A 135,192-nucleotide genomic window follows, 5' to 3' on the forward strand; every position below is an offset into this window, starting at 1 on the left:
TGGAACTGACTGTCGATGTACTTGAGGGAGTGGTGGCATCACTTGAAGTGGGTGTTGCTGTAGTATCATCTGAAGTGACTGTCAATGTAGTTGAGTGAGAGGTGGCATCACTTGAAGTGAATATTGATGTCGAGGGAGATGTGGAATCACTTGAAGTGACTGTTGAAGGAGTGGTGGGATCGCTTGAAGCGACTGCTGATGTTGATGTATTATTAGTGGCATCACTTGAAGTGACTGTCGATGTAGTAGAGGGAATGGTGGCATCAATTGAAGTGACTGTATACATAGTTGAGGGAGTGGTGGCATCACTTGAAGTGGGTGTTGATGTAGTAGTGGTGCTATCACGTGAAATGACTGTATAAATTGCTGAGGGAATGGTTGCATCACTTGAAGTGACTCTAGAGAGAGTGGTGCCAACACTTGAATGTGTTGTCAAAATCAATGTAGTAGAGCGAGTGATTGCATCACTTGTGACTGTTGATGTAGTTGAGGGAGTTGTGGTGTCACTTGAAGAGAATGTAGACATAGTTGAGGGATTGGTTGCATAACTTGAGGTGACTTTTGAAGTAGTAGAGAGAATGGTGGCCACAGATGAATTTAATGTGCGTATCGAGGCAGTTGTGTCGGCACTTGAGGTGACTGTTGAGGCAGTGGGGGAATCGCTTGAAGTGACTGCTGATGTTGATGCAGTGGTGGCATCACTTGAAGTGACTGTCGATGTAATGGTGAATTCACTCGAAGTGACTTTCGATGTAGTGGGAGAGGTGCCATGACTTGAATTGACTGTTGTTGTCCAGGGAGAGGTGGTATCACTTGAAGTGACTGTCAATGTGGCAGATGGAGTGGCGGTATCACTTGAAGTGATTCTTGAGGGAGTGGTGGCATCACTTGAAGTGACTGTTGAGGCAGTAAAGGCATCAGTTGAAGTGACTGTGAAGGGAGTGGTGGCAGCACTTGAAGTGACTGTTGATGTAGTTGTAGTAGTGGTGGCATCACTTGAAGTTGCTGTTGAGGGAGTGGTGGAATCGCTTGAAAAGACTGCTAATTTCAGTGTGGTAGTGGTGGCATCACTTGAAGCTGATGTCGATGCAGTTGAGGGATTGGTGGCATCACTTGAAGTGACTGTTGAGGCAGTAAAGGCATCAGTTGAAGTGACTGTTGATGGAGTGGTGGCATCATTTGAAGAGTCTGTCAATGTCGATGTAGTAGAGCGAGTGATGGCATCACTTGTGACTGTCAATGTAGTAGTAAGAGTTGTGGAATCACTTGAAGTGACTGTAGACATAGTAGAGGGAGTGGGGGCATCACTTGTGACTGTTGGTGTAGAGAGAGTGGTGGTCACAGTTGAAGTTACTGCTGATGTAGTTGAGGGAGAATTGACATAACTTGAAGTGACTGTTGAGGGAGTGGTGGCATTGCTTGTAGTGGTTGCTGATGTTGATGTAGTTGTGGTGGCATCACTTGAATAAACTTTTGATGTAGTGGAAGCTATACTTTCTATGGATTGATTGGTATTTGCTGTTGGAGTTGATGAAATAGTGGTACCCATTGACATCTGACTGTTTACAGGCGGTGATGTTTCACTTGGGATTTTTGAAACATACTTGGTAATTTCATCCATCACTGAGGTAGATGTTGAATTATGTGATGTTGATGTATTTACTTGTGCTGTGTTTTGTACTTGTTCTGTGGTTGTGCTCTTCTCAGCATTAAACACTGATATGGATGTTATGTTTATGAAAACTGTGAATCAGAAGAAAAAAATATATTAATTGATTTGATGTGATGACGTCATGTATATGTCACAGTTTCTGTGTTATTTGATTGTTGTTTCCTTAGGTTACCGCTGGAGGGCACCCTTACCCTGTTTTCTTGTTTTGAATTGCACCCAAAAAGTCTCATAGCAAAGGGTGTGAATACTTATGTAAATAATGTATGTGTTTTTTATCTTTAATACATTTGCTAAAATTTCTAATAGCCTGTTTCGCTTTGTCATTATGGGGTATTGTTTGTAGATTGATGAGGAAAATGTTCTATTTAATTCATTTTAGAATAAGGCTGTAATGTAACAAAATGTGACAAAAGTCAAGGGGTCTGAATAGTTTCCGAATGCACTGTACATACAAAGAGCACAATACAATCAGGGGTGAAAGTAAGGGGGTACAGTCTGGTACGACATCCCAGTAAAATAAATAGTGGCGGTATTCCATATCGGTAAAATGTGAGCCTATCACAATTAATACAATGTGCCCAAAAAAACATGATTTAAAATTACTACATGTCAGCCACATGAAAGAAAAATTTGAAAATAGACTGGAAACCAGGTGGTAGAGTACTAGTGGGTAACTAGCCCCTCCAAAGAACAATATATATATATATATATATATACTGTACAGTACCAGTCAAAAGTGTGCACACAGCTCATTCAAGGGTTTTTCAAAGCCCTTGAATGAGTAGGTGTGTCCACAATTTTGACTGGTACTGTACATACAATGTATATATTTCCTGATCTTTCTTATATCTCCTAGATATAGGACAGACACTTCAAAACCTTATTCCTCATGATTTCTTTTTTACTGTCTATTTTGCGATGTATGAATGTGTTATTCAATGCGTTTCTATGGACTTTAGTAGTAAAGGCCAAATTCAATATTTTATTAAATAATAAAAAAAATATTTTTKGGGGATAGCTAAAGGGGTTTTAAAATAGCTAAATGATCCATGAAAATAGCTAAATGATCCATGATATGACCATCTTAAAACAATTCCAAATGTTGGTTTAGTACACCCCCCCCAACGGTTTAAACTTTAGAGGTTAAACTCAACCAGCAATAACCTCTCCTCCAGTTTTATAGTCTTTTGCAGCTTGTTCCAAGACCAAGGAGCATTATAGGAAAATCATATTTATCCCATTTATGTTCTGGCCTTAGGAACCTTGAAAGATAATAGTAGCTGAGAACGGAGACTATACGTTTGTGATGAGCTTGTAAGTGAGGAGCACAGATATGTAGGCAATGGTCCAAGCACTGTGTTGTACACAAAGATGTACCAATGCTTCAGCCTTCTCATAGGAAGGAAGGGCCACTTCACCATGTTGTATAGATCACAGTGATGGGTGAGTGGTCTTGCATTTGTTATAAATCTAAGTGCCCTGTGATAAACAGTGTCCAGCATCTTAAGGGCACTGGCTGAATATGTTTTGATTCAAGCTACTATACAACATAATTAAACCAGTGGTACTTACATAAAATAAAGGCAACCTTGTTAAGCCAAAAGAATGTTCTTTCTTGCATTTTCACTTTTTTCTTTCCTATGCGCATCTAATTTGAACCCAGCCCAGCTATGTGATGTGAGGCAGAGACGATTTCCTTGTTCACAGATGAGAGGCGAGGTGTGTGTGGCAGTTAATTTTGTTTGGAACCACCCATTTGCTCTCAGATTGTGTCAGCACCTCCCCTGTAGTAAAGTCGTCAATAATGTCAGTGGGTCAAAAATATTATTTCATTTGAAGTGTTGCAAATCAGTACCTTAAAAAAATATAGATATTTTTTTATACATAAATTGAAGTTGTATGACTGAATGAGACATTTTCTCAACACTTATTGTTGTCCGAACGCTTGTTGTCTTAGTAGGATTCTCATTCTTTCACCATATAATTATGGGTAAGGGACAGGCATAACCTGTAAGATGGATCAGGGAAGTGTTGAATTCACAAATATGTTATGGCAGGTCTGAGGGTGGACACCATGGTTCTTAGACCACAGTTGGTCATTCATAAGAAACTTTGTGTGACGCAGCACCTGGTAACCAGCATGTTGGCAATATAATTTTAAAATAGACTACTTACACAAAACCTCAACCTCAACTTTACAAATTGTAAACCATAAATACATATACTGTAAAACTGGTATATAGTGTAATGTATCAATTTCAATGTTCAAATGTTTCTTACACTTTATGAATAGCTATTTCAGCTCCAAACTATGTATGTTACTCATTACCAATCAAACAAGGAAATTGATGGAGAAATCATACTCATTATGGTAATATTTAGTTATATCATCTCATTCCTGGCATAGGGAAGTTATTGTTTTGTTCCACACAGCAAATCATTTAACAGATCACAGTTAAAAAAGGCTGCTGAAAACGACAGCCCTGTGTTTCTACAGGAGAGTGCGAAAAGTGATAATTATACTGACAGCAAAATGTTAAAATAGTCACAATGGGATAATTATCAGGTCATTTAAAATAAAATACCAAGAGGCTAAATCATTGTTCTAGTTGGATATAGTCAGCAAAGGGCTCTCAATAGACATATTTTCATATACCGGTAATCACTGGCATTAGCACACACCACGCAGCCCCTGCAAGGCGGGGGGGGGGGGGGGGGGGGGCACGAGCTTTAAGTTGGGGTCCTCCTGGAGGTCGGGCCCCACAATAGCATATGAACACGTGTAAGCCATTGTTTGTTTTATTTAGGAAATTAGCTTTAAAACTGCAACATTTTCTCTCAGACTATAATAATCAGTTGTATGACTGGATGAGACATTATTTTCTCAACACTTATTGTTGTCGAAAGCTTGTTGTCTTAGTAGGATTCTCATTCCTTCACCATTTAATTATGGGTAGTGGACAGGCATAATCTGCAGAATGGATCAGGGAAGTGTTGAATTCACAGAGAGGCCTTTGATATGTTATGGCAGGCCTGAGGGTGGAACACAATGGTAACCACATTCATACAAAATGTAGTGTGACACATCATCTGGTAACTAGGATGTTGGCATAGGGAATTTATTGTTTTTGTTCCACACCAAATCGTTTAACAGATTACCTTGAAAAGGCTGCTTAACACAATAGCCCTGGTGGGTTACTACAGGAGAGTGGGAAAAGTGATACAGCATATGTAAAAATAGTCACAATGTGATAATTATCTGGAGTATTTCTCCTTTCTTATCCAGTGTCCTGTGTGAATTTAAGTATGCTCTCTCTCTCTCTCTCTCTTTCTTTCTTTCTTTCTTTCTTTCTTTCTTTCTTTCTTTCTTTCTTTCTTTCTTTCTTTCTTTCTTTCTTTCTTTCTCTCGGAGGACCTGAGTCCTAGGACCATGCCTTAGGACTACCTGGCCTGATGACTCCTTGCTGTCCCCAGTCCACCTGGCCGTGCTGCTGCTCCAGTTTCAACTGTTCTGCCTGTGGCTATGGAACTCTGACCTGTTCACCGGACGTGCTACCTGTCCCAGACCTGCTGTTTTCACATGAAATCAAATACCTAATACACATGTAACGGATGTGAAATGGCTAGCTAGTTAGCGGTGTGAGCGCTAATAGCCTTTCAATCGGTTACGTCACTTGCTCTGAGACCTTGAAGTAGTGGTTCCCCTTGCTCTGCAAGGGCTGCGGCTTTATGGGTAACGATGCTTCGTGGGTGACTGTTGTTGATGTGTGCAGAGGGTCCCTGGCTCGCGCCCGGGTCGAGGGGACGGACTAAAGTTAAACTGTTACATTGATGCTGTTGACCCGGATCACTGGTTGCTGCGGAAAAGGAGGAGGTCGAAAGGGGGTTGAGTGTAACGGATGTAAATGGCTAGCTTGTGCGCGCTAATAGCCTTTCAATCGGTTACGTCACTTGCTCTGAGACCTTGAAGTAGTGGTTCCCCTTGCTCTGCAAGAGCTGTGGCCTTTGTGGAGCGATGGGTAACGATGCTTCTTCGTGGGTGTCAGTTGTTGATGTGTGCAGARGGTCCCTGGTTCGCGCCCGGGTCGAGGGGACGGACTAAAGTTAAACTGTTACACACACAAATTGAAAGGGGTGAATGAGAATATGTAGATATAAGTATATAGATGAGCGATGGCCGAGCACTATAGGCAAGATGCAATAGATGGTATAAAATACAGTATATACATGTGATATAAGTAATGTAAGATATGTAAACATTATTAAAGTGGCATTATTTAAAGGGGCATTGTTTAAAGTGACTAGTGATCAATTTATTAAATTGTCCAGTGATTGGATCTCAATGTAGGCAGCAGTCTCTCTGAGTTAGTGCTAGCTTTTTAGCAGTCTGATGGCCTTGAGATAGAAGCTGTTTCTCAATTTCTCGGTCCCAGCGTTTTATGCACCTGTACTGACCTCACTTTCTGGATGATAGCGGTGTGAACAGGCAGTGGCTCAGGTGGTTGTTGTCCTTGATGATCTTTTTGGCCTACCTGTGACATCGGGTGCTGTAGGTGTCATGGTGGGCAGCATGTTTTCCCCCGGTGACGCGTTGTGCTGACCGCACCACCCTCTGGAGAGTAGATTTAAATAGGGGAGTAGGGTGGTGCTATTTTTATTTTATTCATTTTTAGAATGTTTTTGTGAGTGTAGTGTTAGATGGTAGGGTATTTGTTTATTTATTTATTTTTTCAAGCAAAGTATAAGGGAGTTTACTCCAGTCTAGTAGGTGGAGGTAATGCAACATTTTGGATGCCAACCACCGTTAAACCTCGTCGATGAACAAGAAGAAGAAGCAGTTAATGTGGGAACTTCCTGTTTGTAGTGTGACCGGAAGTGGATAAAAACATTGGAGGGAACGAAAAATATTCTGAGATCTTCTGTTGAAAAGGACAACATAGTCTGTAAGTAAGTTCACATATGGTATTTAGCTAGCAATGTTATTATAGTAATGTTTAGGGAGCTTGTATATTGTATCAGAATTTGTACAAAGATAAAGGGCTAGCATTTGGTAACTAACTAAAGTTTACGCACAGACAGGGGGTGGGGGTTGGTTATAAATATATTTGGTTTACGACGCTTTCCAATGTTGGAAATCCCAGCTAGCTAGCTAACGTTATTAAAACTGCCTGCCAGCCAGCTAGCTTTGTAATGTCATGTTAGGTATTTGGCACAGGCACACTGTAAATATCTCACACTTGAAGCTAGCTGGCTAGCTAAATAGCATTGTTAGTCATATTGGAAAAATAGTGACCAATTGAAGCTTGTGCCAGAATTAATCCAGTTTGGTTATAATGGTGTTGTGAACTGGCTAACTAAATCGAACCTGCTTATAGGACTGTTTTGGCTATTTAGCTATCACCTGCTGTTGTTTTGGTTCTAGGTGGTTTGGGACTGGTGTGGCAGCTCTACCTACCTTGTGTCCAGCTGCCAGATCACCATGGCGAAAAGGAGGAGCCTGTCCAACCTGGTGGTGTCTTGTAAGTGGGCGTCTTGCACCTTCAAAGGCCACTGCATGGAGGAGCTCAGCGAACACATGTCACTGCACCTGAAGGATCACCTAGGAGACAGAGATGCTATGGAAGAACTAGGTGGGTTGGTCAGGGGACTGGCAGATGACAGCTACATCAGTGTCTCAGTATTGTCCCAATAGCTTCTGTAGTCAGGTGAAAGCAAATGTAGAATTTGAAATCTTTTTGGCCCCTGGTCAGTGATAACACACCTCCAAACGAGCTTCAATGCCTTACAACACTCCTTCCGTGGCCTCCAACTGCTTTTAAATGCTAGTTAAACTAAGTGCATGCTCTTCAACCGATTGTTGCCCGCACCCGCCCACCCAACTAGCATCACTACTCTGGACGGTTCTGACTTAGAATATGTGGACAACTACAAATACCTAGGTGTCTGGTTAGACTGTAAACTCTCCTTCCAGACTCACATTAAGCATCTCCAATCCAAAATTAAATCTAGAATCGGATTCATATTCCTCAACAAAGCCTCCTCCACTCATGCTGCCAAACATATCCTCGTAAAACTGACCATCCTACCGATCCTTGACTTCGGCGATGTCATTTACAAAATAGCCTCCAACACTCTACTCAGCAAACTGGATGTAGTCTATCACAGTGCCATCCGTTTTGTCACCAAAGCCCCATATACCACCCACCACTGCGACCTGTATGCTCTTGTTGGCTGGCCCTCACTACATATTCGTCGCCACTGGCTCCAGGTCATCTGTAAGTCTTTGCTAGGTAAAGCCCCGCCTTATCTCAGCTCACTGGTCACCATAGCAGCACCCACCCGTAGTACGCGCTCCAGCAGGTATATTTCACTAGTTATCCCCAAAGCCAACACTTGCTTTGGCTGCCTTTCCTTCCAGTTCTCTGCTGCCAATGACTGGAACAACTTCCAAAAATCACTGAAGCTGGAGTCTTATATCTCCCTCTCTAACTTTAAGCATCAGCTGTCAGAGCAGCTTACCGATCACTCTACCAGCACACAGCCAATCTGTAAATAGCACAACCAAATTCCTCATCCCCATATTGTTATTTATCCTCTTGCTCTTTTGCACCCCAGTATCTCTACTTGCACATCATCATCTGCACATCCATCACTCCAGTGTCAATGCTAAACTAATTATTTTGCCTCTATGGCCTATTTATTGCCTTACCGCCCTACTCTTCTACATTTGAACACACTGTACATCGATTTTTCTATTGTGTTATTGACTGTATGTTTGTTTATGTGTAACTGTTGTTTTTGTCGCACTGCTTTGCTTTATCTTGGCCAGGTCGCAGTTGTAAATGAGAACTTGTGCTCAACTGGCCTACCTGGTTAAATAAAGGTGATAAAAATACTTTCAAGGGAAAGTAGTCAAGAACAGGAAGCCAATGAAAAGTACTGAGACATAGTTGATTATATGCTGACCAGAATATCACTAACAGCACCTACTGCCTTTCGCCAGATAACATGTGTTGTGTTGCTCCCTCTAGATGACTATGCATGTTTGTGGGAGGGCTGTGAGTTCCTGGCTATGGGCAGCCCCAGGGAGCTGGAGATCCATGCTCACTTCCACACCTTCCACAGCAAACTCAAGTTCATTGGGGAGCAGATGCTCAAGTCCCACCCCAACTTCCCCAGCTGTACCCAGGACCTCCACAGCAACAACCTGGTCCCCGAGATCTCAGAGGGGCTTGTGTGCCAGTGGGAGCACTGTGATGTAAGTTAATAATACCATGGAGGGTGATTCTGCATCCCACTGTTTGACATCTCCCTTATAATCCAAATCCACTGCCACCCTCAGTGATTCTGTGTATGTGATGTACTTAATGTTTGTTGTTTTTTGCTACAGAGTACATTTAACAACCCGGAGTGGTTCTATCGGCATGTGGACATGCACGCTCATTGCACTGGGCTCTCTCCTCTCCCAGACCAGCAGCAGGCCATCTTCTGCAGCTGGAAAGGTACTGCTAGGAGCAAGGAAGGGATCACATTATACTGTATCAGCACAGCCTTTCCTGCTGTAGTGCTACATTGAATAGACTGGTGTTTTGTTGGCCTGCTTCAGCTGATATCCTCTTCATGTGTTTCCACAGGTTGTGATGCATTCTTTAAGATCAAGTACCGTCTGCGGGAGCACCTGCGCAGCCACACTCAGGAGCGTCTCGTGGCCTGCCCCACCTGCGGCTGCATGTTCTCCAGCAACACCAAGTTCTTCGACCACATCCACAGACAGGCCGAGCCAGAGGGTGAATGGGCTCAGCTCTGCCTGGCCAGAGTCACTGTTTTACAGCTTATAGGCAGATATGTTATTGGCTTAGACRTGTACATTTTTATTTGATTGAATGCCCTCTGATTTTTGCAGAGTCCCTGGTGTGTGAGCATTGTGACAAAGGCTTTGCCAATGAGAGACTGTTGAGAGACCATGTACGACAGCATGGTGAGTGTGCTGTTCTCCACCACTTCTGTTCAGTATTATTTAGCTCATTTTCCATGTCTGGCTTGGAAATGTACATCTATTAGTCAGATTTATTTTAGTTGTAGTGCTATCAATAGGGTTTGTCAATAAGATATTTTGATTGGCTGATGATGGCTGTTGTCTGTGTCTAGTTTCTTTCACTGTAAACCTTATGAGTGATCTATCCTYTGCCTCTCAGTGAACCATATCAAGTGTCCCCTGTGTGACATGACCTGCACCTCTCTCGCCACTCTGAAGATCCATATCAAGTTCCGCCACTGTGACGAGCGACCCTTTCCCTGTGACTTCTGTGAGAGCAGGTTGTTGTTCCACAAAGTCATCACAACTTACTGACCCTTACAGACTGTAAACATATTGTGCACATATTATTTTGCTTACACTTTTGTTTATGATGCATGTCTCCCAGCTTTAAGAACCAGCATGACCTGCGGAAGCACATGGAGACACATAATGAGGGGGCGGCCTACCACTGCTCTGTAGAGGGCTGTGACTACTCCTCCCGCATGGCCCACACCATGAACCAGCACTACAAGAGAGTACACGAGGTACTTGAGACTGTCTGTAGGGGACGCCAAACACTCACTCACTGCTCAATAGACCTACAGAATCAAGATGGTGTCAAAGCTTGACTTTTTCATTTTCAAATATGCTTTTGGGTTTGTGGAATTTTGATCAAGTGTACTCCACTTGACACTTGTGTAATTCTCCTCTGTAGGGTGGAATGGTCTCGAAATACAGGTGTCATCTCTGTGACAGAACCTTCTCTTGGTGTTACACACTCACTCTTCACTTGCGCAAGAAACACCACCTGAAATGGCCCTCTGGACACTCCCGCTTCAGGTATGAACAACGCTTCATCTTTCCCTTGTGTGATTAGTTAACATGAGTTAGTCAGTTTTACCATAAGGGGGTGGTTGTTGATTATTTGGCTTGCTCCAGATACAAGGAGGATGAAGATGGCTACCTGAGGCTGAACATGGTGCGTTACGAGACAGTGGAGGTGACTCAGGAGATCATGAAGAACATGGCTAAGAAGAGGACGCTCCATAAGGGCCCCGGGTCCAGCAGCCGAGCCAAGAGAGCTGCCATCCGGGCAGCCAGGAGTCATGGCTCTCCCCCTGGCTCCTCCTCCCCCTCCTCTTGCTCCTCTTCCTCAGAGCTCTCTGCAGGGGAGGAGATGTCAGCCCAGCCCAGCCCCAGGGGCAGTGACTCACCTGTGTACTGTGTACTGAGTAATGTGTCTGATATGGGGGATGACCCCGACGCCACCCGGGATGGCTCTGACTCCTGTGGGCCCTCAGGTGCTGTGAGGGCCCTGACTGAGGTGGCCAGGGGTCTGGGGATGGATGTGGTGTGATCACACACAGACCCTCCTTATTCTAGTGGTCCAAGTAAACTATTGACGTTGCCACATTGTTGTCTCCAACCTTGATCCTGTAGACTAAAGTAGTGATACCAACTTGAATTGTATCTCAATGAATAGGAATATTCCAGCCGATGAATGCAGCCATTCATATCTAACGCACTGTCATTCCTTTATGAAATGAGCACTTGGTTGAAGAAATACAGATCCAGTATCTTCTCAGGACCAGTGTTGGAGACCACTAATGTAGCATTACTGAATCACTCCAATGTTACAGCTGTGCTGCATGTATGATGGCTGGGCTTAACCTGGGATGGACTGTTTATTAAAGTTCACTAAATGTTAGTGTCTCTGGAAGAGATGTGACAAGTTGACAAGAATGTGAAGACTGTTAGTGCTTACTATCCCTGATCAAATGTTTTTATTTGTTAGTGTTTTACAGTATTAGCTTTAATGCGGCGAGGGCGTTAGCAGCATCAGAATGTGACCCCATTGACAGCAGTTTTGAAATCGCCTCAGGTTTGTAGTGTAGAAGTCTGTCATGTCACTTTAAAAAAAACTATTTTCCATTAAGTTATAGGTCTTAGGTTTTCCTTTGTGGTCACTGGATAATCTGATTTCATTAATGCTGTAGCTTTTGATTTGACCTAGTTTTTTTAGATTTAAGTTTTGTCAGTTATATTTTTGTATGTCCATTTTAGGAACAGTAACCTGACTAACTCGTGAGTTAAAATTTTATGAACGAATTTGGTGGATTACACTTATGTTGAACAAAATCATAAATTTACAGGTGTTTTAAGGGATGTAAATAGTTTTTCAACACAGTAGGTTGTCCTTTATCTGTGTCATACAGGTAATAATCAGAATCACAGAATTTGTCTTAAAGTACCTTGCAAGCTCATAGAATAGCATCTTCTGATTTCTGTCATTACGAGGTAGTCCTGTGGGGAGCGCCAGACAATGGCAGAGAGAAGGGGACCAGAGGCACCAGTGTGCTTAAGGACCCAGGGGGAAGAGTTCTGTTGGGGAGGCTACTCTGGGGGCTCTGTGTGAGACCCACCATGGAAATATGTGACCCGGGAATAGGTGGAGGTCAGGAGGCTGGGATGGGGGAGATGGCTGCCCATGGTGGCAGAATGGAGGCTTTGCTGGTAGTATTCCTCTCTGAGCATGTTCAGACGCTCTCTCCATGAGGTAAGCCCTCTCCTCCTGCTTCAGGGCCAGTGAGGGGTGATGGGGTGGGTGCGGAAAGCCGTGATGAGTGTCTCTGTATGAACAGTCTGCTGCCTTCAACAGCCTGGCCCCCACTACACCACGCAGAGGATCAGCCCTCATGCTCAGCTCTTGACGGGAGGAGACAGGGAGATCCATACCTCTGTATGCATCCCATAGTGGGTCTCTTAACGGAGGTCCCAGGGAAGTGCAGGGTAAGAGTGCCTCTCAGCTCCTGAGTAGGGGATGAGCCGAATAACAGGAGTGCCAACATGAGTCCGGGCCAGTTTACATACGCTATTTACTGGGTAGAGTACTGGAATAATGTTTCCTATGGTCATGTGCTACATCGACATGGAGGAGGGTGTGTGTATTGGAGGGGTCAGAGATGGTTTCTCTGTGGGGTCCTGGAGTTGAGGGCCATCATTGAAATCCTGGTCATCCTCTCTCTGCCGCTTCATGGCCTTTATGTAGTTTTCACACTGAAGCCCTCTTCCTGTAACCTGACACCCAGCTACGGCTGCCATTGGACCACTAACCAGGTTTCAAGGTCATTGTTTGAGGAACAGACTTCTCTTTAGCACGGTGAACTGTCAAGAGTCCCTGCAACATTGTGGCCTGTTTCTCCACTATGTACTGTTTCCCCTCCATCTTCTCTCTGGGTAGGTGCAGCTGCTTTCCCCATTCCCTGTCCTGAGGTTCCCTGCTTGAATCTTCCTGGTTGTTCAGGTTCTGTAAAGCGTGCAGGTTGGCATTCAGAGGACAGGAGTGTCTTCTGCTGCCTGCTCCACCACTCAGGAGTTCCTCCTACTTCTCCATTTGGTACATTTATATTGTCCTTGTGGTAGATCATGGGATAGTCTGTATTTAAGAGGAGAAAGAATAAGCAAGTCAAAGAAATGTGAATTTCAAAAGGCAATTCCCTCCTTTATGATTATATTGTCATAATACTGAACCAATGCTGAAGGGAGACTGAAGGTGCTACTCACTTAGTGCTAGGATTGTCATTCCACCAAAGGCTGACACTCATTGTTCCCAAACCTCCAAATGAAGGATGTGTACTGTGTGACTCTGGAGCAGGAGAACAATRGGAAAATGCTATGTTGAGTAATTTCTCTCCGTGTTAGATTACAGTACTCTAGTGAGATAAGTCATCTTTTTAAGGAGGTTAAGTCTTTGGTCCCTGTCCTCACCTTGGTTAGAGAGTGGGGTGCAGGACTGAATAAGGTCCTGCTGATGGTGGATGGCTTGAATCAGGTCAGGACCAGCAGGCTGAGTCGGAAACTCCGGCTCGATACCGAAGTTGATTGCTTGTGAGTCCACTTGCATTTTCTGCTGAGAAATGGAAGGACAGACAGACAGAAAAATAGTGTCAGTTATGTGTGGCTTAGATACAAATAATAATTTTGGGATTTTATATACATTTTAGTGGATGTTCAACACATTTTCATACCTTCACCCTCAGCTTATGGTGGTGGATCTGCTATGCAATGCGGACATGCATTGTATGCCATCTTCCTGGTCTCTGAGACAATATCCAGTTCAATAGGTCGAAATAGAAACAGAACTCAAAACACTTTTCAAATGAGAACATTTTGGTGATACTCTATGAAGATTTAAATTAATCTAAAGGGTACTTACTCTTGGATTCTTCTGTAGGTGCTTGTGTGACCCAGACCCAGTCCTAGGTCCTGGTGCCATGTCTAGAACATTTGATGTCTGACAAAGACAAGGAAATGTAGACTTCTGATCACACACTACTAACTCATGACACCATAACATGATGATACCTAAATTATATATATTTTGCCTCAGCCCCAACTTCCTAGTTCCCATTACTCTCTTTTCCACTGGTACCTTGGGAGGGCATGCCTTTGGCTGGAAGGCCCCCTGCAGGGCGCTGAAGGGTCCTGGATGGGGGACAAAGCTGGCTGCCATGGGGGCCAACCCTGGCATCACATGGGGATGGGTCACCTGTAGAGTAAAGAAAAGCAGTGTATGAGAGAGAGAAAGACTTGCATTGTGTCTGTAGAATGGATCCACATTAGTTGAGAATTTGACAAACTGTAAAATAAAATTCAAAGAACATTCATTAGATTTGTACAGGCTTCATCAATATAATTTATATAAAACAGTAGTACTTCAAATCAAATGTTATTTGTCACATGCGCCGAGCACAACAGGTGTAGACCTTACAGTGAAATGCCTTCTTACAAGCCCTTAACCAACAATGCAGTTAAGAAAATACCTTTAAAGAGCAGCTTTAATTGAACTTCTCTGTACATTTCTGTGTGCTGATGTTGGTGTTAGTGGACCTCAGAGGACAGGTAGAGGGTGGTCCGGCCAGGAAGCGTGAACTCATCTGATGCAGCACACTGGGCTCTGAAGAGGACGAGCATAGCAGACATAACAAACACATTCCATGTAACTGTAATAATTTCTGCTATATTGTGTCTGAAGATACTAACTGATATCTGTAAACAGGACCACTCCAAAAGGCTATATAGGGAGAATGACAGCTAAGCAGATGAAGATGTACCTGAGTAGGAACTACCTTCTGGTTGCTGGGCAGCAGAAGGCAAAGCGCTCACCGAGAGCAGTGGGGTAGGAGGAGATAAGACAGTGTGTGTTCCCCCCTGGGGGGGGAAAACACACACTTACACACACCAACTGATTCATGGACTGCTGAATGTATATTTTTCTCTTGCTTTGTTTTCTCTTTTCCACTCTGATAAGCTACCCAGGAAAGGGCTGAAAATAGCCCACATTAATAAACAGTCGAGGCCAAAAGTTTTGAGAATGACACAAATATAAATTTCCACAAAGTTTGCTGCTTCAGTGTCTAGATATTTTTGTCAGATGTTACTATGGAATACTGAAGTATAATTACAAGCATKTCATAAGTGTCAAAGGCTTTTATTTACAATTACATGAAGTTGATGCAAAGAGTCAATATTTTCAGTGTTGACCCTTCTTTTTCAAGACCTGCAATCTGCCCTGGCATGCTGTCAATTAACTTCTGGGCCACATCCTGACTGATGGCAGCCCATTCTTGCATAATCAATGCTTGGAGTCTGTCAAAATGTGTGGGTTTTTGTTTGTCCACCCGCCTCTTGAGGATGGACCACAAGTTCTCGATGGGATTAAGGTCTGGGGAGTTTCCTGGCCATGGACCCAAAATATCGATGTTTTGTTCCCCGAGCCACTTAGTTATCACTTTTGCCTTATGGCAAGGTGCTCCATCATGCTGGAAAAGGCATTGATCGTCACCAAAATGTTCCTGGATGGTTGGGAGAAGTTGCTCTCGGAGGATGTGTTGGTACCATTCTTTATTCATGGCTGTGTTCTTAGGCAAAATTGTGAGTGAGCCCACTCCCTTGGCTGAGAAGCAACCCCACATATGAATGGTCTCAGGATGCTTTACTGTTGGCATGACACAGGACTGATGGTAGCGCTCACCTTGTCTTCTCTGGACAAGCTTTTTTCCGGATGCCCCAACAATCGGAAAGGCGATTCATCAGAGAAAATGACTTTACCCCAGCAGTCCAATCCCTGTACCTTTTGCAGAATATCAGTCTGTCCCTGATGTTTTTCTTGGAGAGAAGTGGATCTTTGCTGCCCTTCTTGACACCAGGCCATCCTCAAAGTCTTCGCCTCACTATGCGTGCAGATGCACACACACCTGCCTGCTGCCATTCCTTAGCAAGTTCTGTACTGGTGGTGCCCCGATCCCGCAGCTGAATCAACTTTAGGAGATGGTTCTGGCACTTGCTGGACTTTTTTGGGTGCCCTGAAGCCTTCTTCACAACAATTGAACCGCTGTTCTTGATGATCCGATAAATGGTTGATTTTAGGTGCAATCTTACTGGCAGCAATATCCTTGCCTGTAAAGCCCTTTTTGTGCAAAGCAATGATGATGGCATGTGTTTCCTTGCAGGTAAGCATGGTTGACAGAGGAAGAACAATTATTTCAAGCACCACCCTCCTTTTTAAGCTTCCAGTCTGTTATTCGAACTCAATCAGCATGACAGTGATCTCCAGCATGGTCCTCATCAACACTCACACCTGTGTTAACGAGAGAATCACTGACATGATATCAGCTGGTCCTTTTGTGGCAGGGCTGAAATGCAGTGGAAATGTTTCTGTTCATTTGCATGGCAAAGAGGGACTTTGCAATTCATCTGATCACTCTTCATAACATTCTGGAGTATATGCAAATTGCCATCAAACAAACTGAGGCAGCAGACTTCTGTCAATCTCAAAACTTTTGGCCATGACTGTACATATGTAGCCTTAGAAATAAGGTTCATGAAATAAATTACTTACATCAGATAACATTTATACATTGCATTCGTGAAGTATTCAGACCCCTTCCCTTTTTACATTACAGCCTTATTCTAAAATGAATTAAATTAATGTTTTTCCTCATCAATCTACACACAATACCGCATAATGACAAATCGAAATCAGGTTTTTAGAAATTTTACCAAATCTATTAACAATAAAAGAAGGAAATGCCTTATTTACATAAGTATTCAGACCCTTTGCTATGAGTCTCGAAATTGAGCTCAGGTGCACCCTGTTTCCATTGATCATCCTTGAGCTGTTTCTATAACTTGGAGTCCACCTGTGGTAAATTCAATTGATTGGACATGATTTGGAAAGGCACATACTTGTCTATATAAGGGCCCATAGTTGACAGTGCATGTTTGCCTGCATGAGCAAAAACGAAGCCATGAGGTTGAAGGAATTGTCCATAGAGCTCCGAGACAGGAGTGTCGAGGCACAGATCTGRGGAAGGGTACCAAAACATTAATGCAACATTGAAGGTCCCCAAGAACACAGTGGCCTCCATCGTTCTTAAATGGAAGAAGTTTGGAACCACCAAGACTCTTTCTAGATCTCACTGCCAAGCTGAGCAATCGGGGGAGATGGGCCATGGCACTCTGACAGAGCTCCAGAGTTCCTCTGTGAAGAACCTTTCAGATGGACAACCATCTTTGCAGCGCTCCACCAATCAGGCCTTTATGGTAGAGTGGCCAGACGGATGCTACTCCTCAGTAAAAGGCACATGACAGCCCGCTTGGAGTTTGCCAAAGGGCACCTAAAGGACTCTCAGACAATGAGAAACAAGATTATCTGGTCTGATGAAACCAAGATTGAACTCTTTGGCCTGAATGCCAAGCGTCACATCTGGAGGAATCCTGGCACCATCCCTACAGTGAAGCATGGTGGTGGCAGCATCATGCTGTGGGGTTGTTTTTCAGCAGCAGGTACTGGGAGACTAGTCAGGATGGGGGAAAGATGAACGGAGCAAAGATGAACGGATACTTAGATGAAAACCTGCTCCAGAGCGCTCAGGATCTCAGACTGGGGCAAAGCGCGGACTTGAATGCATTCGAAGATCTCTGGAGAGACCTGAAATGGCTGTGCAGCGATGCTCCCCATCCAACCTGACAGGGCTTGAGAGGATCTGCAGAGAAGAATGGGAGAAACTCCCCAAATACAGGTGTGCCAAAATTGTAGCGTCATACGCAAGAAGACTGTAATCGCTGCCAAAAGTGCTTCAACAAAGTACTGAGTAAAGGGTCTGAGTACTTACAGTTGAAGTCGGAAGTTTACATACACTTAGGTTGGAGTCATTAAAACTTGTTTTTCAACCACTCCACAAATTTCTTGTTAACAAACTATAGTTTTGGCAAGTCGGTTAGGACATCTACTACATTCAAACTCAATGCCTCTTTGCTTGACATCATGGGAAAATCAAAAGAAATCAGCCAAGACCTCAGAAGAAAAATTGACCTCCACAAGTCTGATTCATCCTTGGGAGCCATTTCCAAACTCCTGAAGGTACCACGTTCATCTGTACAAACAATAGTACGCAAGWATAAACACCATGGGACCACGTAGCCATCATACCACTCAGGATGGAGATGTGTTCTGTCTCCTAGAGATGAATGTACTTTAGTGCAATAAGTGCAAATCAATCCCAGAAGAACAGCAAAGGACCTTGTGAAGATGCTGGAGGAAATGGGTACAAAAGTATCTATATCCACAGTAAAACAAGTCCTATATCGACATAACCTGAAAGGCCGCTCAGCAAGGAAGAAACCACTGCTCCAAAACCGCCATAAAATAGCCAGGCTACGGTTTGTGGACAAATATCATACTTTTTGGAGAAATGTCCTCTGGTCTGATGAAACAAAAATAGAACTGTTTGGCCATAATGACCATCGTTATGTTTGGAGCTAAAAGGGGGACGCTTGCAGCCGAAGAACACCATCCCAACCGTGAAGCACGGGGTGGCAGCATCATGTTGTGGGGGTGCTTTGCTGCAGGAGGGACTGGTGCACTTCACAAAATAGATAGTATCATGAAAAGGAAAATTATGTGGATATATTGAAGCAACATCTCAAGACATCAGTCAGGAAGTTAAAGCTTGGTCGCAAATGGGTCTTCCAAGTGGATGACCCATTCCAATGACCCCAAGCACACTTCCAAAATTGTGGCAAAATAGCTTAAGGACAACAAAGTCAAGGTATTGGAGTGGCCATCACAAAGCCCTGACCTCAATCCTATAGAACATTTGTGGGCAGACCTGAAAAAGCGTGTGCGAGCAGGGAGGCCTACAAACCTGACTCAGTTACACCAGCTCTGTCAGGAGGAATGGGCCAACATTCACCGAACCTATTGTGGGAAGCTTGTGGAAGGCTACCCGAAACGTTTGACCAAAGTTAAACAATTTAAAGGCAACGCTACCAAATACTAATTGAGTGTATGTAAACTTCTGACCCACTGGGAATGTGATGAAAGACATAATAGCTGAAATAAATATTATTATTCTGACATTTCACATTCTTAAAATAAAGTGGGGATCCTAACTGACCAAAGACAGGGAATTTTTACTAGGATTAAATGTCAGGAATTGTGAAAAACTGAGTTTAAATGTATTTGGCTAAGGTGTATGTAAACTTCTGACTTTAACTGTATAAGTCAGCAACCACAGCTAATGAAGTCACTGAAACCCTTAACAAAGAGTTGCAGTCCATTTTGGAATGGGTAGCCAGTAATAAATTGTTCCTGAACATCTCTAAAACTAAGAGCACTGTATTTGGTACAAATCATTCCCTAAGTTCTAGACCTCAGCTGAATCTGGTAATGCATGGTGTGGTGTGGGTGTTGAACAAGTTGAGGAGACTAAATTACTTGGTGTTACCTTAGATTGTCAACTGTCATGGTCAAAACATATTGATTTATTGGTTGTAAAGATGGGGAGAGGTCTGCCTGTAATAAAGAGATACTCTTTCATATGGTCATATGGTCAAGTGCTGAAAGAAAGACTTAGTTAAGCTGCAGCTGGCCCAGAACAGAACGGCACGTATTGTCTTCATTGTAATCAGGGGGCTAATATTAATACTATGCATGCCAGTTTCTCTTGGCCAAGAGTTGAGGAAAGACTGCGTCACTTCTTGTTTTTATAAGAAACATTCACGTGTTGAAAATTCCAAATTGTTTGCATAGTSAACTTACACACAGCACTGACATACACACTTACCCCACCAGACATGTCACCAGGGGTCTTTTCACAGTCCCCAGGTCCAGAACAAATTCAAGGAAATGTACAGTATTATACAGAGCCATGAGTGTATGGAACTCCCTTCCATCTTATATAGCACAAGTTAACAGCAAACCTGGTTTAAAAAAACAAATAAAGCAACACCTCATGGCACTACGCCTCTCCCCATGTGACCTACTTGATGTGTATATGTACTGACATGTACACTATCATTCAAAAGTTTGGGGTCACTTATAAATGTCCTTGTTATTGAAAGATTTTTTTTAAATAAATGGTCCATTAAAATAACATTAAATTGATCAGAAATACAGTGTAGACATTGTTAACAATTTTTTATAGAATATCTACGTAGGCGTACAGAGGCCCATTATCAGCAACCATCACTCCTCTGTCCAATGGCACGTTGTGTTCGCTCAACTGGCAGCTTCATTAAATAGTGTCCGCAAAACACCAATCTCAACGTCAACAGTGAAGAGGTGGCTACGGGATGCTGGCCTTCTAGGCAGAGTTCCTCTGTCCTGTGTCTGTGTTCTTTGCAACTCTGCGTAGAAGGCCAGCATCCCGGAGTCGCCTCTTCACTGTGTGTCAAAGAAGCAGCGTGACGCATGGCTCTCGACCTTCGCCTCTCCCGAGTCCGTATGGGAGTTGGAGCGATGGGACAAGACTGTAACTACCAATTAGGTGTAAAAAAAAAAGGATTCCAAAAGGTTTCTTCGGGCTGTCCCCATAGGATAAGACCCTTCTTCAGAGGGTTCTTCTATGGGGACAGCCAAAGAACCCTTTTAAGTTTTAGATAGCACTTTCTTTTCTAAGAGTGTAGACAAATAATGTCATTGGAGTTATAATTGATCATATCTGCCAAGTGATGTCAGACAATGTGACATTCCCTCCCTCTAGGAAAATCCCCAGTCATTTAGGAAATCTCATCAGCTATATGGCCAACTGGTCTGATACTGACACCAGCTAAGGCAAGTTTTACTATGGAGCTATATATCAAACCAAAGTTTATTGGTCACGTACACAGATTTGCGGATGTTATCGCAGGTGCAGTGACATGCTTATGTTTCTAGTAACAGTGCAGAAACATAAGCATTTCACTGCACCTGCAAATCTGTGTACGTGACCAATAAACTTTGGTTTGATATATACTGTAGCTCCATWGTAATAAATCAAAGTGTATTGGTCACATACACAGATTTGCAGATGTTATCGCAGGTAACAGGTTCTTTTGAAAAACATTATAAGGGAACTTGATAACAGCTTGAAAACAAGGGTCTCTATTCAATCAGATCTGCTTTAACCAACATCTATAGCGGGTTTTTTGGCGGTGTCGGAGGTGGAACTACATGCTGTCAAATACATCAGCAACTCCTGGCATTATACCTAGGCTGAAAGAAATCCTCATTATTTCGTTGAATGATTTTTCCATTTGAGCGTAATTACTTGTATATAGCCAACACTTTCTCATTCTGAACTTCTAACACGAGTGGCGGTTGTGGCTTTACAACGATGATCAAGAGCAGCTCCAACGCAGTTACACCTCCTGACACCGCCGAAACATTAGCTATGCAGGTGTCAGCTATCTCCGGTTAACTTTTGATCTGATTGAATCTAGGCCTTCGGTGTGTTTCACAGGACAGGATACTCTAGTTGCAATGACCACACAGACAAAACATTTTTTTTTTAAACATGCATGTTATGGGTTGCATTATTAGAATAATCCAATTGAGGACTTTGGCTTTACAAATCCATTTAATTGATTTGGAAGGCATTCTTCCCAAGGACACATGACCAGTAATGCTTTTAGTGAATGCTGATACACTAAACAGTTACACACATCAGGCTAGACGCTCACCTTTACTGCAAGGTAGAGGACAGACTACTCATGTTTTCTACTACATTAAATGTGTACCATCTGTGGGTGTGTGCCAGTGGGCCAGATTACTGTCCACATTGAGACAAAAGTTCATAGAGAATCACCAACGCATATAACCTGCAATTTACTCGCTTTGCTGAAAACCTCCTGTGAACAGAAAACAAATCAACAAATCCCCCTTGGATTATGCTTGTTCGTCATGCATGGTGTTTCTATAGTGAAAGTGGCTTTGGGAGTAATGGATTGTTAGGATCTCTTTAGGGTGACGCAGTGGTCAAGGGCACTGCATCGCAGTGCTAGCTGCGCCACCAGAGTCTCTGGGTTCGCGCCCAGGCTGGGCTGGGTTCGCGCCCAGGCTCCGTCGCAGCCGGCCGCAACCGGGAGATCCGTGGGGCGATGCACAATTGGCATAGCGTCGTCCAGGTTAGGGAGGGTTTGGCCGGTAGGGATATCCTTGTCTCAGTATGTAAAAAAAAAATGTAATAAAATGTATGCACTCTACTGTAAGTCGCTCTGGATAAGAGCGTCTGCTAAATGACTAAAATGTAAAAAAAATGCCCACCTTTCAAGCCCCTCCCTATAGATGGAACAACTGATCCCTCTCTCTGCAGGGAGTAAATCCCTTGGTGAGAGATGGGGTTTGTATGGGGCAGAGTTGATGCAATACGATGGGGTGGTGGCAGCATTAGGCCTGAGGCAATACAGAGAGAGAACATTAGCCCTCCAGGACTACCCCCCCCCCCCCCTAGTTGACCACTCGTGAAAATCCTTCACTGTTGTGTAGTCGACAAATCCATGTCACATATCCATGAACGTAGCCCATTAAGGTTGTGGGTCACATATACCACAAAAAATATATACAGTGGGGAGAACAAGTATTTGATACACTGCTGATTTTGCAGATTTTCCTACTTACAAGCATGTATATGTCTGTAATTTTTATCATAGGTACACTTCAACTGTGAGAGACGGATCTAAAACAAAAATCCGGAAAATCACATTGTATGATTTTTAAGTAATTAATTAGCATTTTATTGCATGACATAAGTATTTGATACATCAGAAAAGCAGAACTTAATATTTGGTACAGAATCCTTTGTTTGCAATTACAGAGATCATACGTTTCCTGTAGTTCTTGACCAGGTTTGCCACCACTGCAGCAGGGATTTTGGCCCACTCCTCCATACAGACCTTCTCCAGATCCTTCAGGTTTCGGGCTGTCGCTGGGCAATACGGACTTTCAGCTCCTCAAAGATTTTCTATTGAGTTCAGGTCTGGAGACTGGCTAGGCCACTCCAGGACCTTGAGATACTTCTTACGAGCCACTCCTTAGTTCGCTGGTTGTGTTTTCGGGTCGTTGTCATGCTGGAAGACCCAGCCACGACCCATCATCAATGCTCTTACTGAGGGAAGGAGGTTGTTGGCTAAGATCTCGCAATACATGGCCCCATCCATCCTCCTCTAATACGGTGCAGTCGTCCTGTCCCCTTTGCAGAAAAGCATCCCCAAAGAATGATGTTTCCACCTCCATTGCTCACGTTGGGATGGTGTTCTTGGGGTTGTACTCATCCTTCTTCTTCCCCCAACACGGCGAGTGGAGTTTAGACCAAAAAGCTCTATTTTTGAATCATCAACCACATGACCTCTCCCATTCCTCCTCTGGATCATCCAGATGGTCATTGGCAAACTCAGACGGGCCTGGACATGCGCCTGCTTGGCAGGGGACCTTGTGTGCGCTGCAGGATTTTAATCCATGACGGCGTAGGTGTGTTACTAATGGTTTTCTTTGAGACTGTGGTCCCAGCTCTCTTCAGGCCATTGACCAGGTCCTGCCGTGTAGTTCTGGGCTGATTCCTCACCTTCCTCATGATCATTGATGCCCCACGGGTAAGATCTTGCATGGAGCCCCAGACCGAGGTGATTGACCATCATCTTGAACTTCTTCTATTTTCTTCTATTTTCTATATATTGCGCCAACAGTTGTTGCCTTCTCACCAAGCCCTGCTGCCTATTGTCCTGTAGCCATCCCAGCCTTGTGCAGGTCTACAATTTTATCCCTGATGTCCTTACACAGCTCTCTGGTCTTGGCCATTGTGGAGAGGTTGGAGTCTGTTTGATTGAGTGTGTGGAAGGTGTCTTTTATACAGGTAACGTTCAAACAGGTGCAGTTAATACAGGTAATGAGTGGAGAACAGGAGGGCTTCTTAAAGAAAAAACTAACAGGTCTGTGAGAGCCGGAATTCTTACTGTTGGTAGTTGAATCAAATTACTATGTCATGCAATAAAATGCAAATGAATTCCTTAAAAATCATACAATGTGATTTTCTGGATTTTTGTTTTAGATTCCGTCTCTCACAGTTGAAGTGTACCTATGATAAAAATTACAGACCTCTACATGCTTTGTAAGTAGGAAAACCTGCAAAATCGGCAGTGTATCAAATACTTGTTCTCCCCACTGTATATGTAGTTGTTGAATGACAGAATCCAGCTCTGAGACAGCATGTAACTGAAGTGTTTTTTGCTGTTTAGGTTACTTCCCTCACAGAGCAGTAGTGGTTTATTTGGACTGGGGTCTGGGGTCAATTATGTAGATAAACCCTGGATTGCTGATGCTATGTATTGGCCATTGAGAGGCTTTGAAGCCACCGGTCGGCCATATTGGCACTCCCCAGTAGGAACATTCCTCCATAGGAATGAATGGAATTATACACTATTTTAATGAAATGTTTGAAGGACAAAATTTTAAGTATTTTTGGGGTGTAATGGGAACAGTAACATTATTCATAAAAGAAAAGTAKACTTTAAGGAAAATGTTTTTATATTTTGTTTTTATGTTTAGCTCACATAATATAATTTAAAAGTATGCATTACGGTGTCTGTAATAGAATACATTTCACAAACTAATGTAGACATTATTAAATGCATTTCTATAGCTTCTAAAATATTTTTTACAACGGTGGGGGAGTGCCAATATGGAGGCACAGTGGCTGCAACACAGTGCCCCCTATCTGTCATTTAGTGTATATATAAATCATTGGGTTAAACCTGTGTTTGGAGCTGTCAGACAGTGGGGTAGGTATGTCCTCCCTTCCTTTACTTCCTGGCTGTTTGTGTCAGTCATCACAGTGCCATGGCTACCCTGACCTCTCTAACCCCTCTGGGCCTGAGATATTCAATGGATTGATCCCTCCATTCTCATAAAGACAAGATTAGCTGGAGGTTAACCACTCCTGTTCTCTAAATTGCGTCCTTGCCTGTGTAACGGATGTGAAATGGCTAGCTAGTTAGCGGGTACGCGCTAGTAGCGTTTCAATCAGTTACGTCACTTGCTCTGAAGCCTAGAAGTAGGGTTGCCCTTGCTCTGCAAAGCCGTGGCCTTTGTGGAGCGATGGGTAACGATGCTTCGTGGGCACCGTTGTGTGATGTGTGCAGAGGCACCACTGGTCGGGGCGAGGGACGGACGTAAAGTTATACTGTACATTGATGCTGTTGACCCGGATCACTGGTTGCTGCGGAAAAGGAGGAGGTTGAAAGGGGGGTGAGTGTAACGGATGTGAAATGGCTAGCTAGTTAGCGGGTACGCGCTAGTAGCGTTTCAATCAGTTACGTCACTTGCTCTGAAGCCTAGAAGTAGGGTTGCCCCTTGCTCTGCAAGGGCCGCGGCTTTTGTGGAGCGATGGGATGCTTCGTGGGCGACCGTTGTTGATGTGTGCAGAGGGTCCCTGGTTCGCGCCCGTGTCGGGGCGAGGGGACGACGTAAAGTTATACTGTTACACCTGCACACAAAATAGAGACGCCAACGAAGGACATGTATGTGAAAACGGCCAAGAATACAGAACACGCACACATAATCCAAAGAAAAAATTAAGATACACCCTTAATTTACAATGTAAGCTACTGTAAGTATTTCAGTCATCTCAATTGGCAGGAAACAGTCCATTAACCAGTTTGCAGCCCTCTCTGGGTGCGTGTCATAGTAAAGAAGGGGTTGAGCTGATAGCTAAAACACACTCACACAGTTGTCTTTACTTGCTGACAGATTCCAACATGGTTCTCAGCTCTTTGAGTGAAACTGAGTGAAACTGAGTGAAACAGAGTCTCTCCAAACAGCTCCATTCAAAATAGTCTCAAAGACACAACAACCGATAAAATCAGCTAATAATAAATACAATGCGCAGTAGCCCATACCATATTATGGAAACCAGATCATGGAAAAACTATGTTTATTCGTACCTTACAAATCATTACCAATTAGTAAATCTGGACAAACATTTTTAAGTTTTCAGACCTTCAATGATCATGCCTTTGAAACAGGCAGACATAAACACACATATACTAACCTATCTATTGCGCCAATGCATGTCCAATTTGTCAGCCAGCCTTATAAGACTTCGGAAGTGATTCAAAATCCATTCTCTCCAGCATGAGACTAATTTGGCTCTGAGACAATCCTCTGTAGGGTCTGTAGTGTCAGGTAACACTCAGCAAATACTTCCTCTACCTCGCTTTGTCTAACTCACCCTCCCTCTTTCACGTTCTAGCACTCTCTCTCCTCCTCACCCACCCTCTCTCTTTCTCTCTCGTCTCTCTATCATTCACACTCAGTCACTCAGACAGTCCAAGAGGTGGTAATGGGGATACATGGGGATGTCGATTCTCTAAAGGGGGATCTGGAACAGAACATTTAACCCCTTTTACAACCAAAATAACCACAACTACTATGCGTTAGACCAGAGGCCCGAGCTGCCCTAGGAATGCCCAACTTAAGACACACTTACACAATAAACATTATGACTACTACGTATGAGTACTGGCTATAGGGGGGTTAAAACATTTCATACCACATTGGATATACCACAACCTCCATACAGGTAAATTAAATGGCCAAGCTTAACTTTCCATTTATAAATTAAAATACAGAGAATTCATGGAGGGCTGTCTAATCTTCCACTACTTAAGTGAGTAACCTTTATCTCAATTGAATTAAACCAGCTGTAGCAGCTCTTCTTGGCATTGGCTGCTCTGTGCTGTACACAAACATTAGATTCTGAGCATATACAGTACAGAGAAGTTACATGAATGGGCTGAACCCCTCTTTTCATTGATCTGAACACAGTCACCTTTCTATGTGTTTACAGCCTTTTTACATCTGTTTTATTAGGCTGACCAACATAATGGACAGCTGCTTCTCTACTGAATGACAAATGGGAGATTTATACTGAACAAAAATATAAACACAACATGTAAAGTGTTGCTCCCATTTTTCATAGACTGAAATTAAAGATCCCAGGAATGCTCCATATGCACAAAAAGCTAATTTTTCTCATATTTTGTGCACAAATTTGTTTATATTCCTGTTAGTGAGCATTACTCCTTTGCCAAGATAATTCATCCACCTTACAGGTGTGGCTTATGAAGAAGCTGATTAAACAGCATGATCATTACACAGGTGCACCTTTTGCTGGGGACAATAAAAGGCCACTCTAAAATGTGCCGTTTTGTCACACATAATACCACAGATGTCTCAAGTTTTGAGGGAGCGTGCAATTGGCATGCTGACTGCATGAATGACCACCAGAGCTGTTGCCAGAGAAATTAATGTTAATTTCTCTATCATAAGCCGCCTCCAACATAACTTTAGAGAATTTGGCAGTATGTCCAACCAGCCTCACAACCACAGACCATGTGTAACCACGCCAGCACAGGACCTCCAAATCCCGCTTCTTCACCTGCGGGATCGTCTGAGGGGGTGCTGAGGAGTATTTCTGTCTGTAATAAAAACCCTTTTGTGGCTCCCAAGGCCCAGCTCCTCAATGTAACCAAGACTAAGGAGATGATTGTGGACTACAGGAAAAGGAGGACCGAGCACGCCCCCATTCTCATCGACGGGGCTGTAGTGGAGCAGGTTGAGAGCTTCAAGTTCCTTGGTGTCCACATCAACAACAAACTAGAATGGTCCAAACACATCAAGACAGTTGTGAAGAGGGCACAACAAAGCCTATTCCCCCTCAGGAAACAAAAAAGATTTGGCATGGGTCCTGAGATCCTCAAAATGTTCTACAGCTGCAACATCGAGAGCATCCTGACTGGTTGCATCACTGCCTGGTATGGCAATTGCTCGGTCTCTGACCGCAAGGCACTACAAAGGGTAGTGCGTACGGGCCAGTACATCACTGGGGCTAAGCTGCCTGCCATCCAGGACCTCTACACCAGGCGGTGTCAGAGGAATGCCCTAAAAATTGTCAAAGACCCCAGCCACCCCAGTCATAGACTGTTCTCTCTACTACTGCATGGCAAGCGGTACCGGAGTGCCAAGTCTTGGACAAAAAGGATTCTCAACAGTTTTAACCCCCAAGCCATAAGACTCCTGAACAGATAATCAAATGGCTACCCGGACTATTTGCATTGTGTGCCCCCCCCAACCCCTCTTTTTACACTGCTGCTACTCTCTGTTTATCATATATGCATAGTCACTTTAACTATACATTCATATACGTACTACCTCAATTGGGCCGACCAACCAGTGCTCCCGCACATTGGCTAACCGGGCTATCTGCATTGTGTCCTGCCACCCACCACCCGCCAAGCCCTCTTTTACGCTACTGCTACTCTCTGTTCATCATATATGCATAGTCACTTTAACCATATCTACATGTACATACTACCTCAATCAGCCTGACTAACCGGTGTCTGTATGTAGCCTCGCTACTTTTATAGCCTCGCTACTGTATATAGCCTGTCTTTTTACTGTTGTTTTATTTCTTTACTTACCTATTGTTCACCTAACATCTTTTTTGCACTATTGGTTAGAGCCTGTAAGTAAGCATTTCACTRTAAAGTCTACACCTGTTGTATTCGGCACGTGACAAACTTTGATTTGATTTGATTTATGCCACCACAGGCCCACCCATCGCTGCCCCCTTGTCCAGTCTTGTGAAATCTATAGATTACGGCCTAATTTATATATTTCAATTGACTGATTTCCTTATATGAACTGTAACTCAGTAAAATCTTTGAAATTCTTGCATGTTGTGTTTATATTTTTGCTCAGCATATTTTGATATCTTTGTCTACCTATTATAGCACATTGTACAATTAAGAGTAGATATCCAGAAAACAAAGATGCACTGTCTTCAGACCTACTGCCCTCGAGTCCATGTCCTCTGGCTCTAGTCATCCCTGTTACTTACCAACAGAGGAAAATACCATCAACTATCACTCGTGACTGTAATGGTAATCTCATTAAGGCTCCTAAATTCCTGATTTGATTTAGTGCACAACGAGCAACAGGAGTGTGAACAACAGGTGGAATTATAGATAGTGTTGCCAGAGTCTCTCATTTAGCTATGTTATAAAGAGTGACATGGTTCAATGAGGTAGAGGGATAAACCACCATTGAAATCAGTTCGATGTGATGGAGCAGGAATAAGAAAGAAAAGAGAGACTTGTTTTTCTATTGTTATTTTATTTATTTAACCTTTATTGAACCATTTCAAGTAGCTCAGGTAATTCTTAAACTCAACCATAAAACCCAACCATACACATCAGGTCCTCAAAGCTAGGGACTGCAAACTCAGTTGCACTTTTACATTATGTACACTATATAAAAAGTATGTGGACACCCCTTCAAATGAGTAGACAAACATTGGCAATAGAATGGCCTTACTGAAGAGCTCAGTGACTTTCAACGTGGCACCGTCATCAGATCCCACCTTTCCAACAAGTCAGTTCATCAAATTCCTGCCCTGCTAGAGCTGCCCCGGTCATCTGTATGTGTTGTCATTGTGAAGTGAAAATGTTTAGGAGCAACAGCGGCTCAGCCGCAAAGTGGTAGGCCACACAAGCTCACAGAACAGGACCACCGAGTGCTGAAATGTGTAAAAACCCTCACTACCGAGTTCCAAACTGCCTCTGGAAGCAACATCAGCACAAGAACTGTTCGTCGGGAGCTTCATGAAATGGGTTTCCATGGCCGAGCAGCCNGGAGCTTCATGAAATGGGTTTCCATGGCAGAGCAGCCGCACACAAGCCTAAGATCACCATGTGCAATGCCAAGTGTCGGCTAGAGCAGTGTAAAGCTTGCCGCCATAGGACTCTGGATCATTGGAAACACGTTCTCTGGAGTAAGGAATCATGCTTCACCATCAGGCAGTCCGGAGGAAAAATCTGGGTTTGGCAGATGCCAGGAGAACGCTACCTGCCCTGATGCAATGACATTCAACATGCAATGACATTCTAGATGATTCTGTGCTTCCAACTTTGTGGCAACAGTTTGGGGAAGGCCCTTTCCTGTTTCAGAAATGGTTTGACGAGATCGGTGTGGAAGAACTTAACTGGCCTGCACAGAGCCCTGACCTTAACCCCCATCGAATACCTTTGGGATGAATTGTAACGTTGACTGCGAGCCAGGCYTAATCGCCCAACATCAGTGCCCTACCTCACTAATGCTCTTGGCTGAATGGAAGCAAGTCCCCGCAGCAATGTTACAAAATCTAGTGGAAAGCCTTCCCAGAAGAGTGGAGGCTGTTATAGCAGCAAATGGGGGACCAACTCCATATTAATGCCAATGATTTTAGAATGAGATGTTAGACGAGCAGGTGTCCACCTGGTAACTGGGAGCAATGAGTTGTGTACATTCACATACTTTGAAATCGTTGAGAACGCCGATTGGCTGATGGCAAACCAGCTATGTTAACCGTAAACTGAAAGCACAGCTATCATGCATGTACACAAATTAGTGTTAAAAAAACATGTTAATAGATTGCTTTTTATGTTTTGTTGCATTTGCATGGGAGAAGTCGAAGCTCAGAAATGGTAGATGAGTTTCCCACTGGAAATTACCAGTTGGAGGGGCATTCAAGCGGATTTTTCCCAGTGTATGCTGGTATTTAAGAACATAATTTGAGGAGTCGCCGGAAGCATGAGAGGAATGGGAGATAGAGGAATACTGCACTGCTGAGGCAGAGGGCTCGTAGTGATGACGACTGGCTACTATTCTGAACTTCGTGTGGTGAGCTTTCTGTCGCCCAGAGCAGCTGAGGCATCACCCAAGTGGGTGCTACACAGTGGAAGAGAAGTCCAGTGGCTATAAGTCAGGCTGGTTCCCAGACTTTCCCTCTGCAAGATCAGCAGCAGACTCCATAAACTATCATCCTCTGACCAGCTCTCTCTACTCAAACCATGAACTGACCCCCCTCTCTTCAGAGGATGCAGMTTTCAAAGACTTGGCCTCTATTGATTGACCTGTCATGATATATTGCTTGCTTTTTTTGCTCTTGAAGCGCTTTGAGATTTTATGAAAATAACTATAGAAATGTAATAAATAATTTACTAGATGTTATGAATGCAGAATTATGTTAAGTGAGATTCCTGGAGAACCAGCTCACACATTAGCCCTCTGATCTCACATCCACTCAGCCTTGTGTGAACCCATACTAGCCCACATGCCAATAAATACACACATTCATTTGTCCTTACTGTACACTGTTTGGTCCCCAGATGATTTCAGTGTGACTAGAATAGTATTGTTGCACAAAAATTGCCCTCAAATTACACAGCTCTGGCACACTGTCCCTAATGCCCACTAACCAATAAGGCAACTAAACTCAGCAAAAAAAGTAACGTCCTCTCACTGTCAACTGCGTTAATTTTCAGCAAACTTAATTAACATGTGTAAATATTTGTACGAACAAAAGATTCAACAACTGAGACATAAACTGAACAAGTTCCACAGACATATGACTAACAGAAATGGAAAAATGTGTCCCTGAACAAAGTGGGGTCAAAATCAAAAGTAACAGTCAATGCAGATGGTGGCCAAACCAGATACTAAGTACTGCAGTGCATCTCCTCCTCATGATTTGCCAGTTCCTGCTGTGAGATGTTACCCCCACTCTTCCACCAAGGCACCTGCAAGTTCACAGACATTTCTGTGGGGAATGGCCCTAGCCCTCACCCTCCGATCCAACAGGTCCTAGACGTGCTCAATGGGATTGAGATCCGGGCTCTTCACTGGCCATGGCAGAACACTGACATTCCTGTCTTGCAGGAAATCACGCACAGAACGAGCAGTATGGCTGGTGGCATTGTCATGCTGGAGGGTCATGTCAGGATGAGCCTGCAGGAAGGGTACCACATGACGGAGGAGGACGTCTTCCCTGTAACGAACAGTGTTGAGATTGCCTGCAATGACAACAAGCTCAGTCCGATGATGTTGTGACACATCGCCCCAGACCATGACGGACCCTCCACCTCCAAATCGATCCCGCTCCAGAGTACAGGCCTTGGTGTAACACTCATTCCTTCGACGTTAAACACGAATCGGACCATCACCCCTGGTGAGACAAAACCGCGACTTGTCAGTGAAGAGCACTTTTTGCCAGTCCTGTCTGGTCCAGCGATGGTGGGTTTGTGCCCATAGGCAACGTTGTTGCCGGTGATGTCTGGTGAGGACCTGCCTTACAACAGGCCTACAAGCCCTCAGTCCAGCCTCTCTCAGCCTATTGCGGACAGTCTGAGCACAGGCCTCCTAATTGTCCCTATAATTTCTAAGCAAACAGCTGGAGGCAGGGCTTTCTCCTATAGAGCTCCATTTTTATGGAATGGTCTGCCTACCCATGTGAGGGACGCAGACTCAGTCTCAACCTTTAAGTCTCTATTGAAGACTCATCTCTTCGGTAGGTCCTATGATTGAGTGTAGTCTGGCCCAGGAGTGTGAAGGTGAACGGAAAGGCACTGGAGCAACGAACCGCCCTTGCTGTCTCTGCCTGGCCGGTTCCCCTCTCTCCACTGGGATTCTCTGCCTCTAACCCTATTACAGGGGCTGAGTCACTGGCTTACTGGTGCTCTTCCATGCCGTCCCTAGGAGGGGTGCGTCACTTGAGTGGGTTGAGTCACTGGCGTGGTCTTCCTGTTTGGGTTGGCTCCCCCCTTGGGTTGTGCCGTGGCGGAGATGGTTGGTAAGGAGGATGGTAAGTTGGTGGTTGAAGATATCCCTCTAGTGGTGTGAGGGCTGTGCTTTGGYAAAGTGGGTGGGGTTATATCCCGCCTGTTTGGCCCTGTCTGGGGGTATCATCGGATGGGGCCACAGTGTCTCCCGACCCATCCTGTCTCAGCCTCCAGTATTTATGCTGCAGTAGTTTATGTGTCGGGGAGCTAGGGTCAGACTGTTATATCTGGAGTATTTCTCCTGTCTTATCTGGTGTCCTGTGTGAATTTAAGTATGCTCTCTCTAATTCTCTCTTTCTTTCTTTCTCTCGGAGGACCTGAGCCCTAGGACTACCTGGCCTGATGACTCCTTGCTGTCCCCAGTCCACCTGGCCGTGCTGCTGCTCCAGTTTCAACTGTCCCAGATCTGCTGTTTTCAACTCTCTAGAGACAGCAGGAGCGGTAGAGATACTCTCAATGATCGGCTATGAAAAGCCAACTGACATTTACTCCTGAGGTGCTGACCTGTTGCACCCTCGACAACTACTGTGATTATTATTATTTGACCATGTTGGTCATTTATGAACATTTGAACATCTTGGCCATGTTCTGTTATAATCTCTACCCGGCACAGCCAGAAGAGGACAGACCACCCCTCATAGCCTGGTTCCTCTCTAGGTTTCTCCCTAGGTTTTGGCCTTTCTAGGGAGTTGTTCCTAGCCACCGTGCTTCTACACCTGCATTGTTTGCTGTTTGGGGTTTTAGGCTGGGTTTCTGTACAGCACTTTGAGATATCAGCTGATGTAAGAAGGGCTATATAAATACATTTGATTTGATGGAGGGACTGTGCKTTCCTGGTGTAATTCGGGCAGTTGTTGCCATCCTGTACCTGTCCCGCAGGTGTGATGTTCGGATGTACCCATCCTGCAGGTGTTGTTACACATGGTCTGCCACAGAGGACGATCAGCTGCCTGTCCTGTAGCGCTGTCTTAGGCGTCTCAGTACGGACATAGCAATTTATTGCCCTGCCTCCTTGCAGCATGCCTAAGGCACGTTCACACAGATGAGCAGGGACCCTGGGCATCTTGCTTTTGTTTTTCCAGTCAGTAGAAGAGCCTCTTTAGTGTCCTAAGTTTTCATAACTGTGACCTTAGCTGCCTACCGTCTGTAAGCTGTTAGTGTCTTAACAACCGTTCCACAGGTGCATGTTCATTAATCGTTTATGCATTAATGTTAATGTTAATTAATGTTCATTAATCGTTTAAGCATGGGAAACGGTGTTTAAACCCTTTACAATGAAGATCTGTGAAGTTATTTGGATTTTTACAAATCATCTTCGAAAGACAGGGTCCTGAAAAAGGGACATTTCTTTTTCCCCCCCTGAGTTTAGCTACCCTTCCAATGGGATCCCATTAGACTGAAAATAAGGCAGTGCTTGGATGAGGCTTTGGGATGTTCTTAGTTAGCCAATTCCACTTTTACCGATCTGCCAAATCCCTTTAGTTGGGGTAGGGGCTAAATGAGGGTAACCCTAAACCTGTGGCCCATTAAGGATCCATCTGAAACCCACCCATGGCCCAGTCAACCCCTAAAACAGCTCATTAACATGCCAATCCAACACTCACCCAGCAGTGATGGAGTGGCTAACAAGGAAAGAGGTAACATTTGCATTAACTATGATATATTTAAAAGCAAGGGTTAGAATTATGTACAGGTAGAAAGCGCTCCATTCCCCAACACTGCAAACAATGTTTTCATAACAGAGACCAAGAAAAATGATAGGTAGACGCACTTTATTCCTAAAACAGAAGCTGCGGCACACATATATATGTACACACACACACACACATATATATATATATATATATATATATATATATACATACATACACACACAAAAACAATTCTCTAAATCTGTCATATAAAATATATATATATATATATATATATATATATATAATCTGACAATCTGTACCTCACATCCCATTTAACTGAACACATTGAATTACTGTGCAACAGACTCCGCCACTATAGCTGAGCTGTAAGTCCTGTCCACTCAAAAGGAAAGGATATAAATGCCCAGCCTACCTATCTGTACATCAGGGGAATTAAAATGTAAATACCCTTTAAAAAAAATTACTCTAAAAGCAGCCTACAGCAAATGCAGTTTACAGTTTTGTAATTCAAAAAAAATTTGATTACATTTTAAACCAATTCCTTTTAAAGTGGGATGGCAATACACACCATCAGATTTTTTATATATAAAAGATAAAGAAATAAAAATGACAAATTTAAACTTACAATAAATAATATATATGCAGGCATTTCATTAAGCTAACATTTTATCAGAAGATTGAAATCTAAGAATTAAAAAGACAACTTATTCTCCTTTATGAAACGTCCCTTATCCAAAATGATAAAATGGACACTTGGCATTTGATTGATAGGACACCTCCAGTGCTGCCATGGAGACGCTGGCTGGGGGAGATTCCTTATGGCCATGCCCCCACCCTGAAGTGTTGAGGGTCCATCCACTCCAGGAAACCCCCTTCCATTAGTTTCATGATGAGCTCCACAGATTCCACTTGATATTCTTGTTCAGAGCATGTTCATGATAAAGTTGTACATCTGGTTGAGCACCACAAAGTGAACAGGGAGACAGGAGCGCCGGTCCTGAGTGGCAGGGTCACACGTGAGCCAGGAGAGGGCATTGTACTGCTCCAGCACAAACCTGTCAGAGGCAGAGAACACATCACTATGTATAACTAACTATACATTCAATTCCCCTCTCTTTCCTAATAAACCTATGCTCTGCCTATCAAATCAGTGTATTTTCCATTTATGTTATTTCATAAAGGCTTTCATATTGAGCAGTGTACCTGAGCACGTCTGAGGTGTGGTTGGAGTCCAGAGGGTGGGAGTGTTTGCTGTGGAGAAGCTCATCTGATTGGACCGAGGACACGTGCAGGTGCAGGGAGGCCTGGGGAGTGACGACAGACAAGAGGTCAGCTAGATTAACACAAACGCTACACCAGTTAGATTAGAAAAGGGAAACATTCAAATGACAGGACTCCTGATCAAGTACGCATTTAAGTAAAGCATAAAAGTGCTGCTGAGTTTTAGGACCAGAGAAGAACAAACGCCTTTGGGAACAGAGTGAGTGTTAGGTTAACTGTCAGAGGAGCAGTAGGTAGGTACAGTACCAGTCAAAAGTAAGGACATACCTACTCATTCAAGGGTTTTTCTTTATTTTTTACTATTTTCTACATTGTAGAATAATAGTGAAGACATCAAAACTATGAAATAACACATATGGAATAATGCAGTAACCAACAAAAAAAGTAAAGAATCTCAAATATAAACTATATTGTTTTACAAAGTAGCCAGCTTTGCCTTGAAAGGTTTGCACACTTTTGGCATTCCCTCAACTAGCTTCATGAGGTAGTCACCTGGATTGCATTTCAATTAACAGGTGTGCCATGTTAACCTAATTTGTGAAATTTCTTTCCATCTTAATGCGTTTGAGACAATCGGTTGTGTTGTAGGGGTGCTATACAGAAGATTATMTTTTACCAAATAGGGCCAAGTCCATATTATGGCAAGAACAGCTCAAATAAGCAAAGAGAAACAGTCCATCATTACTTTAAGACATGAAGGTCAGTCAATCTGTGAAAAACACTTTGAAAGTTTCTTCAAGTGCAGTCGCAAAAACCATCAAGCGCTATGATGAAACTGGCTCTCATGAGGACCGCCACAGGAAGAAGACCGAGTTACCTCTGCTGTAGAGGATAATTTCATTAGCGTTAACTGCATCTCAGAAAGCAGCTCAAATGCTTCAGAGTTCAAGTAACAGACATCAACTGTTCAGAGGAGACTGCGTGAATCAGGCCTTCATGGTCAAATCACTGCAAAGAAACCAGTACTAAAAGCCACCAATAAGAAGGAGACTTGCTTGGGCAGAGTAGGTGAACGGATGATCCCCGCATATGTAGTTCCCACCGTGAAGCATGGAGGTGGTATGATGGTGCTTTGCTGGTGACACTGTTGGTGATYYATTTAGAATTCAAGGCACACTTAACCAGCATTGCTACCACAGCATTCTGCAGCGATACGCCATCCCATCTGGTTTGAGCTTAATAGGACTATCATTTGTTTTTCAACAGGACAATGACACAAAACACACCTCCAGGCTGTGTTAGGGCTATTTGACCAAGAAGGAGAGTGATGGACCAAGAAGGATGACCTGGCCTCCACAATTTTACATTTTACGTCATTTAGCAGACGCTCTTATCCAGAGCGACTTACAAATTGGAAAGTTCATACATATTCATCCTGGTCCACCCGTGGGGAATGAACCCACAACCCTGGCGTTGCAAGCGCCATGCTCTACCAACTGAGCCACACGGGACCTGTGGAGCCACACGGGACAATCACCTAAACCTCAACCCAATTGAGATGGGTTTGGAGGAGTTGGACCATAGAGTGAAGGAAAAGCAGCCAACAAGTGCACAGTATGTGGGAACTCCTTCAAGACAGTTGGAAAAGCATTCCAGGTGAAGGTGGTTGAGAGATTGCCAAGAGTCTGCAAAGCAGTCATCAAGGCAAAGGGTGGCAACTTTGAAGAATCTCAAATATATTTAGATTTGTTTAGCACTTTTTTGGTTGTGTGTTATTTAATAGTTGATGTCTTAACTATTATTCTACAATGTAGAAAATAGTTTTAAAAAATTAAGGAAAACCCTGGAATGAGTAGGTGTGTTCAAACATTTGACTGGTACTGTAGGTACCTTGAGGAACAGTGGGCACTGGTTCTGTGCCTGGGGGCAGGCTGACCAGAACCAGTCAGGCAGGGGGCCAGCCTTGGCTGTGGAGATTAAGTAGCCCAGGGCCATAGGCTGCTGCAAGATGTTCAGGGCCTCCTCGTGGGACTCCATACGATCTGTGCTCTGGCCCTGGAACACACCGGGACATAGGTTGACACCAATACTTATTCAACCTTCATTTACCAGCAGTCAGGTAAGCATCCTCCTGCTGGTAGTGTTGTGGAGGGGCTTACCTTGCTGCCGTCTCCCCCCTGGTGATAGTGTCCACCGGGGGAGTGAACRGGGGAGGTGGTGGGGGAGTTGGGCAGGATGTTGATGAGATCAGGGTCCACCATATCGTTATCAAAAAGGTCAAAGATGCCCATCCCATCTGAACCATCTATGAAGAGGGATAAACAAAGGGTCATTCAAGACTATGTCCCACTAGCTCAGACAGAGAGCTGCTCTGTCTCCCTGTTTCAGTAACATCGCCGTGTGGAGCCAGACTACAGCCAGAACCTAGAAATGCATCAACATTTACAGTGTGTGTGTGTGTGTGTGTGTGTGTGTGTGTGAGAGACTGACCAGGGTTGATGGGGTTGAAGGCGATGTCTAAGTTCTGTTCGGTGGTGGCGTTGTTGACCTGCACCATTGCCGAGGTGGGGAACACCAGGATGTGGGTGCAGGACGTGTCCTGAGGAGTGCTCAGCTGGGACGTCTGCATGTTCAGAGTGGTGCTGCGGCCGAACACTGAGCCTGTCGACACAGAGTCTACACAGCAGAGAGAAAGGTTAACACGATACAGATTCACGAAAAACATTTCAGGAATTTCAGTGGACACAAACAGGGGAAGCAAGGCTGCACTGTGCAGCCATTGCTCAAGGTTCAACTTCTGTTAATTTTTACCTGGCATGATGACAAAGGAGCCTTGGGGCTCCATGGCAACCAGGCAGGCGCTGAGGATGCTGGGAGTGTCTGCGGCAGAGATGCCACACATCCTGCAGGTCTCCTTGAGGCGCTTGCTGAGAGACTGCAGGTTCCTCCTGCTCAGCAGAATACTCCAGTCTGGAACACAGAGGGAGACAGGGAGGATGTCAGTCAGGGCACAACAAATCATGTACAACTCACTGTATATACACTACATGAACAAAAGTATCCCCGCATGTGTGGTTCCCACCGTTTAGCATGGAGGTGGTGGTGTGGGGGTGCTTTTCTGGTGACAGTGTAGGTGATTTAGTTAGAATTCAAGACACTTAACCAGCATGGCTACAAAAGCATTCTGCAGCGATACGCCATCCCATCTGGTTTACGCTTAGTGGGACTATCCTTTGTTTTTCAATAGGACAATGACACAAAACACACCTCCAGGCTATGTAAGGGCTATTTGACCAAGAAGGAGAGCGATTGAGTGCTGCATCAGATGACCTGGCCTCCACAATCACCCGACCTCAACCCAATTGAGATGGTTTGGGATGAGTCTGACCGCAGAGTAAAGGAAAAGCAGCCAACAAGTGCTCAGCATATGTGGGAACTCCTTCAAGACTGTTAGAAAAGCATTCCTCATGAAGCAGGTTGAGAGAATGCCAAGAGTGTGCAAAGCTSTCAAGGCAAAGGGTAGCAACTTTGAAGAATCTAAAATAAATGTTGATTTGCACACCACTTTTTTTGGAAATTCCACAAATTAGGTTAACATGGCACACCTGTTAATTGAAATGCATTCCAGGTGACTACCTCATGAAGCTAGCTGAGGGAATGCCAAGAGTGTGCAAACCTTTCAAGGCAAAGGTGGCTACTTTGTAAAACAATAGTTTATATTTGAGATTCTTTTTTTGTTGGTTACTGCATTATTCCATAGGTTTTATTTCATAGTTTTGATGTCWTCMCTATTATTCTACAATGTAGAAAATGGTAAAAAAATTCAGAAAAACCCTTAATTGAGTAAGTGTGTTCAAACTTTTGGCTGGTACTGTGTGTGTGTGTGTGTATATAAATATACACTGCTCAAAAAAATTAAGGGAACACTAAAATAACACATCCTAGATCTGAATGAATGAAATATTCTTATTAAATACTTTTTTCTTTACATAGTTGAATGTGCTGACAACAAAATCACACAAAAATTATCAATGGAAATCAAATTTATCAACCCATGGAGGTCTGGATTTGGAGTCACACTCAAAATTAAAAGTGGAACACCACACTACAGGCTGATCCAACTTTGAATTTGTAATGTCCTTAAAACAAGTCAAAATGAGGCTCAGTAGTGTGTGTGGCCTCCACGTGCCTGTATGACCTCCCTACAACGCCTGGGCATGCTCCTGATGAGGTGCGGATGGTCTCCTGAGGGATCTCCACCCAGACCTGGACTAAAGCATCCGCCAACTCCTGGACAGTCTTGTGTGCAACGTGGCGTTGGTGGATGGAGCGAGACATGATGTCCCAGATGTGCTCAATTGGATTCAGGTCTGGAAACGGGCAGGCCAGTCCATAGCATCAATGCCTTCTTCTTGCAGGAACTGCTGACACACTCCAGCCACATGAGGTCAAGCATTGTCTTGCATTAGGAGGAACCCAGGCCAACCGCACCAGCATATGGTCTCACAAGGGGTCTGAAGATCTCATTTCGCGTACCTAATGGCAGTCAGGCTACCTCTGGCGAGCACATGGAGGCTGTGCGCCCCCCAAAGAAATGCCACCCCACACCATGACTGACCCACCGCCAAACCGGTCATGCTGGAGGATGTTGCAGGCAGCAGAACGTTCTCCACGGCGTCTCCAGACTGTCACATGTGCCAGTGTGAACCTGCTTTCATCTGTGAAGAGCACAGGGCGCCAGTGGCGAATTTGCCAATCTTGGTGTTCTCTAGCAAATGCCAAACGTCCTGCACGGTGTTGGGCTGTAAGCACAACCCCCACCTGTGGACACGGCCCTCATACCACCCTCATGGAGTCTGTTTCTGACCGTTTGAGCAGACACATGCACATTTGTGGCCTGCTGGAGGTCATTTTGCAGGGCTCTGGCAGTGCTCCTCCTGCTCCTTCTTGCACAAAGGCGGAGGTAGCGGTCCTGCTGCTGGGTTGTTGCCCTCCTACGGCCTCCTCCACGTCTCCTGATGTACTGGCCTGTCTCCTGGTAGCGCCTCCATGCTCTGGACACTACGCTGACAGACACAGCAAACCTTCTTGCCACCAGCTCGCATTGATGTGCCATCCTGGATGAGCTGCACTACCTGAGCCACTTGTGTGGGTTGTAGACTCCGTCTCATGCTACCACTAGAGTGAAAGCACCGCCAGCATTCAAAAGTGACCAAAACATCAGCCAGGAAGCATAGGAACTGAGAAGTGGTCTGTGGTCACCACCTGCAGAACCACTCCTTTATTGGGGGTGTCTTGCTAATTGCCTATAATTTCCCACTTTTGTCTATTCCATTTGCACAACAGCATGTGAAATTTATTGTCAATCAGTGTTGCTTCCTAAGTGGACAGTTTGATTTCACAGAAGTGTGATTGACTTGGAGTTACATTGTGTTGTTTAAGTGTTCCCTTTATTTTTTTGAGCAGTATATATATATATATATATATGTGTGGTATGTATATACACACGCACAGTTGAAGTCAGAAAGTTACATACGCCTTAGCCAAATACATTTAAACTCTGTTTTTCACAATTCCTGACATTTAATCCTAGTAAAAATTGCCTGTATTAGGTCAGTTAGGGTCACCACTTTATTTTAAGAATGTGAAATGTCAGAATAATAGTAGAGGGAATGGTTTATTTCAGCTTTTATTTCTTTCATCACATCCCCAGTGGGTCAGAAGTTTACATACACTCAATTAGTATTTGGTAGCATTGCCTTTAAATTGTTTAACTTGGGTCAAACGTTTTGGGTAGCCTTCCACAAGCTTCCCACAATAGGTTCGGTGAATGTTGGCCCATTCCTCCTGACAGAGCTGGTGTAACTGAGTCAGGTTTGTAGGCCTCCCTGCTCGCACACGCTTTTTCAGGTCTGCCCACAAATTTTCTATGGGATTAAGGTCAGGGTTTTGTGATGGCCACTCCAATACCTTGACTTTGTTGTCCTTAAGCTATTTTGCCACAACTTTGGAAGCATGCTTGGGGTCATTGTCCACTTGGAAGACCCATTTGCGACCAAGCTTCAATATATCCACATAATTTTCCTCCTCATGATGCCATCTATTTTGTGAAGTGCACCAGTCCCTCCTGCAGCAAAGAACCCCCACAGCATGATGCTGCCCCCGCCGTGCTTCACGTTTGGGATGGTGTTCTTCAGCTTGCAAGCATCCCCCCTTTCCCTCCAAACATAACGATGGTCATTATGGCCAAACAGGTATATTTCTGTTTCATCAGACCAGAGGACATTTCTCCAAAAAGTACAATCTTTGTCCCCATGTGCAGTTGCAAACCGTAGTCTCGCTTTTTTATGGCGGTTTTGGAGCAGTGGCTTCTTCCTTGCCGAGTGGCCTTTCAGGTTATGTTGATATGGGACTCGTTTTACTGTGGATTTAGATACTTTGTACCCGTTTCCTCCAGCATCTTCACAGGGTCCTTTGCTGTTGTGCTGGGATTGATTTGCACTTTTCGTACCAAAGTACGTTCATCTCTAGAAGACAGAACGCATCTCCTTCCTGAGCGGTATGACTTCTGCGTGGTCCCATGGTATTTATACTTGCGTACTATTGTTTGTACAGATGAACGTGGTACCTTCAGGCATTTGGAAATTGCTCCCAAGGATGAACCAGATTTTCCCATGATGTCAAGCAAAGAGGCACTGAGTTTCAAGGTAGGCCTTGAAATACATCCACAGGTACACCAACAATTCATTTAAATGATGTCAATTAGCCTATCAGAAGCTTCTAAATCCATGACAATTTTCTGGAATTTCCCAAGCTGTTTAAAGGCACAATCAACTTAGCGTATGTAAACTTCTGACCTACTGGAATTGTGATACAGTGAATTATAAGTGAAATAATCTGTCTGTAAACAATTGTTTGGAAAAATTACTTGTGCCATGGACAAAGTAAATGTCCTAACCGACTTGCCAAAACTATAGTTTGTTAACAAGAAATGTGGAGTGGTTGAAAAACGAGTTTTAATAACACCAACCTTAGTGCATGTCAATTTCAACTGTGTGTGTGTGTGTGTGTATATATATAACACTGTGTGTGTTATATATATACACACACACAGTTGAAGTTGACATGCACTTAGGTTGGATATATATATATATATATCCAACCTATGTATCACACACACACCTCTCTGTGTGGCATACATACATCTCTGTGTGGCATACCTCGTAACTCTCCGTGGCCCATCCTGCCCAGGCGGCCAATCACCACCCTCCAGGGAAGTGATGTCACCTGCACCAAGCCTAGACACCACTCCCACAGCTTCTGCAGGCCCAGTCGTCTGGCTGAACCCTTTTTCCTCCGAGCCCTTTACAGAGGACACGACAAAGTCACAAAAGAGACAGATTCTGAATTGAATTTGAGCATCTACCAATTGACATGTGTCACTGACCTGTTTGGCACATCAATGCTGATGATGCATGTCTCCAGCAGCTCTCCTGATTGGTCAGTACAGGAGGCCAGGAGCCAGCGCTGGTCATGCGACAGGCAGTAGCCCACAAACAGCACATTGTACTTCTGAGAGGCCTCTCCGAACGTCTCCCCCAGCTCTGTCTGCTTGTCCTTGATGGGCGCCAGGATGAACGGTGGTGTGTACAAACGCAGACACTCCGGCCTCTGCAAAGGCGTGAAAGTCAAACGGTCAGACCAATGGTTCCTTACGTGTCACTTAGAAAGCTGCATTTAGTAAGCCATTGTGATTTATTCAACAGAGCAGTGGTCTCTTGGATCATCAAGGTATATGCAAGGAGTTGCCAAAGACCAGGATGTTATGTTAAACAAACCATTCACATTGTGACAAGTTTCTAGAACTGATAAGCAGTCTAAATCAATCCATTAATAATATTTGTGAGGTTTTAGTGCAGTTTCCTATGTGTTATTTACCTCTGAGCTCCTCAGTGCCATGTCGATGGCCAGGCCAGGGCCGAAGCCCGTCAGAGCCTTGATGTTGGTGTTGCTGGGGAGGGGCCGTCTGCACTGGGTGAACACCGAAAAGGCCAGGGACTTGAGGTGCTGACCATAGAGATGGCGCTCCTCAATGCGTACTGGCTGCAACAAGTACTGGCAGGGAATGATCTGACCAACACATAGACACCGTAGTTTTAACCACACCAACCCCACAGGTGTTTGAAAACTGTTGTCAAAAGAGCCAATGTGCTGAACATAAATATGAATGGTCTGCAGTCTGGCTACATGTGTCAAGTCCTCCATTACCTGCACAGACACAGAGTTTCTGATGTGAGGCGGCAGGAACTGGAGCATCTCCACATAGCAGCGCAGCAGACCCAGCGTCCACACACTTGAGTGGGTGTCCTTCTCCCCGTCCTCGTAGCTGAAGGGGTCCACGATGTAGACTACAATGGCCGGGGGGAACGTCACTGCATGGGACTCTCCGTCTGTAGGGATGCCAACCTTATCTCTCTCCAACGTGCTATAGAGAGAGAAGCACTCGGGTCAAAGGTCAAACAACCAATAATCAACTAGCTTTATCTATTAGATTAAAGATATTTAGCAGGCCAAATGTTCTCTTCCAGACAAGCCGTGGATAAAAATGGGAGAGATGGGTAAGGTCGTAATTCAGCCTATTCCAAGTGCGTGTAAATTAAACTCAGGGCTACAAGTGGTGCTACAGAAAATCAGTGTGACTAAACCAGAGGATGTCAGCTGGTGAGGGTACATACGTCTCCACGGGCTCGGTGGTGGCCTGGGGCTGGTTGGCAGTGGGGCCATTCTCTCCTGTGGTCTGAGCACCCAACTGTGGCCCGTTCTGGGAGACGCTGCCCTGCAGGCCTGATGTCCCGTATGGTGTGTAGGAGCTGGGCTTGGCTGAGGGCATTCCTACTCCCCCTATCCCTCCCACTGCCTGGGGGCCTATGGTGGAGGAGGGTGGGGTGCTGATGGTAGGCTGGGCAGTGCTGCTGCTGGTGGAGCTCTGGGGGCCTGAGGAGTGGGTGGTGGAGCAGGGGGACTGGGAGGAGGAGGACTGGGGAGAGGCCACAGCGGGGCTGTGCTGGTTCAACAAAGAGCTGTCCAGAGACTGCCCAGCCAGGTATGGAGCTGAGGAGAGTAACAAAAATGTTGAGAAAAAGAAGACCAATGTCAGATATTAAGAGGCACCCAACTTGCCTTTGTAGAAGCCAAATCAAAAATTATAAACACAAGAGATACCAGCTCTTATTCAGTACAATCTCCTGAAATAGAAAATGGCAATCTAATGAACGACGTACCCAGGTCATGTCGGCACACTTGGGCGTAGAGTTTGAGTTTGCTGAAGGCCTCGCTGTTCCCGTTGCTGCTGGCCATCTTGAGGAACCAATCACTGAGGGGCTGCTCTGCCAGGTTCCTGCCCTCTGCCGTACCAACCCGCAATATGCCATCTGCATGAGTCTTACAGAGCTGTCTCTTATACACATCTAGATGTGTATAAGAGACAGGTTCCTGCCCTCTGCCGTACCAACCCGCAATATGCCATCTGCATGAGTCTTACAGATTGGTCTGTGCTGACCCAGCCGACAGGCCTGCAAATAGAAAAACATGGGTAAACGTACCAATTTTCTTAAACATTTATATTTTATTAGACTATGGGGGGGGTCTATCTGCTTACCTCGTACACGGCCGTAAGGTCCTTGAAGAAGCTCTTAGCCCCGCGGAGCAGAGCCTCGTTCTCAGGACAGACGACTACATATCCCACGTCCCTGTGGGAGCCGAAGGGGTCCAGCAGGAGCTTCTCCCAGTAAGGCAAGCCGAAAGGCGACAGCACCACAAAGTCATACTCATAGCCCACCAGGAAGGTAGGGATGGGCAGGGGCTCTGGAGACTCGTCAGTGCCTAATGGTTTAGAGAGGAGGGACAGTCAGACTCATTGCAAAGTTTAGTTAAGGGCGGCAGGTAGCCTAGCAGATAAGAGCATTGGGCCAGTAACTGAAAAAAATGCTTTGTGTAAACTTAAACCAAATCAATTTTATTTATATAGCCCTTCTTACATCAGCTAATATCTCGAAGTGCTGTACAGAAACCCAGCCTAAAACCCCAAATAGCAAGCAATGCAGGTGTAGAAGCACGGTGGCTAGGAAAAACTCCCTAGAAAGGCCAAAACCTAGGAAGAAACCTAGAGAGGAACCAGGCTATGAGCCTCTTCTGGCTGTGCCGGGTGGAGATTATAACAGAACATGGCCAAGATGTTCAAATGTTCATAAATGACCAGCATGGTCAAATAATAATAATCACAGTAGTTAGAGGGTGTAGCAAGTCAGCACCTCAGGAGGATTGGCTTTTCATAGCCAATCATTAAGAGTATCTCTACCGCTCCTGCGGTCTCTAGAGAGTTGAAAACAGCAGGTCTGGGACAGAAAAGAGACAGATAGAAAAGACAATGGACCTATATATATTTTTAATAATATAATATTTGAGAACTAACAAAATAAAAGCTAGACAATCAGGGTGAATTACATTTAGAAAACAATGCATTTTGTAGTATGGATTTTGTCATTATGTTGGAGCAAAATAACACAGCATTAACCATGGCAAAATGCATGTAATTGCAGGAAATTCAATTTAAAAGGGAAAAAGATTCTCAGCTCCATGCAGACATTTATAGAATTGAAAGAATTCTCTTCAATTCAGCTGCACCGAAAGGCCACCACCTAAGCYCCTTTTTGATACAGAAAAAGCACTGGATGCATTCATCTTTAAGTAGTATTATTATTATTGTCCTTGTGTTTACCGTAGGATCCCCTGCCGGCCATCTTGTGAAACTGCTGCCAGGTGAGAGGTCCCTGAACTCCCCAGGACCGTATGCTCCTCTTCTTCTGGATGGCATCCTGGAGTACAGGCTGGAGGGAGAGCAACACCCGCAGCACGTCCTGAGAAAACAGCCTGCTCACTTCTGCAGCTGGAGGGGGAAACAGAGGGTGGGAGGGATCAGCATCATACAAACACACATCCAACCAAGAAGACTGGGTTTCACATAAGAGGAGTAGGAAGAAAAGGAGGAACAAGAGCAGGARGGGAAACAAGTTTGTGCATTGTCAATGAGTGAAGGAGCGGACTCACCTTTGCGTTTAGGCCAGTTGTGTAGACACGTACTCTTAACCAGTGCCTCGTCCACCTTGCCTCCTGACATGTTGTCCATGAACTGCCGGCCATGCTCCAGAGCCATGTAGCAGTCATTATAGCAGTCCCTCTCCTCCACCCGTAGAGAAAAGCGAGAGGGGCCTGAGGACAGAGCCCTGGGGTACTCCACCCCAGCCATGGGGGAGAATGGGTTGGTACACTGGTCCTGCAGTAGCAGGATGAGCTCGTCTGGGGGCCTCTCTTTGGGGTTGCCAGTCCTGTGAAGGGAGGCAGCGTGCAGCTCCTGGAAACGCCTCTCAGAGTCCCGGCCAGCGTCAGAGTCGCGCCCCACCACGTCCAGCTCGTCCTCCAGGAAGAGCCCAGCCGAGCTRCCGTAGCGGCGGTTGACCACGGCGCTGAAACCGCAGGTACAGGGGTACTGTGCCTCGCCGTTGTCATTAAGATACACGCCCACGTCTGCGCCACGGATGTTCATGTTGCACACGCACACGCAGCAGCTGTCAAAGTTACAGTCCTTGAAAAGGTTCATGACGGACTCGGAGAGGATGAGGGTGACGTAGAGGCTATGGGCCTCAGGGATGGAGGGCACGGTGGCTGGCTCCACTGAGCTGAGAGGTCGGCAGGTGGAAGGGGTGGAGGCGGGCGAGTAGAGGTCAGAGTTGTCATATTTGAGCGATCCCTGGACACTGGCTGGCCCTCTTGGGGTGCGTGGGGTACGGGGAGTGCGTGGGGTGGGGGCGGAGAAGCGGGGTGTGGCCGGGGAGGGCAGGATGCCCGTGCCGCTGTTGCTGGGTGGGGCACTGTTGGACATGAAGGGCGTGTGGGTCTGAGGTGTGTAGCTCTGGTAGTCTGGCTCAACACTGGGGATGTTACTGAAATAGGGAGACAACAGCACAAACATTAAAACCCCTGACACACAAGTGGGTACATGACTTGTATAATTCAAGGGGACCAGTCTGATTGGTTACCCGTCTTTGGTGAGGAGGCCCATGGATGGCACTGGGGGTATGAGCTCCAGTTTGCCCATGGTCCAGCTGGGTGTGTAAACACAGTCCTCTGGCAGCTTGATGGGCATCATACACTGACTGGGCAGCATCTTCAGYGGAGCAAACATGGAGCAGCCCGTGAATGCCTTGCACGCCTCCGACTTGTAAACAAACGAGAAGTCCTGGAAGTAGATGGGGGAGAGAAGGAAAATAAGCCACTATAATACTTCAGCAAGTCTAAGCTTAGAGAAAGTATTGAAGCTGACAACAGCATGGACTAGACAGAGTATGTTAAATAAGACGTCAGTCTTATTCCACCCCCCCCAGAAAAAAAATTACTTACACTACGAGCACTTTGCTGATACCCTGTACTTACTACGACATGTGGTTGTCTCACCGAGCTATCCTTAGATGAATGCACTAACTGAAAGTCATTCTGGATAAGAGCAACCGCTAAATGACTAAAAAGTTAATGTAAAATCGAGACCCTCCACACTAGACTGAAGTTAAAGGCCCATTACAATCAACATTTTTATTTTCCTGTGTTTTAGAAATATTTCCACACCATGAGGTTGGAATAATGTTGTGAAAACGATATTGCCCTTTTAGTGTAAGAGCTGTTAGAAAAGACCACATGAAATTTCTGTCCGTTTTGGCGGGATGGAGTTTTGGCATTGCTTGGGTACGTCACCAGGCGGTATAAGTCACTAGACCAATAACAAAGAGTTTCAAACCTCTCTGCCAATAACAGCTATTTGTCAGGTTACATATCCCTCCCATTAGGCCCCAAACTCTGACAGTTCTTGCAAATTCTTGCTTGAGAAATTGCTCTGGCAATTTKCTAAGATGCCATTTGTTATTTTTGACCATTTTAATAGAAAACAATAAGAGAAAGTACTTAATTATTACCCAGAAATGATTTTAAATCAAGATAAAAACAGCTGCATTGGGCCTTTAAGATACCTTGATCTCAGAAGGCTTGGGGCTGCAGAAGCCTTCCTCCACCTCCATCTTGTAGTGGCTGCTAAACTGGCTCCCATCCAGCAGAGTGAGGCCCAACCCACCCTCCAGGCCACTGTAGTCCTTCCCCCCAGTGTTCATGGGGGAGTAGCCCATGATGTGCTGTTCCAGAGAGGGGGGGGTGGGGAACATCTTGTGCAGGTCAGCAGAGCCTGGGGACAGGAAGGTGAACAGAGGAATCACCCTATTGTTTGCTAAATTAATGTAGGATACAGTGATGACCTAAAGAGGAACTTTAGGGAAGGAATTTGAGAAAGTAAACATACTTATGCAGGACAGAGGGTCCAGATTTGATGTTTTGTGTTCCTTACTGCCAAACTTGTCTCCATGTACTCCTGCTCTCCTGGATCCAGGCTGTTGGGGACAGATCATTTTAAAAAGGCTTTGAACAGAGAGCTTTTCTAAGACTTTACACAATGTTCTGTTAGCAAATTATCAACTTAAGATATGGAAATGGGCAAAGGGATATGTAACCCAAACAATGTTGCCCCCCATGTAGATGAGAACTACAGTGCCTTCAGAAAGTATTCATACTTCTTAACTTATTCAAAATGTTGTTAAAGCCTGAATTCAAAATGGATAAAATATAGTTTGTTTTTGCCCACCCATCTACACACAATACTCCATGACAAAGTGAACAAATGTTTTGAGAAATGTTAGCAAATGTATTACAGAAATATCTAATTTACATAAGTATTTACACCCACAAGTCAACACTTTGTAGAAGCACCTTTGGCAGTGATTACAGCTTTGAGTTGCCCTGGGTATGTCTATCAGTTTTGCACATCTGGATTTGGGGATTTTCTCCCATTCAAGATTTACTCAAGCTCTGTTAAGTTAGATGGAGAGCAGCAGTGAACAGTAATCTTTCCACAACAGATTTGCAATGGGATTCAAGTCTGAACTTTGGCTGGGTCACTCAAGGACTTTCACATTCTTGTTCTGAAGCCATTCCAGCGTTGCTTTGGCTGTATGCTTAGGGACATTGTCCTGTTGGAATGTAAATCTTTGCCCCGTCTAAGGTTGTTTGCACTCTAAAGCAGGTCTTTAAATCAAGGATTTGCCTATATATTGCTCCATTCATTGTTCCCCTATCCTTACCAGTCTCCTAGTCCCTGCCGCTGAAAACCATCCCCATAGCATGATGCTGCCACCACCATGCTTTACAGCAGTGGTGGTGTTAGACGGGTGATGAGCTGTGCCTGATTTTCTCCAGACATAGCACTTTGCATTCAGGCCAAAAAGTTAMATTTTTTGTCTCATCAGACCACAATATTTTGCCTTATGCTCAGAGTCTTTCATGTGCATTTTTGCAAACTCCAGGTGTGCTGTCTTGTGCCTTTTTCTCGGGAGTGGCTTCCGTCTAGCCCAAATTGGTGAAATGCTGTAGACTGTTGTCCTTCTGGCAGGTTCTCCCTTCTCAGCCAATGAACTCTGTAGCTCTGTCAGTGTGGTCATTTGGTTCTTGGTCACCTCCCTTGCCTAGGTCCTTCTTGCCCAGTTTGATCAGACGGCCAGCTCTTGGCAGAGTCTGGATAGTTACATCTTTTTTTTTACATTTCCCAATGATGGAGACCACTGTGCTCTTGGAAACTTTCAACACTGGAAATGGTTTTATAACCTTCCCAGATATGCTTCATCACAATTATATCTCAGGTCTAAAGACAGTTCCTTGGACTTTATGGTATAGTTTCTGTTCTTACATGTACTGTCAACTGTGGGACCTTATGTAGACAGGTCTGTTTCTTCCTAAAACAATTTAATGGGCCACAGCTGGACTCCAATCAAGTTGTAGTAACGTCTCAAGGATGATCAAAGGAAAGTTGATACGCCTGAGCACAATTTGGACTGTCATAGCAAAGGACTGCATTTCATTTTCAAGAAATTTGCTAAAATCTATAAAAACATGTTTTCACTTCGTCAGTATGGGGTAGCATGTGTAGATGGGTGAGAATTTTGATTTAATCAATTTTGAATTCAGGCTGTAACGCAACAAAACGTGTATTACGTCAAAGGGTATGAATACTTTCTAGAGGCACTGTATACTCCACTGACCGCTAGCTCGTCTTCGTCTGAGTTGAAGAGGTTGTCCAGATCGTTGATGGACACAGCCAGGTCTGTCTCATGGATGAGGCTGGTGGAGGGTATAGGCTTCCCACCAGCCGCACCCTGACCATCTGCACACACAAAGGAAGTGCCGTCAGTAACCACTCTGGATGACAATTTTATTGACATTCCCCTCGTAGTTTTATAGGAGTGATTAAAAAAAGTCTTCAACAATAAAGGAGGAAATGCTCACCATCTGCTGAAGTCCCACTGCCATCGTCACCCTAAACAAACACCAGCGTAAAGAAATGTGTTATTCTCTTGGCATCTGCTACATCACTGGCTCCCAACCAGGGGTTACTTGGTCTATCCACAGTGGGTACTTGAGAAGACCAGAAGCTTACTGGTAAAATGTTCAGGGGTACTCCAGGCAGAGCAAAATTCAGTTGGTGGTACAGTAAGCAAAAAATGTTGGGAACCACTGTGCTACATCATCTCATAAGCAAAATAGTGGCATACACATGTCAACTGAACTAACAAATCCGACCACATTAGGTAGGATTAGAAAAAGGGTGTAGGGATAACTATGGAATTAATTCTTAGAAACGCATGTTTGATACTCACCTTGTGTCTCTTGCTGGTCTCTCTCTCCGAGCCTGGTTTGTCCTTCTTGTCAGTGAAGGTGAACTCCTCGTCTCCCTCCACGAAGGCGTAGGGGTCTGGCTCCTCCTCCTGGTCCCCGTCAGACATGGCAGCCGCCAGGTGGCTGTTCCTCCTCTGGGTGTAGGTTCTCACCAGGTCGTCAGACACCTTCAGAGGCCTGCCAGAGCCAGACATCAACCTGGGAGGAGACAATGTTACATAGATGTTCCGTAATCATGTGAAAGCAGGGGAAACTGCATATATAATGCTCAAAGTGGATGTACAGAGGGAGAAACCAAATATCTATCATAGCCACTCATCACCTTGGTGCTCGTAGTAAGGTTTATCATTACATCTTGAAAGACAGGAGGGGGTAGTGTACTCACTCTGTGACAGAGACAATGTTCTCCTGCCCTCCTCCTCCCCCAGAGTCATCCTGTAGTTTGTCCACAGGCAGCAGTGGTGTCAAGAAGTCTGAGGCCTTCTTCCGTGGCAGGTTGAAGTACTTCCAGGGGTTGTGGGCCGAGTCTTCGTTGGGGTTGATGGCTGAGCCCACGTAGGCAGTGGGTTCCAGGGATTCAGGGTAGGCAGGGGGGAAAGGCAGGGGCAGATCAGACGAGGTCTTCTGAGGCAGCAGGCAGGGCTCAGAGGAGGGGGGGTAGAAGTGTTGGTGGATGGGCGTGGAGGAGCTCTTCATGGCCCCAGGGTCTTCCTCCCCGYGCTCGCAGGGGTGGGGGCTGAGAGGWGGGGGCTGGGGGGAGCCGGCCAGGTCTTGGGGGGTCCCGTGGGTGTGCAACATGGGGGCTTTGGAAGGGGCCGTGTCCACGTGGTGCAGGCTGGGGTAGGGTCCCTCATCCTGGGTTCTCATACACAGCCTCCGGGGCTCCATGGCCTGCTCCTCAAACACATAGCTGCGGTGGTGAAAGGGTGTCTGGGGCCTCTTCTGCTGCTTCTCCCCCTTCTCCAACTTCTCGCCCAGCTTGTGTTTGGGTGGCGGCTGTGGGGGCTTGCCCACTGATGGGGGGTTTCCTGAGGTGCTGCCTGATCGTTGCTTCTGGTTTTTATGCCTGGGGTGAAGAGTCAAAATATTGGAATAGCAATTTACTGAATGTTCATTTCCAAGACGTTTGTGATAAAAATCAGACCCCCTARAGGACTCTGGTGAGTTACAGGGAAAAATTCACATCAGCCTAAAACACATGTCAAGCAAGGCCCGCAGGCCGAATCTGGCCCATTTCTATCTGGCTTGCACAATGATTTGGGTTGTCAATTCATTTTGGCCTGCTTCCATACTGCCCACGACACTCTGCACTACAAGTCCCAGCAAGCACTGCCAACTTGATGAGCTCCAAAGACAGTGCATTGCCACACACACACACCCCTCCTCCCAGACACACACATACACCCACCCAACCAGGAGCCAGCTAGTGCGCTGTATCACCTAACTAAACATTTGCAGCAGCCAAGCTGTTTTCCTTAATGGTACTGACCGAATCTACCAGACCGAAAGTTTAAGTTGTAGGCAAAATGTTGATGCCAAGTTTCAGTTCCAAGAGGTCATTGCTGTAGCCTACAGACAATGCCATCTTTGATGTCAAAAATGTATTAGATAAAGGATTCACATGAGTATAAATGAATACTAAAGGACACACGTGAGAATGAGTTAAAGGTTGAGTCATCTACTTTATGAAATTACAGCTTGACGTGCTGTCCCATTTACAGAGCAGCAGAGGGAAAGGGCACAGGCAGTCCTCCTAAGCTACTAAAATGTTTCATTCTGGCTTCGGTATATAAAACTTAAACAAAAAAAACCTGCAACAAAACGCTTAAAATGTGATTTATTTGGGGCGCAGCATGTTAGCCAATGCACATCTGCAAGCATAGGCTGGACAAATATTATTTATATTTATGTTAAAATGCTATATTCAGCATCCCACATAAATGTATAAGTGGACATCATAAAGTGGCATATTTAAAAAAATAAAAACGGTCCGTTTGGGTCGCGGTTCTATTCACGTTTTATTCTAAAAACAAACATAGGCAATGTCTGGACTGTAAATTCATTGTGTTTTTTCAATATGGCCCGTGCGGTGATTGAGTTTGACACCCCTGGCCTAAAACCCCCACCGTTATAATCAAACGTGATCCACAGTACCTTGAACAGTTGCAGTGTGCCCTATGCGATGACTCCACAAAATCCCATACTCCCGTTTTATCCCCCTCCTCCTCCTCCTCCTCCTCCTCACAGGTGCCATTGGTCAACGTAGCAAACTTCCTCCTGACAAGGAACCAGACAAACAGAGCTCAGCAGGCAGACCCTCCTTCAATAGACCAGTAGTATGATATGAATCAGTAGGGTGAGGTGACGGGTAGTGTACATACTTGCTCTGGGCCCGGTTGGTAGTGCACTCCTGCCACACGCTCTCCACCACCTGGGCAGCAAGCCTACGGGGGATCTTGCTGCTGTGGATACCGCTGCTGTTGGAGCTGAAACCATCCACTGTCAAGCATAGCTTTAACCACCTCTGGGCTGCCTGATGATCTACAGCAGAAAAAAATTGAGAAACACTTAAGGGATAATGCCCAAGAAGCCAGTGTTTGGAGGATATACAGTATTGGCAGAGGTGTTAGCACAGAGACTAAACACTGGCTTCGAGGGCATTATCACTTTTATAAGACTGGTTACCAACATACTCAAATAATTGACATATTTTCATTAAAAAAAGTTATTCTGATCAATTTATTCATACTATTTCATCCTTCCGCGAGACATAGTCCTGACACAAATCTAGGGTTGCTACCCATGCAGGCTGGTTGTTCATTCTATCGGTTAGGACCAGTCGTTAAAGTATTGTTGTTTTAAATCTATGGATCGACACAGTCGTTTGTTCTAAAAGTTCCATTGCCACGATGGCTGGTAACGTTCTTATCCCTTGCTTGCTAGCCAGCCAACTTTGGCTAACAGTCACGTCAAACAGCACAGCCAGAACAGCAGCAGTAGCTGAATATTTTTTAAGCTGTTTTTCTAGTGAAATAATTTGGGATACATCCATAACAATGAATGCGGTAATGATGCGCAATTTCACCTGGCATATAACATTTGCTCTCTCGCCAGGCCACTGTTCAGAATAGATTGCCAACTGCACAGCTAAAACAATAACTTCAAACTGAAGCTGGAATGACAGCAAACTAGCTGCATTTTGTGATTTTCTATTGACATTTATGTAAACTTAGCAAAAAAAGTAACATCCTCTCACTGTCAAATGCGTTAATTTTCAGCAAACTTAACATGTGTAAATACTTGTATGAACATAAGATTCAACAACTGAGACAAACTGAACAAGTACCATAGACGTGACTAACATAAATGGAATGTGTCCCTGAACAAGGGGGTGGGGGTCAAAATCAAAAGGAACAGTCAATGCAGCCTGTGGCCACACCAGACACTAAGTACTGCAGTGCATCTCCTCCTCATGGACTCCAACCAGATTTGCCAGTTCCTGCTGTGAGATGTTACCCCCACTCTTCCACCAAGGAACCTGCAAGTACATTTCTGGGGGGGAATGGACTTAGCCCTCACCCTCCGATCCAACAGGTCCTAGACATGCTCAATGGGATTGAGATCCGGGCTCTTCACTGGCCATGGCAGGACACTGACATTCCTGTCTTGCAGGAAATCACGCACAGAACGAGCAGTATGGCTGGTGGCATTGTCATGCTGGAGGGTCATGTCAGGATGAGCCTGCAGGAATGGTACCACATGGAGGAGGATGTCTTCCCTGTAACGCACAGCGTTGAGATTGCCTGCAATGACAACAAGCTCAGTCCGATGATGATGTGACACACCGCCCCAGACCATGACGGACCCTCCACCTCCAAATTGATCCCGCTCCAGAGTACARGCCTTGGTGTAACGCTCATTCCTTCGACGATAAACGCGAATCCGACCATCACCCCGGTGAGACAAAACCACAACTCATCAGTGAAGAGCACTTTTTGCCAGTCCTGTCTGGTCCAGCGATGGTGGGTTTGTGCCCATAGGTGACGTTGTTGCTGGTGATGTTTGGTGAGGAACTGCCTTACAACAGGCCTACAAGACCTTAATTGCCTACCATCTGTAAGCTGTTAGTGTCTAAATGACCGTTCCACAGGTGCATGTTCATTAATTGTTTATGGTTCATTGAACAAGCATGGGAAACAGTGTTTAAACCCTTTACAATGAAGATATGAAGTTAATTCATAAAAATCCAATTATCTTTGAAAGACAGGGTCCTGAAAAAGGGAAGTTTCTTATGAGTTTATTATGCTGATTTATGATAATCGACTGGCTCGTTCTGACATCAGACACATTCATTACTATGGGACAGCTGGAATTTGAATGTAATATTGAAACAACTGACAGCAAGGTTAATACAAATCTCCTTWATACAAATCTTTTAGTGTAGATCTATTACATAAATTGCCTGGCTGGGCTGATGAGACAGTAGATTGAGCAGTCAGATGAAACAGAGTAAATAGGTGTTACAATGTCAGATTTAGCCAGTGGTAACTTGTGGAATAGACATCGCCTGGAAGGCGGTATTTATCCAATCAGCATCCAGGATCAGACCCACCCGTTGTATAAATTAATATAATACTCAGTATTAGTAAATCCTTCTACTTACCAAAATAATCAGTTATGAGTTTCATGTACATGTACCTATCTAGGGAGTTTTTCCTAGCCACTGTGCTTCTGCATTGCTTGCTCTTTGGGGTTTTAGGCTGAGTATCTGTATAAGCAATTTGTAAAAAGGGTTTAATAAAATAATTGAACCTGAACGCATCAATGTTTAATCATTCAAAAGATGGACACTGAAGCCAGACAGCTACTCATACCCTATTACACCTGCAGTGCTTGTGGTCCTAATAGACTAATTAGTAAATGGTAAGGCTACCTGTTTGGGCCTCCTCTGGTGATGTGGGAGGAGTAAGGGTGACAGAGGACATGGCAGGGTCTCTGTGGGCCCCCGGGCCCTCACACAGGATAGCTGAGGGGTTGGCTGAGCCCTGGGGGGCTAGGGCAGGGAGGTCTGACTGGGGAACCAGTACTAGACAGGCAGGGTACACCATCCTCACTCCAGCTGGAACAGATCAGCACAACACATTTAGTCAGTGACAGCCTCCTTCAGAAAACAGACACAATTGCAATACCACATACTAACCATGAAAATAACACATCCCCACGCTGGACAACACACAACTGTAGCAACATCCCCATCTTACCAACAAGGACCTCCACGGCTGCTAGTGAGTCGTCCTCCCAGTCTGCATCCTCCATCTTGTCCTCGGGGCGGTCCTTGGCGCTGGGGCTAATGGGATAGAACTGCCTCCACTCCTCAATGAGTTTCTGGGTGGGGTGGTCAGACATCTTGAAGGACTGGCCCGTGACCGTCCCGTTCAGACCATATGGACTCAAGATGACTGGAAAGGAGAGAGGGGATATGAAGTGTGAGGTCAGAATAGAGTCGTGACTAGAGATAATTAATTTATGACAGCAGGCAAGACTATGCTTGAATTATAAATACTACTGCAGCGGCATTGCTTTTGACAAAAAAATATAATTAATATCTATGGAAATTACAGTATCTAACCAATGACAGGTAGTTTAACTGTTGTCTCAATAGGCCATGGCTGGTTAGACCCACCTTGCAGGGGGCTAGCATTCTGCTGTGCCAGGCTCAGGTGCTCTTCACTCAGCCGCTGGACAGACTGGTGCTGGGCAATCTCTACGCTGGTGCACACATTACTGTCCCCGTGCAGGAAGAAGGTGAATGCACACGACAGGTGTTCACTGCAGAAGGGATGGAAAAACACATTCAGTCTCAGATCCATCTGGAAATATAGGTAAGACATTCCTCAGAAGCAATCCGAGTGAAACATAAGATTCAATGTCTTTTCAGATACAGAAAGCAAAATTATGATTTATTCTCATTTGGATTCACTGGTAACAGGACAAAATGACAGGTTTCCTAAATGCAAAAGAGAACAATTAAAAGGGTTGAACAGGGAGGTCTGTTGTCCTTGACCTGACAGGATACTTCAGACATGAAAGAAAAAAACTATACCAAAACAATCTACAGTCATATGATGCTGTAAGCAGGGTTTGGGCTRGAAATGTAACTGAAAGGTAAACAAAGATTTGCTGCTGTATGCAGAGTAAAGATCTTCTTGCATGATTTCTTGACAGACGGAGCAAGTCAGGATACACTGGTTTATTACAATCGGTGCCATCTTTCTTTCTGCCTGAGGCTCACTCATGTTATACGTGCACTGAACAGTTAACAACAGTAAATGTACGGATTAAAMATTTTAAGAAACTACTTCCAGGGTTTTCTTCTGGATCAAAAAGGAGCGTAGGTGGTGGGTGTGGCGTGGCAATGGGTGCGGTCGGCACTGCTGAATCTCTCTACACCACCATCTTGGCTCTGTAGGCATTTAAGCCAATCTCCTGCAATCCTACAATTTTCACCATGGAGTGGAGATCATGAAATTTGCTAAAAAATATATCTTTTCTACATATTCTGCCATGGAGTAGAGAGAATGTTATAGTTTTAAAGTTAATTTCCTGCAATTGTATGCATTTTGCCATGCTGTGTTCTTATGCTCAAACATAAAATCAAGACTGCTAAAATAATTATTTTGGGAATTTTCAATTCTCCCTGTCTAGATTTTATGTTGGTGATTGTTAGTTTTCAAAGACATTACAAAAAAAATAGGTCTATTATCTTTTCAACGTACTTTATATGTGGTTTTAAGTTCACACCGAAAGCATTTTTCCATCCCAAAAGTGAAATATCTTTTTAAATTACACTGTTTGAATGCTTAGGCGGCCCGCCCAAGGATTACAATGGCCGAAACATCCCCGCTTTCCAGTTAAATCATAACAAAAACCTTGATTTTCTATAAAGTTGAATCAAAGGTGGGAATGTTGGCACGAGAAGGCACAAGACAGGGTTATCAATGTCAAACTAATCTTTACAATCAAAACTTTTACAGTCTGTGTTACATAGATAGCAGCTCCAGTACTTTGCTGGAAGGATAATAGTCTCAACATCCCAGAAATACAACTGAAGACTGCATGACAGGCTATTGGTCTGTTCCTAGAGCGACAGGCCCATGTCTTCACCACAGAGAAAGCAGCTGGAAATCCCGATGAGGGCGCAACGCTAAAACACACCTACACAAAAAAATATATTTAAAAAAGCTGCCCCAAATGCGCTCTGTTCTTTAAAATCACAATTTAACCAACACCTATCTATTTTTGTGACTACCTGGACCTATCAATTGGTTTTTAAGTATTGAAACCAAACCATATGGATTCGAATGAAAAGTACTTGAATAAACATGAAACAGTAAATATAAGCAGCGAACATCATTTCAAATAGGCTACATGACATATTAAAAACAGCATATAAACACTAAACAGGTCAGTAGCCAGATGAAGGAATTTAAATAAAATATTTTGGTAGGGTACATTATTCCAAGGCTATAGCCTACAAAGAAATACATTGTGAAGCATTGCGAGTGAAACACAATAGCCTGGTAGGGAAATAAGCCYTTGGCATTTAAACATTTTGTTGTATTAAATCATTAGTCTATTAATTATAGGCTGTGACTTAATTAGAATGAGATACAAAATTACACAACCCCTTTTTCATGATATCCAATTGGTATTTACAGTCTTGTCCCATCGCTGCAACTCTCGTACGGACTTGGGCTGTGCAGAGATGCAGAGTTTTTTTATGGTATGCCCAAAAAGGTTTTTAGGGCAAAATAACGCAATCAAAACAGAAAGCTCCTTGAATGTGGGAATATGCCAGGCCTATTGGGCCAAAATCAATTATGGCCTATGGTATAAATAATACAACAGAAATTAAGGAAACTTTTAAGAGATCTGATTTTTAGTTTATAAATACTTTTCTACAATGATACACTTAGTTATGACTCAGTTATCTACCCACCACATTCCTTTATTTTAGCATGTGCACAGAATAAGTACACCATCTTGCTTTTGGGATATGTGTCTTCAGATTCCACAATGATTCTTTAGTTGTGGACACTACAATCACCGCACTCCCTCCCTTGGTACTAATCTTTGTAAGTCACCCTGATTTAGCACTTGTGTGCTTTATTAGTTTCTTTATGAAAATATTTAGCAAACTCCACGACAGTAGCTAAAGCAAGGGGCTATAGCAGCACACAAGTAGACTACAAATGCATGCTGGGGCGGGCATGCCCTGAGCTGGTGAAGAGAGCGCTCCTAGGCACGCTCCGCTCCTCACTCTGCTCTACTCACAAACGGACTTATATGCCATTAAAACCTACTTCCAGGTCACAATGGCTGCTTACTGTGAGGAAAATGGTCATTGAGGCCTGAGGCATGGCCTTCAACCAGCATGGACAACAGACAGATTATTTTAGTTTCAGTTAAAAGTGATCCTCCAAGACACCTACTTTCCTTAAATAGGCCAAAATGTGATCACCTAGTTAAAAATAACAGACTATTATAGAATTGAAATGTTGAAACAAGGCTTTATTTCCTCACTAGTGCTGCACAGCCAAGCGGGCTACACACACCAAAATAGTTCCTGTTGACAAGGTTAGTGTAAAACCACAATGCAGACTCAGCATTTTCCAAAGACCAGACAGAGTAAAGGTGACAGTGAGACCGCTGAATCTCACTCACACACCAACTCTCATTTTCACCAAGTCCAAGGAGGCACTGCCCTTCTTCAACACCCACTTGTAGATGTCTTCATCCTGAACATTGTGGCCAATTCTCACACACTTCACACCCGTAAACACACCATGACAGCTTAACACCCCAGTGATCATGCACTGCTTGAATTTCCAGGGCAGGCGAAACAGGCAGGGCTCAAATTAGCCCATTAGGGCTCTCCAGGATTCCCCCAGGCCCCATTTGAGTGCAGGGGGAAGCCAAAACTGTGATGTCATTCCACTTAAATGCGCCTGCATGCTTCCCAGCCGAAGAGTTCTTGCATATATTATGACTACATTTTGTGACAGCTTTGTTAGTATTGGACTTGTCAAGGTATTATTTTTAAAATATAATAAAACATTTTAAGCTGTTAGTGCAAAACAAATGTAGAGCGCAAGCCAATGTCTACACCCCTTCATCTAGGTTTGGTCAACAGTAGGGATTCTTCAATTAAGTATTTGTTTGTTTGTTTGTTTGTTTGTTTGTTTGTTTTCGCACACATTTTTTAAAATGAGAAATACTGCACCAAACATCTTAGATGTGAAATTGCTCAACTAAGATCTTCTCTGCAAAACCCCAAAATGGCCTTCCGGGTGGCGCAGTGGTCTAAGGCACTGCATCGCAGTGCTAGCTGTGCCACCAGAGACTCTGGGTTTGAGCCCAGGCTCTGTCTGGCTCCGGTAGGGATATCCTTGTCTCATCGCGCACTAGCGACTCCTGTGGCGGGCCGGGCGCAGTGCGTGCTGACCAGGTCGCTAGGTGTACTGTGTTTCCTCCGTCACATTGGTGCGGCTGGCTTCCGGGTTGGATGCGCGCTGTGTTAAGAAGCAGTGCGGCTTGGTTGGGTTGTGTTTCGGAGGACGCATGGCTCTCGACCTTCGTCTCTCCCAAGCCCGTACGGGAGTTGTAGCGATGAGACAAGACAGTAACTACTAACAACTGGATACCACGAAATTGGGGCGAAAAATAGATTTATTTGAATAATTCGGACTATTTTGAGAAAGTGTATACTGGCTACGGCGTCTCAAATTTACAAACAGTACTATTGGGGCTTTTTTGTTGTTTTTCAAGCTAAGGGSTTTTAAGGGCTTATGCGACCACACTCGTTTGGTCAGCCTAGCCTTCAGGAAAACTAAAGCATGCTAATGCATAACAGGGCAAAAATGAATACAGTATGCATGTCTACTCTCAGCAGCAGAAAATAATTATCTGCTGCTTGTTCAGCCTGAGATAGATTCCCTAATGTTTCCAAAATATCTAATGGCAGTGTAGTAGTTGTCTGGAATCTGAGGTAATTTAGAGATCAGAATCTGTGCATGGCTGACTCACGTGAACAAGCATACATTCACCTGCCCCCACTAAAATACTATCTACGGACAACAGGAAACTCTCCAGATATCCAAGAAGTAATCCAGCAGGGCTATTAACAGAAAAGGATACTGAAGTGTGAATGGCTACTAAACATATGCTGCCTTTGAAGAGCCAAGTGTCCAAGGAGGATTTCAATGAATCCATCAACCCTCAGGGATTATTTCAAGAATAAATCGAAAGGTACAAAAGCTTCAGATAGGGAGTCAATGACAAAATGTGTACATTTCTATGGCCTGTGTGTTACAAAGCATATGCCCGAACATCAAGTAAAAGGAAAACTATCACATTCACATGCTGACAAGATCAGGCACGCGCGTGGGTCCACCATCGCACAAATATTGATTTTGTCCATCCACACCAGATGCGATCAGGACACGCAGGTTGAAATATCAAAATGAACTCTGAACCAACTATACTCATTTGGGGACAGGTCGAAACACATGAAACATTCATTGCAATTCAGCTAGCTATCTTGTTGCAAGCTAATTTGTCCTGGGATATAAACATTGGGTTATAAACAGCATGTCAGAAACGGCTGAATTTCACTAGACATTAATGCACGTCATTAACAACTTCCATTGGCATTCACTCAATTTACTATAGGCCTACATTTGTGGCCAACCAATTTACTATTCTTGGCAGATGTTTTTAATCCAGTGCAACACATTACTAAAACCAATAAGGAATTACACTGGATCAGGATGCCTGGTTGACCTGCTGTAGAAATGTMCTAGAAAGTCACCAGAGCACTCCGCAAAACTGATGAAGATATCAATGCACTGGTTACAGAAGAGGGTTAATATGGGGACTCTTACCTCTTACTGATGGGCTTCTCATCCTTCTCGTAGGGCTTGACAAACCACTTGCCAATACGGACAAAGCTGCGGTTCATGAGGCAACGCTCCAGCAGGTTGTGGACAGCTTTGAACAGGAGTGTGCGGCACTCGTAGGACAACCCGCTCTCCCACTCGCCTTCCTCTTCACCTGAGCCAGGGAGAGAGCAAAGACAGTCAGATAGCTGCTGAATGCTCCATCAACATCACAACTTTAAACTGTAAACAAGAACTAAAGGATTGGTGGTGTTGCAGTTTGATATGGGTTCAAACAAGATTGGATAGGAATTTTTGACCATCTGCCAATGTTTACGATGAAACTCAACACATTATGCAACTATGTAAATAAYATGTTAAAGAGAAAATCCACTCAAAAACAGCAGTCAAACTGTGTAGCTTTCATGGACATTCAAGAAGCAAAGTGTCACCACCCACATAATCATGATGCATCATAYCCAAAAGATAATTTGAGTGGAGTTTCCCTTTAAGCTTTCACGATGAACTGTTGCAACAGTTTGACGGGTGGTGGGGATACAAAAGGGAATTTCACCTGACTAGTGTAGGATAGATACTAAACAAAAATGTTCACTTTGTTTTATCAGTGGCAAGGACTATAAGATCTAGCCACCAGGTAGCCACTTAGCTTCACCCTGTAGGCAGCTAACTACTGTAACAGGAGCTGCGACTCCAATGAAAAAGCAGATGAAAAAGCAGTTATAAGGTCAACAAGTTGACCTTATAACTGTAGGCCCGACATGTAAACTACTTGCATCTTTCACAACCAAAAGATGTAGGTAGTCATTGAAGTGCATCAGGCTGTGGACTACTGGACTACTCATCTGAGCAGTGCCTTGCATGACTCTGGCAGCCTCTCTCCCAAAAGTCAACAGAGTTGATCCTAACTCCAATGCCATGTGAGCCAGAAACATCCCTTCACGTAGCAGAGGCTTGCCCTTACTTGACAGATCGTGGTGGATGAGTTCAGCGAAGCTGGGGTCGTCCCCCCACCAGAAGAGCCAGAGCTCACGGCGGCCCGGGGTGTGGTGCCTCCGCCACACGCTTAGCACGTCGGCCGCCAGGCACCGGCTGAAGCTGCACAGGATGGGGTCTTCCTCTGTCACGGGAAAGAGGATGGGCGAGGAGGTGGGCCCCTGCCACACAAAACGTCGCCATTTTATCCCAGTCAGGTCAGCCTGGGGGATGGGGTGAGAAAAGAGAGAGCTGAGACAGAGGTCCAATCACAAATGGACACTAGACCCTATGCACTTGTGGAGACCTGAGAGGATTTGACAGGTGCAATTAATATGGTAATAGCTCCACCTTGCCTTCTGATAGGCTCAATGGAAGTTTCACCATATTGCTTATACCACCCACTTCCTTGCAGATCTCTGAAAGTGCGTAGGGTCCATTTGGGATTGGCCCAGAGACAGGATGCAAGCCGGCTGAATGTAAAGCAGTGCAGTAGTAGCCTAACTCATGGGACAACTTTAACAGCTGCTTTATCTAACCAGTGTGAAGTACATACAAATACAAAATGTAAAAGATGCAGTTGTTCCTTTGTGTGCAACCTAACCTTCAAATCATTAGGCTTTAGGGTTCAAAGGATAGGAAACCCATTTCTATCAAAGTATTTAGTGCCAATGGTTATTACCTAGAATATTCAATATAGAATACCTTCGAATGCTATGCAACATTTTCAAGAACAAGATTAAAGAATTAATTCAAAATATGACAAGACATTTCTTATATCCTAGTTAATAAAATATACAGTTTCAGAATCACTAAAACTATTGGCCTATAGTTGATATAAGGTAACTTGTCTTAGTACCCTGTTGAAAGTTCTATCCATAAGGGAGTACCACATAACACTACAATGAGGAAGTGTGCAACTCACTAGCTTCATGAGTTGTAGTTGACAGCACTGGTGATAGGAATGCTCACTGAAGAAAACAATACTGTAGACCTAGTCTAAGGCTGACTCATATTGTTGGCCTAAAAAGTTAGCCATAACTAACTAACAAGCATCAAGTTGTAAACAAACACGAATGTACACTATGACTAGTTGCTAAGAAATAGTTAGTTGGATTGAAGAAATATAAATCAAATATATAGCTAATGGTAATGAGGCGAAGAAGAATCATTAACATCTCACAATGACAGACAACCTCACAAAATAACCTGAACCTTGCAAGCCAGTTAGCCAACATTAGCTAGCTAGCGAAATGATAGCTAGCTAAGTAAGAATGTTTGTAGTTGAATCTGGTGTACTTCAATTGCTATAAACTAACATCGTATCAACAAAGTATTAATGTTAGCTAACTACAGTTAACTCACTTGCAAAATTGCATTAGACAGTAATCTAGAACAGGCCTTGACGCCTCCAGTCAGCTGTAGTCAAGCGGTTTAGCTTGCTGGCTGCCTAGCCAAAATGGCTTTATGGCCTCAGTTTGAGCTAGCTAACGTTAGCATGCCAGCATAGTTTAATCACTTACCAGGCAAAATAGGTTGGAGTGGCAGTCCTCCAAACTGGCCCCGTTTGGTACAAAACATGAACTCATCCTCACAGCGTGGTTGAACAATCCATCGTCTCAGTTACCGAGAAGAGCAATATTCAGCTAAGTTATTTGATCTGGATATTGAGTATTTAGTCAACTAAACTAGAAAACTAAGATGCTAACTTGCTAGTTATTTATACAACCGGTTGATGCCTAGCCACTATGCTAGCTTCTTGCTTGCTAAACAGTCTCGCTGTCTTGATAGCCAGCTAGCTAGTTAGCGWTCTACGCTAACAAATTCATCAACCCCCACTTCGAGTCCGTTTTCTTACTTTACAATACGTTAACTAAAATATATACACGAACCATACCACAGCCTCACCATGAAATGATGTAATCTAAAACAAGTTCAGAGTTAAGAAACGCTCCCCTCCCCGAGTTAAGCTATCTAGCTAACATAGCCAATTCAGGCTAAATAAAACAGTTAGCTAACACCACCCTTATATTCCCCATAGTCGCCGGAATCCGATAAAACTATCAAAACTTTCACTAAAATACTGACATCATGATGTAAATGTCCAGTAAGGGTAAGCATTTGCGTTTAATGATTCTCGGGTCCTGCAGGTTGCCATTTGAATTCAAGGGTTGAATTCTTTAATGGCGGCCAAGAGGACAACTCTGCCTCCCAACTCCCATTGGCCAATTTGTGGTAATGGGGGGGGGGCGTCACACTATAACTGATAGCTCGTAACTGAGTTTACTGATCAAACCAATGACATCTTTGTATCAAGCCACTCTCATCCTATAATGATCATTATGCTTTCAGGCTCCAGCCAGCCATAATCTAATGGAAATAGTAAAAAAACGGAACCTCTCATCCTGGTCCCAGTCAGTCAATCGCAGGTAATCCTCCTCAGGTAGCCTAGTGGTTAGAGCGTTGGGCCAGTAACCGAAAGGTTGCTTGATAGAATTCCTGAGCTGACAAGGTAAAAATCTGTCGTTCTGCCCCTAAACAAGGGAGTTAAGTTAACCCACTGTTCCTAGGCCGTCATTGTAAATAAGAATCTGTTCTGATCTGACTTGCCTAGTTAAATAAAGGTTAAATAAAAAGACAGAACTACTGGCCAATATGTCACCAAAACAGGGCACAATAGGACAGTTTTACTAAATGTTTGCATTTTTGCAAGTTTTCCCCTGTTCTTTATTAGAGGGGAATATGACATAAGGTAGAGAAAAGGGTAAATAGAGGTAAAGGAGGGGGAATCATATATCAAACATACACAACTGTTTGGGGGAGCTCTGACAGAAGTTTGGCATACTTTCAACTCCAGCTGATGACATGAGGGTATAATGTTTAATTTCCAGGGCACTCTAGTGTCTACAAATAGATTTATTAATTCACATACATCATAATTATTTTGGAGATTTCTGTTACAGCTATCAGAATACATTTCTCAAATACTCCCCATACAATKTCAGGTGTAGAGTGACAGAAAGCACCCTTGTTGATTATGAGTGAAACTCTTGCATCCAATGTACAGTAACATTCAAAAGTTTGGACACACCTAGTCATTCAATGGTTTTTCTTTATWTTTGACTATTTTCTACATTGTAGAATAATAGTGAAGACATCAAAACTATGAAATAACACATGGAATCATGTAGTCACCAAAAAAGTGTTAAACAAATCAAAATATATAATTTATATTTGAGATTCTTCAAAGTAGCCACTCTTTGCCTTGATGACAGCTTTGCACACTCTTGGCATTCTCTTAACCAGCTTCATGAGTTAGTCACCTGGAATGCATTTCAATTAACAGGTGTGCCTTGTTAAAACCTCATTTGTGGAATTTCTTTCCTTCATAATGGGTTTGAGACAATCAGTTGTGTTGTGACAAGGTAGGGGTGGTATACAGAAATGGCCCTATTTGGTAAAAGACCAAGTCCATATTATGGCAAGAACAGCTCAAATAGGCCAAATGAAATGACAGTCCATCATTACTTTAAGACATGAAGGTCAGTCAATACGGAACATTTCAATAACTTTGAAAGTTTCTTCAAATGCAGTCGCAAAAACCATCAAGTGCTATGATGAAACTGGCTCTCATGGGGAACGCCACAGGAAAGGAAGACCCAGAGTTACCTCTGCTGCAGAGGATACGTTCATTAGAGTTACCAGCCTCAGAAATTGCAGCCCAAATAAATGCTTCACAGAGTTCAAGTAACAGACACATCACAACATCAACTGTTCAGAGGAGACTGCGTGAATCAGGCCTTCATGGTCAAATTGCTGCAGAGAAATCACTACTAAAGGACACCAATAATAAGAAGAGACTTGCTTGGGCCAAGGAACACGAGCAATGAACATTAGAATGGTGGAAATCGGTCCTTTGGTTTGATGAGTCCAAATGGGAGATTTTTGGATCCAACCGCCGTGTCTTTGTGAGACGCAGAGTAGGTGAATGGATGATCTTCGCATGTGTGGTTCCCACCGTGAAGCATGGAGGAGGTGTGATGGTGCATTGCTGGTGACACTGACAGTGATGTATTTAGAATTCAAGGCACACTTAACCAGCATGGCTACCACAGCATTCTGCAGCGAAACCATCTGGGGTGCACTTACTGGGACTATCAGTTGTTTTTCAACAGGACGATGCTACAAAACACACCTCCAAGCTCTGCAAGGGCTATTTGACCTACACTTTTTTATATATATATACCGTTGAAGTCAGACTTAGGTTGGAGTCATTAAAACTCGTTTTTCAACCACTCCACAAATTTCTTGTTAACAAATTATAGCTTTGGCAAGTCGGTTAGGGCATTTACTTTGTGCATGACACAAGTAATTTTTCCAACATTTGTTTACAGACAGATTATTTGACTGTATCACAATTCCAGTGGGTCAGAAGTTTACATACGCTAAGTTGACTGTGCCTTTAAACAGCTTGGAAAATTGCAGAAAATTATGTCATGGCTTTAGAAGCTTCTGATAGGCTAATTGACATGATTTGAGTCAATTGGAGGTGTTCCTGTGGATGTATTTCAAGGCCTACCTTGAAACTCAGTGCCTCTTTGCTTGACATCATGGGAAAATTAAAAAAAATCAGCCAAGACCTCAGAAACAAATTGTAGACTTCCACAAGTCTGGTTCATCCTTGGGAGCAATTTCCAAACGCCTGAAGGTACCACATTCATCTGTACAAACAGTAGTAAGCAAGTATAAACACCATGAGACCATGCAGCTGTCATACCGCTCAGGAAGGAGACGTGTTCTTTGGTACGAAAAGTGCAAATCAATCCCAGAACAACAGCAAAGGACCTTGTGAAGATGCTGGAGGAAACAGGTACAAAAGTATCTATATCCACAGCAAATTGAGTCCTATATCGACATAACCTGAAAGGCAAGGAAGCAAGGAAGAAGCCACGGCTCCAAAACCACCATAAAAAAGCCAGACTGGTTTGCAACTGCACATGGGACAAAGATTGTACTTTTTGGAATACCTTTTTGGAATACCTAGGATAGGTATATCCTAGGTAAGGAATACCTAGGATAGGATAAAGTAATCCTTCTAACCCCCCCCACCCCCTTAAAAGAGTTAGATGCACTATTGTAAAGTGGTTGTTCCACTGGATATCATAAGGTGAATGCACCAACTTGTAAGTCGCTCTGGATAAGAGCGTCTGCTAAATGACTTAAATGTAAATGTCCTCTGGTCTGATGAAACAAAAATAGAACTGTTTGGCCATAATGACCATCGTTATGTTTGGAGGAAAAAGGGGGATGCTTGCGAAGCCGAAGAACACCATCCCAACCGTAAAGCACGGGGGTGGCAGCATCATGTTGTGGGGGTGCGTTCCACTGGGAATGTGATGAAAGAAATAAAAGCTGAAATAAATAAATCTCTCTACTATTATTCTGACATTTCACATTCTTAAAATAAAGTGGGGATCCTAATTAACCTAAGACAGGGAATTTTTACTAGGATTAAATGTCAGGAATTGTGAAAAACTGAGTTTAAATGTTTTTGGCTAAGGTGTATGTAAACTTACGACTTAAACTGYATGTGTTATTTCATAGTTTGTGTTCACTATTATTCTACAATGTAGAAAATAGTAAAAATAAAGAAAAACCCTTGAATGAGTTGGTGTGTACAAAATGTTTGACTGGTACTGTATATAAACATGAACATTGGTGCGAAGACCAGTCTTGCATGCAGTGCATTTGGACCAAACTGTTCCCGGTTCGTTTGATCCAAATTTCTGGGGAGTATTATACCTCATATTTAAAGGGATACACCCAAATTACAAAATTATATTTGTTTCCTTACCCTGTAAGCAGTCTATGGACAAGGTATGACAGCAATCCAAATATATGGTTCATTATGAGTCTAAACTCTATCAGTATCATTGTTTTTAGGGGCGGCAGGTAGGCTAGTGGTTAGAGCATTGGGCCAGTAACCGAAAGGTTGCTAGATCTAATCCCCGAGCTGACAAGGTAAAAATCTGTCGTTCTGCAAATAAGAATTTGTTCTTAACTGACTTGCCTAGTTAATTTTTGGGAGGCAAAATCCAAACAAGTGCATCTAGTCATGCAGTACCACTTACCACCACGTAGCGGCAGCCCCAGTATGAGAAATGTATTTTCACCGAAGTTGGCAGCAGCCACCCAGTCTGGCTCTCAGTTTGGGTACTGCTGGTTTATAGGACAGAAGCAGAGATTTTTCCACAGCGAAGAGGACGTGAAAATAATTTATACATGAGGTTGTTGATGCTGACAAATATTATTCAAGGCGAGCTGGTACGACAGGCTGGAAAAATGAGTTACTGACTTTAACATATTTACTTTATGCCAATGTTTGCCAGGCAATTTAATCTAGGCAGGATACGAACCAGGAGATTTAACACGTTTTAAAGTCATAGTCCCGGGTCTTTGTCACAGCAATTCTAGTCCAACTAAGCAATGGTACCTTTCCAACATTTAAAAATACACTATGACAGTTATTATTCATGTTTACCATTATAGAAGATATGCATGTATTCATTTAGCTCTTACCCGACGCAACATTCTCTTCTCAATCAGCACAATAACAAATATAACCAAATGTCCCCATTCAGTAAGTAATTGACACTAAAAGTGAAATAATGTAAAAAGTAAACATTTGTTTTTATTGATGCCCTCATGAATTGATCCATCATTGATATAGCACAGTAGATGCATTTATTTTTTATTAAGACATAAAGCTATGTTCAGAACCTCAGCTTATTGATAACCCTCCCAATCATATTTTTTCAATTAACAATAATTCATGATTTCATTCTGAGCCAGGAAGCAATCTTCAAGAAATACTGTCAAATCTCCCAAGYGTTCAGTGGAAGCAATTAATTCCTCATAAGCATTCAATCATCAAACATGAAGCACTTTGGATGATATTTTATATACTGCACATTTTATACATGTTCTCATTCCTTTTTTTCGTGGTAGGATGGAGTAATAAAAACAAGTTAAAGATCCAAAGTGATGCCCTGTCCCGCTGGTCCAGTCCTGCTAGGGGTCAGGGTGAAGAGGTCAAGGGGACCTGAGGGAGTGGCCCAGTCCACCGAGCTCAGCTGCAGCACACTGGAGGTTAAAGCCTGAGGGAGACTTCATGTAGTGATGGTGTGTAGAACTGAAATGTAATGTTTCATAGTCTCTAGTGTCTTTATATTTAAAAAAAAAAAAAATAAGAAGAAATATCAACAAAGATTTTTTTTTTTTTTAAATCCTCTAAGATGAGCTGCTGGTCATAGGTTAATGCGTAGATGCTCGGGCCGCTTGGCCATGACAGGGTAGGCTTGTTGTTTGAACTGGGACAGGTTGGCACCCGAAGGCTGGCGGATGGGAAGGGGCGCAGAGGCCTCAGAGCTGGCCTGCACTTCCATCTGTTCTGAGGCGGACACCTCCATGACCTGCTCCTGGGGCGACTGGAGACATAGAGAGGATCCGCCGGGCATCAAGGGGCCCCGGGGCCACACGTCACCAGCAGAGAACTTGAAAGGGCTGAAAAGGAATAGGGGACATACTATGACTATGTGCTGATGTGGCATATTCAATGTTACTGCACAAGCTATGTAGGAACAGCCGTAGAGGCTGAAACGATGGAATACCTGACTGGTGTTCTTGGGCTCCCCAAAAAACGTCGGGGTGAGCGGATTTTTGGCTCAAATGAGAATTTTTCCTTGACGTTTTCAAGTACTGATGGAGCAACATACGTAAAGCCCTGCAGAAGCAATGACAGAGGGGTTATGGTCACCAGTACRGCCTACAAATGTATTAAGGAGAAATGAAGGTGAATTGTGTCATGATTTTGTATTATGAGCAAAATGAACACTCAACACATGTCCTATGCGATTACACAGGTTCAGAATTTGTGAAACATCACAGCACAGTTAAATTATATGGCACATGGAAATAATAAGAGRGTGGTTTACAGAGATAGGTGGGATGGACAGAGTAGCTGTTGGGTGGGTTTAAAAGCTCATGTTCTATAATAGTTATGACTCAAAACACGATGTATAATGTATAAAGCCGGACAAGTTGAATTACAGTTTCACGGATGCCCCGCGTTTTCTCCAAATCAGATGTGTTCTTTTTTGGGCAATATATGCGGCGCTTTGTTTATAATGCACTGTCCGCTCTTGAGGCTTTCCCATGTTGACGCGCTCAGACCATGTTCGAGCCTCGGATTGGACAGTGAAACACACTCTCTCACCTGCGGGCGACGTGCAGACGTTTCATTTCTCTCTCGTGCTGTCATGGCTGAAGCCAGCGCAAATTCCTAATATTCATGTGTCCAGGTTAAACGTGGGACGTCCCTCATTATAAACAAACAGTTGTTTAAATTCATGGTTAATGCGTCATTTTCAGATCTATTAGAAGCGATTAATAGACGAAACAATGTCATTGAACCAATTGGCCAGAGATCAGAGCATTCATCAGCAAAGACGCAGCGCAAGCTGATAGTATTTTGGACAAACAAATTGAAGTCAAAATGATTGATGAAATCGAAGTGTGTCAGCTGTATGGTGATTTGCGATTCATAACTTACATTTTACCGGTACTACCAGTAGTAGTAGGCAAGCCAATAACACCAAGATGGAATGCGTTTGAAGTGATGATGCGCCGCGGAGAACAGCTAGCATGTCCAGCAAAGTACATCGCTAGTGGCACACTAACACGGAACCCAAAACGATCGTGCATAAATTTTGTCCCCCCACACCAAACGCGATCACGACACTGTAGGTTAAAATATCAAAACAAACTCTGAACCAATTATATTCATTTGGGGACAAGTCGAAAAGCATTAAACATTTATGGCAATTTAGCTAGCACTTGCTAGCTAATTTGTCATTTTTAGCTAGCTTGCTGTTGCTAGCTAATTTGTCCTGGAATATAAACATTGAGTTGTTATTTTACCTGAAATGCACAAGGTCCTCTACTCCACACATAAAACGGTCAACTGAATCGTTTCTTATCATCTCTCCTCATTCCAGACTTTTTCTTCTCTTGGCTTTATATTGCCATTGGCAACTTTCATAAATTAGATGCATTACCTTGTCTTTCAATCACCCATGTGTGTATAACCAATGAGGAGATGGCACGTGGGTACCTGCTTCTATAAACTACTGAGGAGATGGGAGAGGCAGGACTTGCAGCGCGATCTGTGTCAGAAATAGAACTGACTTCTATTTTAGCCCGTGGCAGCGCAGACGCTCGTTGGCGCAATAATTGAATAACATATATTTCTAAATTTATTTTGCAACGCTCACGCACGCAATGCGAGCGGTGTAGTCAGTCTGTAACTTCGTGCAGATTAGCAGCTCCACAATGATCTGATCGATTGTCTCCAAGGTGGGGGCTTTTGGTGGCAGCCAGAAGAGACAATCAAAGGAGGATGCGGTGAGCAAAGTTAATGGGCTCGAATTTAGTCAACCTTGTTCTATATAGATGATGCATCTAATTGTGCATGTTATAAACCATTTTTTTGATGATAGGCTATACTCTATGGCTGGATTTATATTTTTTTCCTATGCTACATTAATTTGGCAGACCTAACTTGATTGACCCTCTTTCTACAAGGCCTAGTCTATGAGAGGCCTAATCATATTTGTATGAATATTTTATTAAACGCCTGTTGACGAGTCTACGATATGTAAAACACTAAACAAGAATGGTGTTCATGGGAGGACACCACAGAAGATGCCACTGCTGTCCAAAAAAACCATTGCTGTGCATCTGAAGTTTGCAAAAGAGCACCTGAATGTTCCACAGCGCTACTGGCAAAATATTCTGTGGAGAGATTAAACTAAAGTTTAGTTATTTGTAAGGAACACACAACACTATGTGTTGAGAAAAAATGGCACATAACACCAACATCAAAACCTCATCCCAACTGTAAAGTATGGTGGAGGGAGAATCATGTTTTGGGGCTGCTTTGCTGCCTCAGGGCCTGTACCGCTTGCCATCATCAACGGAAAAATAAATTCAAGTTTATCAAGACATTTTGCAGGAGAATGTAAGGCCATCTGTCTGTCAATTGAAGCTCAGTTGTGTATGCAACAGGTCAATGAACCAAAACACAGAAGTAAATGGCTTTAACAGAAGGAAATACGCCTTCTGGAGTGGCCCAGTCAGAGTCCTGACCTCAAACCTTTCAACCCTTTCTACTTCCGGCGCCGACCGAGATGGCCGCCTCGCTTCGCGTTCCTAGGAAACTATGCAGTATTTTGTTTTTTTATGTGTTATTCCTTACATTGGTACCCCAGGTAATCTTAGGTTTCATTATATTCAGTAGTTCCTCCCGACTGTATGTAAGAGCAACGTCAACTCACCATCGTTACAACCAGGAATATGACTCTCCCGAAGCGGATCCTGTGTTTTGTCTTCCACCCAATACAATGGATCTGATCCCAGCCGGTGACCCTAAACAACGACGCCGTAAAAGGGGCAAACAAAGCGGTCTCCTGGTCAGGCTTCGGAGACGGGCACATCGCGCTCCACTCCCTAGCATACTACTCGCCAATGTCCAGTCTCTTGACAATAAGGTTGATGAAATCCGAGCAAGGGTAACATTCCAGAGAGACATCAGGGATTGTAACATTCTTTGCTTCACGGAAACATGGCTCACTCGAGAGACGCTAACGGAGTCGGTGCAGCCAGCTTGTTTCTTCACGCATCGCGCCGACAGAAACAAACATCTTTCTGGTAAGAAGAGGGCGGGGGTGTATGCCTTATGATCAACGAGACGTGGGTGTGATCATAACAACATACAGGAACTCAAGTCATTCTGTTCACCTGATTTAGATTCCTCACAATCAAATGTCGACTGCATTATCTACCAAGGGAATTCTCTTCGATTATAATCACAGCCGTATATATTCCCCCCCAAGCAGACACATCGATGGCCTGAACGAACTTTATCTGACTCTTTGTAAACTGGAAACCACACACCCTGAGGCTGCATTCATCGTAGCTGGGGATTTAACAAGGCTAATCTGAAAACAAAACTCCCTAAATTCTATCAGCATATCGATTGTGCTACCAGGGCTGGTAAAACCTTGGATCATTGTTATACTAACTTCCGCGACGCATATAAGGCCCTCCCCCGCCCTCCTTTCGGAAAAGCTGACCACGACTCCATTTGTTGATTCCAGCCTACAAACAGAAACTAAAACACGCAAGCTCCCGCGCTCAGGTCTGTTCAACGCTGGTCCGACCAATCTGATTCCACGCTTCAAGACTGCTTCGATCACGTGGATTGGGATATGTTCCGCATTGCGTCCAACAACAACATTGACGAATACGCTGATTCGTGTGAGCGAGTTCATTAGAAAGTGCATTGACGATGTCGTACCCACAGCAATGATTAAAACATTCCCAAACCAGAAACCGTGGATTGATGGCAGCATTCGCGTGAAACTGAAAGCGCGAACCACTGCTTTTAACCAGGGCAAGGTGACCGGAAACATGACGAATACAAACAGTGTAGCTATTCCCTCCGCAAGGCAATCAAACAAGCTAAGTCCCAGTATAGAGACAAGTAGAGTCGCAATTCAACAGCTCAGACACAAGAGGTATGTGGCAGGGTCTACAGTCAATCACGGATTACAAAAAGAAAACCAGCCCCGTCGTGGACCAGGATGTCTTGCTCCCAGACAGACTAAATAACTTTTTTGCTCGCTTTGAGGACAATACAGTGCCACTGCACCGGCCCGCTACCAAAACCTGCGGGCTCTCCTTCACTGCAGCCGAGTAAAACATTTAACGTGTTAACCCTCGCAAGGCTGCAGGCCCAGACGGCATTCCAGCCGCATCCTCAGAGCATGCGCAGACCAGCTGGCTGGTGTGTTTAAGGACATATTCAATCAATCCTTATCCCAGTCTGCTATTTCCACATGCTTCAAGAGGGCCACCATTGTTCCTGTTCCCAAGAAAGCTAAGGTAACTGAGCTAAACGACTACCACCCCGTAGCACTCACTTCCGTCATCATGAAGTGCTTTGAGAGACTAGTCAAGGACCATATCACCTCCACCCTACCTGACACCCTAGACCCACTCCAATTTGCTTACCGACCCAATAGGTCCACAGACGACGCAATCGCAACCACACTGCCTAACCCATCTGGACAAGAGGAATACCTATGTGAGAATGCTGTTCATCGACTACAGCTCAGCATTTAACACCATAGTACCCTCCAAACTCGTCATCAAGCTCGAGACCCTGGGTCTCGACCCGCCCTGTGCAACTGGGTCCTGGACTTCCTGACGGGCCGCCCCAGGTGGTGAGGGTAGGTAACATCTCCACCCCGCTGATCCTCAACACTGGGGCCCCACAAGGGTGCGTTCTGAGCCTCTCCTGTACTCCCTGTTCACCCACGACTGCGTGGCATGCACGCCTCCAACTCAATCATCAAGTTTGCGGACGACACTACAGTGGTAGGCTTGATTACCAACAACAACGAGACGGCCTACAGGGAGGAGGTGAGGGCCCTCGGAGTGTGGTGTCAGGAAATAACCTCACACTCAACGTCATCAAAACAAAGGAGAATATTGTGGACTTCAGGAAACAGCAGAGGGAGCACCCCCCTAACCACATCGACGGGACAGTAGTGGAGAAGGTGGAAAGTTTTAAGTTCCTCGGTGTACACATCACGGACAAACTGAATTGGTCCACCACACAGACAGCGTTGTGAAGAAGGCGCAGCAGCGCCTCTTCAACCTCAGGAGGCTGAAGAAATTCGGCTTGTCACAAAAGCACTCACAAACTTCTACAGATGCCCAATCAAGAGCATCCTGTCGGCTGTATCACCGCCTGGTATGGCAACTGCTCCGCCCACAACCGTAAGGCTCTCCAGAGGGTAGTGAGGTCTGCACAACGCATCACCGGGGGCAAACTACCTGCCCTCCAGGACACCTACACCACCTGTGTCACAGGAAGGCCATAAAGATCATCAAGGACACACACCACCGAGCCACTGCCTGTTCACCCGCTATCATCCAGAAGGCGAGGTCAGTACAGGTGCATCAAAGCAGGGGCCGAGAGACTGAAAAACAGCTTCTATCTCAAGGCCATCAGACTGTTAAACAGCCACCACTAACATTTAGTGGCCGCTGCCAACATACTGACTCAACTCCAGCCACTTTAATAATGGGAATTGATAGAAATTATGTAAAAATGTATCACTAGCCACTTTAAACAATGCACTTAATATAATGTTTACATACCCTACATTACTCATCTCATATGTATATATATATACTGTACTGTATATCATCCACTGCATCTTGCCATCTTTATGTAATACATGTATCACTAGCCACTTTAAACTATGCAACTTTATGTTTACATACCCTACATTACTCATCTCATATGTATATACTGTACTCTATACCATCTACTGCATCTTGCCTATACCGTTCTGTACCATCACTCATTCATATATCTTTATGTACATATTCTTTATCCCTTTACACTTGTGTGTATAAGGTAGTAGTTGTGGAATTGTTAGGTTAGATTACTTGTTGGTTATTACTGCATTGTCGGAACTAGAGCACAAGCATTTCGCTACACTCGCATTAACATGTGCTAACGCATGTGTATGTGACAAATAAAATTGGATTTGATTTGAACCCAATTGAGATACTGTGGCATGACCTCAAGAGAGCAGTTAACACCAGACATCCCAAGAATATTGCTTAACTGAAACAGTTTTGTAAAGAGGAATGGTCAAAATTCCTCCTGACCTCTGAGCAGATCGGATCCGCAACTACAGAAAAGGTTTGGTTGAGGTTATTGCTGCCAAAGGAGCGTCAAACAGTTATTAAATCCAAGGGTTCACAAACCTTTCCTACCCTGTACTGTGAATGTTTACACGGTGTGTTCAATAAAGACATATAAACTTATAATTGTTTGTGTGTTATTAGTTTAAGAACACTGGGTTTGTCTATTGTTGTGACTTAGATGAAGATCAGATAACATTATAACCAATTTATGCAGAAATCCAGGTAATTACAAAGGGTTCACATACTTTTTCTTGCCACTATGTATACTGAACAAAAGCTTATTTTTCTCAGTCTGTGCATAAATGTGTTTACATCCCTGTTAGTGAGCATTTCTCCTTTGCCAAGATAATCCATCCACCTGACGACAGGTGTGGCATATCAAGAAGCTGATTAAACAGCATGATCAATACTCAGGTGCACCTAGTGCGGGGGACAATAAAAGGCCACTGAAATGTGCAGTTGTCACACAACACAATGCTACAGATGTCTCAAGTTTTAAGGGAGCATGCGATTGTCCACCAGAGATGTTGCCAGATAATTAAATGTTAATTTCTCTACTATAAGCCGCTTCAAGTCGGTTAGAGAATTTGGCAGCACGTCCAACCGGCCTCACAACCGCAGACCACGTGTAACCAATCCAGCCCAGGACCTCCACATGCGGGATCGTCTGAGACCAGCCACCCAGACAGCTGATGAAACTGAGGAGTATTTCTGTCTGTAATAAAGCCCTTTTGTGGGGGGAAAATCATTCCGATTGGCTGGGTCGGGCTCCCCAGTGGGTGGGCCTGTTTCCCAAGTGGGCTGGCCTATGCCCTCCCAGGCACACCCATGGCTGCACCCCTGCCCAGTCATGTGAAATCCATAGATTAGGGCCTAATGAATTCATTTCAATTGGCTGATTTCCTTATATGAATTTTAACTCAGTAGAATCGTTGAAATTGTTTTGTTTATATTTTTGTTCAGTATAAAATGTCTTTAGAATGTGCATGTAACAAAGAAGGAAAAGCTGTAAAAACAAAGGGGTGGTGGACAGGATATGTAGCCGTCTTACCAGAAAGGCTTGGTTAGCGCTTTCACTCAGCGTGGAGTCGTCTGGGCTGTCTACTGGTGTCTGGCTGGTGAACTTAGAGTCAAACTGGCTCACATCTTCAGCGGATTGCTATGGATACAAGAAATCAGGTGTGTTACAGAGTCTAACGCCTGTGAGAGCTTGAAAGGTTGTCTAAAACAAAACGGAAGCTCTTCTGCTGCTTACCAGGAAAGGCTTGAATGGAGGCTCCACTTTCCTGGCCAGGAGCTCTTCCCAGTTAATGTGTCGGAAGAAGGGATGAGCCTAAGGAAAGATCATCAGAAAATAATTATAACAATTGCTTTAAAATTTCAATACTTCCCTTTCCCCTCTCACTTTTGAACACTTCAATTTAGGGTCATCTTCTGTTGTTTTATGATCAAAGGCTTGAGATAGAAAGTGGTGCTTGCAAGAATGGGGTAAAATCTCAAACTCTCCTGCCCTCAAGGATGAAGTTACAGTTTATTCTTGACAGCATCAAGTCACTCCATCCAAAATCGGTCCATTCCTTCTCTTGTTCTCACCTGCACCTCTGTAGCATCTCCAGCCCCTGCTCCAAGTCTTGACGAGGCATTTCTCTTCAGCAGCTGAAAAACAAGAACTAGTATAAATATATAAGTGATTACAAAAATGAAAATAAAAAGGTAAAATGTTTAAACAAGTAGTCACCCTTTTCAAGAGATCTCTGGCTTCTTGTGTGAGGTAGGGTGGGAGGTTCAGCTTGCATTTTAAGATTTTGTCAATGGTCTTCTTCCTGTTTTCACCAGTGAAGGGTGGCTACATTTGAAGAAAGAACAAAATAATAACCTTGGGTCAACACCACTTGATTGTAATAGAAGTTGTTGTATTACCACATCATTATAAGCAGGAGGCTATGAGAGAAGTTTTGCACTCACCGCTCCAGTCAGCATATCGTACATAAGCGCTCCAAGACTCCACCAGTCTACTGCTCTGTTATGTCCACTTCTCATCAGGATCTCTGGGGCCCTGACACAACATCCATTTTTTTATACCTATTTTCATGATAGACTGAAGCAGTCACTATATAAAAATTGCACAGTTTTCAACAGATTTACATGAAGAACAGGTGGTGTGTATTTTACAAAGTGTGACTTACATGTACTCTATGGTGCCACAGAAAGTATGGGTGACTGTGCCGCCGTGGATGGACTCTTTACACAGCCCAAAGTCAGTCAATTTCACATGACCTGGAAAAACACAACACAGAAACAAGTCAGTCAATTTCACTTTGAGGTGGATATGCAGAACATTTAGTAATTTACATTTCCTGCGGAATAATGTTGTGTCTTATGTTGATGGTGAGGAAATCAAGTTATATATCGCAATATTATTTTATATATTTGCTACTGTAGGTAGCATTAGCTAGCACTAGTCAGCTGTTAGCCAAAACTCTGGTGTTTGTCATCCTATAGCTTGTTCCCCATCTTTTTATTTTATTTTTTAAAATAAATTTTACCCCCCTTTTCTCCCCAATYTTCGTGGTATCCAATCGCTAGTAATTACTATCTTGTCTCATCGCTACAACTCCCGTACGGGCTCGGGAGAGACGAAGGTCGAAAGCCATGCGTCCTACGAAGCACCACCCAACCAAGCCGCACTGCTTCTTAACACAGCGCGACTCTAACCCGGAAGCCAGCCGCATCAATGTGTCGGAGGAAACACCGTGCACCTGGCCCCCTTGGTTAGCGCGCACTGCGCCCGGCCCGCCACAGGAGTCGCTGGAGCGCGATGAGACAAGGATATCCCTACCGGCCAAACCCTCCCTAACCCGGACGACACTAGCCCAATTGTGCATCGCCCCACGGACCTCCCGGTCACGGCCGGCTGCGACAGAGCCTGGGCGCGAATCCAGAGACTCTGGTGGCGCAGCTAGCACTGCGATGCAGTGCCCTAGCCCACTGCGCCACCCGGGAGGCCCCTGTTCCCCATCTTTTTAAATAGTGTTGAAACATGTTTTCACCACTTATTTCCATGACTGATAAAAACTTGTTTTCACATGCCCTCTTGTCTCTCAGCAGCAGACTCACATCCTGACCAGACCGGACACGTCGCGTGCGCGAGCATCGCAAAATAAATTTTGAAATCCATGTTATTMAATTATTGCACCCACACTGCTCGCTAACGAGCGTCTGCGTTGCCAAGGGCTAAAATAGAAGTCATTCCTATTTCTGACGCAGATTGCGCTGAAAGTCCTGCCTCTCCCATCTCCTCATTGGTTTATAGAAGCAGGTACCCACGTGCCATCTTCTCATTGGTTATACCCACGTGGGTGATTGAAAGACAATTTTTTTTGCCGGTAGTCGTGGTAATACTATGGAAGTTTAGATGCGATCACCATGTAAGTGCAATGATGAAAAAGCCTGGAAGGAGGAGAGATGACTAGAAACGATTCGGTTGGCCGTTTTATGTGTGGATTAATTTGTCGGAGTAGAGGACCTTGTGCAGTTCAGGTAAAATAACAATTAAATGTTTATATCCCAGCACAAATTAGCTAGCAACAGCAAGCTAGCTAAATAGGACAAATTAGCTAGCAAGTGCAAGCTAACTAGCTAAATTGCCATACATATTTAATGCTTTTCGACCTGTCCCCAAATTAATGTCATTGGTTCAGAGTTTGTTTTGATATTTTAACCTGCGTGTCGTGATCGCTTCTGGTGTAGGAGGACAAAATACATTCGCAATACATATTGAATCGTGAAAATCACAACCCATATCGAATCAGCACCTCAGCGCGTCTCATGAGGTCCCTGGCAATTCCCAGCCCTAATGTCTAACATGAAGTGCATATACAAGCACAAATGTGGATGTATTTACAGCTAATGTAGCATCAAATATTGTCTGACTTGCAGTGAACATGATTGCAACTCAGGACGTTTGTTCTGATATCCTTGCCCAGCTCCAGCATTACCTTGGTTGTTAAGCATGATGTTTTCAGGCTTCAGGTCTCTATAGATGATGCCTTTCTGGTGCAGATGGCCCAGAGCCATGGAGATTTCTGCCAGGTAAAAACTGCAGATAAGAAAGAGACCACATTTACATTGTATATACACACACTATACTAAATTATTTTCTCTGCCAGGCACAGCCAAAACCTGGTACCCTGATCTTCAGTTTACTGCTTTTATAAATTGCATTTTCCCTTTCACCAACTACATACTGGTGTAGGATATTCCAAAGAAGTGTCTTAGTGCAGTGGATGTAAGAAAACTGCCACTGGTATGACAATATTGCCTTTCGTCTTCTCTACTCACCAGGCTGTGTCTTCCATAAAAATCCCCTCTCTTTCCAGTTGCATAAACAGCTCTCCACCTGAAAATTACAACAAAATTTATTAAAACTGAAACAGACATAAAAAAAAACTATGCAATTGTAGTGTTGTACAAATGCACAAAATAATTGTGGGGAGACTACACCAAATCAACCTATTTACATTTTGAATCCTGACATTGACTGAATTTCAAATACCATAGTGTGCATTTTTCTCTAACTCTAGATGTGCAGACAGGAAGGGATGGTAGACAGGATATAGACACTATTACATACATTATGGTTAGATGTAATGAGCAGAGGCCCATTAAGTGTTGATGTAAAGTATGCAAAGGCCAACATCCTGTGTGTGACAACCAATTCAGATGATAAGAATCATCATTTTGGTGAAACCATCCTTTGGTCTAAGAAAAGAAACCATCTGCATGACTGGGACTGCTAATATGGAAGGAGATTCAGTCTGACTCCCCAGCAACTCTTGGGCAACAGGAAGAGTGTGGAAAGAATGGATGGTTGTTTATCTTCTGGTGAATAGGTCGTTTGGGGTAACTGCCTTTGTGACCCCTGATTTACTGACCGCTGAGGTACTCCAGGATGAGGTACAGCTTTCCCCCTGTCTGGAAGGCGTAGATGAGATCCACGATGAAAGGATGCTTCACTTCCTCCAGGATGTTCCTCTCCGCCTTGGTGTGGGCAGTGTCCTTAGCATTGCGTACAATCATAGCCTGCGAGGCCCCAAAACATTCATGACCATTAGTCACGCTATTACCACTAGTCTGCCATTTCAAAAGCCACATGATAAAATACATTTCATTATCAGTTCACGACAAGCAGCCACTGTCAAGAATGTGCTAACACTGAACTCAGTGTTGCTTAGAATAGTTCTGTTTGAAATTAAGCAATTGGTTTTTCAGTGCATTTTTGTAGCATAGCTTGTTGGACAAATCTTGATGAAGAGGTATGTGACTGCATCTGTCATTAAAGTCCATTTCACTTTCACTGATCAAGCAAAAAAACTATCTATTGTGCAAAATCTAATGGACTGAGACAGCTTCTTAACAGACAAGTCTGCAGCAGCGAAGATGGCTAACTACCAACAAGACCTTACCCACCAACAGGCTTCAAGGAAATATTTGTACACAGAAGCAACATAAAACAATGTATATTTGTCATATTTACTAAGTTTGAGACAAAATTGAGAGACACTTAAGGGCTATGCATGCTGCCAATGATATACTAAATGTAAATAAATGTGTGTTTGAATGTTGTTTTTAGGTACCTTCTTTAAAACCTTCATTGCAAATATCTTCCCCGATGCTGCTCCAGCAACTTTTCGAACTTGAAAAACCTACAAAAAGAAAAAGGGAATAACCAGTTCAACACAATGGGCCACGCCAAATAATGACAAGTGTGACATGGAATTAAAAAATGTCATAAAAGTTATCTTATGAAAATAAATTTGAATAAGAGGAGGATACCTTTCCATAACCACCCTTTCCCAACACTCGCAGCAGTTCAAAACACTCCGGCCTGATGTTCTCTGTTCCTTGATTGACGTTGTCCTCAGATATCTCAATCTTCTCACAGCCGTCCATATTGCTGGGGAAAGAAGTCATGCAATTATATGCTCACTTTCAATACACTGACAGTAGCAAGGTACAATTACTATAACTACTCAACATAATGATTTAATCGACCAGGCCTTCATAATGCTAAGTGTCAACACTTACAATTCAAAGCCGCTGCACTGGTCCATGAAATCGTTGATCTGAGTCTGACAGAAAATGTGAATTAGCACATTGTAAAAACAAATCTGCTTTATAACCGAAATCACTGCAGAGCCATAGAACCRCAGTAGCATGTCATTAGATTCAACAGGAATGTTGATTATATTTTAAAAGTGTTCAATCTTAGACGCAAGGACAACTGAAATCAATACAATATTAGTTAAAACATGAAGTCAACACAAGCCAACATGCGAGAGCATACCATCATGTGAAAGCAGGTTAAATTAAAATCTGTATTGTCTACATTTAATTCAGAACCCTGGATAGCGGATCGTGAGCTGTAGACTGCTTTTCTTGACAGCCTTGGAATTTACCCCTAATTTACGTTTATTATGTTATAAATGTTAACAAATCTTTATGGAGGTAAATATTTTACACCCCAAAAAACATGTGACGTGATATTCTGTGTTGCCCAAAATCCTTGACAAAGGGCACTGAACATGAGATGCGATTACTTACGAAATGTTTACGCTAAAGTTGTCATTCTTGGTAGCTAACTGTCAGTGCATGAATAGTTATTTCATACCATTTAAACATGGCCCTATACAACCAACTCACTAGCTAGTTGTCGCAAATTGTTCATAGATAGACCTATCAGAACTGTGGATGTCCACTATAACCATGATTAAAAGCTTGTCCAAATTGGGATCTGCCTGTGTCCACATAAGGACCTCCAGTCCATATTGTTCCGAACTGCAGAAGTGCCAAAATAAACTGTTGCACGCCAGCAACCAAAGCACGCTTGCCTTTGCTGCACACAGACTGTCTAGCAAGTTTGAAAATAGTATATTCGATATTAGTATAACGCGTTACGTATGCAAATGTCGTAATGCAATGTATAACAACTATCTCGCGAAAGCTGAGAACTAGTGACAGCTCATGAGTGTTAATTTAGCTGGTTGATCTATGCGGCTAGCTAATGTTAGCTGGTAGCATTGTCAAAATTGGGCCTAATGCATTGGCAACAAACCAAGACGACAGGCCTATACCTAGTAAGCTAGCTAACATGGCTATTAGCAGTTACATCGAATACTCGTGCAACCACACGCGACATAATCGAGCAAATTACCTCCTCGAGCTCATCGTCGGAGTCATTTTCCTCCGGCTGATCCAAATCGATGTCGAATATACCCGCCATCGCTGATCTCGTTCAGTCCGTGATAATAGCTCACGTTCCCCGCCTCATGGACAAACACACACCGCGGCCATAACCGGCTACTACACAGAGCATGCGCACCACGCAACCAACCAAGTGAAGCGCGGACATGATCGATTTGTTGCAGGAAACGCGGCGAGCTTCAAAGCAGACTGGAATAAAAACATAAAACTGTCATTGACAGTTGGAGGAAACATAGCTAGCAAGTTTATTTTCCACACATAATCATTGAACATTTAGGCGAACATACTTGAAAACAACAGCTTTTGCAAGCAGGAATAGTAATGTCCATCGTGACAGTACAACTTGGACAATGTGGCAACCAGGTAGGCCAAGAGTTGTTCGAGGTGATCAGCAATGATGCAAATGATACGCAAAGAAAGGTTTACAGTGAATGCAGCAGTGAGCGGTTCTTCAATGAGACTGCAAATAGAGGTAAGTTAGCTATTACTAATGATAATAAGCTGGTGTTCCTCTTCTAACATGTAAACTTAACAGATGTGTATTTAACATTTAATGGTGTCGTTGCACAGAACTCGTGGCAAGGTCAGTGCTGATTGACATGGAACCCAAAGTCATCTCACAGATTATTGCAAAGACTGCCAAATCTGGGAAGTGGAGATATGGGGACCGTTCACACTTCAGTCAGAAACAGGGTTCTGGAAACAACTGGGCAAATGGGTAAGGATGTTTTCAATGTGCAGAATTTGTTTGGAGGGGCTGGCCACCTTGTAATTATAATGGCTCTGACGTGACATGAAAAACTGGTCAGGTGACATAATGTACAGTGCATTCAGAAAGTATTCACACCCCTTGACTTTTTCCAAATTTTTGGAAACGTTACGTTACAGCCTTATTCTAAAATTGATAAAGTAAAAATGTTTCCTAATCGAGCTACACACAATGTCCCATAATGACAAAGTGAAAACAGGTTATTAGAAATAACAAACAGAAATACCTTATTTACATAAGTATTCAGACCCTTTGCTATGAGACTGTAAATTGTGGCCGCCATCATTCTTAAATGGAAGAATGTTGGAACCACCAAGACTCTGCCTAGAGCTGGCCGCCCGGCCAAACTGAGCAACCGGGGGAGAAGGGCCTTAGTCAGGGAGGTGACCAAGAACCCGATGTACACTCTGACAGAGTTCCAGAGTTCCTCTGTGGAGATGGGAGAACCTTCCAGAAGGACAACCATCTCTGCAGCACTCCACCAATCAGGCTTTTATGGTAGAGTGGCCAGACAGAAGCCACTCCTCAGTAAAAGGCACATGACAGCCCGCTTGGAATTTGCCAAAAAGCACCTAAAGGACTCAGACCATGAGAAACAACATTCTTTGTTCTGTCAGGAGGAAACCTGGCACCATCTGTATGGTGAAGCATGGTGGTGGCAGCATCATGCTGTGAGGATGTTTTTCAGCGACAGGGACTGGGAGACTAGTCAGGATCGAGGGAAAGATGAACGGAGCAAGGTATAGAGAGATCCTTGACGAAAACCTGCTCCAGAGCGCTCAGGACCTCAGACTGGGTCAAAGCTTCACCTTCCAACAGGACAACGACCCTGAGCACACAGCCAAGACAACGCAGGAGTGGCTTCGGGACAAGTCTCTGCATGTCCTTGAGTGGCCCAGCCAGAGCCCGGGCTTGAACCCGATCAAACATCTTTGGAGAGACCTGAAAACAGCCGTGCAGCGATGCTCCCCATCCAACCTGAAAGAGCTTGAGATGATCTGCAGAGAAGAATGGGAGAAACTCCCCAAATACAGGTGTGCCAAGCTTCTAGCGTCATACCCAAGAAGACTTGAGGCTGTAATCGCTGCCAAAGGTGCTTCAACAAAGTACTAAGTGAAGGGTCTGAATACTTATGTAAATGTGATATTTCTGTTTTTTATTCTTAATACATTTGCAAAAATTTCTAAAAACCTGTTTTTGCTTTGTCATTATTGGGTATTGTGTGTAGTTTGATGAGGGGGGGGAACTATTTAATCCATTTTAGAATAAGTCTGTAATGTAACAAAATGTGGAAAAAGTCAAGGGGTCTGAGTACTTTCCGAATGCACTGTAGTTAGGAAAAACTATGCCCCGCACCTGACAGCAGTGTCCATAGCACTATAATATGACAACACTGTGTTTTCTTTTCTTTGCGTGTAGATACTGTGTCCATGGACCGCGTCATGAGGAGGTAGTGATGGACATTGTGAGGAGGGAGGTGGAGCACTGTGACTGTCTGGCAGGAATCATGGCCATGATGAGTGTGGCAGGGGGCACAGGGTCAGGGGTGGGCACATACGTTACTCAGTGTCTCCGGGACGCCTACCCAAACTCCTTCATCCTCAACCACCTGACATGGCCCTATGGCACTGGAGAGGTAAGAGGCTTGCTTCAGCACCTGCAAAACATCACAGATCTGTCAACAAATGTGTATATACAGTGCATTCGGAAAGTATTCAGACCCCTTGACTTTTTCCCACATTTTGTTACATTACAGCCTTATTCTAAAATTGATAAAATAAAACATTTTCCTCAGCAATCTATACACAATACACCATAATGACAAAGCAAAAACAGAAGGGAGAAACTCCCCAAATACACGTGTGCCAAGCTTGTAGCGTCATACCCAAGAAGACTCGGTTGTAATCGCTGCCAAAGGTGCTTCAACAAAGTACTGAGTAAATTGTTTGAATACTAATGTAAATGTAATATTTCCTTTTTAAAAATTGAAATTAGCAAACATTTCTAAACCTATTTTTGCTTTGTTATTATGGGGTATTGTGTGTAGATTGATGTGGACAAAAAACAATTTAATAGATTTTAGAATAGGACTGTAACGTAACAAAATGTGGAAAAAGTCAAGGGGTCTGAATACTTTCCGAATGCACTGTAAAGGCCTACCATTTATGTTTTACAATACAGACATATTTCCTATGGAATAAGAAAGTAATATTGCAAAGCATTTACTTTTTACATTTACATTTGTCATTTAAAAGACGCTCTTATCCAGAGCGACTTACAATTAGTGCATTCATCTTAAGATAGCTAGGTGAGACATTTCATTTCCAAAGTAGAAATGAAAAAAAAATGGACAGTTACAATAATATCATTTTTGAAGGTAGAAACAACATCATCAGTACTCTTTGGATGACCAGTTTTCACTAATTGCTGTATTGTGCTTTCCTTTTGAAGGTGATAGTCCAGAACTACAACTCTGTGCTCACACTGTCACACCTCTACCAGCTCTCAGATGCCATCCTGGTTCACGAAAATGACACGGTTCACAAGATCTGTGCCCAGCTCATGAATATCAAACACATATCATTCAGGGACGTCAACAAAGTCATCGCCCACCAGCTAGGGAGTGTTCTGCAGCCTGCACTCACTGGTGACTCCCATGGTGTCTACAATAGAAACCCCATAGGTGAGCACTGAGCAGCATCAACACTGTACTCTAACAACACACATTCTGTACATATACACACATAAACATATGCCCCCTTGAAGTGTAGTAAGAGGACGAAACAAACCAGTGTGCCAGAAAGTCTTGAAGTTGCATATCACACACTCTGTTTCCAGGTGAACTGATGAGCAGCCTGGTGTGTCACCCAGAGTACAAGCTTCTCAGCGTGTGCAACATTCCCCAGGTGTCCAGCTCCTCTATGGCTTACAGCATGTTCACCTGGCCGGGCCTGCTCAAACATCTACGTCAGATGCTCATTGCCAACTCCAAAATGGAGGAAGGCAAGTGTTGTGTTCTCATAGTGCTGTAATAGTGTTGAACACTAGGAGTCTGTATTGGCTAACTGTGAAATTCCAAATCAATCTATGTCCCCATGCAACTCAACATGGGTCTATTTATATTGATGCTGTTTAGTCATGAATTGTGTTCTGTTTTTTTTTTGTGTAGCCATGCTAGTTTGTATAAGCTAGCTTCTCCATCATGTGTTTACTGTTTCATGTCCAGATGTTCATGTTAATGCTCTAAGGACTGTTATTTTTCAGGCATCGACTGGCAGGTGCGAGCCCCCTCTCTCCAGCCTGAAGGGATAGAGAGGACCAGGAGTCACAGACGACCAGGCTTCAACACCTCCCTGGCCAACCTGCTCATACTGCGGGGGAAGGATGTGAACAATGCAGAGATAAGTAAGAGACCAGTACATAGGTGTCTAACTACTATGGGACATTAGACTTTAATATAGATAGTAGTTGATTCTATCTTATTCATTCTAGAATCCAACACAACTTTTGAATGTTTTTAAATCTATAGGTGGATTTCAGCATCCGAGTCTATATACCCCCTGGCTTCCAGCAGATGAGGCTTTCAGCATGTGGAAAACCCCAGTCCCCTTTAACAAGTATGAGAAGTCTGCTATACTGGTCAGCAACAGTCAGACTCTGCTGAGGCCTCTGGACAACATGGTGGGGAAAGCCTGGAACATGTTTGCCTCCAGGTACAGTTAGACACATCATGTAAAAAAGGCATGCATGTTCACTTATATTGAAGTTTTCCAATGCTAGACTTCTGATTTAAACTACCTCATTCCCAGGTTATTGGGTTTCCACATATTGATGTGTCTTTGCTTCCATAGGGCCTACATTCATCAATACACTAAGTTCGGGATCTCAGAGGAGGATTTCTTGGATAGCTTCACATCTCTTGAACAGGTCATCTCTAGCTACAGTCAACTTTGATGCTACGGTCTGCTTTGGACCAGTAAGATACTTTTTGGCCATGACGAAAACCAGGATTCACTCCAACCGCAAATGTATGTACTTTCAAGTTAATTTCTGATTGAGCTAACATATGCAGTGTTTAGCGTAAATGTGGTCTCTGAACATTGCCTTTTAAACATGCATTGTGGACAAATTGCGCGATCAGATTGTATTTCGGCCTAAGCCAATAAAAACTTGCAGGGAGCTGATGCTATATTGGCATGTTATTGGACAGGAGATTGAACATTACACACGTACTGTTCTCTTGTACCAAATGAGTCAGAGCATTAATGTTGAAAGAATTACATGTATAAATTCATTTTACAAAAATTTACAAATAAAATGCCATTATTCAAGTACATTGAGGGGTATAAATACAAGTAACACGTTTTATATGAACAAGGCTTTTTATTGAAGATTTTTCAGAAAAGACCACTAAATGCACACAAAACAGCCATGATGCCCTACAAAGATGTCTTTGTTGGGAAGGTAAGTTTGATTTGATCCATTAGCCACAATAGGTACTTAAATTAGCACATGCTTTAAAAGGTTGTACCATAGTCAAGACAGCACTCTTCAGATGGTTAATACCCAGAACTTCAGACAGCTTACAGACTGTTGTCGCCATGTGATTCAAACAGTCAACACCAGTCTGATAAGCTATCTGACAGGATGGGAGAGGGAGTAAAATACCTGCAACAACCAGGACCAGGTCTTTACAAACCAGCTTCAGAAAACATATTTTCCGACAGGACAATAAGCATAGCAGTATCTGAAACAATAAGCCGTGATCATATATCTAGTTTCAAATTACAACATCAATTCCATAGTTTCCTTTAAATACATTATTCTCCAATTTACAATATAGCGATCCATATGCTTTTTGAGAATTTTGGCACTTACCTTTTGGATGTTAATTCTTTAAAAAAAGAGGTTCAAGCATTTTTTCAATCTTGGTGGTCTGAGTGCCTAAGCACTATTATTACCTTAACAGTAGAAGATGCTCTATATACAATAACATGGGGCAAGCTTACAAGAATGGAAGCAATTGTTTAAATAGTAAGAGAGACTCAGACATGGAAACAAGAATGATTTATGCATTTTTATATATTCTGCTCAAAGACCGTCTAAATGTACAGAATAAAAATGACACTAAGTTAGCTGAGTGTAATGTTAAGTTACAAATCCTTTTTGTTCCGTTTTGGTCCAAGTTAGTTCGTCCAGATCATTCAAAGTACATGTGCATACATACCGTCCTGAAAATATTTCCAGGATGTGCAAACCAATAACACATTGATCCGACTTGATATTGCTATTTCCAAGAAACACAAATGACAGATGGTCTATTTCTGATCAACAGGACAAAACACAAGAAAATGTAACCCTGAAAACGTCCTTAGCATCATATCAGCATACACAATGTCTGAATCCATACATACAGTGAAAAATTTGGTACAAATTAAGTCTAGTGATTAAGAACTGTGTTCAATGGAAGTAGGACCCTCCACCTTGCATAAGGCATTGCAGCTGGTATAGCTGCCGGCATTGCAGCTGGTATAGCTGCCAGCAAAACAGTTGATCTCCAGTTTCTGCTTAACTGCTTATAATATCTTATCACATAACATCATCACACACTAAACACAGATGAGGGGAAACTACAAAACCTTAAGGACAAACAAACAGTATACATCCGTAAGCACACACAGAATAGTGCCAGTTCAGCCTCTTAAGAATGGAAAAGGGCGAGGTTAGTTTGAGACAGAGCCGAGGGACTCTCAGCAGTCAGTTGGTGAGTCTCTTATCACTTGGTTTTCTCCTCAGTGTTCCTCTGCTGCCGACTCTGACGTCGCTTGGCGTAGCTCTGAGCCATGGAGTTGATGATGGAGAAGATAAAGTAACAGACCATGACCAGAACCACCTTCTCAAAGACCCATGACAGCCAGTTCTCAGTCTGCACAGAGAGACATGCATACAGAGGAATATTACTCTTGACTAACACGAATGCATTACAATTTGTATTATCTTGGCAATCAATAAAATCACATGCTTTGTCTCGACTTAGGAAGGATGGATGATGGTAGTAGTGCTCTTACCGCCGGGGTGCCAGCGCCAGTGTGGTGGTGGAGTTTACTCCTCTGGGCCTCCAGGTACTCACTGAAGGGCTTCTGTATGGAGGGACCTACCCTCGGCAGAGACCTGACACAGTGGCAGGGCAAGGACATCCACAGGCAAGGGAGGCGAGGCGGGGGAAAAGAGGGAGGGAAAGACAGACAACATTATATCCCAGAGTACTTACCATATCAGCAGTATCCCTTCACATGGTAAAATAATAAGGCTTTGTAGAGGGAACCCTTGGTCCATAGGACCAGGGTTTAAAAGAGAGCAGTCTATTGCTCATGATGTCGAGAGAGTTCCAATTTCTGTGTTTCTAGTTGGGCATCAAGTTTAGCTGGGAGTTCCTACTGCCAGTGTAGTGGCTGAGAGCACACAGCAGAGTGAAGTGAGGCAGTCCTCATCTCTTATTTATTCCTGAGGTCCCTATAAGAAACCAGTCTGAGCCCAATAACCAGGAAGTGACTCGATATGCTGTCATCACAGCCTTATGGGTGGAAACAGATCAAACTAGGCGTGTTCATCAATATGACTGTCCATATATGGGAGGGAGAGCAAAGGATTAGATCACTGTGTGGACCCCTCAGTTCATCAGGGCTCTTTACATTATAGTTACAGGGAATGCAGACATAAATTGATTGGAAGAGAACCCTCAGACACCACAACTTGATGTACCTGAGTAACACCACAATAATTCGTAGTTGACAGTAAGTACTATACCAAAATAATTGGTATAGTTTAAATCAATGTATCACAACCATCATTAAATAAAATATACAAACATTTCTTAGACATGGTTAGTTTTTTTAAATGCAGGTGTTAATATAAACTTAATCTAAAACTTGGCTAGACAAATTCAAGATAATTTACTATCGGGGTAAAAAGTGAATTGGGTAATTGTAATTGCTGATTTTAAACAAAGGGATATGGCATGCCCATTCCCAGGCTAACTTTGAGTGACTCACTCAGCCCACACAAACTGCTGCAATCACCAACAGTTCCGATTCAGCATTCAAGCRCCAGTGTAACACATAATAGCAAGTCAGACCAGTCAAACAATTGCAATGGTAGCAAGCAATTCAAGTTGGATGGGTTCCGCTGGTGTACCGCAATCTTTAAGTCATACCACAGATTCTTAATTGGATTGAGGTCTGGGCTTTGACTAGGCCATTCCAAGACGTTTAAATGTTTCCCCTTAAACCACTCAAGTGTTGCTTTAGCAGTATGCTTAGGGTCATTGTCCTACTGGAAGTTGAACCTGTCCCCATCTCAAATCTTTGGAAGACTGAAACAGGTTTCCCTCAAGAATTTCCCTGTATTTAGCGCCGTCCATCATTCCTTCAATTCTGACCAGTTTCCCAGTCCCTGCAGATGAAAAACATCCCCACAGCATGATGCTGCTAGCACCATGCTTCACTGTTGGGATGGTGTTCTCGGGGTGATGAGAGGTGTTGGGTTTGCGCCAGACATAGCGTTTTCCTTGATGGCCTAAAAGCTACATTTTTGTCTCATCTGACCGGAGTACCTTCCATATGTTATGGGAGTCTCCCACATGCCTTTTGGTGAACACCAAACATGTATGCTTATTTTTTTATTTAAGCAATGGCTTTTTTCTGACCATTCTTCCGTAAAGCCCAGCTCTGTGGAGTGTACGGCTTCAAGTGGTCCTATGGACAGACACTCCAATCTCCGCTGTGGAGCTTTGCAGCTCCTTCAGGTTCTCTTTGTTGCCTCTGATTAATGCCCTCCTTGCCTGGTCCGTAAGTTTTGGTGGGCGGCCCTCTCTTGGCAGGTTTGTTGTGGTGCTATATTCTTTCCATTTTTTAATAATGATTTAAAATGGTGCTCCGTGGGATGTTCAAAGTTTCTGATATTTGTTTATAACCCAACCCTGATCTGTACTTCTCCACAACTTTGTCCCTGACCTGTTTGGAGAGCTCCTTGGTCTTCATAGTGCCGCTTGCTTGGTGGTGCCCCTTGCTTAGTGGTGTTGCAGATGCTGGGGCTTTCAGAACAGGTGTATATATACTGAGATCATGTGACACTTAAATAAAGTTCCCCTGTGTGCAATCTAACTAATTATGTGATTTCTGAAGGTAATTGGTTGCACCAGATCTTATTTAGGGGCTTCATAGCAAAGGGGGTGAAAACATATGCACGCACCACTTTTACGTTTTTTGATTTAAGAATTGTTTTGAAACAAGCAATTTTTCCCCTTTCACTTCACCAATTTGGACTATTTTGTGTATGTCCATTACATGAAATCCATTTAAATTACACATTTTAATGCAACAAAAGGCAAAACACCAAGGGGGACAAATACTTTTCCAAGGCACTGTACATCCTGCAGTTATTGTTTCCCTGCTGCYGTCAGGGAGATTCTGGTGCAGTCAAAGCTAAACTGCTGTGAGTCAGAACAGATTCCATCTGATAGGTGGTCAGCCAGCCGTGTGGGGTCCTATGTTTGGAATTGGTTTGCGTGTAAGGGAAATACCCTTAATGGTAAACACACACATCTGACTTTGATGTGAAGATTTTATGATGGTATTTGTTCAGAATGATCAACACCCCCCTCCAGGGCTTGACATTAACTTTATTTTACTTGTCCAAAAGCTCAAGTCACTTGTCTGTAAGAGCATTTTTACATCATTGTACGAAGCAAGGAACCACTTTACACAATGCATTACTATCTTTTTCACCATAGAATCACACAAAAATGTAGGCTACACTGCCTATTAGCTGCTTTGCATATTCAAGCCTGTCTCAAAATACAACACTGCCCCTTTAAGGCTCTCCTGGAGGATGGTTGACCACCCTTGGTAGCATATAAAATACTGCAACATTGCAACAAAATACTTGGTCTTTATAAAATAATTCCCTCCAGGGTTTGAAATTAAGGGCGTCCCGTCGACAACTCTTGGAAAGTTCTGGGAAGATTCATACAACCACTGCACAAAATTTAAAAAAGCAATGATGCTGATGCAACAGATCAGACAGTTTAGCTTAGAATGTTGATACAGTAGTTTTATTTCTTCATATTATAATCTCAACAATGTGCACATGGCTGTAGGCTGTGCGCAAATGTTCCAAAATGCAATTAGTGGGAAAACACCGCTCCCTACATAGAACATGAGAAAAATGCTGTTTTCAATAGGCTATTCGACCAAAGTGTTTATAAAATAATTCCCTCAACATTTCTATGGTCTTACTTTGGTTAGGCTACTTTGAAAACCGGTTTTAAACAATTCATTAAAAAAAAAAAATTAACAAGAGGACAAGCATCCATGTTGAGCCCCTGCCCCCTAGTAAAGCACAGAGGAAGAATGCTGACTGGGCAAAGCAAAGCACCTCTCTCTTCATCTATACGCATACATTAACAGACACATACTCACCCGATCAGAGACACCATCTGTTCCACTATGTGCTTGCTGAACGTTATAATAACAAACAGTTTCTGTGGGAAGACAAATGAATCAACTGGGTGATTAGTGATCAGTCTCGGTCAGAGACACAGACAGTGAGAATCTGAGTCGCCATCTGCACCGAGTTGAGGGACATATCCTATGAACACAGTGACACATGCCATCCCAGCCAAATCTGGACAGTAAAAGACCCATGAGGTCTGAGGGAGAAGCACAAAGCCTCCCCCGGACCCTGGTCCTCCTCAACCCTGGAGGGCTTTGTCAGAACTGGTGAGATCACTGGCTGGTACCACGGAGATGAATTGGTCTGGTTAGACGGCTCAGCTCTCACCACCACGACTCACAGAGAGACACAGTCAGTCTCTCACCGTCTGGGAGTAGATTAGTCACTGTGGCAGACTCAACAATAAAGCCTACAATTAAGAGTTTGATCTGGTTTACAAAAGCAATGGCTCTCATTAAAGTGCTCTCCATACTCCTTTCATCTGGAATGGTCTTCTACTGCAGCACTAGAAGTACTTCAACACACAGAAACCATGGAATTACAGCCAACTGAACATATTCTGACATTGTCTGAATGTCTAATTGGTTAGTACAACTAAAATATTTACTTGTATGTGCATCTTGACGATGGCTTTCCCAATAAGCGTCGCTCCAAAGAAGGTCCAAAATGGTACCAGGAAGTGGCCACATGTTATACCAGCCAGGTCAAACAGAGGATTAGGTATCTAAAAGACAGGTCATAACATGTGAAAATATATCCTGTAATAGAGGAGTGCATTTGAATTCTACCTTCATTGCCATAACTTCATTGCAACCAACATCAACATACAATATTCAGTGATGCGCTTTAATAATAAAGGCCTCAACTTTAAAAAACAGTATAAGATAACAGAGTGCACGTCAAGTCATCAAATGTAGGGTTGGACTTACCGAGGCGCAGGCTAGAATCCCAAAGAATCCCACTTTCTGCACCATGTTTTGAACGCACAGTTTTGCTCTTGTGACAAAATCCTGGAAACATAATTCAACAGTTTAAACACATTAACAAACAATTTCTTCAATAATATCAATATCATGATATATAACCAAACTGAAAAACAAGTCTTATGTAATTCTGAAAAGGCTGTTACTTGATAAAGAGTTCATGTGGCATTACAAAAGATATCAGATGGGCTATTATCTTTTCCTTTGATCTTTAGCAGCTCTGCTAAAAGTCCAAGCCAAGAGTTGTTGGCAAAGAACTGTTGAACTCTTGATATACACTACATCAAAATCAATGATGTCTTCAGTGATAATGTGTCAACCCTTGCCCTAAAACTATTCAGTTGTAAACGTCAGGTCAAAAGCATCTGACATGAATCTGTATATCAAAGACCTTAGGACTTACTACAAGGTTCCATCTGACATTTGTCAAAAAGGAGTTATTCACATGTGACATATGTCAGATTTGTTAAAAAATCTGAACACCTGAATCTGTGCAAACACCTTTGAACTTGGTGCTATAAAAGTTATATCTACAATCCAATCACACAGAGCTGGGTTGTCCAAAAAAAAAAACATGTATGTCGATGTACTTTTTGAATCATGAAAGAGGAAGAAGACATCACAAAACAGTCTGGGACTTGAAAAATACTAATCTCAAAAACATACATTTTGCAGATAGAACCTTTCAGTACCAAGTCCTTTGTTCATATCACAGGTTATGGTCCTCTTTTGCAATTACTTTTTTTCACCACTTTTTCAGAAAAATGGCCATCACTTTATGGTAAACATAAATACAGGTGCCTAAGAACCATTGGAGAGGCATTGCGTTTTTGTCTTGTTCGATATCAATATGAAAACCTTAAATTAAAAATAAATAATAATTAACCTTTATTTAAGTCAGTTAAGAACAAATTCTTATTTACGATGATGGCCTAGGAACCTATATTGACATTTCAGAAACTTAAGGTTCTACCTGTGTTTGCACCCCACTTTAAAACATTGTTCAGGAGCAGAATGACAGAATTTTAGCTTGTCAGCTCGGGGATTCGATCTAGCAACCTTTCGGTTACTGGCCCAACGCTCTAACCACTAGGCTACCTGCCACCCCTTAATGGAAGGAGTATTTCACTAAAACTACAAACATACCACATTTTATTGATAACTAGCAAGTAGTTTACTGACTTTGGGTGTCAGAGACCAGAAAAATATATCAGTTTACTCATCCAGAGCTAAGCTTTAGCTGCTAGTTCTGCATAGGATATAGTGTATTTGTCATTTTAGTGAACTAACGACCGTGTAATGAACATTAATATATTTGCTGATGTGATTATAAAGAAGGGTATTCTCTTTATTTAATCATTAAAATGTCTACCTATTGAAATAATTGTAACATTCTGTGCCAGATAGAACCTTATGGCTGAACCTATATTGACATTTCAGAAACTTAAGGTTCTACCTGTGTTTGCACCCCACTTTAAAAYRTTTTTAAAATGTTTTATTATATATATTTTTTTATTACAATTGTTGGATTGGGTTTGGATACTCTGTAATTTAGGTACCTTTAAGGTGAGGACCTTAAATGGGTTATGAAAGAAGAATTCACTACCAAACAGTTCTGAGATGTTGGATGTAAAAACTTTGATGCTCAATATCTCAAAACTATGCTTTGCGCAGATAGAACCTTATAGTCCCACAGTCACAATATCTTAATAATAAATGAGTATGCGGTGGTACACACATTTACTAGTAAAGACATGATAAGATATTACTTCTTTATTTCAGATTCCATTAAGTGAGACTAGACTGGAGGAAAATCTGATTCTTAATCTGAGCTCTTTGCTTAGTTAGCAATCTAATCTAAAGGGTAGGCACTGGCTGTCATGTCAGTAGCCTGTTCACATTGCCTGTCCTTCAATTGAAAGGATCATGAAAGAAAGGCCTTAGGGATGATTAAAGGGGAGCTTGTTTCACCGTGACTCACTCCACTAGCAACACTGTTACTGGAAATGGTGGGAGGGGCTTTCAGAAAAGTCATGTGATAACTGGAGACCAATCACAGGCGAGATAGAGAAGTCAGTAGATAGTTATGGACAGTTAGGTAGAGTACCATCCCCAAATAAAATACTGAATGAGAGTATAAGACTCCAGAGACTTGGGTGGAATGGGGCATTCAAGAGGCAGGCTACTACACTGTGAGAGGGGAGGACAGAGTCCCCACTCACCTGAGCAGTCTGTGCATGCTCCAGCATCTCCTCAAACTCCTCATAGTCTTCGTCGTCTGGGTCTGCTCCAGATAGCCTGGCTGCTCGGGCCATGAAGTAGGGGGGCAACTCCCCAATGGCTGTGCCTGCACCCTGGAGAGACAGTCACACACTGGTTTAGTTTAGCACTGGTTCATACCAGAGTCAAGCATAGCTCTATGGTCTCTCACTAATAGAGAATCTCTTAGGTGAGGTCAACTGAAGACTACCATTGTTGAGCCCTCAAGATGCCCCGATTGTTCTAAACCCAAAGGAGCGGTTTCCCCAGGCACAGATTAAGTCCTGGACCAAAAAACAAAAACGTTTTTAAAATGAACATTCCCCATTGAGCTTGCTTTTTTTTGTCCAGGACTAGGCTTAATCTGTGTCCGGGAAACCACCCCATAGAGTTCACTAGAACGTTGAACCTAGACTTTAGGTTAATTATACTTATTTTTGCCATTGAAGAAAGGCATGTTTACTCACCCACATACACGCTTCCAAGCGGACCTTTGAGACAATGGACCAGAGTGAGATGCTACCCTCCACTCCTCCCTCTGGACAGATGATCTGGTCTGGGTAGGGGGGCTCAGGGAAGTCTGTAGAACCACACTCGTACGCAGCCAGGGTGACTGATGCTATGTGTGGACCCTGAGAGCCAGAGGATGGATGGGTATTCCTTAATTCAACTGAACATGTACAGTTGACACACACTAGAGCTGGGATGATAAACCGAAAATTACCGACACCACCGCCTTCTTACCGAAGCATTTAGCTTAATTTGTTGATTTTGCTACACAACAATGAGAAGCACATGACCTTTGCTCAAAATGCTATTGCGGAACAAAGACAGTTTTCAAAGCAACTACTGTTGTTCTAGTCACAGCTTTCTGTGAGTATGTCAATTCTCATCTCATAATATTGAGTTCATAACACCACTTTACAACCGGTGTAGGCTTTAGTTAGTATGGTTTTGATGCGCCCGCAGAGCCCAGTGCGCCATTTGCATACATCAAGTAGCATAGGCCTAGCGCTGGAAAGTGTTTGCAGGACATTAGACTACATTTACTGATAGATTAATCGATTAGTCTACATGGCTATCTAGCTACAATATCATATTTAGAGTTTTGAGTTCCCACTTCCTCAGCTGGTGAATAATAGGCTATAGCTTGTAGGCCAATATGTACAAATATGTCAGCAGATTCTCTACAGAGCCAAAAATAAATCTGATAATTCCAGATCCTATTTTGACAGGTTGCACATCAAAATATCAATCATGCATTTGCTGGATATGTTAGATAAAAATCATAGGCTACCACCTCAGTTGTCTTACTTGGCACTGGAAAAATAAGTTGTATAGAGCTGTGTCGCTAATGTAAAGTAACTGTCAAAAAAATAAATAATTGGTTGTAATCGAGCAAAATAGTTACATTTAATAGCAATATGACTTTTTGTACACAGCTCTTGCACTTACCCCCCCCCCCCCCAAAATAGTGTTGTAATTTATTGCTGATTTATCAGCAATTAGGGGGGGGGGGAATGGGTCAATTTATTGCGATATGGATTTTTGTCCATGTCGCCCAGCTTTAGCCACCTGGCTTCAGTAACAAGTAAGGGCAGTCAGGGAACCTGAAACCACAACACAGGAAGCCTAGTATGCCGTATCCTATTGAGATACCAAAGTGACAGGAGATAGACAGAAGACAATTAGTCAGTGCTGATCCCCATAGCTCTCCTAGAGAAAGCGAGCGGACATGCTGGGGAGTCTTCTTTTCACAATACGGGTTCACAAGGTCTCAATCCCTGCCTTTCCATTCCTTCCATTACACATCTATACTCGTTTCGCCATGATGGTGAGTCAATGATAACAAAACAACACCTTTTCATTATTTGGAAATAAATATTCCACGAAACACAGCAAATGAAATGCACGGTGGCCACTGCCTTGAGTGTTTAGCAAAATAAGAAACAAACCCTACATTTCCATCTGAATCCAGCATTACCAGACTCATGAATCATACAATTATGCTTGTAACCCCCAGCTGAATGGGAGCATGGTCTCTGCTCCTTACTATGGGGTATCTAATTCTTTAGGTCTGAGGTAAATCCATAGCAGCTCTTTAGAGGGCAGATGTTTCTGGCACCATTCAACTTGGGACTTTCCAACATGTTGACCTTACCTCATTATGGTAAAGTGTGCACATAGCCTAACTATTTTATCAGGGAGCACAAACTCGCCATTCTCCAGATAGGAGGATATATTGTTTTTAAGTGGAGAGTACAAAAAAAACAGTTAAGCAAGCACTCTCTCATATCAGCACATATTTACACAAGTGGTTGATATTTTAGTGATGCCTTGATTGAAATATAAAGCAAACATACTGGTAATAGCCACATGAACATTTGTACAATACAAAGTAGGCTTACTGCTATAGAAATCAYGACACTGCATCTTTGAATGAATATAGCATCATTTAAGTGTTTATAAGTTGCATTAGACAAAATGGGGCCTACCACTATACAAATCATGATACTGACACTGTCTTTATGAATTCATATTGAATAATTTGAGTGTTTGTAAGTTGCATTAGAGAGCTACAGTTTCTCATTTTGAAAAAGATGACTGAAAGCTGATGGAAATAACCACACTGAGTGGGGAGATGTGGGAAAGGGAATAAGGTCATACACACGTCTAGGGAAGATGACACGTCATGAGGTCAACACCACCAACACTACCAGAGGCTGTGGTTTACAGGCCTGTCTCTACTAGTGGGTTTAGGTAGTGTTTAGTGAGGAAAATGGGTCGTTAGACATAGAATTGGAAAGGCTATCAAAGTAAATTGTATTTCAAAAGCAGTTATTTCAAAAGTTTAGTAGAAACCTTGCAATTTCCCATTTGTAAATGTGGTAAATGTGGAGCTGTTGACTCAAGGGTATCTACATCATAAGATCTAGTGAACAATGGCCACCTCACTGAAAAAAAATGGGGACCTCGGCAGAATCACTTCCTTGTCTTCGTCACAGTTGAATGCTTCATTTCACCACAGCCAAGATGGATGTCACAAACATACCACACAGTGAGGAAGGAGCGTGACTCAACCGCAGTCACACTATGATCACTCATCAGGAACTAGGGCTGTGGCGGTCATGAAATTGTCGGACGGTAATTGTCATGCAAATAACTTCCGTTCCATACTATCCCAAAGATGGTCTATTGGGTTGAGGTCTTGGGACTGCGCTGGCCACTCAAGTAAACAGAACTCGCTGTCATGTTCCATGCAATGTTTTTCCACTCCTCAATTGTCTAGTGTTGTTGATCGGTTAGAGCGTTGGACCAGGAACCGAAAGGTTGCAAGATCGAATCCCCGAGCTGACAGGGTAAAAATCTGTCGTTCTGCCCTTGAACAAGGCAGTTTAACCCACTGTTCCTAGGCCATCATTGAAAATAAGAATATGTTTTTAATAAAGGTAAAATAAAAATAGCTGGACTGAAAACTCAATGTTTGAAAAATGTCAAAGTATGCTTCGTCCGTCTGACAATGGAGCCTTCAAAAGGGGCCATTGCGATTCCTCCCAGTTGTGGACGTCCCCAATGAAATACACGACATCCGGTGTAACAGTGTACTTATGGGTAATGAACGAGGCTTAAGTCTGCAACTCAAATGATTTGAAAAAGTTCCATGAAAGTCATGAACTCTGCTCTGTTTCTGGCGCAGGCTACACACACTTCAGTCTCTAATTCACAATTTGACAAGCACTTGATAATATTCTCACCTATCAGACTATTCTTAATACTACTACACCAGCTCTGATGCTCGTTGTTTGTGGCAGGGCTTGAAAACTATTATTACGGACTACAAAAGGGAAACCAAGACGCAAGCTGCCCAGTGACGCAAGCCTACCAGACAGGCTAAAATATTTTTATGCTCGCTTCGAGGCAAGCAACACTGAAGCATGCACGAGAGCACCAGCTGTTCTGGATGACTGTGTGATAACGCTCTCGATAGCCGATGTGTGCAAGACCTTTAAACAAATCAACATTCACAAAGCCGCAGGGCCAGACGGATTACCAGGACGTGTACTCAAAGCATGCGCGGACCAACTATAGTCCCTGTGCCCAAGGAAGCATAGGTAACCTGCCTCAATGATTACCGCCCTATAGCACTCACGTCGGTAGCCATGAAGTGCGTTGAAAAGCTGATCATGGCTCACATCAACAGCGTCCTCCCGGACACCCTAAACCCACTCCAATTTGCATACCACCCCAACAGATCCACAGATGACGCAATCTCAATCGCACTCCACACTGCCCTTTCTCACCTGGACAGAAGGAACACCTATGTGAGAATGCTGTTCATTGACTACAGCTCAGCATTCAACACCATAGTGCCCATAAAGCTCATTATTAAGCTAAGGACCCTGGGACTAAACACCTCCCTCTGCAACTAGATCCTGGCCTTCCAGACGGGTCGCCCCCAGGTGGTAAGGGTAGGCAACAACACATCTGCCAAACCAATCCTCAACACTGGGCCCCTCAGGGGTGTGTACTTAGTCCCCTCCTGTACTCCTTGTTCACCCACGACTGCGTGGCCAAAAACGACTCCAACACCATTAAGTTTGCTGACGACACAACAGTGGTAGGCCTGATCACCGACAACGATGAGACAGCCTATAGGGAGGAGGTCAGAGAACTGGCAGTGTGGTGCCAGGACAACAACCTCCCTCAATGTGAGCAAGACAAAGGAGCTGATCGTGGACTACAGGAAAAGGCGGGCAAACAGGCCCCCAGTGACATCKAAGGGGCTGTAATGGAGCGGGTCGAGAGTTTCAAGTTCCTTGGTGTCCACATCACCAACGGACTATCATGGTCCAAACACACTAAGACAGTCGTGAAGAGGGTACGACAAAACCTTTTCCCCCTCAGGAGACTGAAAATWATTTTTCATGGGTCCCCAGATCCTCAAAAAGTTCTACAGCTGCACCATCGAGAGCATCCTGACCGGTTGCATCACCGCCTGGTATGGCAACTGCTCGGCATCTGACCGTAAGGCGCTACAGGGGTAGTGCGTACGGCCCAGTACATCACTGGCGCCAAGCTTCCTGCCATCCAGGACCTATATAATAGGCGGTGTCAGAGGAAAGCCCATAATCGTCAGAGACTCCAGTCACCCAAGTTATAGACTGTGATCTCTGCTACCACATGGCAAGCGATACCGGAGCGCCAAGTCTAGGACCAAAATGCTTCTTAACAGCATCTACCCCCAAGCCATAAGACTGCTGAACAACTAATCAAATGGCCACTGGACTATTTACATTGACACCCCCCCCATGCAGTCACTTCACCCCTACTTACAAATTACCTCAACTAACCGGTACCCCCTGTATATAGCATCGTTATTGTTATTTTATTGTGTTACTTTTTATCTTTAGTTTATTTGGTAAATATTTGAACTCTTCTTGAACTGCACTGTTGGTTAGGGGCTTGTAAGTAAGCATTTCACGGTAAGGTCTACACTTGTTATAGTCGGCGCATGTGACAAAAAGGTTGATTTGATTAGACTTTAAATATGGTCTTTACATATAGCCTACTAATTTTAACACAAGTGTATAAAACAGCCTCAATTTGTCGGGGCGTAGACTCTACAATGTGTTGAAAGCGTTCCACAGGGATGCTGACTCATGTTGACTCCAATGCTTCCCACAGTTGTGTCAAGTTGCTGGATGTCCTTTGAGTGGTGGACCATTTTTGTGAAAAACCCAGCAGCGTTGCAGTTCTTCATACAAACCAGCGCGCCTGGCACCTACTGCCATATCTCGTTCAAAGGCACTTAAATATTTTGTCTTACCCATTCACCCTCAATGGAACACATACACAATCCATGTCTCAATTGTTTCAAGGCTTAAAAATCCTTCTTTAACCTGTCTCCTTATTTTATTTTTTAAAAGGCCCCCCTAAATTTTTTTTTTATAATAACATAGCCTGCACTCGAATAGCAAATGGAGGAAGCTCTTCCCTCAGTCTCTCATTCACAATTTGAATTAGCAATAAGAATTGAGCAATAAATAGCAGCACAAGAAGCTTGGATCCTCTTTTAAAATAGTGGTCAGTCAAAACTGTTTACACACATGATTGTGCAATGACTGGGTTTATAAGAACACGTGTCACTAGACTCTGTGGGCTCTCCAACTCTGTTCCAGGGATCCTAGGCCTATAGGCTATGCTTAGAGTTATTTGGCCACTTTAGTTGTGATACGAACCTTGTCAAAACATATAGGCCTATTGGCTAGGATACATGATGCATGTGACTATGATTTGAAAAAGTCGCAAAAAGTGTCTTCCCTTAGACTGCACATGCTGGCCATCATTCACAAGTGATTATTATTATTATTTCACTCATTAGACTATTCTCAATTTAATTTTGTCTTTACATATGCCAAATAATGTGTGTGAAATTAGTTTTGATTTAGAATGGGCCATTATCAAGCACCTGTAGGAACAGGGGGGGGGAAACACGTCATAGTGAATGGAGGACACTTTCCCGTGGTTAATTTTCATGCCAGATAACCTACTCCATTTGTAAAATAAGCAATGTGCTTAATATTAGGAAAGTTGAGAAATAAATATAGTAGTCCTAGCCTATAGAAAGCTGATAGGATCCTCTTCAATAGAGGCCATCCAAATTATTTTTTGCATAGCCTATAGAAATGTTGCGCATCATGGGCTTATAGGAACACTTGTTTCATTCTATGCATCAACCAGCTGTGAGGAGCTGGCTCTCGCTGTGCAACAGGTGATCCTATTCTGCTCAAACTCAATGTCAGGGCTCTCTTTCAGTGTTTGATTTGATTTTCGATCGCATTTGCATTGATGTCAGAGTGATTATAGGAACAGATCGCTGAGTACCAGGTCATTAGCAACCGGCCGTTAGCAAGTTTGGTAGACTACTAATGACCATCAGTGGCATCAGAGCGCAGTTATGGAGAAGCCTAGTTACCGTGACTCAACAGTCACATGGAATTTGAACGCGGGTGTAGCGGTAATACGGTCACTGTAACAGCCCTAATCAGGGCCCAGTTTTTCAAAAATCTTCTATTTGGACTTAGTCCAGATAGATAACTTTTGAAAAACTGTGCCCAGAGGTGAAAGGCAGATCTATGGAGAACTGAACACACAAAGAATGAGATAGGAAGTATGAGGCCACCCACTGGACAAACTGTGGATATGTATTACATTTCTGGTAGTGGTCAGCGTTAAACATCACTCAGATGATGGAAATATCCTGTGCACAAAATATGTCCCTCTTGCTCAAAGAAGACAAGGACAAGCCTGTCAACTAATTCACCGTAACTATATATTTTTGTATCTATTGTGCCAGTTATGGAACAACAAGCAGAGCAAACAGCCTCACAAAAATATCCAATGTCACATACTGTGCCAGCATTCTCAGATAAGAAATTACTACAGAGATACAGCAGGCTTTTCCACTGTCTGAGTGTGATAAGTTAGCTTATGTTTTTGTTGGTACAGCTGACAGGCAAGGGAAGGGTGGTTCTTACTTACCAGGTATAGTAGGAAGGTATGTAGGCCAGTCCCAAGGCCTACTGAGGACAGRATGCCCAAACCTATCCAGTAGGCACACCACAGGAACCTCTTCTCCAGGTACTGCACATACTGCAAAGGAGAACAGACAGGAGGGGGAAGGAGAAGTAGAGAGAGCTTTAGGCTTTTGCATGGACATAGATAGCCATAACATACTACTGCAAAATACATGTATCCTTTGGAGAGAACATTGGTGACCTATGTTATGCTAAGGATAGTGGTGGAAAAAGAGGAAATGTAAAAATTGTACACCATAATATCAACATATAAACTACGTTATATCCAATGTATTGGCCTGAGCCTCAAGCAAAAAATGTTGTCTCTCAGATGACCTTTCCTCTAGAAATGCTGTGTATCTGAATGAACAGTTACTTATCTTTAACCATTAAACATCTCAAATAAATCAATTACAGAGGAGGTGATAGAGGTTTCTGTTTCTCTCCTTCCTTACCTTCTGGTGTGCTCCCTCAGTGGAGTAGGCAAGGGAGAAGAATGAACACAATACCAGGATCAAGAACACTGTACCACTTCTTTGCCATAACCTATAGAGGGGAGAAGTAAAACAGTTTATTAGGTACAACTACTTAATGACTAGACTGGCAAACTGAAAAAAAGCTTTCAACTGAACAGTTGATTTCTAGTTTTACTGTTAAGTAGTGGTGGTTTACTTTAATGTCCATTCCTTTAGTGTGATGAAGGTTTCCAGGAGGAAGTAGTGTAGTGTGACGATAGGCCTCCTCCACAGCACCAGAGCGAGACGCTCCTCCCGATCTTTCTGCCTCCTCTCACTCACCGCAGAGTCTGTAGATACCGGAGCACACTCGTGAGGTCAGACTAACTTATAAAGTGGGCCAGTTTAAAAAAAGCTACTGCAATATCCCATTATTTTGCTGGACACCAGGCAGTGTCAGAGGAAAGCCCTAAAAATTGTCAAAGCCTCCAGTCACCCTAGTCATAGACTGTTCTCTCTGCTACCACATGGCAAGCGGTACCGGAGCGCCAAGTCTAAGTCCAAGAGGCTTCTAAAACAGCTTCTACACCCAAGCCATAATACTCCTGAACATCTAATCAAATGGCTACCCAGACTATTTGCATTGCCCCCCCCCCCCCTCCTCTTTTACACTGCTGCTACTCTCTGTTATTATCTATGCATAGTCACTTTATTTCTACCTACATGTACATACTACCTCAACTAACTGGTGCCCCTGCACATTGAATTTGTACCAGTACCCCTGTATATAGCCTCGCTATTGTTATTTACTGCTGCTCTTTAATTATTTGTTACTTTTATTTGTTACTTTTTTGTTGTATTTTCTTAAAACTGCATTGTTGGTTAAGGGCTTGTAAGTAAGCATTTCACTGTAAGGTCTACACCTGTTGTATTCGGCGCATGTGACAAATACAATTTAATTTGACATAGACTATTGTGACTTTGACAAAGTCATGTGACTGTCTAGGCCTACGTAGGAACATAAAACTAGCAATTGGTGGTGTTCTATAGTCTAGACCTAATACTGAAATAATTTAGTAGTTAATTAACTGTGGAATAAGTTAGTACCCAACAGCTTGGGACCATTCTGGCAATACTGGAATGTTGCAAGAAGAACTGCCAGGAAATAATTTTGCAGTTGCTGCTTACCAATAGCAACACACACCATTCTCCTTCCTTGGTAAAATGGTTTATCTATTCTCCATAAAAACACCGCCTTAATGCTGTTTCACTTGGAGAAGTTTCAAAACCAACCTGCAAAATGTCCATTCTGTTTGTCTTTGGTTCCTCGCTTCTGTGGTTGTTCACAGCTTGCCCCATTCTTTGCCATCTCATTTACTGTTGAATCGACCAGACACCTGAAGACAGACCAGCAAATACGTTTTTGGGGGGGGGGGTTGGCCTCTGTCAACGGTAGGAAGCACATTAGCTAGTTATTGCTTGTCACTAAATGACAGCTTAGTGGAAGATGTTGCCACACGCTAAAGTTAGCTAGCTAACCGGCATACGAGCTAACAAACAGCTGATAACAAGTAACCTTTATTCACGACTCAAACTCCATTGGATTACATTGACCGGCTGTATAAACCACCATGGGTTTTCAAGAACTAGCTAGCAAGTAACGTTAAAGTGTGTAATATCACTCCCTTAGCAAGCTGGCTGGCTGGAGTGAGTTTATAAAAACATAGTTAGCTACAATTAATTGTTCAATGTTTATAACTATGAATAACGGATTATAAACTACAGTAACCCATTGCATGTTGACGTCGCTAGTTGGCCAGATAGCTCTGTCTAGCTAAGTGGCTAGCTAACGACACTGTGGAAATAGTATAGGCTACAACAACCATGGAAACATGTTAGGATCTAGTTACTTCAGTTGTTGTGTTGACTGTAATGCCACAACTCTGTTCACATTCGAAAATGATACATATTCTAGACAAATATAAATGTGTTAGTCACACAAATTGAATGAAATGAGCTGTCATACCTCCGAGTCTTCTTCCTGGAGAAAGGTTCTTCTTCTATGGTATATTGGAGATCGCACAACTTCATGTGCATCCCGCCACCTACTGTGCGGGGTGGAAACAGGATTCCCAAAAATGTAACAAAATACCCCCCCCCCCCAAAAAAAACTACCAAACTACCAAAAAATAAACTAAACCAAATCAAACAACTTTTCAGTAAAAAAATAAAACAGATCTTATTCCTACACAGGCTCAAGGGGAACCTGGGAGGGTGGGTCTTCCGGCGCCAGTACTCCTTGCAAGTCTTCAGATGTAAAATCCTTAAGTCCCAAAACCTTTTCTGCCGCAGCCACAATAATGTCCAGTTTCTTAGACTTCTTTGAGACTTGTGCTGTRCAGTTTATACATGTGGCAATGAATGCCACAAAATCCACCTTTTTAACACACAGGGTATCTTTTGACTGGCAGCAAACATTTACTACAGGCTGTGGTGCATTCACTACCATACAGTATCTTCACTTGTTTTCTCAATTATTTTAATCGCCTCCGCATAAGAGATTCGATTGACCGCTCAAACTTTTGACACCTTAGTCTCCTTCACCCTTACAGGGCACTCCAGGAACATCTATAACAACAAGACCGACAAACTTTCTTCTTTTTCTCCATTCATCCAGCGGGTCAGACGCTCAGCATAACTGTAATTCTAATCCGTTACGTTACCAGCAAAAATATTGTAATCAGATTACATATGCAATAGGTCTATAGCAAATGCAGCAAATTGCATAAAATTTCACATGTAAATAGCACTTTTCAGTAGTGCTGAAAGCATGCCATTCCATGACGCAGCATTTATTTTTCAACTCGAATCAATGAGCCCAATCAGTCCTCCATGACAACAACATCATAAACAACAGAGTAGGGCTGGCTAATAAGTCCTTTGTTTTGGGGTTATACTCAGGTAAAACAATTTGGCTAATCTATACTTCTATATTTCCAAGTCCTATTCTTGAAGATCAAGGGGTATAACATTTATTGGAATGACTGGAATTCTGATAGACTTTGGTGTAATGTAAAGATATTATTTAATCGTATATGTTGTAGAAAGTGATGGGTTAGAAAAAGCCTACATAACCAATCCATAAAGTAAAATGTAACATCCATATACAGTATGGCCAGCTATGTAAACTTTAAAATTGATTTATCCTGCAATAGATATYGTTCAGTTGGTAGCATAAATGTTGTCATCTTCGAATGCCTCTTAAGTGAAAAGGAATCTAAAAGTAACTGAATGTAATCAGATTACATTACTGGGTTTGGGTAATCCAAACGTTACGTTACTGATTACAATTTTGGACAGGTAACTAGTAATTGTGACGGATTACATTTAGAAAGTAACCTACCCAACAGTGCCAACCACACCAGGAATTTTCTCCAGGTATTCAACCTGAACATCCATCGTCACCCCTGAGATGACTCCTTTGACGGGTGCTCTACTCCGAAGTTCAAAACACAAAACTTCTGTTGTTCTGCTTMTTTTGAGGCTCACTGCAATCTTCCTCTGTTCTTCAGAAATACAATTAATCAAAATAAGACCATTCGTGGTCACTCTGACAGACTCCACTTTTCCCAGTGCGTACATCACCATTTTTGACACCTCAAATGGGTTTCCCACATATGCATCCTTACTCAACAAACGCATCCCGGGCCCTCCCGAGTGGCACAGTGGTCTAAGGCAGTGCTAGAGGCGTCACTACAGACCCAGGTTCGATCCCGGGCTGTGTTGCAGCCAGCCGCGACCAGGAGACCAATGAGGCGGAGCACAATTGGTCCAGCGTCGTCCGGGTTAGGGGAGGGTTTGGCCGGCCGGGATGTCCTTGTCCCATCGCGCTCTAGTGATGCCCTGTGGTGGGCCGGGAGCATGCACCCTGACTTTGGTCACCAGTTGTATGATATTTCCTCCTACACATTGGTACGGCTGGCTTCCAKGTTAATCAAACAGTTAATCGAGCATTGTGTCAAGAAGCAGTGCGGCTTGGCAGACGCCTGGCTCTCAACCTTTGCCTCTCCCGACAAGAGAGAGAGGACAAGACTGTAACTACCAATTGGGGAGAAAAAGGGATAAAAGTAAAATAAATTATATATCAAATAAAAAACAAACGCATCCCAACAAGGAGCGATTCATTTTCATTCATACACGTATCCCAGTGGCGATTTTAGCATGTAAATCTTGGTGGGGTTAACCTTATGCATGCCAGAAAGCAACTACACAACACTAAACAATACATCAATTACACTATGACGGTGACAAACTGTTAGGGCCTACATAAAGCTGTCCCAACAGCAGAGTCCCAACAGCAGTCCCAACGACTTACCACTGCTATACCTGGCTATCAGCGAAGCCTTGTCTGGGCGCCAAACAGTTCACTCAGCCTCATTAAAAAAACATAGCTGACATGGCTGACTTGCTAAAACAAATGTGGTTTCTACTGACAATTGATATCAGAGATCAAGGTAAGACCCAGATACAGACTGTCGAAGTAACTATGTTTATTGTAGCAACAGGAGCAGGCAAAGACAGGTCAAGGCAGGCAGGGGTCGAAAATCCAGGGTAAGGCAAAGGTACAGGGTCAGGGACTCAGGGTGACTCAGGGTCAGGGACAGGGACTCAGGGTCAGGGACAGGCAGAGTTCAGCAATCTAGAGGTGGAGCAAAGGTACAGGACGGCAGGCAGGCTCAGGGTCAGGCAGAGAGGTCAGGCGGGCGGGTACAGGGTCAGGACAGGCAAAAGTCAAAAACCAGGAGCACGAGGAAAGAGAGGCTGGGAAACAATAGGCGCTTACAGGAAAAACGCTGGTAAGCTGGAAACAAACCAGGCGAACTGGCAACAAACAGACAGAGAACACAGGTATAAATACATAGGGGATAATGGGGAAGATGGGCAACATCTGGAGGGGGGTGGAGACAAGCACAAGGACAGGTGAAACAGATCAGGGCATGACAATTGAGGTGTACAAACTATGGCATAAGGGGACGATGTGCGGATAAGAGGCAATCTGTAATTTCGATTAAGACAAGGACAGACATAGTCAATATAACTATTTGTTCAGCACTTTTGAAATGTACAGCAACAGAATTCAGAACATAGGCCGTTTTTACAGTATTCTCCCTGTAAACCAAGTCAGAACCACAGGATAAATAAAGGGGGCATATAAGCTGACAATGAAAGCTCTTACAATATTCAATGATGATATTTCTCTAAAACAGGCTATAGGCTAAATGTGTACCACCAAGTCAGAACAGTAGGCTAAGTTGTGAGGGGAACAGGGACCAAATTATTAGGGTGAAGCACATGGGCTACTAACAGCTTACTACACAACATACACTTAGCTACAGCATACATATCTCCATGGCATATGACGTGCAGCACCATGCAAGACATTTTTGGACTCACCTTGTTGTGCTATGCTCACTTGAACAGGAAGGTGGCGCGGCGGTCCTTCGTGGGCAAATTCTGTTGTCAAACTTTGTCATCAAAGTCTGGCATTATCTGGATTTATGGTGCTTCAAGACAACTGGGAACTCTGAAAAAACAAGGTTGAGTCATGACGTCAGTGATCTTCAGGTCGGAGCTCTAGAAAGAGGCCCAAGTTCATGACTTGGAATTCCGAGTTGGATGACGTATTTTCCCAGTCGGAGCTAGTTTTTTCCRAGTTCCCAGTTGTCTTGAACTCACTGAAGTCTGAGATTTCCCAGTTCAGAGTTTCCAGTTGTTTTGAACTTGGCATAAGTCATGCTAGATTGACAGCATGGTCAATGATGAATGTTTATACTTTTAAGCTTGGAAAAGATTCCCTAAAACCCAGACTTGGACCACACACCCACTCCACTGAAAAGCAGGCTAGTGATTGCATTGCAATGCTTGCAGTTAGCCACTGATTCCTTCCAAACCACTCATTGTTGAATTTGCGTTTTCCAACTTTTTGTGTACAACATGCCCACAAGCTCTATATATGTAATGTATACAATAACTATGTATTTATACTATGATCCTCCCATTTAATGGAATGCCCACCTCCTTCATATGTTGTGTCTGCTAAAATGTTTTACCTGGTTCTTCGATGATAAACGGAACAGGTTAACTTTGATTCTATACAAGTAAAGACCAACAAAATCCAACTTCTSACATGGAATGTACATGGGCTCCATTATTGAAAAAATAAGCATATGGTTTTCGAACACTTTTTTATTTTTATTTATTTTTATTTATTTCTCCCCTTTTCTCCCCAATTTTCGTGGTATCCAATCGCTAGTAATTACTATCTTGTCTCATCGCTACAACTCCCGTACGGGCTCGGGAGAGACGAAGGTCGAAAGCCACGCATCCTCTGAAGCCCAACCAAGCTGCACTGCTTCTTAACACAGCGCGCCTCCAACCCGGAAGCCAGCCGCACCAATGTGTCGGAGGAAACACCGTGCACCTGGCCCCCTTGGTTAGCGCGCACTGCGCCCGGCCCGCCACAGGAGTCGCTGGAGCGCGATGAGACAAGGATATCCCTACCGGCCAAACCCTCCCTAACCCGGACGACGCTAGGCCAATTGTGCGTCGCCCCACGGACCTCCCGGTCGCGGCCGGCTGCGACAGAGCCTGGGCGCGAACCCAGAGACTCTGGTGGCGCAGCTAGCACTGCGATGCAGTGCCCTAGACCACTGCGCCACCCGGGAGGCCCGTTTTCGAACACTTTAAGGGATTGTCAGCTGATGTGATTTTCTTGCAAGAGTTACATTTAAAAAAAAATTGAAATGTAACATTTAAAGAGGAGCTGGATTGGAGATAAATAAGAATACAACATTTTATCTTCTATCCCAGCACATGAACAAAGAAGGCCGTTTTCTAATGTTGAATTGTACCTTACATGGTAAAAAAATACATATTGATTTGAATGTATATCCCACCAGGGGCAAATGTGATGTTTTTAGATAGAATTCAAGCTATATTAGATCAAATCCAGACAGGAAGTATTATTTTAGCAGGTGACATAAATTATACATTCGATAAGACTGATAGACGTAGTAATAAAAAGGGCTAATTTAGGGAGCTTCCAAAGAGGCTGAACATTTTTATCTCTACAAATTMTTTACAGGACACCTAGAGATTATTATTAACTACAAAATACTATTCATTTTTTTCTCAAAGTAAGAAAAACTATTAAAGAATTGACTACATTTTTTTTTTTTTAAATGCACTCAACAATTTAGTGGATAAAAAAATTCATGATATAGTGATATCGGATCATTCTCCGGTATCATGTTTATTACACCAATAGAAAATACAATTGGCGACAGAATTTGGAGAATGACCAGAGAGCATCTTCTGGGCCCTAAATGCATTAAATACTTAAACAAAAAAATGTAAACCTTTACAACTACAAATGTAGACACAGAGGATAGAAAAAAGCCGATCCCCGATATAATTTGGGATGCCTTTAAGGCGAACATTAGGAGATGATAATTTACTCTTCATTTACGAATTGTTATACTCTGCAAAAGTTAAATCTGACTTAGAAATTAAAACGAAAGAATAAGGAATCACTATCTCAGAAAAAGACCATAAAAAATCTTTACAAGGTAAAGAAGAAAATACCATTTCAGAACGTAAGCAGGAATATGATCTTTTACTTTTGAAGAAAGCCAACAACTACAGGTTAATCTCAAATAAAGCATACTACTTAATGGCAAATAAACCTGGTAARTACAGTATCTCGCAGCTCTCACAAAACGAATACACGATAAACCAGTTATAATTTTCAAAGGTAAAGACACAAACACTGTAATTAGAAGCTTTTATTAAAATGTACACTACCATTAAAAAGTKTGTTCAAAATTTAAATAACATCAAATTGATCAGAAATACAGTGTAGACATTGTTAATGTTGTAAATGACTATTGTAGCTGGAAATGGCAGATTTTTTAGGAAATATCTACATAGGCGTACAGAGGCCCATTATCATCACTCCTGTGTTTCAATGGCACGTTGTGTTAGCTACTCATTGTTCATCATTTTAAAAGGCTAATTGATCATTAGAAAACCCTTTTGCAATTATGTTAGCACAGCTGAAAACTGTTGTGCTAATTAAAGAAGAAATACAATTGGCCTTCTTTAGACTAGTTGAGTATCTGGAGCATCAGCATTTGTGGGTTCAATTACAGGCTCAAAATGGCCAGAAACAAAGACCTTTCTTCTGAAACTCGTCAGTCTATTCTTGTTATGAGAAATGAAGGCTATTCCATGCGAGAAATTTACAAGAAACTGAAGATCTCGTACAACGCTGTGTACTACTCCCTTCACAGAACAGCGCAAACTGGCTCTAACCAGAATAGAAAGAGGAGTGGCAGGCTCCAGTGCACAACTGAGCAAGAGGACAAGTATATTAGAGTGTCTAGTTTGAGAAACAGACACCTCACAAGTCCTCAACTGGCAGCTTCACGAAATAGTACTCGCAAAACACCAGTCTCAACGTCAACAGTGAAGAGGCGACTCCTGGATGATGGCCTTCTAGGCAGAGTTGCAAAGACAAAGCCATATCTCAGACTGGCCAATAAAAAGAAAAGATTAAAATGGGCAAAAGAACACAGATATTGGACAGAGGAACTCTGACTAGAAGGCCAGCATCCCGGAGTCGCCTCTTCACTGTTGACATTGAGATGTCAGTGACTCAACCCACTCAAGTGACGCACCCCTCCTAGGGATGGCATGGAAGAGCACCAGTAAGCCAGTGACTCAGCCCCCGTAATAGGGTTAGAGGCAGAGAATCCCAGTGGAGACAGAGGAGCCGGCCAGGCAGAGACAGCAAGGGCGGTTCATCATTCCAGTGCCTTTCCGTTCACCTTCACACCCCTGGGCCAGACTACACTCAATCATAGGACCTACTGAAGAGATGAGTCTTCAGTAAAGACTTAAAGGTCGAGACAGAGTCTGCGTCTCTCACATGGATAGGCAGACCATTCAAGAAAAATGGAGCTCYATAGGAGAAAGCCCTGCCTCCAACTGTTTGCTTAGAAATTCTAGGGACAATAAGGAGGCCTGCGTCTTGTGACCAGAGCGTACKTGTAGGTATGTACGGCAGGACCAAATCGGAAAGATAGGTAGGAGCAAACCCATGTAATGCTTTGTAGGTTATCAGTAAAACTTTGAAATCAGCCCTAGTCTTAACAGGAAGCCAGTGCAGAGAGGCTAGCACTGGAGTAATATGATCAATTTTTTTGGTTCTAGTCCAGATTCTTGCAGCCATGTTTAGCACTAACTGAAGTTTATTTAGTGCTTTATCTGGGTATCCGGAAAGTAGAGCATTGCAGTAGTCTAGTCAAAAGCAAGGATACATTTTTCTGCATCATTTTTGGACAGAAAGTTTCAGATTTTTGCAATGTTACATAGATGGAAAAAAGCTGTCCTTGAAACAGTCTTGATATGTTCGTCAAAAGAGAGATTAGGGTCCAGAGTAACGCTGAGGTCCTTCACAGTTTTATTTGAAACAACTGTACAACCATCAAGATTAATTGTCAGATCCAAGAGAAGATCTCTTTGTTTCTTGGGACCTAGACCTATAACTTTTTGTTTTGTCCTAGTTTAAAAGTAAAACATTTGCCGCCATCCACTTCCTCATGTCTGAAACACAGGCTTCCAGGGATGGAAATTTTGGGGCTTCACCATGTTTCATCGAAATGTACAGCTGTGTATCGTCCGCATAGCAGTGGAAGTTAACATTATGTTTCCGAATGACATCACCAAGAGGTAAAATATATAATGAAAACAATAGTGGTCCTATAACGGAACCTTGAGGAACACCGAAATTTACAGTTGATTTGTCAGAGGACAAACCATGTCTTTCGGACAGATAAGATCTAAACCAGACCAAAACTTGTCCGTGTTGAACAGTTTGGGTTTCCAATCTCTCCAAAAGAATGTGGTGATCGATGGTATCAAAAGCAGCACTAAGGTCGAGGAGCACGAGGACAGATGCAGAGCCTTGGTCTGACGGTATCAAAAGCAGCACTAAGGTCGACGAGCATGAGGACAGATGCAGAGCCTTGGTCTGACGCCATTAAAAGGTCATTTACCACCTTCATGAGTGCAGTCTCAGTGCAATGATGGGGTCTAAAACCAGACTGAAGCATTTCGTATACATTGTTTGTCTTCATGAAGCAGTGAGTTGCTGCACAACAGGTTTTTCAATTTTCTTTGAGAGGAATGGGAGATTCGACATAGGCCGATAGTTTTTTATATTTTCTGAGTCAAGGTTTGACTTTTTCAAGAGAGGCTTTATTACTGCCACTTTTAGTGAGTTTGGTACACATCCGGTGGATAGGGAGCCGTTTATTATGTTCAACATAGGAGGGCCAAGCACAGGAAGCAGCTCTTTCAGTAGGTTAGCTCTTTCAGTAGGTTATTTTCATCAATGTGTCAAGAGATATAGTATTAAAAAATGTGAGTGTCTCCCTTGATCCTAGGTCCTGGCAGTGTTGTGCAGACTCAGGACAACTGAGCTTTGGAGAAATACACAGATTTAAAGAGGAGCCCGTAATTTCCTTTCTAATGATCATGATCTTTTCSTCAAAGAGGTTCATGAATTTATCACTGCTGAAGTGAAAGCCATTCTCTCTTGAGGAATGCTGCTTTTTAGTTAGCTTTGCAACAGTATCAAAAATACATTTAGGATTGTTCTTATTCTCCTCAATTAAGTTGGAAAATAGGATGATCGAGCAACGGCGAGGGCTCTTCGATACTGCACGGTACTGTCTTTCCAAGGTATGCGTAAGGTATGCGTAACTGGCTGCAGAGAAGTCAGGCGCAAACCAGTCTGACGTAGACATATACATAACAACACACAATTCCACACACAGACATGGGGGGAACAGAGGGTTAAATACACATCAAATAATGAGGGAATGTAAACCAGGTGTGCGGGAAAACAAGACAAAACAAACAGAAAATGAAAAGTGGATCGGCGATGGCTAGAAGACCGGTGACGTCGACCGCCAAACGGCGCCCGAACAAGGAGAAGAACCGACTTCGGTAGAAGTCGTGACACCTTGAAGCCGGTGTTTGGAGGATACATTGGCACGGTTTGCCAGCCGAGACAAATATATCCTTCAAACACCAGCTTCTCGGGCATAGTTCAGTCTAGAACACTATAACAATATGGAAGAAAACAAACGGATTTTACAAGAACCAATATCACTTCCTAAAAACACAACCTTATTGTACAATTCCTGGATAGCTTTTCAGAATATATTGATAAATTGGTCCACATGAAAAACTAAAGGCATAGAAACCATAAATGACTTGGTAATAGGAACAGTGGCGACCCGTCATTCAGGGCAGAGCCTCACCTGTTTTGAGCCTGTCGTGGTAATTTCCTGTATTACTCAATGATGAGAGAGCAAACCACACACAAGTCAGAGTTATATTATAAAGTCCATCTTTAATTATATATGAGCTTCACCATAGCCCTTTTTGACTCTTAGATCAATTAAGTGTCTATAAATGAATTCTCTGAGAGTCCTTACAAAACACTTCTTAGAATCTTTTATAGAAAAGATACACCCCTCTCAACTTACATGACGAATAACAGATCTTAGGAACATTACAAAGAACCTTTTACTTGAAAGAGGAGTATCCCATAGCTAGATAGCATTAGCTATACATTATCGTTCAGTTTGGTCTCCTAAAACAAGATTCTAATCTCGTTCTTGGTACCACTTAGTATGAAAACATTACCTCATCCAATGGCATATATCAATTGTCAACTCCATATACTCCCATCTCAAATACACCCCCTCCTGGACAAGCTCAGAAAAGACAGTGAGCCTCTTAGGTCATATATTAGGTCAAGATAAGGGCAACCTCAGAGGGGTAATACAATGATTCCAGCACTTCCATACTCCTCCCCCCAATGGGAAAAGAAGGGAGTGACTAGTGTACAGACATAGTGGAACACCTTTCCCTTCATGATATTCTGTCTAGTATGAAAGTAAATAAAATATCTTATTTATCTATGTTACCTAACTAATTCTGATTCAGCTGTGACAAGCCCCACATTTTTAGCAAATTTTGGGGGTGGGCTTTCCTGTTTTGCATGTTATTTAGGCATTAATACATGTCACATATCAGTTTTCAAACAATGTAAAATTTAGTTTCGTTCATTTAGTTAAAGCCACATACAAACATGGTCTCTTTTGTTTGTTTTCTTGAGTAAGGCAGCTCCAAAATGAAGGTGTTTCAGCCTAGCTCAGTGCTTTCTGTGGTGGTGGGGCAAGCCAGCAGAAAATACGGAGCGTTGCGCTGTGATTGGCTCAGTGTTCTGTCACTCATGGGGACACTACGTCACAGCCAAGTCTAAGGGTAGAGCTCGAAAATTCAAGCCCCTTGGGTGCTGCCATAGAGTTACATTAGAAGTGCCCATCCAAGAAGGCTCAAGGTTGTTGGCCACAGATAAAATTACATCAAATCACATTATAGCTACAGTAGTTTTGATTGGACTGATCATGTCAACATCATACTTTCAAAGTCTTAGCTAGCAGTCAAGAATCAAGTTCACAATCTACTGGCAAATCCTTTTTAATCCTTGTCATATGAAGAKAAATAATGAAGAGAAATTATAGATAAAACGTATTGATGCTCATCGGCTATTGGACATAAACATTACACAAGTTGGAAATTGTAAATTCAACAATGAGTGGTTTGGAAGGAATCAGTCACTAACTGCAAGCATTGCAAAGCAATCATTAGCTTGTTATTCAATGGAGTGGCTGTGTGGTCCCAAGATTAGGGGTCTCTTTTCCTAGTTTAAAATTATAAACATTCTACATTGGCCATAATGTCAATTAAGCATGATTTGTGAAGCGCTCAAAACAACTTAACTCRGAACTGCAAAATCGGACTTGACTTTAGTGAGTTCAAGACACCTGGGAACTCAGGAAAAACGAACCACGACTGGGAAAATACGTTTTGAACTTTCATCCAACTCGGAATTGTAMATTCGAAACTCGGGCCTCCTTCTAGAGCTACGACCTGAAGATCACTGACGTCATCATGATTCAACCTTTTTTTCCCAAAGTTCCCGGTTGTCTTGAAAGCACCATAAATCTAGATAATGCCAGACTTTGATGACAACGTTTGAGGCCAAAATTTGCCACCGAAGGACCGCTGCGCCACCTTCCTGTTGAAGTGAGCACAGCACAACAAGGTGAGTCCAAAAAATGTATTGCATGCTGCTGTATAAATTATGTAATATGCCAGGGAGACATGTATACTGTAGCTAAGAAAGTAATACTAAGTGTATATTGTGTAGTAAACTGTTAGTAGCCTATGTGCCTCACCCTAATGATTTGGTCTATTTTCACCTCTTAATTTCGCCTACTGTTCTGACTTGTTGGTTCACATGTAGTCTATGACCTGTTTCTGAGAAATGTAATCATCAAATATTGCAAGAGCTTTCATTGTCTGCTTATATGCCCCATTTATTTATCCTACAGTTCTGACTTGTGTACAGGGAGAACACTGTAAGAACGGCTCATGTTCTGAATTCTGTCGCTGTACATTTCAAAAGTGCTGTCCTAGCTCGCTCATTAATGTCTTAATCAAAATTACGGATTGCCTCTTATCCGCTTGTCGTCCCCTTATGCCATAATTTATACATCTCAATTGTCAGTAGAAACTACATTTGTTTAAGCAAGTCAGCGATATCAGCTATTTTTTTTAAAGGCAGTAAATGAGACTGAATGAACTGTTTCGCTGCCAGACAAGGCTCCGCTGATAGCCAGATGTAGCAGTGGTAAGGTGTTAGGACTGCTGTTGGAACTCTGCTGTTGGGACAGCTTTATGTAGGCCCTAACAGTTTGTGAGCACCGTTTGTCACCATTATAGTGCAATTAATGTATTGTTTAGTGTTGTGTAGTGGCTTTGCTGGCATGCATCCCACATTATTTATTTTTTTGCCCCACCAAGATTTACATGCTAAAATCACAACTGAATAGGAAATGTATTTCCATGACAGAATTAAACATTAATTTTGGATTGACTAATGTAGATATACTGAACAAAAATAGAAACACAACATGCAACAATTTCAATGACTTTATTGAGTTACAGTTCATAAGGAAATCAGTCAATTGAAATGAATGAATTAGGCCCTAATCTTTTTCTCCCCAATTTCATGGTATCCAATTGGTAGTGACAGTCTTGTCTCATCGCTGCAACTCCCGTACGTACTCGGAAGAGGTGAAGGTCGAGAGCCATGCGTCCTCCGAAACACGACCCAACCAAGCCCACCCACTTGGGAGCTAGGCCCACCCACTAGGTTTTTCTCAGACGATCCTGCAGATGAAGAAGCTGGATGTTGAGGTCCTGGGCTGGCGTGATTGCACATGGTCTGCGTTTGTGAGGCCAGTTGGAAGTACTGACACATTCTCTAAAACAACGTTGGATGCGGCTTATGGTAGACATATTAAAATGACAAGCTTAGGCAACAGATCTGGCAACAGCTCATTCCTGCAGTCAGCATGCCAATTGATCACTCCCTCAAAACTTGAGACATCTGTGGCATTGGGTTGTGTGACAAAACTGCACATTTTAGAGTGGCCTTTTATTGTCCCCAGCACAAGGTGAACCTGTGTACTGATCATGCTGTTTAATCAGCTTCTTGATATGCCACACCTGTCAGGTGGATAGATTATCTTGGCCAATGGGAAATGTGTAAATAAACACGGCTGTAAAACTATTTGTGCACAACATATGAGAGAAATAAACTTTTAGTGCGTATTGAACATTTCTGGGATCTTCTACTTCAGCTCATGAAACATGACACCAACCCTTTACATGTTCCCTTTATATTTTGTTCCGTGTAGTTTCAAATACATGCAACTTAAAAGTTACATATAACAAAATTTTGATTTGAAATCTTTTGGACATTAGAGCAATCTTTAGGGAATCTTATTTGAGTCAGAAAAGGATGATCATATGATAGGGAAAATACGTATTTAAAACCTTGATGAGAGCATATCCAACTGACAATATCTTATAAAAAAATGTAAACTAAAATGTATGTTGAATCCAGTTTTAAAAACCTATGTATAGAATGTATTATACAAGAGACAAAATTCACAAATCCTACCGCACAATGGCAGAGCCATGTCTTAAAACCTGTTACGGCTAGGGGTTCCGCTAGTGGAACGTTTCGACAACATCCGGTGAAATTGCAGAGCGCGAAAAAAAATACAAAAATATTACAAATATTTAACTTTCATACAATCACAAGTGCAATACACCAAATTAAAGCTTAACTTCTTGTTAATCCAGCCACGTGTCAGATTTCAAAAAGGCTTTTTTGAAAGCAAAGCATGCGATTATCTGAGGACAGCACCCCATCATACAAACACATGACAATCATATTTCAACCCGCCAGGTGCGACACAAAACTCAGAAATAACGATATAATCCATGCCTTACCGTTGAAGATCTTCTTCTGTTTGCACTCCAAAATGTCCCATAAACATCACAAATGGTCCTTTTGTTCGATAAATTCCGTCGTTATATCTCCAAAATGTCCATTTGTTTGGCGCGTTTGATTCAGAAAAACACYGGTTCCAACTCGCCCAACATGACTACAGATGATCTAATAACCTCTTAGGGTTAAGGGGCAGTATTTTCACGTCCGGATGAAAAGCGTGCCCAAAGTAAACTGCCTGCTACTCAGGCCCAGAAACTAGGATATGCATATAATGCGTATATTTGGATAGAAAACACTCTAAAGTTTCTAAAACTGTTGAAATTATGTCTTTGAGTATAACAGAACTTATTTGACAGGCAAAAACCAGAGGACAAACCATCCAGGAATTTTTATTTTGAGGTGACTGTGTTTTCAATTGTTTTCTATGTGAATCTAGATATCTGGTTGCAGTTCCCATGGCTTCCACTAGATGTCAGCAGCCTTTAGAAATTGGTTGATGTTTTTCCTTTGAGAAATGAAGAAGTAGCCCTTTCCTTTCTGGGTGTATAGCCAAGTGGACCTGTAAACTTTGTCCAACCATTTCAAACAACTTTCCTAATCCAACTTTAGGTATTTTAAAACATAAATAATCCAAAAAAATTAAGACGGGATAAACTGTGTTCAATAGCGGATAAAATGAAAGTGTAGGGAGCTCCAGGTCACGCGCCCCAAACAAAACAGTCCACTTGGCTATACACCCAGAAAGGAAAGGGCTACTATATACCACAAAAAATATATATACCATTGGCTGCAACTGTGATAAAGCTGGTTAAAAAAGTGTACAAAGCTGATGAAGCTGGTTAAAACAGTAAGTTATATTTAGCATTTGTGAAATTATTGTCATATGAAAGTAAAGGGCTTTATATTTTTAGAACTGTATCACAATTGCAATTGAGAATCGATTCACGTTTAGATGGAGTATTTGGCTGTTTTGGCTGTCAGAGCCGGTCTACCTCTGAAAATAACATACAGTATTTGGACCTTAAGGAATAATGGTAGGCTCCTTAAGAGTACATCTTGGGCTAGGTTGAATCTAGAGGCATGGACTCAGCATATGAACAGTATAGCAGTGTATTGATCAACCCCTCACATTGTGCACAGGTTTGAGGTTATTCTAAACTAAATGCACAGGGAATCATTAATCACAATACTTGTAATACTTGTTTTCAGTATTTAATCCATTATTTTATTTAATTCTCAAGTAAATTCTACGAGACTGCATCTGCAGAACCCCGTCCTAAAATCTACGACTTTTAAGATGTGTTTTCAGATTTCCCCTTACAGAAAGTCTCTTCCCACACTTGTAGCACTGGTGAGGTTTTTCGCCAGTGTGAATAAGCGTGTGACGTTTAAGGCCTCTTGCCGTAGTAAAACGTTTTGTGCACAGGGTGCAGGGGTATGGACGCTCTCCTGTGTGAGATCGCACGATGCTTTGAAGCCCTTCCCACAATGTTCACAGGTGTAGGGACATTCTCCGGTGTGCGATCATGTATGCAGCCTCAGTTCTCCTGAGCTAAGGAATGCCTTACCACAGATGCTACATAAATAGTTTTTCTCCCCTGCATGCATCGTCATGTGTCTTGCTAGATGTTGGACAGATGTTTTCACACAAATAGTGCAAGAGTAAGGACGCTCCCCAGTGTGTGTGCGTACATGCATTTTGAGTGAATATGCACACATGAATCTTTGGTCACAGTGAGAGCATTTTAATGTTTTTTCCCCTGTGTGAACGCGCTGTTATTTCATACCGCACCTGGAAGAAAATCTTTTCTCACACTTGTTACAATGGAATGCCAATGTGTGAATTCCTATATGTACTTTCAGGGTTTTTGAAAACCTTCCCACAATGAGTGCACTTGTGGGTCTTTGATTATAGGTGCATAGGGAATCCTTTTAGTGCTGCTTGAAAGAAGGGGGTTATCAGTCCCAAATTCCTCAGAACATAACTCCTCGATGCCTAATCCTGATGTGCTGGTGGAGTTTTTCAATTTTACTGTGAGAGAATGGACAGAGGCAGCAGGCAAGAATGCAGAATGACATGTTACAATTCAATCCTGCAATGACAAGATCAGGAGTGTAGATTGTATAAGAGGTGATGTTATTAATCATTTGTTAACATGAGATCAGCGTTTAAATTCCTGAATTCCCTTACCGTTACTGGGACCTGGGATACACAAAGTAGACGTCTCTGCAGTTGCAATGCCCATATGTTCCTATTGCTCCATATCCTGCCTTATATAAACTTATTTCATTGCAATCGTCATCTTCCCAGTCCTCTTTACTCTGTCTCTCTTCCATTTCCTCTTCTTCCTCCTCCACTCTGCCCCCATTAGGTTGTGCTCCACTCTACCCCCAAGCCATAAGACTGCTGAACAATTAATCAAATGGCCACCGGACTATTTACATTGACGACCCCCCTCCATTTGGTTTTGTACACTGTTGCTACTCGCTGTTTATTATCTATGTATATTCACTTCACCCCTACCTACATGTACAAATTACCTCAACTAACCTGTACCCCCGCACACTGACTAGGTACCGGTAACCACTGTATATAGCCTCATAATTTTTTTGTGTTACTTTTTATTTTATTTTATTTTATTTTTTACTTTAGTTTATTTGATAAATATTTTCTTAACTCTTCTTGAACTGCACTGTTGGTTAAGGGCTCGTAAGTAAGCATTTCACGTTAAGGTCTACACTTGTATTCGGCGGATGTGACAAATAAAGTTTAATTTCTCCCTCTTCTCCATCTCTTGTTTTGTCAGAGCTGGCCTGCTCAGAGCCAAAGACAACTCTTACTGTTGGAGAGAAGGACAGTGTGGACAGGATGGTATCTGCAGTGTAGTAAGAGAAATAACCTAGGAAAGACAGAACAAGTTATACAAACATTTTACTCTTGCTATCATTATCAGAAGTTTTCCTTTCCCTTACAGCTAAAATGATTGCCACTGACTGGCTGTGTAGTCCAACTCCAAACACCTGCATTATCAAGTTTGGTTTGCTCTGCTCTGGATGAAGACTTTAGCGCTTCAGGGTCAAAGATAATCTGTCCACATTCCTCCAAGACAGAGGGGGCAGCACTGAGCCATGCTGCCGTCTGAGGAGCAGAGGAATATAGAGTTAAAATACACTATGCCAGTCACTTGATGTTTTACACACATGGAATTACCTAAAATGTAATGTGAAGTATTTTCTATTCAGTTGTAGTCTGGCCATCTTTGTAAGACAGCAAACAATTATTTTGGCATAAAACCTACTGTAAACTAAAAGGATCAAACGTATACTGTGATGCTTTATTCTGTACCTGTGTGAAGTCTGGTACAGGTAGCGGCTCCTCCAGTCCGGAGAGGAACTCCCACACCAGTACCTGCAGTGCTGTCATACCCGAGGGCCTAAGTGTGCTGGGAATAACTCCTGAAAAAGATATAATTTAACACAACATCCAGTGCCAATGCTGATACAAGTGATAAGCACCTTATAGTCACGAACCAGAAAGATCTCTTATCTGGAAGAAGTGCTCCCTCTCAGAAGGGTCTTCCAGTAGGGTTTGGACCAACTCCACAAAGAGACTCTGTAGCCTCCAACTCATCATCATTACTCTGTCAGTAAGCATAAACAAACCAAACAAATGACATCAAACATGAACTCACTGCAACATATTGGCTGAAAACATCTTAAAAACGTTCATATTTACTTCACTTTACAATGTTGCCAAAATAAGTTAACTTACCTCTTTGTGTACAGCGTATTCTGTCAAATAATGGATTTTGTCCAGGTGAGGCTGGATAGTCACGAGGTCAGCTGTGCTCTCACTGAGACACAACTCCAGTACCAGCTGAAAAAGAGGTAGACATGTGAGAGGCAGCCCCAGGGGAAAACATACTATTTGCAGCTAGTAGCTGCCCATACTTCTATCAGAATCCTCTGCATGCATTTCCACCTCTCTCACCCTTGCTCTCAGACCCAGAAGAAGTTGGGTCCTCTGCCTGGAACTCAGCAGCTCTGGAACCATCTCTGTCACTAAATGCACAAACTCCTCCAGCTTCATGCTTTACAATATGCTGCTGAGCCACTTGCCACATGAATGCTGACATTTTTTTATATTTTTACATTTTAGTCATTTAGCAGATGCTCTTATCCAGAGCGACTTACAGTAGAGTGCATACATTTTATTACAATTTTTTTTTWATCCTTTTTTTATTTTTTGTTCTTTTAGTAATATTATAATTTTTTTATTGAATTTATTTATTTATTTTTTATTTTTATTTTTTTACATACTGAGACAAGGATATCCCTACCGGCCAAACCCTCCCTAACCCGGACGACGCTATGCCAATTGTGCGTCGCCCCACGGACCTTTCACAAACTCCTCTTCTTCGATGGAGTTTAACAGCGGTTGGCATCCAATGTTAATGGTGCATTAACGCCATCAGCTGGATGGGGTATTGAATAAAAACAAAAAAGATTTCAGGAAAGGGGGAAAACAATGCCATACAAAATAAAACATGTCAACAAAATAAATACAAATATTAAACATCATACTTCTTCAATCACAGTCCACGCCAAAATACATCCCTATACAGGCTCAGGGGCCTGTGATAGGGGTACATTCACCGACAGGATTTCTTGCACCGACCCGGCAGTGAAATCAAAAAGACCCAAAAAACATTCTGCATCATTCACGATTCCAATTTTCTAAGACTTCTTCCCCGCTTGTGCTGTACAGTTTATGACCATTACAATAAACAAAACAAAGTCCACTTTTTTAACATGTAGCAATTCACTATCCCTCGGTTGATGAGAAACATTCACTGGTCGTGGTGGTTCTACTATCATTGCTTCTTACCCGCCACTCGTTCCTTTCCATTTTCTCACCGCCTCCAGATAGGAGACACGCTGGACACTGCATACCCTTGCCACCTCATTCTCCTTACAGGGCACTCCCAAGAATTCAGGTGCATGTTCACCTCCACAGTTGCAGCATTTCCCTTCATCTGGCATATGATATTCTTCCCTTCTGCACACACTTGACACATGACCAAATATTTTACATTTATGACACTGAAGGGGCGTATCTCATGAATCCTAACTTTACATGAGAAGGGGGAGACTCTTCATCAAAGAACAGTAGCATAGATGAAGTGAACTTCTTTTCTCCGTCCACCATACAGGTCAATCGACGTGTACCAACCACTCCATCGATGTCTTCAGTTATATGCTCTGCCTTTACTTTTCGTGCCACCCCAGAAATAACCCCCTTGACAGGCGCCATGCTACGAAAATCCACGCAGGAAACAATCCAATCCGATATATTTTTTGTCTTAACACACGCTTCTTCTGCTCCGCAGACACACAAAAAATTCAAATAAAAATTCTTCTTGTGACTCTCATCGACTCCACACTTTCTTCCAACACATTCCAGATTTTCCTGGAGACTTTAAAACAGATTTCCCAAGTAGCATCGATCCAAAACCCTGACTCCGACCAAAAACGAGTCTAGTGGTTTCCTATTTTCCAACATAGTTTTACTTCTCATTTCCCTTTTTCTTCGCCACTCTAACCCACTCACTTTCTGTACTATTAGTTTCACGCGACTCACTAGCAGTTTCAAACAAAACCTCAGTTTCTGCAATTTTCCGTCCCGCTCCTTCCTCTTGTCTTCCCGACCTCCTTTTATAGCGTACTACAACCCCAAAAGGTGTCTTGCCACCACCAACTGCACGGGTTGAAACGAAAACAAGGTAAAAAAGAAAATCCATACGTAATTGGGAAACTAACTTAATCCACCCAAATAAAAATAGTACATTGACAAAACAAATCTCCCACTTCTTCCTTCTTTCAAATCTCCATATCTCACTTCTCAGGCACTAGGGCCTGAGAGGGTGGTATGGCTGGACCTTCTCTCCACCTTGGCAGTGCCATTAAATCACCATAGCTATAAAGGCCACAAAGTCCACCTTCTTAATCTTTCAAATGTCAGGATCCTGCTGATGAAAGGCAACCCCTACAGCCTGCGGTGAAGGCCTGTCCATCACCATGGACTCTTCAGGTGCACAGTTCAAACCCTCAACCCTTTTAACAGCTGCTGCATATGAAATGCTCTTAAAAGCCCCGACTTTGGCCACCTCATTCTCTTTCACCTTTGTGGAGCAATCGAAAGACGTGGCTTCATGGTTCCCACCACAATTGCAACATGTCACATTTGCATCACTTTTATAACACAGTATATGATTTTTTCCCACAACTTGGACATCTCAGCTTCTCCCTTCTGCAAACACCTGAAACATGACCAAAAGCTTTAAAATTATCACACTGCATTGGTCTTGGGATAAATGACCTGACTCTGTAGTTAATATACCCTAACTGCACTTGAGTAGGGAGAGACAATAAACAATCAAAAAACAATAGAACAGATACTCTTCACTTTTTCTTAATTCACCACACAGATTCAACTGACGTGCATCAATCACTCCAGGAATATTTTTGATCTCTTCAACATCCCAATAAACGGTACATTTCCATCCCTAACTATAACATTTTCCGACAAGATAGAACTGCCAAAGGGGGCGGTGTTGCAATCTACTGCAGAGATAACCTGCAGAGTTCTGTCTTACTATCCAGGTCTGTACCCAAACAATTCGAGCTTCTACTTCTAAAAATCCACCTTTCCAGAAATAAGTCTTTCACCGTTGCCGCTTTCTATAGACCACCCTCTGCCCCAGCTGTGCCCTGGACACCATATGTGAACTGATTTCCCCCCATCTATCTTCAAAGCTCGTGCTGCTAGTTGACCTAAACTGGGACATGCTTAACACCCCAGCCATCCTACAATCTAAGCTTGATGCCCTCAATCTCACACAAATTATCAATGAACCCACCAGGTACAACCCCAAATCCGTAAACACGGGCACCCTCATAGATAACACGGGGACCCTCCTAACCAACTTACCCTCGAAATACACCTCTGCTGTTTTCAACCAAGATTTCAGCAATCACTGCCTCATTGTGTAACGCTCTGGGTGTCGGGAGTGTGAAGTCAGGCGCAGGAACAACAGAGAGTTTAATATAGTGCTTTTAATGCACACACGGTAAACAACGGCCCCACGAAAACACTGGGTGTACAAACAAATGCCCCATACACGGGGGGCGAAAAAACAGTCCAATACACTCTACGAACGAATAAACATATAGGATGGGTCTATAGGATAACGTAAACCGGAACCGGGTGAAGAACATGGCCCACCTTGCTTGACGTGGGTTCAGTCTCCTAGCTGCCCGAATATACTCCAGATTCTGGTGGTCGGTCCAGATGAGAAAGGGGTGCTTAGCCCCCTCAAGCCAGTGTCTCCACACCTTCAGAGCCCTGACCACCGCTAACAACTCCCGGTCCCCCACATCATAGTTACGCTCCGCTGTGCTGAGCTTCCTAGAGAAGAAAGCGCAGGGGCGGAGTTTTGGTGGCGTACCCGAGCGCTGTGATAGCACGGCACCGGCCCCAGCCTCGGATGCGTCCACCACCACTATGAATGCTAGAGAGGGGTCCGGATGCGCCAACACGGGTGCATCCGTGAACAGCGCCTTCAACCTGTTGAAAGCTCCGTCCGCCGCTGCTGACCACCGCAACCGCACCGGGCCCCCCTTTAGCAGTGAGGTAATGGGAGCCGCTACYTGGCCAAAACCCCGGATAAATCTCCGGTAGTAGTTGGCAAAACCCAAAAACCGCTGCACCTCTTTTACCGTGGTCGGAGTCGGCCAATTACGCACGGCCTTAATGCGGTCACTCTCCACCACCACCCCCGAGGTGGAAATGCGATAACCCAGGAAGGAGACGGCTCATTTGGAGAACACACACTTCTCAGCCTTGACGTATAGGTCATGCTCCAGCAGTCTACCAAGCACCTTGCGTACCAGAGATACATGCGCGGCGTGAGTAGCTGAGTAGATCAGAATGTCATCGATATACACAACCACGCCCTGCACGTGCAGGTCCCTGAGAATCTCGTCTACAAAGGATTGGAAAACGGCTGGAGCATTCTTTAACCCATACGGCATGACACGGTACTCATAGTGGCCCAATGTGGTATTAAATGCGGTTTTCCACTCGTCTCCTTTCCGAATACGCACCAGACTGTACACGCTCCTGAGGTCCAGTTTTGTAAAGAACTGCGCTCCGTGAAATGATTCCACCGCCGTAGCGATGAGAGGTAGTGGGTAACTAAACCTCACTGTGATGGCATTTAGACCTCTATAATCAATACACGGATGCAAACCTCCCTCCTTTTTCTTCACAAAAAAGAAACTCGAGGAGACGGGTGAGATGGAGGGCCGAATGTACCTCTGTCCCAGAGACTCCGTGACATATGTCTCCATAGCCAACGTCTCCTCTTGGGACAAGGGGTACACGTGACTCTTGGGAAGCGCAGCGTTTACCTGGAGATCTATCGCACAATCCCTTCCCGGTCGATGGGGTGGTAATTTCGTCGCTTTCTTTTTACTGAAAGCGATTGCCAAATCGGCATACTCTGGGGGAATGCACACCGTGGAACCCTGGTCTGGACTCTCCACCGACGTGGCACCGATGGAAACTCCCAGACACCTTCCAGAACACTCCTCTGACCACCCCTGGAGAACCCCCTGTCTCCACGAAATACTGGGATTGTGCCGGGCCAGCCAGGGAATTCCCAGCACCACTGGAAACGCAGGCGAATCAATAATATAGAGACTGATACGCTCCCTATGATTCCCCTGCGTCACCATGTCCAGTGGAACTGTGGCCTGACCACCCCTGACCCTAATGGCCGGCTATCTAGGGAGTGCACGGGAAAGGGAGAATCTATCGGCACAAGCGGAACGCCCAACTTACGGGCGAGTCCGCGATCCATAAAGTTCCCAGCTGCACCTGAATCGACTAGCGCCCTATGCTGGGAAGAGGGGGAAAATTTAAGGGAAAAAATCAAGACAAACATGTGACCAACAGCGGGTTCTGGGTGAGTTTGGTGCGGACTCACCTGGGGTGATCGAGAAGTGTTCCACCTGCCATCTCGACTAGAAGTGTTCCGCCTGCCATCCCAGCACCGATCGGCCGTGTGTCCTCTCCGACCACAGCTGGTGCAGGGGGGGCCTCCTCCTCCGATACCCCTCGGCGCGGTCCCTCCCAACTCCATCGGAATGGGAGCCGAGGTGCTGGGTGGTGGAACGCACAGGACCCTCTCCGAACGCCCGCGGGCAGCCAGCAGATTGTCCAGTCGGATGGACATGTCAATTAGCTCATCAAGGGAAAGAGCGGTGTCCTGACACGCTAGCTCCCTGCGGACGTCCTCCCGGAGACTACACCGGTAGTGGTCAATAAGGGCCCTGTCGTTCCACCCCGATCCCGCGACCAAGGTCCGGAACTCCAGCGCGTAATCCTGGGCGCTCCTCTTCTCCTGCCTGAGATGGATCAATCAATCAAAATAGTCGTTCTCCCGCCGCTCGGCCCTCTGGGGGGTGGTCAAACACGGCACGAAAACGGCGGGTAAACTCTGGGTAGTGCTCCTTCGCTGAGTCTGGGCCATTCCAGACTGCGTTCGCCCACTCCAGAGCACGACCCGTTAGGCAGGAGACGAGGACACTCACCCTCTCCGCTCCCGAGGGAGTGGGTCTAACGGTGGCCAGGTACAGTTCCAGTTGGAGTAAGAACCCCTGGCACCCCGCCACCGCTCCATCATAATCCCTCGGGAGCGTAAGACGGAGCGCGCTGGAGCCGGGGGATGGAGAGTCCTGAGCTGGGGGAGCCGAAGGTGGAGAGAGGAGCCCACTCCTCTCCCATCGGTCCATTCTCTCCATCATTTGATCCATGGCCGATCCGATGGAGGACGGTGGTATGGTGGAGAACCCGTTCCTCCATCGATGGGAGAGGGTTGGCCGCTGCTCCTGCTGACTCCATTTTCGGGGTGCGGGATTCTGTAACGCTCTGGGTGTCGGGAGTGTGAAGTCAGGCGCAGGAACAACAGAGAGTTTAATATAGTGCTTTTAATGCACACACGGTAAACAACGGCCCCCCCACAAAACACTGGTGTACAAACAAATGCCCCATACACGGGGGACGAAAAAACAGTCCAATACACTCTACGAACGAATAAACAATACGTTCGTCTACTCCCGATACCAAGGTACAAAATGATCAATCCCGCAACAAAGAAACGGGCAGGCTGGCTGACTAATAAAGCCCAACTAATTACAATCACCTCAACACAGGTGTAACCAATAAACACATAAGGAGGGGAGAAAAGAATCAGTGGCAGCTAGTAGGCCCGGCACGACGACCGCCGAGCGCCACCCGAACGGGAAGGGGAGTCACCTTCGTTCGGAGTCGTGACACATTGCCTACATCCGTAACGGGTCTGCGGTCAAACGACCACCCCTCATCACTGTCAAACGCTCCCAAAAACTCTTCAGCGAGCAGGCCTTTCTAATCGACCTGACCCGGGTATCCTGAAAGGATATTGACTTCATCCCGTCAGTAGAGGATGCCTGGTCATTCTTTAAATGTCCTTCCTCACCATTTTAAATAAGCATGCCCCTTTCAAAAAATGTAGAACCAGAACAGATATAGCCTTGGTTCTCTCCAGACCTGACTGCCCTTGACCAGCACAAAAACATCCAGTGGCGTACTGCATTAGCATTGAATAGCCCCGTGACATGCAACTATTCAGGGAAGTTAGGAAACCAATATACACAGGCAGTTAGGAAAAGCTAAGGCTAGCTTTTTCAAGCAGAATGTGGATCCTGTAGCACAAACTCAAAACAGTTCTGGGACACTGTAAAGTCCATGGAGAATAAGACACCTCCTCCCAGCTGCCCACTGCACTGAGGCTAGGAACACTGTCACCACCGATAAATCCACGATAATTGAGAATTTCAATAAGCATTTTCTACAGCTGGCCATGCTTTCCACCTGGCTTCCCTACCCCGGTCAACAGCCCTGCACTCCCCACAGCAACGCCCAAGCCTCCCCATTTCTCCTTCACCCAAATCCAGATTGCTGATGTTCTGAAAGAGCTGCAAAATCTTGACCCTACAAATCAGCTGGCTAGACAATCTGGACCCTCTCTTTCTAAAATTATCTGCTGAAATTGTTGCAACCCTACTACCAGCCTGTTCAACCTCTCTTTCGTATCGTCTGAGATTCCCAAACATTGGAAAGCTGCTGCAGTCATCCCCCTCTTCAAAGGGGGAGACACTCTAGACCCAAACTGCTACAGACCTATATCTATCCTACCCTGCCTTTCTAAGGTCTTCGAAAGCCAAGTTAACTAACAGATTACCGACCATTTCGAATCCCACCTTACCTTCTCCGCTATGCAATCTGGTTTCAGAGCTTGTCATGGGTGCAACTCAACCACGTTCAAGGTCGTAAACGATATCATAACCGCCATCGATAAGAGACATTACTGTGCAGCCGTATTCATCGACCTGGCCAAGGCTTTCGACTCTGTCAATCACCACATTCTTATTGGCAGACTCAACAGCCTTGGTTTCTCAAATGATTGCCTCGCCTGGTTCACCAACTACTTCTCTGATAGAGTTCAGTGTGTCAAATCGGAGGGCCTGTTGTCCGGACCTCTGGCAGTCTCTATGGGGGTGCCACAGGGTTCAATTCTCAGGCCGACTCTTTTCTCTGTATACATCAATGATGTCGCTGTCACGATCGTGTGGAGGAGAGACGGACCAAAACGCAGCATGTGGAAAATAAGCCATCTTCTTTTATTTTACTACGAAGATGAACATGAAACGGAAACACTATTACAAACTATACAAAAACAACAAACGACCGTGAAGCTATAAACGTAGTGCACACACACAGGCTACAACGTTCAACATAGACAATTCCCCACAAACAGCTAAAGCCTATGGTTGCCTTAAATATGGCTCCCAATCAGAGACAACATATAACCAGCTGTCTCTAATTGAGACCCAATTTAGGCAACCATAGACTTTCCTAGATACCTACACTCAACCATAGACACAGCTAGACTATTATACTAAACATAAACCCAAACTACTCTAATAAACCCCCTAAACCTTACAACCACCCTAGACACTACAAAAACCACATACATTCCCCATGTCACACCCTGACCTAACCAAAATAATTAAGAAAACAAAGAATACTAAGGCCAGGGCGTGACAGTCTCTCTTGCTGCTGGTGACTCTCTGATCCACCTCTACGCAGAGACACCTTCTGTATTACTTCCGGCCCTTCTTTGGAACTGTGTTAACTAACCTCCAGACGAGCTTCAATGCCATACTACTCTCTTTCCGTGGCCTCCAAATGCTCGTAAATGCAAAGTAAAACTAAATGTCATGATCTTCAACCGATCACAGCTCCGCACCGGCCGCCCGTCCAGCATCACTACTCTGGACGGTTCTGACTTAGAATATGTGGACAACTACAAAAACTAGGGTGTCTGGTTAGGCTGGAAACTCTCCTTCCAGACTCACATTAAGCATCTCCAATCCAGAATTAAATCTAGAATCTGGCTTCCTATTTCACAACAAAGCATCCTTCACTCATGCTGCCAAACATACCCTTGTAAAACTTGACCACCTACTTATCCTCAACTTTGGCAATGTCATTTATAAAATAGCCTCGAACACTACTCAACAAATTGGATGCAGTCTATCAACAGGGCATCCGTTTTGTCACCAAAGCCCCATATACTACCCACCATTGCGACCTGTACGCTCTCGTTGGCTGCCCTCGCTTCATACCCGTCACCAACCCACTGGCTCTAGGTCATCTACAAAGTCTCTGCTAGGTAAAGCCACGACTTATCTCAGCTCACTGGTCACCATAGCACTACCACTCGTAGCATGCACTCCAGCAGGTATATCTCACTGGTCACCCCCAAAGCCAATCCCTATTTGGCCGCCTTTCCTTCCAGTTCTCTGCTGCCAATGACTGGAACGAACTGCAAAAATCACTGAAGCTGGAGACTCATATCTCCCTCACTAGCTTTTAAGCACCAAGCTGACAGAGAGCTCAAAGAAATTAAGGCAAACGGTTCCGACCGCCGGAGTTATTATCCACCATCATGGTCGATGCCATGGACGCTGTACTGGCAAGCGAATCAGAAAGCCAGTACTGAGTGGCAAAGCTACCGTATCACAAAAAACGGTAAATATTTTTTTCTTAATTTGGCTTTAGAATCCGTAATACAGGTCGTGTACAGGTGCCACTGCTCTGTCTTCACGTACTAGTCGGAACTAGGAAACTCGAAAATGTCTGACTTGGAAACTAGTTGTACATTCACTCCTGACAAATGAAATCGTCCAAAATCTTGCCTTCAACTTGATGCAACATTCTTGACACTTACCGGCCGTGATATGGGTACAGTCTCCAACACATAGCTGGCGGCGCAACAATATTAGCTTCCTCCCTTGAACTGTATCGATACCGGAGGTGATTGTGGGCTGGGGGAGAAGAAATTTTTTAGGCCGTTCATATGTAAAATAATTTGTTTGTCTTCATACATCCTTATATAGCTTGCCTCTAAGGTTAAAGTGAGAAAAAAAACATGCTATTGCTTACCTAACCAGTGTCAACTCCAAGATACTATTCTTTGCGAGTAAAGTACATGACAGAGAAAGCTGTCTCCACACGTATCTGGATACTCTCTCCTCTCTCCCTCTCTCCCTCTCCTCC

The 135,192-nt window shown here is 43.5% G+C and overlaps 5 protein-coding genes across 7 annotated transcripts; 2 read left to right on the forward strand and 3 right to left on the reverse strand.

The window, feature by feature from the left end:
• The first annotated feature begins 6,508 nt into the window (after positions 1-6,508).
• Positions 6,509-11,397, forward strand: zgc:112083. 2 transcript variants are annotated; one of them, XM_023966666.3, is made up of 10 exons: positions 6,509-6,615; positions 7,095-7,302; positions 8,704-8,930; positions 9,063-9,174; positions 9,307-9,459; positions 9,576-9,650; positions 9,868-9,988; positions 10,096-10,234; positions 10,405-10,529; positions 10,629-11,397. In XM_023966666.3, the coding sequence occupies exons 2-10, from the start codon at positions 7,152-7,154 to the stop codon at positions 11,044-11,046; spliced, it is 1,521 nt and encodes a 506-aa protein (XP_023822434.1). In that variant the 5' UTR covers positions 6,509-6,615; positions 7,095-7,151; the 3' UTR covers positions 11,047-11,397. The 2 variants fall into 2 exon arrangements, with proteins under 2 accessions (XP_023822434.1, XP_023822436.1); XM_023966668.3 differs by having other exon boundaries at positions 6,519-6,619.
• A 23,232-nt stretch (positions 11,398-34,629) lies between these two features.
• LOC111982776 (mediator of RNA polymerase II transcription subunit 13-like) lies at positions 34,630-64,983 on the reverse strand. Its single transcript, XM_024014365.2, has 31 exons — positions 64,815-64,983; positions 63,281-63,515; positions 62,305-62,473; positions 57,045-57,190; positions 56,623-56,820; positions 56,295-56,480; positions 53,743-53,902; positions 53,516-53,638; positions 51,747-52,427; positions 51,343-51,559; positions 50,972-51,002; positions 50,728-50,849; positions 48,939-49,026; positions 48,616-48,824; positions 47,635-47,834; positions 46,646-47,538; positions 46,317-46,484; positions 45,198-45,421; positions 45,026-45,111; positions 44,821-44,936; positions 44,275-44,650; positions 43,808-44,024; positions 43,478-43,669; positions 42,987-43,210; positions 42,760-42,902; positions 38,351-38,509; positions 38,030-38,215; positions 37,699-37,844; positions 37,430-37,594; positions 35,522-35,622; positions 34,630-35,373 (listed from the first exon to the last, which is right to left on the reverse strand). The coding sequence occupies exons 1-31, from the start codon at positions 64,878-64,880 to the stop codon at positions 35,241-35,243; spliced, it is 6,360 nt and encodes a 2,119-aa protein (XP_023870133.1). The 5' UTR covers positions 64,881-64,983; the 3' UTR covers positions 34,630-35,240.
• Positions 64,984-69,957: 4,974 nt separating this feature from the next.
• Positions 69,958-84,510, reverse strand: LOC111949774 (ribosomal protein S6 kinase beta-1). Its single transcript, XM_023967124.2, has 15 exons — positions 84,350-84,510; positions 83,224-83,267; positions 82,972-83,092; positions 82,773-82,841; positions 82,071-82,218; positions 81,478-81,535; positions 81,135-81,235; positions 79,323-79,413; positions 79,102-79,192; positions 78,875-78,982; positions 78,730-78,792; positions 78,392-78,469; positions 78,188-78,295; positions 70,962-71,074; positions 69,958-70,854 (listed from the first exon to the last, which is right to left on the reverse strand). The coding sequence occupies exons 1-15, from the start codon at positions 84,416-84,418 to the stop codon at positions 70,599-70,601; spliced, it is 1,518 nt and encodes a 505-aa protein (XP_023822892.1). The 5' UTR covers positions 84,419-84,510; the 3' UTR covers positions 69,958-70,598.
• Positions 84,511-84,542: 32 nt separating this feature from the next.
• On the forward strand, positions 84,543-91,201 carry tubd1 (tubulin, delta 1). 2 transcript variants are annotated; one of them, XM_023967126.2, is made up of 9 exons: positions 84,543-84,871; positions 84,970-85,117; positions 86,588-86,804; positions 87,620-87,851; positions 88,007-88,171; positions 88,433-88,573; positions 88,698-88,881; positions 89,020-89,196; positions 89,561-91,201. In XM_023967126.2, the coding sequence occupies exons 1-8, from the start codon at positions 84,721-84,723 to the stop codon at positions 89,120-89,122; spliced, it is 1,341 nt and encodes a 446-aa protein (XP_023822894.1). In that variant the 5' UTR covers positions 84,543-84,720; the 3' UTR covers positions 89,123-89,196; positions 89,561-91,201. The 2 variants fall into 2 exon arrangements, with proteins under 2 accessions (XP_023822894.1, XP_023822893.1); XM_023967125.2 differs by having other exon boundaries at positions 90,965-91,201.
• LOC111949776 (vacuole membrane protein 1) lies at positions 90,232-108,069 on the reverse strand. The gene is made up of 12 exons (XM_023967127.2): positions 107,980-108,069; positions 107,249-107,351; positions 106,173-106,305; positions 105,956-106,046; positions 105,466-105,576; positions 98,391-98,555; positions 97,887-98,018; positions 95,611-95,691; positions 95,289-95,405; positions 94,648-94,709; positions 91,237-91,339; positions 90,232-91,094 (listed from the first exon to the last, which is right to left on the reverse strand). Exons 2-12 carry the CDS (start codon positions 107,322-107,324, stop codon positions 90,945-90,947), a joined length of 1,221 nt encoding a protein of 406 aa, XP_023822895.1. The 5' UTR covers positions 107,325-107,351; positions 107,980-108,069; the 3' UTR covers positions 90,232-90,944.
• Between the last annotated feature and the right edge of the window lie 27,123 nt (positions 108,070-135,192).

This window comes from Salvelinus sp. IW2-2015, linkage group LG22, assembly GCF_002910315.2.
Source record: "Salvelinus sp. IW2-2015 linkage group LG22, ASM291031v2, whole genome shotgun sequence".
NCBI lineage: Eukaryota > Metazoa > Chordata > Actinopteri > Salmoniformes > Salmonidae > Salvelinus > Salvelinus sp. IW2-2015.

Excerpts from the sequence above, each read along its gene's own strand:
- zgc:112083 (XM_023966666.3), top strand. The coding sequence starts at position 7,152 with ATGGCGAAAAGGAGGAGCCTGTCCAACCTGGTGGTGTCTTGTAAGTGG. Across the intron at positions 8,931-9,062 it reads GCCAGTGGGAGCACTGTGAT|AGTACATTTAACAACCCGGA; the intron begins GTAAGTTAATAA and ends TTTTTGCTACAG. Across the intron at positions 9,989-10,095 it reads TGTGACTTCTGTGAGAGCAG|CTTTAAGAACCAGCATGACC; the intron begins GTTGTTGTTCCA and ends CATGTCTCCCAG.
- LOC111949774 (XM_023967124.2), bottom strand. The coding sequence starts at position 84,418 with ATGGCGGGTATATTCGACATCGATTTGGATCAGCCGGAGGAAAATGAC. Across the intron at positions 83,268-84,349 it reads CCGACGATGAGCTCGAGGAG|ACTCAGATCAACGATTTCAT; the intron begins GTAATTTGCTCG and ends ATTTTCTGTCAG. Across the intron at positions 82,842-82,971 it reads GAAAGGGTGGTTATGGAAAG|GTTTTTCAAGTTCGAAAAGT; the intron begins GTATCCTCCTCT and ends TTCTTTTTGTAG.
- tubd1 (XM_023967126.2), top strand. The coding sequence starts at position 84,721 with ATGTCCATCGTGACAGTACAACTTGGACAATGTGGCAACCAGGTAGGC. Across the intron at positions 85,118-86,587 it reads GGAAACAACTGGGCAAATGG|ATACTGTGTCCATGGACCGC; the intron begins GTAAGGATGTTT and ends CTTTGCGTGTAG. Across the intron at positions 88,574-88,697 it reads TGTGAACAATGCAGAGATAA|GTGGATTTCAGCATCCGAGT; the intron begins GTAAGAGACCAG and ends TTAAATCTATAG.